This window comes from Chanodichthys erythropterus, chromosome 3 (genome assembly GCF_024489055.1).
Source record: "Chanodichthys erythropterus isolate Z2021 chromosome 3, ASM2448905v1, whole genome shotgun sequence".
NCBI classification, from domain to species: domain Eukaryota; kingdom Metazoa; phylum Chordata; class Actinopteri; order Cypriniformes; family Xenocyprididae; genus Chanodichthys; species Chanodichthys erythropterus.
The window spans coordinates 22018408-22161577 of NC_090223.1; the positions used below are offsets into that span (position 1 = coordinate 22018408).

General features: G+C 41.6%; 4 protein-coding genes and 3 long non-coding RNA genes across 12 annotated transcripts; 2 read left to right on the plus strand and 5 right to left on the minus strand.

The window, feature by feature from the left end:
• Positions 1–1866: 1866 nt before the first annotated feature.
• On the minus strand, positions 1867–11005 carry mrps7 (mitochondrial ribosomal protein S7). The gene is made up of 5 exons (XM_067371754.1): positions 10866–11005; positions 10447–10632; positions 4538–4601; positions 3057–3224; positions 1867–2548 (listed from the first exon to the last, which is right to left on the minus strand). The coding sequence occupies exons 1-5, from the start codon at positions 10907–10909 to the stop codon at positions 2327–2329; spliced, it is 684 nt and encodes a 227-aa protein (XP_067227855.1). The 5' UTR covers positions 10910–11005; the 3' UTR covers positions 1867–2326.
• Positions 11006–13529: 2524 nt separating this feature from the next.
• On the minus strand, positions 13530–18593 carry LOC137009495 (uncharacterized). 3 transcript variants are annotated; one of them, XR_010892907.1, is made up of 8 exons: positions 18019–18593; positions 16787–17029; positions 16399–16656; positions 15588–15890; positions 15260–15508; positions 15082–15165; positions 14707–14848; positions 13530–14203 (listed from the first exon to the last, which is right to left on the minus strand). XR_010892907.1 is itself a non-coding variant. In XM_067371765.1 (7 exons), the coding sequence occupies exons 1-7, from the start codon at positions 18429–18431 to the stop codon at positions 14782–14784; spliced, it is 1617 nt and encodes a 538-aa protein (XP_067227866.1). In that variant the 5' UTR covers positions 18432–18593; the 3' UTR covers positions 13530–14781. The 3 variants fall into 3 exon arrangements, 1 of the variants encoding a protein (XP_067227866.1); XR_010892906.1 differs by having other exon boundaries at positions 13530–14239; XM_067371765.1 differs by having other exon boundaries at positions 13530–14848.
• A 22993-nt stretch (positions 18594–41586) lies between these two features.
• Positions 41587–52168, minus strand: LOC137017277 (uncharacterized). Its single transcript, XM_067381351.1, has 14 exons — positions 51995–52168; positions 51831–51887; positions 51597–51625; positions 50600–50676; positions 48897–48986; positions 48692–48806; positions 48403–48546; positions 47800–47859; positions 47678–47713; positions 47453–47506; positions 47290–47346; positions 47005–47219; positions 42495–42654; positions 41587–42351 (listed from the first exon to the last, which is right to left on the minus strand). The coding sequence occupies exons 5-14, from the start codon at positions 48984–48986 to the stop codon at positions 42251–42253; spliced, it is 1032 nt and encodes a 343-aa protein (XP_067237452.1). The 5' UTR covers positions 50600–50676; positions 51597–51625; positions 51831–51887; positions 51995–52168; the 3' UTR covers positions 41587–42250.
• On the minus strand, positions 51605–108721 carry LOC137004159 (nucleotide-binding oligomerization domain-containing protein 1-like). Its single transcript, XM_067364363.1, has 8 exons — positions 108698–108721; positions 108246–108597; positions 106520–108158; positions 89823–90200; positions 88537–88959; positions 52684–52705; positions 52520–52576; positions 51605–51625 (listed from the first exon to the last, which is right to left on the minus strand). The coding sequence occupies exons 2-8, from the start codon at positions 108577–108579 to the stop codon at positions 51605–51607; spliced, it is 2874 nt and encodes a 957-aa protein (XP_067220464.1). The 5' UTR covers positions 108580–108597; positions 108698–108721.
• LOC137009505 (uncharacterized) lies at positions 55703–61786 on the plus strand. Of its 2 annotated transcripts, XR_010892909.1 has the most exons (4): positions 55703–55945; positions 56907–57513; positions 57661–57796; positions 60950–61786. It is a non-coding gene; the product is annotated as an uncharacterized lncRNA (long non-coding RNA). The 2 variants fall into 2 exon arrangements; XR_010892908.1 differs by having other exon boundaries at positions 55703–57513.
• LOC137009513 (uncharacterized) lies at positions 65923–76902 on the minus strand. 3 transcript variants are annotated; one of them, XR_010892913.1, is made up of 4 exons: positions 75509–76902; positions 73808–75250; positions 73606–73655; positions 65923–66955 (listed from the first exon to the last, which is right to left on the minus strand). It is a non-coding gene; the product is annotated as an uncharacterized lncRNA (long non-coding RNA). The 3 variants fall into 3 exon arrangements; XR_010892911.1 differs by having other exon boundaries at positions 73808–73877; positions 75187–76902; XR_010892910.1 differs by having other exon boundaries at positions 73808–76902.
• Positions 108722–112659: 3938 nt separating the features above from the next.
• On the plus strand, positions 112660–121042 carry LOC137009522 (uncharacterized). Its single transcript, XR_010892914.1, has 3 exons — positions 112660–112799; positions 113084–113520; positions 120902–121042. It is a non-coding gene; the product is annotated as an uncharacterized lncRNA (long non-coding RNA).
• The last annotated feature ends 22128 nt before the right edge of the window (positions 121043–143170 follow it).

The following is a 143170-nucleotide window of genomic DNA, read 5'->3' on the forward strand; positions in this document are numbered from 1 at the left end:
TACTCGCCTCGCTCTGTGCGAGCCTCAAACCTGGGTCTCCGGCGTGGGAGTCGGACAGTCTAACAATGAGGCTAAAGGCTGCAACCCCTAGCGTCAGTCACTAGAGCATGTCTTGAGATCAGAGGAGTGAGGTTTATTCACACAGCGACTACTAGCTGGCCTCCGTTACACTCACCCCCCTAGACCTCACTCCCATCCGGGTCACGGCACCAATGTAACCCCCTCTACCCAGGTCCTACTCGCCTCGCTCTGCGCGGGCCTCGAACTTGGGTCACCGGCGTGGGAGTCGGACAGTCTAACAATGAGGCTAAAGGCTGCAACCTCTAGCATTGGTCACTAGAGCATGTCTTGAGATCAAAGGAGTGAGGTTTACTCAAACAGCAACTACTAGCTGGCCTCTGTTACATATGAACATAAAAAGTTTTAAATAAATCAAAGATATTTTACTCGTAAGAATTTCTAGGGGTGCCAGTAATTGTGGCCAACATGTATTGGAGAAAAACATTTATTTCATAATGTGAGTTTTCCCCCACTTTTATTTGTCTTCAATGAAAGGTTAGAATTTTATGAATGAAAGACCAGAAGGATAAACAATGCAGATTTATTTTCACAGCCACCTTTGTGTGCTACAGTGCATCTCATCTTAATGGACTTAGAAAAGATTTGTCAGTTCTTGATGTGAGATGTTACTCCACTCTTCCAGCAGGGGTACATATGGTCACATGTGGTTTGGCATTACAAGGACGATCAGCTGTCCTTCCTGTCCCATCTCCCTGTAGCACTCCTGTCCAGTTGTTATGGACGCGAGTCAGTGTCCGAATCCCTCGCTTTATTTCGTTCACTCCTAGGTTCTAGTGCACTCAACTGCCATGCACTATATAGGCTACGGATTCGAAAAACAGTAAACAAGTTAGCAATTTCAGACACAGCCACAGAGTCGACACCTAGAATCGATTCCTGTGCTGGAGTCGAACCCAATTCTGGGGCTATACACTGTCGAGGAATCTGCCCTTTTGGAAACACCTCCACGGCTGCGTACGAAAAACTGGAAAATGGTGCCTTCGGTGCATTGTGGGACTTTTTATGGAGCAAACTTTTCAGTGCACGCCGGGATTCATTGTAGCTCACCTTCTTTTGGTCTCCCTCATTGCTGCCTCTTACAAAAAGGACATTTTAATTCTGAAGTGAATATGTGCAATAATTCAGTTTGTTAATGGTTAAGCAACACTTAACCATGAGTTATAGCCAAAGTGCTATTTTATGCTTTTTTCTTTTGCTACAAATATGGTACCTTTAGTTATCATTGGTCACAGATCTTCCAACATTAGTTTGGTTATGGAGTTTAAAATTGAATGAAGTTCAAGCATATCTCCATTTGATCATTGATGCATTACAATTTCAGCATAACAATTATAATTGATTTACTTTTCATTTTTGTGTCAAAGATAAACACTAAGGGCTATAAACGTAACATCCGTCATTGTAGATGGTTTTAATAACAGTATATTTAATTTTAGATATTGGATTTAACAAATTATTACTAACAAATTAGATTTGCCTCAGTAGGAGGAAAAGTTATTTTTATTGTATAATGCAGGATTTTATACAAATATATATTAATGTTCTATATTATATCTTAATTTAAATCAGTGAAAAAAAAAAAAAAAAAAAAAAAAAAAAAAATTTATTTAATTATATATATATATATATATATAAAAATATATATATATATATATATTAAATGCACCAAAAACTAGTCATATTTAAATATAATTTTCCTTTTAAGGACAATATTTTTATACTATGAAAAGAGCAAAACTTAAACAGGTGTGGGATGAAGGAATAAAGTGTTGCAGTAAATTTTTATGATGAAGATCCACTGGTTAGAAATGTTAACAGAGTCAGGTGATATGCCAAAGATTTTTATTTGCTCTTGTCCAGCTGTTTTTGGCCTGACTGATTCCTTGGGCTCTTGAAGATTAGACAATGACTTGTATAGTTCTTGATGCCACTTCTACATGGTTTAAAATAAAGAAATAAACATTTTTGTGTACAAAGTTGCTTCTGGAATCTCATAAACGTGTAATGAGATCTCTAAAATTTGTTTTGTACAGTCGTTCAACCCTTGTGAAGAATTCTTGGTCAAATTTGGAAAGTGAATTTTATAGCTAGCTTTATTTACTTTCATTCAAAGACAATCTGTATTTATGAGTCAAGATGACAGGTCTTCTCATGTCCTTTTTGTCTGAGTGATGCTCATCCAAACTGCCGTCAGTCCAAAACAAATCCCATCTGTGGGTGAATAAAGAGTCCAGATCTCCTCTCTCTACCACCAGCGGTAGTGTGCATATGCCCTGTTGGCTTCGGCCATCTTGTGAAGGTCGTGTTTGCGTTTCACTACATTTCCCTCGTTAGCGAAGGCGGCTAGCAGCTCCTGCGAGAGTTTCTCGTACATATGTGTTCGACGGTGCTTATTGTCTCTGCATTCTGTGATCAACCACTTCATGGCCAGAAAACGCCGCCGATTATCCGTGAGAGGGACAGGCACCTGCAACACCAATAACTGAGTGTAAGATTCAATATTTTATCTCCTTTTTTAGTGCTTTAATGTGATTCCATTTAACATCCACTTTTGTGTTTCACAGAAGTAAAAAGTCATACAGGTTTGGAACAACATGAAGATGAGTAAATGATGATCCCTTTAAGACTATTATTCTATTCAAAGAGCTCCAAAAAATTGCATAAAATCCATGTAATGTTTCATGATACATTTCATGTTTCAAATATTAAACATAAAAAGTCAAAAACATGTTGTTCACTCTATTCATCACAATTTTGTGCATTTCTGTTGCCATAATTTTCTTATATAAATACTAATTAAATATTCAGTCACATTTCTTTCAGTCACAGATATTTTTTTTAAATCTGTGTTGGCCGTTTAAAAACCCATCAGTTGAACACTGATTGTGAATATGAACTGATAATTGTATATACTTACAACACCTGGTCATGTCATCTTAAAGTCATAAATGAATTATTAAAGGATGTTCACTGACCTGGTAAAATTTCCCTCCTTTCTGAACACTGGCCAGACCGATGATGGGTTTGCAGTTCTCTAGAGCCTGATGGAAGATGGCGTACGGATTACACTCGACCTCTTCTCTCTTAGCTGCAGGAGATTTGTGGTATTTCTCCACCTGTCTCCTCTTTATGGTCTCCAGCGTCTAAACAGCCACAAAACATCCAAACAGAAATTATGTGCAGACTCATTTCAGGTAATGTACATGATATTTTTCAAGTGTACAAATGTGGTCAAAAGTTTGGAATAATTAACATTTTTTTATGTTTATGAAAGATTAAATGCTGACCAAAGCGGCATTTTTTAATTAAAAATAAAAGAAAAGCAGGAATATTGTTAAATATTATTACAATTTTTAAAATAGAATTTTTTTTATTTGAATATATTATAAAATGTAATTTGTGATAGTAAAGCTGAATTTTCAGCATCATTACTCCAGTCTCCAGTGTCACATGATCCTTCAGAAATCATTCAATATACGGATTTGCTGCTCAAATATTATAGTGCTCAATTATTAATAATGGTTCTCATTATTATCATCAATGTATCAAAAATGCATCTCACAAATATTTTTCAGGATTCTTTGAATCTAAAATCCAAAACAACAGCATTTATTTGAAATAGAAATATTTTGTAACATTATAAATGTCTTTACTTTCACTTTTGATCAATTTAAAGGGTTAGTTCACCCAAAAATGAAAATTCTGTCATTAATTACTCACCCTCATGCCGTTCAACACCTGTAAGACCTTCATTCATCTTCAGAACACAAATTATGCGATGAGAATATTTTTGGTGCACCAAAAAAACTAAATAACGACTTATTTAGTGATGGCCGATTTCAAAACACTGCTTCATGAAGCTTCGGAGCACTAATGAATCAGCGTATCGAATCATGATTCAGATTGCGTGTCAAACTGCCAACGGCTGAAATCACGTGACTTTGGCGCTCCGAACCGCTGATTCGACACACTGATTCACTTGTGCTCCGAAGCTTCCTGAAGCAGTGTTTTGAAATCGGCCATCACTAAATAAATCGTTATTTTGTTTTTTTGGCGCACCAAAAATATTCTAGTCACTTTATAATATTAATATTGAACCACTGTACTCACATGAACTGATTTAAATATGTTTTTAGTACATTAATAGATCTTGAGAGAGGAAATGTCATTGCTCCCTATGGAGGCTTCATGGAGCCATCGAATTTTAACAAAAATATCTTAATCAGAAATGTTTCTAGAGCATCAAATCATATCAGAATGATTTCTGAAGGATCATGTGACACTGAAGATTGGAACAATGATGCTGAAAATACAGCTTCATAACAGGATTTTTTTAAAAACATATTACAATAATGCCATATTGGTGAGCAGAAGAGATATCAAAAACATTACAAAATGGTCATTATTCCGTCATACATTTGACCTCTAGTGGTACATAATGGGATTTCAGTCAAACCTGTGTCATGATTCCTCTAGCAAGGATTTTGTTGCCATCTTCCATCATCATGTTGATGAACTTGCTGATAGACATAACCAAATAATCAACGTTATAAAGGATAAGTATACAGTGTGGACCAAAAAAAAATATTGGGAACACGAGTGAAAATGTTTTTTAAAGTACCACACAATTCAAATAATAGCTTTAAGAGCGGGGTAAAGTTAGTTTTAGGTTTGATATTCGCCGCATATCCGCCTAAGCTGCTTTAGGGACCATCTGCAAATTCACGACACAATTCCGTCTGAATTAATGTTTACAGGGCTACAGTAATCTAGTGGGCAAACTGACTTAATATATTTTGCCAATATCTCGCTTTAGACAATACCTCCCCTAATGTATATATACAGTACACAGATATTTAAAAAAAAAAAAAAAAAATCACCTAAAGGTTTTTTTTTTTTTATGTTCCAAAGCTTGTAGTACCTTCATAGTGACCTGACTGACTTACTACAGGTGAAATATTATCAATTTACCCCTTACTGTATGTACAGTACTCAAATATTATTAGAAAAATCACTACAGTAATTCACCAAAAGGGTTTTTTCAAGTTCTAAAGCTTGTAGTACCTTCCTAGTGACCTGACTGACTTACTACAGGTGAAATTTTATCAATTTATACCTTACTGTATATACAGTACACAAATATTTCTAGAAAAATCATTACAGTAATTCACCAAAAGGGTTTTTTCATGTTCCAAAGCTTGTAGTACCTTCCTAGTGACCTGACTGACTTACTACAGGTGAAATATTATCAATTTATCCCTTACTGTATGTACAGTACACAAATATTTCTAGAAAAATCATTACAGTAATTCACCAAAAGGGTTTTTTCATGTTCCAAAGCTTGTAGTACCTTCCTAGTGACCTGACTGACTTACTACAGGTGAAATATTATCAATTTATCCCTTACTGTATATACAGTACACAAATATTTCTAGAAAAATCACTACAGTAATTCACCAAAAGGGTTTTTTCAAGTTCCAAAGCTTGTAGTACCTTCCTAGTGACCTGACTGACTTACTACAGGTGAAATATTATCAATTTATCCCTTACTGTATGTACAGTACACAAATATTTCTAGAAAAATCATTACAGTAATTCACCAAAAGGTTTTTTTCATGTTCCAAAGCTTGTAGTACCTTCCTAGTGACCTGACTGACTTACTACAGGTGATATCTGACCAATTTACCCCTTACTGTATGTACAGTACACAAATATTTCTAGAAAAATCACTACAGTAATTCACCAAAAGGGTTTTTTCAAGTTCCAAAGCTTGTAGTACCTTCCTAGTGACCTGACTGACTTACTACAGGTGAAATATTATCAATTTATACCTTACTGTATATACAGTATTCAAATATTTCTAGAAAAATCATTACAGTAATTCACCAAAAGGGTTTTTTCAAGATCCAAAGCTTGTAGTACCTTCCTAGTGACTAGACTGACTTACTACAGGTGATATTTGACCAATTTACCCCTTACTGTATGTACAGTACACAAATATTTCTAGAAAAATCACTACAGTAATTCACCAAAAGGGTTTTTTCACGTTCCAAAGCTTGTAGTACCTTCCTAGTGACCTGACTGACTTACTACAGGTGAAATTTTGTTTTGTTTTTGTTGCTGCTCACTCTTGTTCTTTGTATAGTGTCACCTGATCTCTTGTGTACTGTGCTCCAGTGTTCCCGCTGTGTTTGGACTGCCTGTCGTTTGTGGATCACATTATCACTGGATTTCTGTCTTGCAATTCATTCATCCACCCATTTTAGTCCCTGCGCTACCGAAGACACCATCAGCACCCACGACCTCCTTTGTTACTCAGCTGTTGTTCACGTTATCTTCCTTAATAAATATTTGTATGCTTGCAACTGAATCTCGAGTCATTTAACGTGACATTTTCTCATTATATTTGTATTTATTGCATACTGAAATTGGTTAACCCCCATGTTAATATTTTATTACATAATCAATCCTTGACAAGTTTACCACAAGTTAACACAAATTAAATTCAACTTGCTGAGTTGCATCAAAATGATATTGTCAAAACAAAAACAAAAAATATAGGCAATATTAAGATCATTTAGCATTTCCAATTATTTTAGGCCTTTTCCATTCTATTCTATTAATATTTGTTTAGGCTACTTTTATTAATAAATTAATATTATAATATGCCACATTTCATCCTCAGTAATTTCATAGCACATTACCCCATAACTGACGTGCTGTTAAGATAAGATGTGAAGAAAAGATTAGGCTATTAGCCTATTTTCCTTTAGATTTTTTTTTTTTTAATAAGATTTGTTTTATTATACAATGACATTAATTAGGCCTATAATTTAAATGAGTAACAGTGTTTTTTTTTTTTTATGTACGGGCCACAAGAGAAAAATATGGTCCCACTTTATATTAAGTGGCCTTAACTCATATGTACTTGCATCAAAAATAAGTACAATGTACTTATTGGGTTCATATTGAATTGTAAAACACATTTGCTGCTATTGAGGTGGATACGGGTAAGGTTAGGGAAAGCTTTGGTGGGATGGGTAGGTTTAAGGATAGGGGTAAGGGTTAAGGGATGGGTCAATAGTGTAATTACAAGTGTAATTATAGAAATTAATATATAAAAAACTAAATATATTTTATTTGAATAACATTATCTAAGTTGATTTATCATAAGAACATAATGTTTTGATAAATCATGAAAATCGTTATCTAAATATAAAAGAATGTTCTACAGAATTAAATGGAACATGTGGGGGGAAAAATAATAAAAAGTTAACTTGTACCCTTACCAACAATGAATGCTAATGAAAAAGTTTTATGTAAAAGTAGTTTTGGAATTACTTTTTTTTTTTTTTTTTTTTTTGTTAAAGAACAATTTAATTTAGCCTATCTATTTATTTATTTATTCTTTGGGCCGGGTTTTAAAAAAAATCTGAAGTGCCTATGCTTGGCTTTTAATTTGAAATAAACAGTGCATCCGAGTTGCTTTCGCGATCGCATCGATCGAGTAAGGACGTACAGTTAGTACTAATTAGCCACCTGGTCAAATACCTAAAAATTGGTTGTGAGATAGCGTTGATTATTCCGCTTATATTAGGCTACTGCAAGTGATAAGATTATATATAGGCTATATATTTGTAATATTTTGTAATGATCATAATTTTTCCTGCAATGGTTTTTTCCCAGCTTCTGCATTTTTCTGTCTTTTCTTTCGCGGTCAGAACAGGTGAGTAAAACAACAATTTCGAATCTTGACAGTATTTTATTCATAAGATAGTGAATTTACATTGACACTGCAGGTTAGGGTAGACAAAGTGATGTTGAGCTACAGCTTTCGAGAAGTAGGCATAGGCTAAAATAAAGACATTTACAGCTATTAAAGTGAACTTCACCTGTAGGGCCTGGCGCAAAAATGAGGCATCGGCATCTCACAGCGGCATTTCCAGCAGCATGGACCTTCTTCGGCATTTTGGTCAAATATCACCTGTAGTAAGTCAGTCTAGTCACTAGGAAGGTACTACAAGCTTTGGATCTTGAAAAAACCCTTTTGGTGAATTACAGTAATGATTTTTCTAGAAATATTTGTGTACTGTACATACAGTAAGGGGTAAATTGGTCAGATATCACCTGTAGTAAGTCAGTCTAGTCACTAGGAAGGTACTACAAGCTTTGGATCTTGAAAAAACCCTTTTGGTGAATTAAATTAATGATTGTTCTAGAAATATTTGTGTACTGTACATACAGTAAGGGGTAAATTGGTCAGATATCACCTGTAGTAAGTCAGTCAGGTCACTAGGAAGGTACTACAAGCTTTGGAACTTGAAAAAACCCTTTTGGTGAATTACTGTAATGATTTTTCTAGAAATATTTGTGTACTGTACATACAGTAAAGGGTAAATTGGTCAAATATCACCTGTAGTAAGTCAGTCTAGTCACTAGGAAGGTACTACAAGCTTTGGAACTTGAAAAAACCCTTTTGGTGAATTACTGTAGTGATTTTTCTAGAAATATTTGTGTACTGTACATACAGTAAAGGGTAAATTGGTCAAATATCACCTGTAGTAAGTCAGTCTAGTCACTAGGAAGGTACTACAAGCTTTGGAACGTGAAAAAACCCTTTTGGTGAATTACAGTAATGATTTTTCTAGAAATATTTGTGTACTGTACATACAGTAAGGGGTAAATTGGTCAGATATCACCTGTAGTCAGTCAGTCAGGTCACTAGGAAGGTACTACAAGCTTTGGAACGTGAAAAAACCCTTTTGGTGAATTACTGTAATGATTTTTCTAGAAATATTTGTGTACTGTATATACAGTAAGGGATAAATTGGTAATATTTCACCTGTAGTAAGTCAGTCTAGTCACTAGGAAGGTACTACAAGCTTTGGAACTTGAAAAAACCCTTTTGGTGAATTACTGTAGTGATTTTTCTAGAAATATTTGTGTACTGTACATACAGTAAGGGGTAAATTGGTCAGATATCACCTGTAGTAAGTCAGTCAGGTCACTAGGAAGGTACTACAAGCTTTGGAACGTGAAAAAACCCTTTTGGTGAATTACTGTAATGATTTTTCTAGAAATATTTGTGTACTGTACATACAGTAAAGGGTAAATTGGTCAAATATCACCTGTAGTAAGTCAGTCTAGTCACTAGGAAGGTACTACAAGCTTTGGAACGTGAAAAAACCCTTTTGGTGAATTACAGTAATGATTTTTCTAGAAATATTTGTGTACTGTACATACAGTAAGGGGTAAATTGGTCAGATATCACCTGTAGTCAGTCAGTCAGGTCACTAGGAAGGTACTACAAGCTTTGGAACGTGAAAAAACCCTTTTGGTGAATTACTGTAATGATTTTTCTAGAAATATTTGTGTACTGTATATACAGTAAGGGATAAATTGGTAATATTTCACCTGTAGTAAGTCAGTCTAGTCACTAGGAAGGTACTACAAGCTTTGGAACTTGAAAAAACCCTTTTGGTGAATTACTGTAGTGATTTTTCTAGAAATATTTGTGTACTGTACATACAGTAAGGGGTAAATTGGTCAGATATCACCTGTAGTAAGTCAGTCAGGTCACTAGGAAGGTACTACAAGCTTTGGAACGTGAAAAAACCCTTTTGGTGAATTACTGTAATGATTTTTCTAGAAATATTTGTGTACTGTACATACAGTAAGGGATAAATTGGTAATATTTCACCTGTAGTAAGTCAGTCAGGTCACTAGGAAGGTACTACAAGCTTTGGAACTTGAAAAAACCCTTTTGGTGAATTACTGTAATGATTTTTCTAGAAATATTTGTGTACTGTATATACAGTAAGGGGTAAATTGGTCAGATATCACCTGTAGTAAGTCAGTCTAGTCACTAGGAAGTTATTACAAGCTTTGGATCTTGAAAAAACCCTTTTGGTGAATTACTGTAATGATTTTAAAGTAATTTCAAATTATACAAATTAGACGTTTTTAAGAAGTTGGGGAATTGACAGACGTTCCCTTAGTCATGCACCGTGATCATGCACTGTGAAAGCGCTTTAAAGCATACATATGCATCTGTAATACCCGTAGGTGGTTTTGAGTGATTTTTTTTATGTTGATATACAGAAGTTTCATAATTGTTAAAACTATTTATAGTATTCATATCTCTGATAGATTGTCGTCTTTGTAGTACAGTGGCAAGGGAAAGCGAAAATCCGGCGAATATCAAACCTAAAACTAACTTTACCCCGCTTAATATAAGCACAACAATTTGAGTGAAGAATCTACACGAGTTTATTATTTTGAATTTTCAAGACTGTGTTTATATATAACAGGTCATAAAGCTGTATTGAAGTGTAATGCTGCTGGTTGAGCCCTTCTAGTTTTTACCTCATCAAAGGGTCGTTGAAAGGAGAGCTGGTGTCGCTTGACAGAGCTGCTTTAATCGGCCTCACAGTTTTCAATTCCTGCAGCTCTTTCTGTTCAGGACTGAGCTCTGACTCTGGAACAGCGTCTTTACTGGGATCGGGATCCAGATAATATGGATTATAGCGACTCCATCTCACGAAACACAGACTGAGAAAAGATGCAGAATAAAATCACCCGATATACAGATATTAAACATAAGTTCAAACAACGGCGTGTTTTTACAAACAGATTTAAGCACATGGTTCAGTTTGAAGGGGACACCACTAAATAAATAAATAAATAAAAATACTGTTATGAATTACGTGACAACGTTTGTGCAATTTATACATCAGTTTGGATGGTCCTGGCAAAAATGAATAAATAAAATTAGTAAAATGTACCTCGGTGTCCAAGGTTTCAGTAAATATCTGACGGAGGCTGCCATCTTTAGGACGATGAAATGAGCTTGCCTCAGATCTGCTTGATCGACACAAACTCTGATATTCACCACTAGAGGAGAAATACAAACACAGACCTCGGATCAGCGGTTAAACTCGCTCTGACGCGACCGTGAAAGGACCTCAGCGGAAGAAAGCGACCTAAAATATTGCCTGAGTAAAATAATGTATTTGTGCCTTGAAAGCAAAGAAACATCCTAAACTTAATGTATATCTATAAAAGTTATATACTCTCTAAATAGTCTCTAAAGTATAGTTATTTACACTGACCGTTAATAGTGAGTTTTCCGTAGGCTTATGTGCTTGTGCTGCCCCTCACATTTAATAATAATAATAATATTTAAATCTATAGGCCTGCATGGCTGTTTTGGACATTTTTGCAAGCTTAAATATCTGAATTAGGCCTACTATTTATTATTATTAGGCTATTGTTGTTGTTAGTGTTTTTTTAATGTACATTTTGTTTGTATCATTTTACTTCTTTCACAAATGTTACATGTATGACAGTGGGTCTATTTTAATTAGAGGCTGTTTTAAATGAATTGTCACTACACATACACCAATATACACGTGTCTGTGAAGTGGTTATATTCGTGAACAAATATGAAATGCGTAAAGCAGAATGATTCACCTATTCAACAAAGAAGTTGTTGCGACAATTTCTGATTAAACCATAATGCGAAAAATAGTCAACTATAAATAAAGACAACTAAAGTCTTACTATAAATGCTAATGGTCTTTTTGAACCTTTCCAGTCTCTATATCACACAGCTCTGAAACTCTTTTATTGTGTGGTTAATGGCATCTGGATTCTGGGTTAATAACATCCTAATGCTTCTTGACCTAAGCTCTGCAGTTGACACGGCCTGTCATTTTTTCATCTCTTGTCTTTCTGAAATCAGCATCACAGTTTCAGCTCTTTTGGCTCAATGACTGAAAGTATTTTTTCACTACAAATCCACCACTGCTCCTCTGACACAAGGTGTTCCTCCGGGTTCAGTTCTTGGTCCATTTCTCTTCATCATCTACATGCGTCCACTTGGTGACTTTATTTCTTTATGGTGACTTCAGTTTCATTGCTATGCTGAATATACATCTTTACCTTACCAAAATCACGCCATCTCTTCATGATTCGTTCACTAACTGTAAAAAAGGTAGTTTCTTTAACTTAACTTTTTGAGTTATCTTTTTACTTTGACTCAGATAAGTTGTATTTACTTTACGTATTTTCAACTTGAGAAATTTAGTTGTTTGAACTTAAGTTTTGTTGGAATAACTTTATGAAAGTAATGTGAACATTAAGTTTACAATACCAAAGTTCATGTTTATTTAACTTTTTAAGTTATCATTTTGCACTCAGTTAAGTTTGGTTTACTTAGAATAATAAGTATTTTCATTTACAAAAGTAAAGTGAACTTAATTTTTTTAAGTTTTCTATGCCACAGCTCATGTTCAGTTAACCTAATTTGACTTAATTTATTTGGTTTAACTAAGAAAATATTTTATTTCAGTTGTAAAATTTTTATTTCAAATGTTTCAGCCATGTTTTGGTTGAGAACTTTTTCATTCACATTCAAATTCATTTCTACTGCAAATAATAATTGATCTGATGTCAGCAATCAACTGCAAACAATTCAATTAAATTTCTCAAAATCTGAGCAGAGGATGATTAAACAACTCCAATAAAAGCTTTACCAGCTTCACTTTAAGTAATATTTTGTTTTTTATGTTCTGTAAGCACTCAGTCGTCCTGCTTGTCATACAGACATTCAACATCTGACTAAAAAAGACAGATTGATTCAGTGATTGAAGCCGTTGTTCTCGCATGTCTGTGGAAATGAAATTGTCATGGCAACAGCTTTGTTGATAAAATCTATCGCACTTAAGGAGAAAATAAAGCATAAAAAAATGTAGGACCGATCATGATTATCATTTAAATTTTTAAATATTTTAATAAAAAAAAAAAAAGTCAAGTGTAATAGGCTATGTTTCAATCAGTAACAATTTATGACTATATCCACAGTCGGAAATAATAAAAGGTAATAAAGATAACCCATGAGTACAAAGGATTGTACACTCTAAAAAATGCTGGGTTAAAAACAACCCAAGTTGGGTTGAAAATGGACAAACCCAGCGATTGGGTTGTTTTAACCCAGTGGTAGGGTTAAATGTTTGCCCAACCTGCTGGGTAGTTTTATTTAACTTAACTATTGTTTAAAAATTACTGTATTGCTTAATTAAAATTAAACCAAAGTATGTTGGAAATTAACATTTATCAATGTTCAATGAATAATTATTAAACAATAAACATTTATTAAATTGCTTATTAATAAATTTATATTAATAAACTATTAAACTATTACATTTATATTAATAAAATATTAAAGCTTATTAATAAACATTCACCTTTTGTCTATTATTGTTGTCTCTAATTGCATCTGGTTTTTAATTTCCCAACTATTTTGGCTTCATTTTAAGCTAGCCATATAGCAATTTTTAAACAATAGTTGGTTTAAATAAAACTACCCAGCAGGTTGGGCAAACATTTAATCCAACTGCTGGGTTTTTCCATTTTCAACCCAACTTGGGTTGTTTTTAACCCAGCATTTTTTAGAGTGTATACACAACTTTATTTTAAATAGACACCTGAGTCAAGTAACAATATGACAAAGGGCAAACATATGTAAAAATATGTAATGCATATAACAAAAGCAGGTTTGACCTCCTCGTCTAATTAACCAATCATTTCAGTCAGAGGAATGAGGCAAGTGTGATTTCTTCAGTATAATGTCTCTCTTGTAGTGTCTGCAGTAACACTGAGTTCAGGCAATGGAATGGTTTCTACTCTTCTTCATGATGAAGAGGAGAACATCAGGTGATTAGTGATGTGAATGCATTAGTGTATGTTCCCCCCCCCCAAAAGCTTCCATTTAGCCATCAGACCAAAAAGACCAAAAAAAGCATAGTAAATTAGAGTATAAATTAACTAAAAGAATAACAAATAAAAGTTGCAATAAAGTAGTGTAATTCGTCAGAGAGACCCACGACCCGAACAAAAGAAAGTAACAATAAAGTGGTATGATTCGTCTACTCTTACCAAAAACACAGAAGAAAAAGAGTTTCACACAAAAGGGCGGTTTCTCCTACATTTCTACCACAGTCTAAATGGATTGAACGACATCAGCAAATCGAAAGAAACACTTTGAAAGAAACATGTTGGTCTGTCGGCTGACAGGAAGTCTGGATCAGTGCGACCGGCCCGGAGTCACAGCAGCTCGTCTCTGTTAAGAGGAAGAGGCGTTTAAAAGAGCCGGCAGCTGAACACCCAGAAGACACCAAAAAAACAACAACGAAAGAACACAAAAATCATCAAAACATAATGAAAAGACTCATAACTTAACATACATCTCCAAAACTGACTAAACTAAAATAAAAACTAATAATAAAAAACTAAAAATAATGAAATGAACTGAACTAAAACCAAAAATTTTAGTGAATACTAACGGAATCTGAACTAACTAGACAAATGGAAAATTAAATAGAAATAAAAACTAAATTCAAAATGAATAACCTTGCATGACATGTATAATAATAAGGGATGGAGAAAAGGAAAGAGTTTACAAATTAGATGGATTTTGTCATTTTACAAAACACAGTTAATGCAACAGAAACCCAGTGTTGATTATGACTGAAGATGATGATAAAACATGAATGTGGTTCACAATCTGCTGGACGGATTCATCTCTGGGACTCTGATGGGCAATTTCTTCAAAAGTGTTCACACCTGTTACTCAACATCTCTCTAGATCTGCTTTGCTTGTTTCACCGTCTTGTTGATTCCAGAGAGAGTTTATTGGCTTCACCAGATCTCAAATCGTGGGTCTGTGAGGAAGAGCTGTCTGAATTCAATTCTGTTGTTGAAGAGCCTACAGAGATACAGACACACACTGATATTAGCAACAGACAACTGAAACAAACACCATCATGAACACAAATCAGATTTGTAGACATGAATTGCAGTAGACAGTGAAGGAAAAGCAGTAATCAAAGAGAAAACACTTTTACTCAGAGCTCTGTTTTACTTTTGAGCCTCATGTTTGTTGCATATCATAAAAAGACTTCAGAAGGGAACATGATTCTGTGACGTTCAGACACACACCTTACTGTCTTTATGTTACTGTTGTGAGAGACGATACTGTAGATTCTCTGAGCCCCAATGTCAGTGATGCTATTGCCACTAAAACTGCAGATCAAACAAACAAATCAGACAAAATGCAACAAATATTACATTAAACTACAGATTATACTTTATACTTCTTTCTCTCTCAGTCACTCACTCAATGTTTTGTGCTTTGTGGAGGTTTGGGAGCAGCAGATCCAGGCTGTGATCAGTGAGACGACACTGACTCAGATCCAGTTCAGTCAGGCCTTCAGAATATTCCAGAATCAGCTCCAGACCTCTACAGACCTGCGGCTCCAGATGAGTCTGACTGAGGTCGACCTCGTCACCCAGAGCTCCAGAAAGAGACGCAGCTTCCTCAGGCCTCACATGAGCCAGAAACCGAAGCAGCAGAGATTTATCACAGCTGAAACACACAAAGCAACAGATGATTATAGATCATTTAGTCTGTTTGTGTATGAATGTCATGTGTTCGTGTTTCTCACCAGAGTTTGACAGAATGTAACACTGGGAACAGCTGGTCCATTCCAGCTGTGTTAATCTCACAGTCCTGTAGAATCAGCTGTGTGTGTGTGTGAGCTCTCTGAATGACTGTGCTCATCACACGGCAGTCCTCAGTGGTCAGATGTAGAGTCTCAGAGTCTGTGTTTGTGGTCAGATCCAGAGCAGAACGGCAGGAGAAGTCCAGCTTGTGCTGCAGGACGGAGAGCAGAACTGCTGCTGCCTCCTGCTGGACATCAGAGACACTGCAGCAGTGAAGCATCTTCAGTAACAGCCGCCTGTCAACACTGAACACAGACAAAAACTGGTAACATCAGTATCAGCTGAGATTCACAGTATCTTAAAGCACTAAGCAATAAATTAAATAAATTAAACAAAAAACAATAAATTCAAAAGGTGTCTTTTTAGAGGCACAATAAATGCATTACAATCACTGGGCTTAAATACATATTAAATAACAACAATAAATAAAATATAAAATGTTTTTTTTTTTGCCTATAAAATACAACTAACTAATAATTTGCCTTTAATTAGTTGCAAAATAATGCACCCTTCCACAAGGCTTTTATATCACATAAAAGCTACTGAATGTAACAAACAGGCAGAGAGAAAGAGGAGAAGAGAGAAATAAGGAGTTTCTCAAATTAAAGGCTGCATATCTCGACTGCAATATAATCAAGCACTATTGAAGGCTGTTTCAATTTACACAATCTCTGGAAAGTAGCCGTTTTTTTTCAAAATGCTTTGAAACAGCCTTCAGATTGAGAAGCACTCATAGAAGGAAAGCAGTGAGACCTGAGGCTGGAGACATGTCTGAAGAGAGGCACAATGCTCTCCAGCTCTTCCTCTGGTATGGAGGTCCACAGCAGGTTGAGTGAAACTGCAGTGCAGTGCTGCAGTGTGAAGCGCAGGGCGGCGCAGTGGACAGAGTCCAGCTCTCTGCTCTGCAGACTGATGTAGTTCTTCACTGAACTCAACAGACTGGGCACAAATCCACCAGAGCCGCTCTCATAGATCTCTCTGATGACAGACAGCATGAAGCTGGAGCTCAACCTGTACAGACATCATACAAATCATTATTAATCACTGTAAGTTATTTAATCATTGTTTCTTCATGATAATATTTTGGGTTTAAATGGGTAAGAAATAAAAAGCAATAAATCTTAATTCTTGAGTGATTTACCGTTTAAACTGAATCCTGTTCAGAAAAGGCAGAATTTCTCTGATGTTGTATTGAATGTTGCTCTTTCTGAAGTTCACAGTGATTTGTTGAATTTTGTGCTGCAGGAAATAGTGAAGCTCTTCCCAGCTCAAGGAACAGGAAGTCAGATCTCCGCCCACTTTCTGCAGGAAGTACTGAGTCACATCCTCTTCCTGAGCCTCATAGACACATTCAACCAGCTTCTGGAGACTCTCTTTAGATGGTCTACACACACACACACACACACACACACACACACACACACACACACACACACACACACACAGTTTAGTTTATTTTTTTGTCATGATACAGTAAATATTAAGCCAATTTGTCCTACAGTCAGACCTGAGTGTTTCTGGAGACACAGCAGGATGAATAGAGAAACAAACTCTTGTTTTCAGTCACGTTCAAGTCGAGGTCAGATCTCAGAAAGTTTCTCAGGATGCAACAATTTTACAAAAGTACTTCAAAATGTCTAGGGGGTCTAGGGGGATTTTTGCTGTACATTCCCCTTTAAGATTTTTATGTCAAAGTCTTTTATACAGTCGTCTTATACGCATGTCTATTTCCAGTAATGTAAATAGGCTCATATAACCCACTGTGTGTTGGACGAGGATTAGTTTAGAACTACAAACATGAAAAAAGTGTTAAAAAACAACAAATATGGCGGATGTACGACACCGATGGTTAAGTAGAGAAGTTTAGATAAAGGGGTTTGAGTGATTAATAATCAGTATCAGTAACAGCATTGTAAACTTTATAAAGATACAGTTGGTCATTAACTTTGAGAAGACATGAGAAGAGTCTTCACATGAAAGACACACAACTAGAAGGTCAACATGCGACAACATTTATCTCATAACTAAGAGAGTCTGTTAAAGATGCAATAATGATGTAGTATGTCCCAATGATTGCCTACTCTTTTTCTTCTTCTAAAAGAAAAAAAAAAAAAAAAAAAAAATATATATATATATATATATATATATATATATATATATATATATATATATATATATACACAAACATTTAAGGAATAGTACAAGTAGGTGAATCGGGAGTTCGGGACGCAGCATTAGTCTGCTTAAACTCTGTCCCTTAAAGATCTCATTCATCTGCCTTCATTTTTGAGTGCAACACCCACATCTCAAAATCCAATCAACAAAAGATGGACAGAAACAAACTCATTAAACATGAGATGGACATTTTCTCACCTCAGCTGTGAGATGTAGGGCAGACACTGAAGGAAACTCTTCACTTCACTCTCTTCCTCTGAACATCCTCTCAGCTCTACTGGTTTCTTCTCTGTTTGGAGTTTTAGCACTTCCAGGAAGATGGAGGTCTTTCTCTGTGAGAGATCTATGATCCAGACATCAGGTGACTGGAAAACTGACTGTAATGCTGGAAGGAAACTCCTGCCTGTTTGAGTCTCATAGTTCTTCACATATGAGTAAAGATCCAGCAGGAAATCACTCTGTTTAATTCTGTCAGTCCACTGATAAGGAAAAGAGCTGTTGATGTAGACTGATGTTAACAGTTTCAGCATCTGCTCTCCTGTCTGTGTCTCAGTCTCTGCTGCTTTAATGAAGAGTCTCAGAAGAAACTGCACTTCTTGACATCTATTCATATAGTCAATCCTGTTTCACAAAGAAATTTTTTTTTTGTATAAACAGACATTTATCATTACAGAACTCTGACAAAGAAAACACTCAAAAATTATTTTTTCTGATTGCATATTTCAGCTTTCTTTGCTGTCTGCTCGATTGCTCCTGTCTGCCTCGCTGCTGGTGTTTGCGTCTCAGTATAGCTTGTTCCCTTTCGATACTTCACTCGTACTGCGTATGGGAAAGGTCTCCCTTTTTCCCCGCTGCTGAAGCCTTTTTCAATAACGCAGTGTAACTGCACCGTCATTGGTTCACTCATAGACAAGTTGTTGAACCAATGGCGGCGCGGCATAGCTGCGCGGCCTATGGCGACAAAGCGCGCGAATATTCCCGCCGAAATGGGCGGGGTATAGGGCTATATAAGCAGGCGTTTCGCCATAGGATTTCAGTGTTTTCTCCTTCAGCGACGACATCTACTTCTCTTCGCTGATCTCCGCCTGAAGCCGAAGAAGCTCGCCGCCTTCTGCTCTCGCCGCCGTCTGAAGAGGCTCCCGCAGCGGACTCGCCTGGACTCGCCGGTGGAAGAAAGCGCCGGCGCCCTCGCGGACTGCAGCTTCTAGCGCCGTCGCTGAGCCGCCGCCTCCCGCTTCCCGCTTCCGGCCGCTTCCTGTGCGTCCCCTGCCGCCATCCGGCGCGCCGCCTGAGAGCTTCATCCGCGGCTTAAACGCCGCTCTAAAAGAGCGATTTCCAGCGGTTTTCACCGCTTTAAGAGCTTCCGCGGCCCTCGCCGCTCTAAAAGAGCCACCCAATTGCCGTTTTCACGGCAGCGGCGTCTCACGATGCCCCGCCACTCATGTGGTACTTGCAGGGCCCCCCTGCACGACGACGATGGACACAGCGAGTGTGTCGCTTGCCTGGGCAAGCCCCACGCAGACGGCGCGCTCGCTGGAGACTCATGCCCGCACTGCGAGTGTATGAGTCTCGCTTCCCTGCGCTCGCGGGTCGCCTTCTTCACTGAGGGCGATCTCGCCGCTCGCGCCCTCCCGTCTCCTTCCTCCCGCGGTCCGGCGAGGAAAAGACAGCGGGGTAGAGCGACTCAGCGCCAGGAGTTGAGCGAGCTCACGCCGGCCCAGCCCCCGCGTGCCTCGCCCTCTCCTCCCAGGGAACTCTCTCCAGTTCTGTTCTCTCGCCCTGAGCAGCGTCCCTCCGCAGAAGCGAGTGACCTCGTCTCATTCGGGGGAACAGACGACGAACAAGACGACTCCATGTCTCTTGCGGCTTCCGAAGCGGAAGGATGGGCTGGCGAGCCGGAAGACCCCGCTCCACCGCCTCCCTTGGAACCCATCGAGCATGGCCAGGGCATGGATGCCGAGCTCTTCCGCATCCTGTCTAGAGCCGTTGAAGAGCTGGACCTCGAGTGGGCCCCTCCAGAGGAGCCGTCTCGCAGCCGCCTGGACGAATGGTTTCTGCCAGGCCGCCGCCAAGCACCTCGCCAGCGTTCAGCGCCCTTCTTTCCTGAGGTCCACGAAGAGCTGACGAAGTCGTGGCGCGCTCCTTACTCTGCCCGCCTCCACACTACGCACCGCTCCGCCCTCACCGCCGTCGACGGCGCCGAGGAGAAGGGATACGAGCGCTTGCCACCCCTAGATGAAGCGGTGGCTGCTCACCTCTGTCCTCCCGCGGCTGTGGGTTGGAAGACGAAGAGGGCCCTTCCTTCCAAGCCCTGTCGGACCACCTCTACTCTGGCTGGACGGGCTTACACCTCGGCGGGCCAAGCTGCCTCTGCGCTCCACACCATGGCCATATTTCAAGCATTCCAGGCCAAACTCCTCCGCTCTCTGGATGAGTCTGGAATCGACGCGCCAGCCTTCAAAGATCTCCGCAGCGCCACGGATCTTGCCCTGCGAGCTACGAAGGCTACGGCCCAGGCCATCGGTCGTTCCATGGCCAGCCTGGTCGTGTTGGAGCGCCACCTGTGGCTCAACCTAACGGAGATCAAAGACCTAGACAAGACGGCCTTCTTAGACGCCCCGGTCTCGCCTTCTGGTCTCTTCGGGCCTGCAGTGGATGGCTTCACTGAGCGCTTTACTGCCGCGCAGAAATCGTCTCAGGCTATGAGGCATTTCTTGCCTAAGCGCTCCAGCTCCGCTTCTGCGTCTAGCCGCCCCAGGACTGCGCCGGCTCAGCAGAACAAACCAGCCCCACCTGCAACACAGGCAGCGCCGCCCCAGGAGCATCGCCAGCGCTCGCGCCCTGCGAAGCGCCCTCCCTTCCCGAGGCGCCAGGGACCCCGGCCCAGGATTGTGCTGGACCCGGTGCCTCCGAAGTCGTCCTGATTCGTCGGACAGGAAGAGGATGGGGGACCGTCCCGTTACGACCGGACCACCCCAAAAGCTCCCACGGGTAATTTCCCCTCCGCCTCGTTTATTTCCGGGTGTGGGAAACATACTCCAAGTGACAGCTGGGCCCACACCTGTTGCGCCCACTCCAAACGCCGTTTTCACGGCGGACAAATTTTTACCTCATCACAAAAAGAGCAAATTTCCTCTTCCACCCCTCGCGGTGTACGACCCTCTCAACGGCGGTCTGTCACCCAACATTATTCAACCCCTAGCCACTCGGGCCGAGGCCTGGCAGGCCATCCCCGATGTGTCAGAATGGGTCATGGGGATCGTAAACCAGGGCTACTCGCTCCAGTTTGCACGACGGCCCCCCGCTTCGCCGGGGTGCTTCAAACATCGGTCAATCCGGACGACGCTCATGTCCTCCGGGCCGAAGTCATGTCGTTGCTGGAAAAAGGAGCTGTGGAAATGGTTCCTCCGTCAGAGAGCGAGACAGGCTTTTACAGCCGCTACTTTCTGGTCCCCAAAAAGGATGGCGGTCTCAGACCCATCCTAGACCTCAGGCTTTTGAATCACTCCCTCATGAGACGGAAGTTCAAAATGCTGACGCTGAAGCAGATCCTCGCGCACATTTGCCCCGAGGACTGGTTCTGCTCGCTGGACCTGAAGGATGCGTATTTTCACATCCAGATAGCCCCCCGTCACAGACGATTCTTGAGATTCGCATACGAAGGGGTGGCATACCAATATACGGTCCTGCCCTTCGGGCTGTCTCTGGCTCCCCGCACTTTCACCAAGTGCATGGACGCGGCGCTTTCCCCTCTGAGACAGATGGGAATCCGGGTTCTGAATTATCTCGACGACTGGCTCATCTTAGCCCGTTCGCGAGACGAGCTGGAACGCCACAGATCCGTGCTCCTCAGCCATCTACAATGCCTGGGTCTCAGGGTCAACTTAGCCAAGAGCTCGCTATGCCCCACTCAACGAATCTCGTTTCTGGGAGCAGTTTTCGACTCGGTCCGTATGACGGCAGTAGTCTCGCCAGAGCGCGCCCTGGCAATTCAGCAGCTCACGGCATCTGTCACGAACAAAGCCTATCTCCCTCTGAAGTTTTTCCAGAGGCTGCTAGGGCTGATGGCTTCCGCCTCCCCGGTGCTGCAGCTAGGCCTTCTTCGGATGCGGCCTCTTCAGTACTGGTTGAAGTTCCGGGTTCCTCCCAGCGCATGGCGGCACGGCCGCCTATGTCTCAAGGTCAATCGGGCCTGTCTTCTAGCCCTGAAACCTTGGATGGATCCAGTATGGTTCCAACGCGGAGTCCCTTTACAGGCGGTCTCACGGAGGACGGTGCTCTCAACAGACGCCTCCAACTTGGGCTGGGGCGCTGTGTGCGAGGGCAGACCGGCCTTCGGCTCGTGGAGCCACGAGGAAAGCCATCTACACATCAACTGTCTAGAGATGCTAGCAGTGATGAAAGCCCTTCAGTTCTTTCAGGCTTACTTGACGGGACGTCATGTTCTAGTTCGGTCAGACAGTATGACGGTGGTGTCATACCTGAACCACCAAGGCGGTCTTTCGTCCAGCCGCTTATGCGCTCTGGCGAAACGTCTGCTGGAATGGGCTCTTCCGAGGCTTCAGTCGCTCAGAGCGACTCATGTTCCTGGCAGGAACAATCTGGGTGCGGACATGTTGTCACGGAGCAACATCCCCTCCGACGAGTGGATGCTCCACCCCCAAGTGGTCCTCACGATCTGGGAGTTCTTCGGGAAGGCAGAGGTAGACCTCTTCGCCTCAGAAGACAACTCTCATTGCCCAACATTTTTCTCGAAGGAAGTAGATGCTCTGGCCCACACATGGCCCAGCACGCTCCTTTATGCTTTCCCTCCGATCGCACTGATCCCCCAGGTCATCAGGCGTATCAGAGAAGACCAGCACAGAGTCCTTCTGGTGGCCCCGCTCTGGAGGAACCAGGTTTGGTCCTCAGAGCTATTCAGGCTCTCTCTAAGAGCCCCGTGGCCGATTCCCCTGAGACGGGACCTCCTCTCTCAGGCAGACAGAACAATCTGGCACCCACAGCCGCAGCTCTGGGCTCTGCACCTCTGGTCCCTCGATGGGAGCCGACTAGCCTCCCCGAGGACGTCCTAAATACCATTTCTCAGGCTAGAGCCCCATCTACGAGGCGCCTCTACGACCAGAAGTGGTCAGTCTTTGTTGATTGGTGTTCAACACGCAACATAGACCCTGTGGAGAGTGACGTATCTTCCATACTGTCTTTCCTCCAAGAACGCTTGGAAATGGGGCGCTCCCCTTCCACGCTTAAGGTTTACGTAGCAGCCATTGCAGCGTTCCACGCTCCTATTGCTGGCCAATCGGTGGGACGAAACGGGCTCGTGATCCGTTTTTTGAGAGGTGCTAGGCGTTTGAATCCTCCTCGCCCTCTCACTATTCCCTCCTGGGACCTCTCGTTGGTCCTCAGGGCCTTGAAAGGAGCCCCATTTGAACCAATGGGTTCAGCCGACCTCAGGCCCCTAACGCTAAAAACCGCTCTGCTACTAGCACTAGCATCGGTAAAGCGTGTTGGCGATTTGCAGGCCCTCTCCGTGAACCCTGCGTGCCTCGAATTCGGGCCTGGTGACTCTAAGGTCGTTCTGAAACCTAGGCATGGCTACGTCCCTAAAGTGCTCTCAACTCCGTTTAGAGCTCAGGTCATCTCGCTCTCTGCTCTTCCTCCCTCGGCGGACGAACCAGAGCTGCAGCTACTCTGCCCAGTCAGGGCATTGAGGACCTACATAGACCGATCACAGTCTTTCAGACAGTCGGATCAGCTCTTTGTTTGTTTTGGCGGCCGCACCAAAGGGTCTCCGGTCTCGAAACAACGCATTTCCCGTTGGATAGTGGATGCTATTAACCTGTGCTACTCCTCACTGGGCACTAATTGCCCCATAGGAGTCAGGGCCCACTCCACTAGAGGAATGGCTTCCTCGTGGGCTTGGTCCAACGGAGTTTCCATCCAAGACATCTGTGAGGCGGCCGGCTGGTCTTCGCCGTCCACCTTTGTCAGGTTCTATCACCTCGATGTCCCGACCTTACAAGCTCGGGTCCTGTCGGTGTGATTAGCGGCTTCCAACAGGTCCCGCTTCACGCCACCATAGGAAGTATCTTCCTTCAGTGTAACCATGGGTTCGGTTAGGCTTTGCCTCCGCTTGTCCTTTTTGCCCCCTCTGGGTGGCCAAATGCAAGCTATATCGTTCCCAGCCGTGGCACGGCGTGGTTGAATTCGTTCCCCATACGCAGTACGAGTGAAGTATCGAAAGGGAACGTACTCGGTTACTAACGTAACCTCGGTTCCCTGAGATACGGAACGAGTACTGCGTCACTTGCCGTGCCACGAGGCTGCGGCTCAGGGTCGTCGCTTCAGTCGATTGACACTGAAATCCTATGGCGAAACGCCTGCTTATATAGCCCTATACCCCGCCCATTTCGGCGGGAATATTCGCGCGCTTTGTCGCCATAGGCCGCGCAGCTATGCCGCGCCGCCATTGGTTCAACAACTTGTCTATGAGTGAACCAATGACGGTGCAGTTACACTGCGTTATTGAAAAAGGCTTCAGCAGCGGGGAAAAAGGGAGACCTTTCCCATACGCAGTACTCGTTCCGTATCTCAGGGAACCGAGGTTACGTTAGTAACCGAGTACGTTTTCTCTTACTTTTATTGAATCTCATACTTTTATTCATTGTTGCTTGTATTACTATTATTGCCTACCACATTAATCTGACGTTGCTAGCTTGTAATCTTTGAATCTAAATCGCTGTTACAGCGCGTTTGCATCTCGCTTGTTAACTTGTTATCAGTCTCGCGCACTCCTTTTTAAACGCGTTCATCAAACAGCTGGTGTTTACGTCTCCGTATAGCTTAGTTTTCTCTTACTTTTATTGATTTTTGATTATATTATTATTGCCTACCACATTAATCTGACGTCGCTAGCTTGTAATCTTTGAATTTAAATCGCTGTAACGCGGTTGGATCTCGCTGGTTAACTTGTTATCAGTCTCGCGCGCTCCTTTTTTAACGCGTTCATCAAACAGCTGTGGTAACTCGGATCGGATCAGTCAAACACGGTGAGTCATGTCATCCTCTCCCTCAGTCATCTTTTGTACAGTCTGTTTAGTGTAGCTCTCTCTGTCAGCGACGAGGGATTTACATGTCATAAATGTAGGGAAAAAGTCAGGCTGACAGAGAGAATCTCAGAATTAGAGACACGCATCCAAACTTTAATTGAGGATAGTAAGAACGTAGGGGCCTCAAGATACTGTTTTGGATGCGACTAGCTTAGTGAACTCTGTACATTGTTCGGTTCCGGCTGTAGAGCCCACGCAGCAGGGCACTTGGGTAACGGTGAGGCGGCCTAGCCGTGGAAAACACCACTCTTCCACGAACACCTGTTTCTCGTTCCAGTAATTGGCGGGGAGACAGGATAAAACGCCAGGAGAAGCAGGAGCGGGAGAGAGAGAGAGAGAGAGTCTGCTGACAGTCGATGTGTGAGCCCTGCTCGTTGATTGGAGTGAAGCCCGTCCTCGGATGTGGAGTTATTGAGTGTGCGTTGCACCGTCCTTTTGTTTGTTTTGTTTGATATTTTCTCTGGTGAGAATAAAAAGACTGTCAGCAGCCAAAGCCGATCCCTGTCCTCTTCCTTCCCACTACACAAGAACCTTACCACACTGGTGCCGAAACCCGGGAGGGAAGACGGAAGCCGCCGCCATGCAGGCATCCCCCGCCGCTGGAAAGCCGTTTGCGGACATCATCGCATCCCTCGCGGTCCTTCATCAAGAACAACATCGGGCCCTGCTGGATCTCCGAAATGACCAGGAGCGCCGCTTCGAGGCGATTATCCAGGGCCAGCAGGAGGACCGCGAGAGGTTCCAGAGCTGGATAGACCGGGAGGTTCCCGTGGAGACCAGTGCGGCAGCTGCTGGCCCCTTCCAGCTGCCACTACAGAAGATGGGCCCGCAAGACGACCCGGAGGCCTTCCTGGACCTGTTTGAGAAGTCTGCCGAGGTGTCAGGTTGGCCCCGGGACCAGTGGCCCATGCGGCTCGTCCCGCTGCTTTCGGGCGAGTCACATGTGGCAGCACAGCAGCTGCCCATCCAGAACCTCCTGGTCTTCAACGACCTCAAGAGGGCCATCCTACAGCGGGTCGGCCGCTCCCCCGAGCAGCATCGTCAACGGTTTCGGTCTTTGGAGCTGGGGGAGGCGGGCCGGCCCTTCGTGTTGGCCCAAGAGCTCCGGGACTCGTGCCGCAAATGGAAATGGCTGATGGCCGACGGAGGCGACGTGGAGCAGATGATCGATCGCGTGGTGCTGGAACAGTTCACCACTCGGCTCCCGAAGAAGACCGCCGAGTGGGTCCAGTGCCACCAGCCCACGTCGCTGGATTCGGCCATCCAATTGGCGGAGGACCACTTGGTGGCGTGCCCAGGGGTCTGCGAACCCCTGCCATCAGTCTCTCTCTCTCTCCCTCTCTTCCTTCTCTCTCTCTCTCTCTCTCCCGACCTGTCCCTTTACCTAGGTCCCGTCCGCCCGGCCCGCCTCGTGTTCCGCCCCGGGGGCGGGGTGGAACGGATTTTCGGCCGTTCGTGGCGCCGAGAGCCAGGGGGGCGGGACTTGTCACCGCCGGGCTGGACCCCGTGCCTGCTTCTCCCCTCTCTCCACGCCAATCATCCGGCCCGTTCTCCGCCACTGGAGCGGCGGGCAGGTCTGGGCCGGCCTGTTGCCGTTGCGGGGACCCGGATCACTTCATAGACTGGTGTCCAGTGATGGAGGTGGGGACATTGATCCGGGTCCCGGACGACCTGCAGGTTGCCCCCGGTCAAGCTGGTCAGTACCAGATACCAGTGAGTATCAAGGGGGGTACATATCAGGCTTTGGTGGACTCAGGTTGTAACCAAACCTCTGTGCATCAAAGCCTGATTTCATCCGGGGCATTGGATACAGGCCGCATGGTTAGGGTACGGTGTGTGCACGGGGATATCGCGAGTTATCCGTTGGTGTCAGTCAGGATTCTATTTAGGGGACAAAAGCATAGTGTGGAGGTGGCAGTTAATCCGCACCTCCGGCACCCGATAATTTTGGGGACGAATTGGCCCGCATTTAATAAATTATTGGGACATTTATGTTCGGGTGCCTCTTGGAGTAGATGTTCGCGGGGAAAGGAAGTGCGAGTGCAGGCGGGGGAGACTGATCGGGGACCAGTGGTGACTGCCTCAGGGGAACAGAGCGGAATCTGGAGACTGATTCTCTCGGACCGTGATGATTTCCCCCTGGAGCAGTCTCATGATGACACGCTGAAAAATGCATTTGAGAGGGTCAGCACGATCAACGGTCAGCCTCTCCAGCCTGGACGACCACTGACTTATCCCTATTTTGCGATTATTAAAGATAGGTTGTATCGAGTGACCTAAGACACTCAATCAAAAGAAGATACAAACCAGTTATTAGTACCAAAGAGCCGCAGGGAAATGCTTTTCCATGCGGCTCACTCTAACCCAATGGCTGGACACTTAGGACAAACAGCGACACTAAATCGCCTCATGACCCGATTCTTTTGGCCGGGCATTCACGAGAACGTGCGCAGGTGGTGCGCGTCTTGTCGTGAATGTCAGCTGGTAAATCCTCCGGCCACTCCAAAAGCGCCTTTGCGCCCCCTTCCATTAATGCAGGTCCCCTTCGAACGAATTGGCATGGACCTCATCGGGCCATTAGAGCGATCAGCGAGAGGGCATCGTTTTGCATTAGTCATTGTGGATTATGCAACACGATATCCAGAAGCAGTGGCTCTCCGCAACATTTCCGCTAAGAGTGTTGCGGACGCCCTCTTCAGTTTAATCTCCCGAGTGGGGATTCCGAAAGAAATCCTCACTGATCAAGGCACGGCGTTTATGTCACGTACACTACGCGAACTGTACGAATTGTTGGGCATTAAATCGATTCGAACCAGCGTCTTTCACCCACAAACGGACGGGTTGGTCGAACGTTTTAATCGCACGCTTAAATCCATGATTCGTAAGTTCGTTCAAGAAGACGCCAAAAATTGGGATAAATGGTTGGAACCCCTGTTGTTCGCTGTGCGAGAGGTCCCGCAAGCCTCCACGGGGTTTTCCCCCTTTGAGCTTCTCTTTGGGCGCCACCCCCGCGGGGTGCTGGATGTCCTAAGAGAGTCTTGGGAGGACGGACCATCTCAATCGAAAAATGAAATTCAGTATGTGCTGGACTTGAGAACAAAACTCCACACTTTGGGGCGGCTATCTATGGAGAATTTGTTACAAGCCCAGGACAGACAGTGCCGGTTGTATGACAGGGGAACTAATCTGCGTAAATTTGCACCGGGAGAGAAAGTACTCGTATTACTCCCCACGTCAAGCTCAAAATTACTGGCGAAGTGGCAAGGACCATTTGAGGTCACACGGCGAGTTGGTGATCTCAATTATGAAGTAATACGGTCCGATAGAAGAGGGGCACGTCAAATTTATCACCTCAACCTCCTGAAAAAGTGAAGTGAGGCGGAGTCAGTGATGCTGGCGACGGTGATTAGCGGATGCTCTGGCCCCGGGGGGAGATCACCTTTCGCCCTCACAGCTCACTGATGTTTCCAAATTACAGGCTGAGTTTGTCGACGTGTTCTCTCCCCTACCGGGCCGTACTGACCTCATTCAGCACCACATCGAGACCGAGCCGGGCGTGGTGATTCGCAGCCGGCCGTATAGGTTACCTGAACACAAAAAAAAGTGGTTCAGGCAGAATTAGAGGCAATGCTTGAAATGGGGGTAATAGAGGAATCCAGCAGTAACTGGGCGAGCCCGATAGTTTTGGTTCCCAAAACGGACGGCTCAGTGCGGTTCTGTGTGGATTATCGCAAGGTGAATGCAGTGTCGAAATTCGACGCGTATCCAATGCCGCGTGTGGACGAATTGCTTGACCGGCTTGGTACAGCTCGCTTTTATTCGACACTGAACTTAACAAAAGGGTATTGGCAGATCCCCTTGTCTCCATTATCCAAAGAAAAGACCGCTTTCACGACGCCGTTTGGATTACACCAATTCGTGACCCTTCCGTTCGGGCTGTTCGGGCCACCGGCTACCTTTCAGCGACTCATGGACAAGATCTTACGGCCCCATGCTGCGTATGCGGCTGCCTATCTGGATGACATTATTATTTTTAGTAATGATTGGCAGCGGCATATGCAGCATTTGAGGGCTGTCCTGAGATTGCTGAGAGGGGCTGGGCTCATGGCCAACCTGAAGAAGTGCGCAATTGGGCGCGTGGAAGTAAGGTATCTGGGCTTCCACTTGGGATATGGACAGGTGCGTCCCCAAATTGATAAGACAGCAGCGGTTGCAACCTGTCCGCGTCCCAAGACCAAAAAGGAGGTAAGACAGTTCCTCGGGCTGGCGGGATATTACAGAAGGTTTGTTCCTAATTATTCGGACCTCACCAGCCCGTTGACTGATCTGACTATAAAGGATGCACCAGATACGGTCCAGTGGACGGAGCTGTGCCAGCAGGCCTTTACCCAGGTCGGGTTCTGCAACAGGAGGGAGCGTCTGGGGAAGCGCGGTGATTGAACGGGTTGAATGCAAATCACGAACACCTGTTTCTCGTTCCAGTAATTGGCATGGAGACAGGATAAAACGCCAGGAGAAGCAGGAGCGGGAGAGAGAGAGAGAGTCTGCTGACAGTCGATGTGTGAGCCCTGCTCGTTGATTGGAGTGAAGCCCGTCCTCGGATGTGGAGTTATTGAGTGTGCGTTGCACCGTCCTTTTGTTTGTTTTGTTTGATATATTCTCTGGTGAGAATAAAAAGACTGTCAGCAGCCAAAGCCGATCCCTGTCCTCTTCCTTCCCACTACACAAGAACCTTACCACAGCACTTATTGTAAACGATATTATCACAGACAATAATCTAGATGTGCTGTGTTTGACAGAAACCTGGCTAAAACCGGACAATTATATTACTTTAAATGAGTCTAGTTCTCAAGGTTATGATTATCGACACAATCCTCGACAGAAAGGCAAAGGTGGAGGTGTTGCTGTAATTTATAGTAATATATTCAGAATCATTCAAAAGAATTTCAAATATATTTCCTTTGAAGTGATGGTGCTTTATGTAACATTATGTAAGTTGACATTTGTGCTGGCTACTGTATACAGGCCACCAGGGCACCATACTGACTTTATCAAAGAATTTGCTGATTTTCTATCAGAGTTAGTACTGGCTGCGGATAAAGTCCTTGTTGTTGGTGATTTTAATATCCATGTAGATAATAATAAAGACGCATTTGGATTGGCATTTGCAGACATTTTAAACTCTATTGGAGTTAGACAACACGTGTCAGGACCCACTCATTGTCGTAATCATACCTTAGATCTAATACTGTCGCATGGAATTGATATTGATGCTATTGAAATTCTACAGCAGAGCGATGATATATCAGATCATTATTTAGTCTCTTGTATACTACAGTTAGCCAAGGCTACAAAACCACCACCCAGCCATAAATATGGTAGAACCATCACTTCTACCACTAAAGATTGCTTTATAAATAATCTCCCCGAGCAGTTTCATCGCCTTAGTATACCAGACAGCTTAGAAGAACTCGATGCTGCAACAGAAACTATTGGCTCTCTCTTTTCCAGCACATTAGATGCAGTCGCTCCTTTACATCTAAAGAAGATTAGGGAAACTAATCCAACGCCGTGGTATGATGAGCACACTCTGGCTCTAAAACGAGCTGTGAGAGAAGCCAAACGTAGTTGGAAGAAAACAAAACTAGAAGTTTTTCGCCTTTCATGGAAAGAAAAAATGATTGAGTACAGAACGGCTATAAGAAATGCTAGATCTACTTATTTTTCAAATCTCTTAATAGAAAACAAACATAATCCTAGGTATTTATTTGACACAGTGGCTAAATTAACTAGAAACAGAGATTCAACTGCTGACGTTTCCAAAGAGCACAGCAGTAATGACTTTATGAACTTCTTTACTTGCAAGATTGACAATATTAGAGAGAAAATTAAAAACATGCAACCGTCTACAGTTTCGCTTCAGACAGTGCACTGTAGTGTCCCTGAGGTAAAACTAGAATCATTCGCCGCTATAGGAGAGGAAGAATTATCTAAACTTATCAAATCATCAAAATCAACAACATGTATGTTAGACCCAATGCCAACTAAACTACTGAAAGAAATGCTTCCAGAGGTCGTAGGTCCACTTCTTGATATAATTAATTCATCTTTAACACTAGGATACGTGCCAAAAACTTTTAAGCAGGCTATTATTAAACCTCTTATTAAAAAACCTCAACTAGATCCGAGAGATTTAGTAAATTACAGGCCAATCTCGAATCTGATACAAAGATACTAGAAAAGGCAGTTTCAACACAACTGTGCTCCTTTTTAGAAAGAAATGGAATCTGTGAGGATTTCCAGTTAGGATTTAGACCATACCATAGTACTGAGACTGCTCTCGTTAGAGTTACAAACGATCTACTCTTATCATCCGATCGTGGCTGTATTTCTCTATTAGTGTTATTAGATCTCAGTGCTGCTTTTGACACTATCGATCATAACATTCTTCTAAAAAGACTTGAAAACTATATTGGCATTAGTGGAATTGCTTTGGCATGGCAAATCTTACTTATCTGACCGTTATCAGTCTGTAGTATTTAATGAAGAGATGTTGTATCGATCACAAATTCAATATGGAGTACCATAAGGCTCAGTACTAGGACCGTTGCTTTTCACTCTGTACATGCTGCCCTTAGGAGAGATAATTAGGAAGCATGGTGTTAGTTTTCACTGCTATGCTGACGATACTCAGCTCTATATTTCCTCGCGCCCTGACGAAACCTACAAATTCACAAAACTAACATAATGCATAGCTGACATTAAAAACTGGATGACAAGAAATTTCTTATTATTAAATTCAGAAAAAACTGATATCCTAATCTTTGGACCAAAAACTTCCTCACGAAAGAACCTTGAATACTCTCTAACACTTGACGGGTGCTCCATTAAATCTTCGTCCTCAGTTAGGAACCTGGGTGTGCTCTTTGATACCAATCTTTCATTTGAAAGTCATGTTTCCAGTATCTGTAAAACCGCCTTCTTCCATCTAAAAAATATATCTAAATTACGACACATGCTCTCAATGACAAATGCGGAACAGTTGGTTCATGCATTCATGACCTCAAGACTAGATTACTGTAACGCTCTACTGGGTGGTTGTTCTGCTCGGCTTTTAAACAGACTACAGTTGGTCCAAAATGCGGCAGCTAGAGTTCTTACTAGAACCAGAAAGTATGACCATATTAGCCCAGTTCTATCAACATTACATTGGCTCCCTATTAAACATCGTATAGATTTTAAAATCTTGCTACTTACTTATAAAGCTCTTAATGGTTTAGCTCCCCAGTACCTAAGTGAGCTCTTAATGCATTATAGTCCTTCACATCTATTGCGATCTCAGAATTCAGGCCAGTTGATAATACCCAGAATATCAAAATCAACTGAAGGCGGCAGATCCTTTTCCTATTTAGCAACTAAACTCTGGAACAATCTTCCTAGCATTGTTCGGGAAGCAGACACACTCTGTCAGTTTAAATCTAGACTAAAAACACATCTCTTTGCTCTTGCATACACATAACACATTATCAATACATTAACATTTTTCAAATCCGTTAAAGGATTGTTACGCTGCAATAATTAGGTCGGCCGGAACCGAGAACATTTCCTATAACACTAGATATACCTGTACATCAGAATAAGAATGGCATCTACGCTAACATCAGTCTCTCTGCTTATCCTGAGGTTTGCCGGGTGCTGGATCCAGGCCATATCCAGATCAGATGGAGAACCTGTGTCTGGACCTGACTACAACGTAGCCCAGGAGACAATGGGCCTACAGATTCAGTTCTGGCTGCATCTATAATTCAGATTTTTAATCCCCGTATCCGCTTACATATATTTATATATAATCTATTTTTAATCTCAATAATAAAAATGTATAATTCAGATTTTGATCTCCATATCCATTTACATATATTATATATATCTTCCAAGGGGTTTTTTCCCTCCTAGGACTTTTTTCCCAGTGCTAGCACGCTGGGTTTTTCTCCTAGGGTTTTTTTTCCACCCCTGGAAGTCAGCCGACATTGGCTTAATGTAGCACCATCGTGTATATGTTACACATTACCAAGCTTGCTTGTACAGCTTATTTTTAACCACTTCTTTTTTTCTGTGCTTCTAATATATAAAGCTGCTTTGAAACAATTACCAATTGTAAAAAGCGCTATATAAATAAATTTGACTTGACCTGACTTATAAACATTTCAATAAGTGTATCAAAAGAATGAATAAAGATCAATTTAAAACTCTGATCCTTATATATAAATAAATAAACAAACAAATTATATATATATATGTATACAGTGAAGTGAAATTGATTGAGAAGGTAACTGAATATCCAGAAGTTCAAGTACCTCAGCTGTGAGATGTAGGGCAGACACTGAAGGAAACTCTTCACTTCACTCTCTTCCTCTGAACATCCTGTCAGCTCTACTGGTTTCTTCTCTGTTTGGAGTTTCAGCACTTCCAGGAAGATGGAGGTCTTTCTCTGTGAGAGATCTATGATCCAGACATCAGGTAACTGGAAAACTGACTGTAATGCTGGAAGGAAACTCCTGTCTGTTTGAGTCTCATAGTTCTTCACATGTGAGTAAAGATCCAGCAGGAAATCACTCTGATTAATTCTGTCAGTCCTTTCATAAGGAAAAGATCTGTAGGTACAGACTGATGTTAACATTTTCATCATCTGCTCTCCTGTCTGTGTCTCAGTCTCTGCTGCTTTAATGAAGAGTATCAGAACAAACTGCACTGCTTGACCTCTATTCCAATAGACAATACTGTTTCACAAAAAAAAAAAAAAAAAAAGTATAAACAGACATTTATCATCACAGAACTTTGACAAAGAAAACACTCAAAAATTATTTTCCTGATTGAATGCATATTTCAGCTTTCTTTGTTATAAACATTTCAATAAGTGTATCAAAAGAATGAATAAAGATCAATTTAAAACTCTGATCCTTATATATAAATACATAAATAAACAAATTATATATATATATATATATATATATATATATATATATATATATATATATATATATATATATATATATATATATATATATGTAGTGAAGCGAAATTGATTGAGAAGGTAACTGAATATCCAGAAGTTCAGGTACCTCAGCTGTGAGATGTAGGGCAGACACTGAAGGAAACTCATCATTTCACTCTCTTCCTCTGAACATCCTCTCAGCTCTACTGGTTTCTTCTCTGTTTGGAGTTTCAGCACTTCCAGGAGGATGGAGGTCTTTCTCTGTGAGAGATCTATGATCCAGACATCAGGTGACTGGAAAACTGACTGTAATGCTGGAAAGAAACTCCTGCCTGTTTGAGTCTCATAGTTCTTCATTTGTGAGTAAAGATCCAGCAGGAAATCACACTGATAATCATCATCATCAAAAGGGAAGGTTTTGTAACTGCACACAGATGACAGCAGAGTAGAGAATCTTGTTCCTGTAGCTGTTTCATTTTCAACTGCAGCAACACTGAGATTCAGCAGGAATTTTACTGCCATCTTCATTTCATTATTAATGAACCAAAACCTGAAAAATACAGAGAACCAAACAATTAATTTGTGAAAACACACAGCATTAATAAATCAACTATACAACATACAGACACAATTATTCTGATAAGAACATCATTTTTATAGGACAGCATCTAATGACATATTTCTATTTTTTCAAGGTCCAAATATAATGTTAGTTGAAGTCATTGGCTGTGTCTGAAATCACCCTTGTAGTCTTAAATACAGCACTATTTGAGGGAACAGTGATTTGTAGTGGTGTCCAAAACCAGAGTGGATGTTATCGAGTGCACTCATTCAATCCCACAATGCACTGCAATAACGAGTGTACAACTGATGTATACTCAACAGCTAGAAAATACCCATAATACACTGTGAGAGTCGAGGTGAAATAATTCCTGCGTCTTGTCAGAAGATGGCACCGCAGCTGAATCATCCGTCCATCCATTTTCCAAACCGCTGGTCCAATGTGGCTACAGTGTAATATCATACAGGTGTAAATTCATTTATCATTAAATTGATTCATTAAGGTTTTTACATGCTAGTTTCCATGACAGAGTTCAAGATAAATCTTTTCATTTCTACTGGAGCTGCACGTTTGCAGAGTTTCAAATGATTATTAAACAACAAGCACAAACTATGTGAAAGCAGCAATCCTTCCAGTCCATTCAGTGTCTGAATTCACTCGTTTTCATTCACTCCTTCAAGTGCACTATATTAGTGGAGTAATGTAGGGAATCGTGAATGAGGGTTTAGGGGGCGATTTTGAACAGTTTAATTTTCATGACTATTTTAAGTCTCTCTTTGACAATTAGAATTACAGGTTTTCTCAACCAATTTTATAGATTTTCTATTCAAAGGTCAATACAAAACAATAAATTATGGTTGTTCTTGGTCTTCCTGTATAAAAAAGGATTAAGTTTACTTTAAAAAAAATAAAAAAATAAAGACTTGTTATATTATGTATGACTCAAAGATGGCAAAACACAGATGATGATGATGTTGAAGTTGTTCAGAGACAGTGACTGAGACACACTGACCAATGACAATCCTCCTTCTGCTGCTTTTATTGTTGAGTTATACTGTACTTTAGGGCTGGAACACTATCAATGCATCACGATTCATGGCTCGTTTCTGATATTTTCCAAATGCATCACAAATCGATTCTGAGCTTAGTTTTTAACAGCAGATGGCGCTCTAGGCTATTTTTGAACCCCATGCTCAAATACTCACTAAGAAGAGCGCTCGTGCGTTTGAGAAAGTTTTTGGGAAAGATTGAGGTTTTTTTTATGATCCATTTAAATCACAGAGAAACTCCAGCTTTTTAAACATGTCGAGCAAGAGGCTGTTCAATATCTTACCTCAGCTCTGAGATGTAGGGCAGACACTGAAGGAAACTCTTCATTTCACTCTCTTCCTCTGAACATCCTCTCAGCTCTACTGGTTTCTTCTCTGTTTGGAGTTTCAGCACTTCCAGGAGGATGGAGGTCTTTCTCTGTGAGAGATCTATGATCCAGACATCAGGTGACTGGAAAACTGACTGTAATGCTGGAAGGACACTCCTGCCTGTTTGAGTCTCATAGTTCTTCACATGTGAGCAAAGATCCAGCAGGAAATCACACTGATGATTATAATAATCATCATCATAATCATCTTCATCAAAAGGGAAGGTTTTGTAACTGCACACAGATGAAAGTAGAGTAGAGAATCTTGTTCCTGTAACTGTGTCATTTTCAACTGCAGCAACACTGAGATTCAGCAGGAGTTTTACTGCAGACATCCTAATTTCTTTATTATAACCGAACCAAAACCTGAAGAAATACAGAGACACAAACAATTAATTTGTGACAACACACAGCATTAATAAATCAACTATACAGCATACAGACACAATTGTTCGGAACATATTTTTAGGTTAGCATCTAATGACATTTTAAAATATATACACATATAATGTTAGTGTTTTTTTTTTAAAGATGTATTTACTTAATTTTCATCAAAACAGAGAGACAAACAATCACTAAAAACAAACATAAAACCCACATCAACACAAAAACACCACACAGGTTTAGTATACAATATATTATAACAGAACCATATGTAATAATAGAGACACAGGCCGAAACAAAGAAAACCTTAATCAAGCTAAGAAGTAGTAAGCTAAGGGAGTAAGCACTCAATCAGAAAAAACTAAAATGTCAGATACTTACTTTTTTCCTCCTATATCTATATTTGTCTTATTTATTTATTTATTTATTTTGCTGTCTTATGTACTTGTTTGATTGCCTAAAAAAACAAACAAACAAACAAAAAAAAAGTTCAGTAGACTAGGGGTCTACTGTAGACCTGGGCTGACAAAACGTTGCAAAACGTGCTTTAAACGGAAACCGTGGTGCGTTGAACACCCCGTTCTGATGACGCTGGTGTTGACACTATGGCAGCTGAGAAGCCCATTCTTTGTGTTCTTTTTGAAGAATTTTCGGAGCCTGATGAAATCGGTATAAATATGTGTTTAATACTACAAAATACACTCGATGTTACAGTCACTGTTCTTGCCGTTCAGGATAAAAGAGAACATCCCAATCAAGTGAAGGGATTTGTGGAAACTTATAATTATTATGATACAACATTTGCCTTGCATTTCAGCATGAAAAAAGACAAACATTTCAGGTGAAGGATAATCCACTTCTTACCTCCGAGACTGTGTTGATCTATATTATTTTTATTGTCGGTTATTAACCGCAGTAAAGATAGTTTGCGGTTTGATATTCAGATTTCTTTTGGCTATAAATACGCAGTGCGCTGTCATAGACATGCAAATAAAACCGAATATCGTTCTCCATGATTTGTGAATTAAGGTGACGCTGTCCTTTGGGCCGAAATCAGGTTTTTTTTTTCTTTTTTTCGTAGCGACTCTTAATTTTATAATGTCTAGCCATTTAGAGGAATGAAACACTTAGAGGAATGAAACTGGTGTCATCTTCACCAGCTTGATCTGTGAATTTTTTCACAGCAAAGCTCTTGTCCGTAAACCCCTTGGTAAGACCGCCAGTAAGGAATGTGAAATAAAAGCGTTCTTCATGTTTAACGTCTATTACCAATGAACACGCAGACTGCTGGAATAAAATAACATTGTTTTAGGTCGAGCTCGATTTGTGAAAACTTTCACAATAGCATTTTATCTCGTGGTCGTGTTTCTCTTTGCTCTGCAAATAGTATTTTTATTATATTTTGTATAATATGATATTATATAAATGACCTTGTACAGATAACGTACATCACTATTCTGATCTGTGAAAAGAGATTCTTCTGCTTATTTTAATGTTTTGTTTACATTTTATACATTTAAATTCAATCATTTAGCAGACGCATTCCTTGCAGTAGACTGCAGTCATATTAGAAAATAGGCTATGGTCTAATAACGGTATCACCATCGGGGGGCTTTTTAGTTTTCCTTATAAATGGCCATACAGATTTTATCTCTTAAATTAAACACTTTTATGAACGCAGATTATTATATGTCACAGTTTACTTGCTATCCTCACTCATGTCTTTCCTTCGCTTTTGAATGAATTAGCTATAAATGGCCCTGAACATTTTACTTTCAATTTCGATTTAACGGCTATTGGCGATTCTGCGTCAGTTGCTTTAGTGGACAACAGCAAAACAAAAACTCCCGTATATTAAACATAGAACTTTTATTATCTTTTTAATTATTTTATTATCTTTTATTATCTTTGTAATTATTTTATTTTGTAAATATTCGTGGCATAAACAGCGGGGAAATTTTCTGTATGCAGTTCTGTGGATGTTTTGAAAAACTTAAACTAAACTACAATTATTGTTGCCTTGTCAATATCATTTCTTTCCCCCCCCCCCCCCCCCTGACTTTCAACTGATGCGATCATCGTTCCATTAACCGACAACAAGATTATATTAAATTAGAATTAAACGAAATTTGATAAATGTCTGTGAATCATTAAAAAATCCTAAGGGTTAGTTTTAGCCTACATGAACAAACAGCAGAATAAACAACAGAACATGAGGATTCATCATCATCACGCACCTGCAGCGCTTCTGTGAACGGAAGATTCAATTATATAAAAGGAATACATAGCCTATGTCTATGTGCGAAATTTATTTCACTTAAGTAATTAACATATTACCAAAATGAAAGGGGAAAAATGCGACAATATGAGTGTCGGTTCATTTTTGAGGAGTTCACAGAAAGGAAACCAAGACGGCAGAAAATTTCTTTGTTTATTTTACGAGCAATGTTTTGTTTTTATTATGAGTGTACAAAAATAATAGGCCTATTTAACCCTTCACAGATTCGAATGGTGTTACATCTATTTGACTATAAATGTCTGAGTATTTTAAGTTGTTTCCGCTTTTATAAGAAAATTCAAGAGAACGCGTCGGGGCCTCACGCGCAACATCAGTTTTAGTAACTTGACATCACAGCTTGTAACTGTCAAAATAACATACATTCAACCAAATATATAAAAAGTTATATGTTACTGCTCATTTGTCTGTGTAGGCTACAATAAAAGCGTTAAAATAATAAATATAGTTTAGCCTCCAAATCGTGAATATTGAAACATTTGGATTTGTGTCAAATTAGAGTAGCTATAATGCCGGTTTCTGTTTCAGTTCAGCTTTAAATTAATTCGTTTTGGCTTAAAATGTATATATTATTTTTGTCATAACTAATAGCTATCCCAGCTAACAATTTTTGGTTCCCAGAACGTTCCGGGAACGTTCGTTTCTGGTTCCCAGAACGTTCCCGGAACGTTCCCAGAACAAAGATTCTAACGTTCCCTGTTGGTTCTCCAGGAAAGTTTTCTTTACGTAAATAGAACGTTCCCTTTAGGTTAGGGGAACGTTCCCGGAACGTTCCCGGAAGGTTCCCGCAACGTTCCGGGAACGTTCGGGGAACGTTGCGGGAACGTTCGGGGAACGTTCCGGGAACGTTGCGGGAACGTTCCGGGAACGTTCTTAGAAGGTTCCCAGAACGTTCTCAGAACGTTCCCCTAACCTATACATCCAGATATTCAAATAACACAGTCTACAAAAAATAGTCTACTTAGTTTATTGCTCAAAAATAAAAGAATCATACGAATATATTATTACAATAAATTTCATTTACAGAAACAATCTATAAATAAGTCATATACATATTTTTTTAAACAACACATATCATACAATTCCATTGAAAACATATTAATAACCATGAACATGAAAATTCTAAAACTTTAAGAGATCATAATAATTTAATAAATGTAAACAGTTCATATATCATATGCTAATTATTATCAAATATATCACGAGAAACTATAGTCATTGCTTATTGTTCAGAAAACATAAGAATTGTTTGAACCATAAATAATATTATTAAAATAATTATTATCGAATATGAGAAACTATAGTCATTGCTTATTGTCCAGAAAACATAATAATTGTTTGAACCATGAATAGTAATATTATTAAAATAATTTTTATCAAATATGAGAAACTATAGTAATTGCTTATTGTTCAGAAAACATAAGAATTGTAAGAACCATGAATAGTAATATTATTAAAAGAAATATAATTTGTATTTACAGAAACAATCTCTATAATCTATATACATAAACCATGAACATATTTTAAACAACAAATACAAAATTGAACGTAATAATCATGAACATGAAAATTCTAAAACTTTAAGAGATTATAATAATTTAATAAATGTAAACAGGTCATATATCATATGCTAATTATTATCAAATATATCACGAGAAACTATAGTCGTTGCTTATTGTTCAGAAAACATAAGAATCGTAAGAACCATGAATAGTAATATTATTAAAAGAAATATAATTTGTATTTACAGAAACAATCTCTATAATCTATATACATAAACCATGAACATATTTTAAACAACAAATACAAAATTGAACGTAATAATCATGAACATGAATATAATAAAACTTAGAGTTATAATAATTTAATAAATGGACTATATTATCGTATACTAATTATTATCAAATACATCATGAGAAAGCCACATTTTAATTTAAACAACATATTTACACATCATATAATGAAATATGAAAAAAATATTTCACCACACATCTTCAATTCCCCATCATCTGCAAATCAAAAACAAATACACGAAAAGGACATGAGTCAAATTATAAACATTTCACTGTGCTGTTGAGTAATAGTTATGTCATTGCAGTTTTGCCGATGTCTTGTGGACTGATTGTTATGCGCTGATATTATGATATGCATTGTAAAAATACATACTGATATATGATACTACATAGGCTATTTTATTTCCCCTCACACTACAACAAATCTTTAAAACTTAATAGTATTATTCAGAACAGAACAAGAATGAAAAATCTAATATATAAACGTCAAGCCAAAATGAATTCATTTAAAACTTGAAACAGAAACCGGCGTTAACCTACCTCTCTCATTTGGCACAAATCCAAATGTTATATCACGATGTATTTGGATGCTAAACTATTATTTAAACTCTGTGATTGTACACAGACTATTTAAAATGAGGAGTGTAACTTTTTATATAGTTGACTGTATTTTATTTTGACAATGAACAGGCTGCAATGTCAAGTTACTAAAAATTCTTATGTTGTGCGTGCCCGTGAGGCGCCGGCGCTATCACTTGAATTTTCTTATAAAAGCGGAAAAAACTTAAAATACTTAGAAGTTTATGGTCATAAGAGTAACATCATTCATTCGAATCTGTGAAGGGTTAGGCTTATTATTTTTGTACACTCACAATAAAAACAAAACATTGCTTGTAAAATAAAGAAAACAAAAGTAATTTTCGGCCGTCTCCTTTTCCTTTGAGCTTCTCAAAAATGAACCGAAACTCAGCATATAGTCTATTACTTGTCGCAGTTTTTTCTTTCATTTTTTTTTTAATCTGTTAATCGTTTAAGTGAAATATATTTCGCGTATAGGCATAGGCTGTTTATTCCTTTTATATGATTTTACCCTATTTTTTTTCTCCGAGAAGCGCTGCCGGTGCGTGATGATGATGATGAATATGAATCCTCGTGTTCTGTTGTTTATTCTGCTATTTGTGCCTGTATTGTAGGCTAAAACTAAACCCCTTGATTTTTTGTCTTCATTCTAATTTTGTTTAATTATAATTTAGCATAATCTTGCCGGTTAATGAAAGGTGAAAGGATAATGATCGCGTCGGTTGAAAGTCAGGGGGAAAAAACGAAAGGATATTGACAAGGCAACATTTCTCATTTTCGTTTAGTTTAGGTTTTTCAACTATTATTTATATTTTATTATATTTCAGGTTTATTTCGATTAGCATAAATGTTTTTAATAGTTTTAGTTTTTGTTAGTTAACTATAATTGTTACAAATGTAGCGCAAAAGCGCAATAGGCTAGTGGCCATAGATGTGCTGGATGTGATGGCGCATGAGAAATATACACATGACAAAGCAAGGAAGACTGTTCCAGAAGTCGCGATACAGTGTTTGGGTTAATTATTAATAACTGTGTGGATCCATTTGAGAAAAACGAGTCTCTAATTTTTCATTACTTGTTTAAGATTTATTATATATGCGAATATTTAGAAATAGCCTAGTTTTTAGGTCATAAATCGATAGAATTGATGAGTCATGCCATGATATAAACTGAATGTCAGAGTCATACTGAGTAATAAAAAAGAGCCTATTAATGACAAAACAATGGTGTAGGCTACCACCAACTCTTACTGACATAGCATTGATAATTGATAATCTCAAAACAAAATTAGCATTATTGCTTACCATTTTAAATGCCTGTGTGGGGCAAATTTTAGCACCATTGAAATAAGGTCTTCCACGTCAGCTGCCTTTAAAGACCTAAAAAGCTTTTGCGTTGCTCCTAGAAGAAAGAATAACATAGAAGGTTGATTTATGCGAAAATTGGTGTTAGATTTGAGATATGGTACCATAACAATATTTATTTTATTTCAAAGTGCAAAATACAAAACAATGATTGATAGTAGTTGTGGAAAAAAAACTTGCCTATAATTATATCACAGATAATTAAGTCTTTGAAGGCTAGTTTCCCTTTTTTCCCTTTTAAACTGTAGGCACTCAAGACGTTGTTTGATGCAACCTTGCGCAACATTTTGCGCACGGCTGCCCCTGAATTTGTTCCTCCAAGCGATCGAAGGTAGTTCATCTGTTAGAAAACAAAAAAAAAATCATAATTAAACAACACTGTTATTTAGAATTTCGCCATTATGATAGCAGCTGAAAGAGTGTTTTGTTTGTTTGAATGAATGGAAACTGTTGAATCCATGGCCGATGTGTTGAAAGTTTTTTAATGAGGAAGGGAAAGAGAGACAGAAGCGCGTTCATCTCCATTGTTAAGATTTACTGTACTTTGCAACAACACCTGTTCAAATATATTTTATTTTGAAATGTCTTTATCGTAATTATAGTTTTTAATTAATTGCTTTTAAACTTAACAAATAACTTCTGTTTAGGGTTTGTAACTAAACAAATCAATACATTTCATTTTAAGGCTTTCGCGCAACTTGTTTCCGTCACAACAAGGCAGACATGCACAGGTTTACTAAGAGCAAAAATGTAAAATCAATAAGATAACTGAGGAATTAGTCATCAGATGCCATGTCCGTTATTTGCAGCAAAAATCTGCAAAAATACAGCAAAAATCTGTATCTCAAACAGATTAATTTAAATAAGTTATTTCACCACCTGCGTGACATCATTAACCAACGTTTGCATCCGTAGGCTACTATGCTAGTTAAGCTGGAGATCAGGGCTGGATTTCCCGATAACGTTGTTTCTTAGCGCGCTACGAAGACTCTAAAGGTAGACCTTAACTGAATATAGGCTACCGTTTCCAGGCGTGTTCCCCGAACTGTTCCTTAGGAGGTTGCTTAAGGTATATCTTCTTAATTGCGACGTTAGGTGCTGTCCACGGCGCTGGTGCTGAATTGGTTGATATCGATGGCTCGAGAATCGATAATTAACTCTATACAGGGGCTGCTTCACTGCATTATGTGAGAAATACGTGTTCTTTATAAAAAGAAGCACTTCAGAAGTAGAAATTGCATTTATCGGGACTCATGGGATGTTATAAATGTAATCCAAATTGCAAACTAAATCTATAATGTAATTTATCTATATTCTGGAGGCGCGGAGCCCCCATCAGCCTGAGTTTAAGGCCGTTATTTTTGAACAGTTTTAATTCCTTTGAGACGCGTCATGCAGCTGACAGACATGTAGGTATCGCGTTTATATCGTTTTTTTCATGTTTAATTCAAAATATTCACCAACCATTTAACTATAACTTAAAAACACCGAATAGTTGTGATACATGTCAAGCGCGGAGCGCGCGTCTGGCTCTGGATCAGCGCTAAAGCACTGTAGATGTCGCAGATAAAGAGCATTTTCTCGCTGAATATTTTGGTCACTTGAAAGTTTATTTTTGTTATAAATGTTGTTATAAATAATTGAATACTTGTTTGGGTATTGTATATTTTATTTGCATGATAGCTAGCAATAGTGACATCTAGTGGAGTACATGACTAGCGTTTGATATGTGACTTTTTTTGCTGCGTGAGCAACGGAAAACATGAGGTGATGACACGAATTGAGAGGTGATCTGATCTGACACAAAGATTGAGAATTTGATAAGAAGATGTCTCATAATGTCTCCTGGATCCTTATTGAAAGGCACACGGTATGTTTGCTTATATTTTGTTCATAATTTAAGGTAGCTATTGTGTGTATTATGTTTAATAAGCTATGGGCTTAATTGAACGACGTCATGGCAAAATTCACTTCACAAATTTGATTGTAATTTGTATTTATTTTCAGTTTTTTCACGGTGTTCATTTGATGGGTGATGTCGACTGTCTCTACTCCTAAGAAGAAGACATTAAAATTGAAGCAATCATAGGCATCAGTTGAACCGTGTTTTTTTTAGTCACGGAGAAAAAAATTCAGGAGTCGTTATAGTGAAAAAACGTGTATTCACATTCCCTGGAAGAGTGCCAGATTTCATCGTGGAAAAAGAAAGATCGTTGTCAGACTTCGACGTGAAGAGCATCCAATCGACCCCGCTGGAAAACTGCAGCCATTGGTGATGGAGAAGATTCAGGGAGCAACGCGATTTCGTCGCATTGAAACTCCATTGTTTATCGTGACTGCATTCCTTGCCGTGCAGAAGAGCAACGCAAGAAGTTATTGCTGCAGTGACGAGATAGCCACAAGGCGACAACGTTGCAAAGTTTTATGACAATTCGGTTGTCAATAAGAGTTGCTACCTTTGGGTTCACAGGTCAGACTATATCTTTTCAGCTTGAAATTTAATTTCTTGGTTTATGCTGCCTTTTTTTTAATAGTTGAAATTGTATGCAAATGGTTGAAACAAATATTTGCTTAGTTTATAGAAGTGTGTAACTTGTTTAATAATTGTCATTGAGCATTTTCTTGTGGTATTACAGCTTGCTATTAGTGTTTAAAGCTGAATAATAGTGTGGTTTAAAGACCAAGTGACCAAGTGATTAGAATCAAGTGATTAGACCAAGTGATTAAAGCTCTTGAAGATGAAAAGGCACAATTAGAGGAGAAATTAGAAACTGAAATTGATGTCTCAGACAGACAAAAATGTGAAGAATGCTTAGCTGAAGTTAATGCAGATCTGGAAGTTAAAAGAGACTCCAGGAATCATCATCATGAGTTGAGCAAGAAGTTAGGTGATCAGAAAGAGAAAGGCGTCCAACAGAAAAAATGCTTGAGTTGAGACGTGACGAGTTAGTTAAAAGAGAACGGAAGTTTATGTTCACATACTTAAACTTTAAAGCTGAAGCTCAGTTTATCAGATCTAAACTGAAAGAAGAGTGCTCTAAAACCGAGTTAGACAACATGATGGTAACTGCAGAAAAACGTGAAGCAGAGTTATATGAGAGCATTCGTGCATTGAACGTCCCATCTCAAGATATAAGAAGGAGAATGGATAGCTGCGCTTCGGTTACTAGTGAAATAACTGCACTGAAAAGAGGCTGCGCACAAGTTGGTACTAAAGTGTTTGATGCGGAGGCTGTAAAAGAAACACTCCTCCAGCTACTTCAAAGAGATGACGCCAGGTCAGTTTATGGATCAACTGTTTCGAGAGCTGAACGAGATAGTCAGCAGGGAAGCCATATGTCAGTAAAAAGAGCGGAAGCAGCGGCACGCTTAGCTGCGAAACGTGCTGAACTGAAGAGAGAAAAAGAAATCTCAGCTTAAAGAAAAGAGGTGCTAGCCCAACAAGAGAGGTTAAAAATGCTGGAGGAGCAAAGGGATCTTGAAGTCATGGAAGCTGAATACTTTGTGTATGCAGAAGTGGAATCAAGATTGAACGCTGAAATAGGAGATACTAAAGAGAGAAGCACATTGCCTCCATGTCAGCACCCTCTGCAACACAATAACCCTTCATGCATCAAGGTTTCCCAAGAAACTTTAGCTCAACCTTGGTCTGAAAAGGAGCTGGGGACGAAAGTAGATGAGGTCTTGTTAGTGAAGGCATTAAAAGAATCCCTGATGATGACCAAACTTCCAGCTCCAGAGCCATTCACGTTTACAGGTGATCCACTCAAGTTCACTGAATGGCGCACTTGCTTTAAAGCTTTGATTGAAACGAACTACACAACCCCAGCGCAGAGGCTGTTCTATCTTAAAAGGTACATAAGTGGAGATGCACTTAGTGTACTAGAGGGAACCTTTTATAGGAGTGATGAGGATTCATACACTCAAGCTTGGGATGCCCTGATCAAACGCTATGGACACCCTTTTGTAGTTGAAAGAGCATTCAGGGCAAAGCTGAGTAATTGGCCAAAAATCAGACCTAAGGAATCACAGAAGTTAAGGGAGTTTAGTGATTTCCTCATCTCCTGCAAAAATTCAATGCCTCATGTAGTAGGTCTAGAAGTTTTGGACGATTGTGAAGAAAACCAAAAATTGCTTCAATTTCTTCAACAGTTGGATGAAAGGGTTCAACACAACAAAGAAGGACATGTGGAAATGCCCTTACCTTTCAGAGAGCTTCCTCAATTACTAAACAATAAGCAGCATGCTACAGTTCATTTGAAGCATTTGAAAAGAAAACTGGAGAAAAGTCCTAAGTACAGAGAGGACTATTTGAGATTTATGAACAGTGTCTTTAAAGTTGGTGATGCCAAAGATGCAGATGCCACACCAAAAGAAGGCAATACTTGGTACATTCCGCACCATGGGAATAATTCTTAAGAAGCAGACATTATAATTGAAGCAAACAAAGGCATCAGTTGAAGCGTGTTTTTTCTAATCACAGAGAAAAAAATCAGGAGCCGTTATATATATGAATTTAGCAGTGAATATTTGCAGTTTATTTTTTGCCATAATTCTAATCTAACACTGGGTGTATTACAGCTTCAGAATTATATTTGTATTGACTGTCAACAGTGATAAGGTACAGCTAAGAGTGGTCCTAACCAACCTTACGAAAGATAGTTGTACATTTAAGTGACTTATGTATTACCAGCTTGGTCCTTTTGTCCTTATTTCCCAGTTCTGTGTTTAGCGTATTCAGCTCATCCACAGTCTGGCATGGTCCATTTTCCAGGATGTCCCCCCCTTCCTCAGTCACTGTCACCGTCCCAGCAACAGCAGCCAGTATGCTTCTTTGCATCGCTAAGATGTCTTGCTGGGTTTCTGCAATGTCTTGCAGTTTTTGCAAGACTTTTGTGCGATAGTCTGTGAAGCAATATTGCAGATTGGTACTTGAAAATACAGTATAGTGTGAAAAATCAAAAACGTGACTTACTCTTTGTTGCTGCTTCTGAAGAACACTGGGGCTCTTCTAAGAGGAGCTGTGAGGCAGCTGTGGCATTACATTAGAATTTACTTTTCAAAGTTTAGAAGTAAATCACTCTATCTAGAATGGTTAATACAATAATATAATAATATAATGAAATTTTGTAAAATACCTTGAAGGGGTTGTGCCATACACGATAGCCGGGATGCTGGCGGTGATGCTTCTGCTGCAAAAATAAAATCCAAACAGACTTAGCATTCATAAGTTGAAGGGATAAGTATACATAAAAAAGAGAGACAAGTCAAAATGTATCTGTTGCCAGTGAGAAGGCAGAGAGAGAAATATTTTTTTTAATTATGTCTTTATACTTAAAAATATATTTGTATATTCTACAAACCATTGTCCAGAGGCTGAAAATTGGAGAATGGCTTATCTGTGAATATAAAATAAAAAGGAAAAGGCATCTAATAGGTTGGTTAAAAGTTATGTGTTAATCATGTTACATGTTTAACAACTTACATTTGGGTGGAAGAGGTTTTGAAAGGGTTTTATTCTCAGTTGGGAAAACTCTGCTATCATCTAAAATTAAAAACAGAGTTCACAAATAGAACTGAAATTAATAAAACAATTATGACACATCGTGCACTCCATAATGTTTGAGATAAATATATATATTTTTTCTTAACCCTTGTGCGATCTTTGTTTGGGGTACATTCAGGGTCTCTCTTTAAATCACTTTATAAAAGACCCACATTTCTAACTTTCATTCAAGTGGATAACATGGATAATTTGACATGGTTTAGTGTAAGATTTTTGCCCATCTTTTGGAAAATGCAGTTTTAAAAGTAAAAAAAAATCTTTCACCAGTAAATGGCTGCAGAGCTCCACCTTTTGATTTGTGCTATTTGACTAACTGAAATATATCTTTTCACAAGTTTTTTTTCAGTTGGATTCATATCTAAATATTATGAAATCACAATTATAAGAATAAAAATTACTTTTTGTCAAAGTTTATCTTTTTTTTTTTTTTGCTGAATTTTTTTTTAATAATCTTACATTACGATTAGACCCTGCTTAGAACATGGACAAAATTCATCCTCAAAAACATTATTGAATACTTACCATCTGAGGAGGAATCTGTTTCAGACAGATATCTTGTTGGCTTTTTGTGTGCCCTCTTTTTTTTCGTTGTGGAGCTTTCCTCTGTTTCAATATTTGAGGTCTCCACAACATGCCGGCATTTCTGGACACCTTTGGTGTATGAGTCTGGAAAATATGTTGTTGGTGTAAAGTATAGTTTTTTTCTTTTTTTTAAAGCAATTTTCTTGATAATTAGATATGATTTTAACAATCCTCACTGTACTGAAGATACTGTAGATTAATTTAAATAATGCAAAAACTATTAAATTACCTGTTCTTAGCCAGATTTTTTTTATTAGACACCGCCTCCACTTTCCTTTGTCTGGCATTGTGCAGTTTTTTACAAGCTGCCTTATGTTTCCAAATGTCCAGTAACAGAACGTTCCCTGAAAGAAAAAAAGGGGTTGCTTTACCATTCTTGAACAGACATTTATACTGTAAATGATTGCGAAAGCTTATTGAAACCAAAAACATACCTCTTTGGTCTCTTCCAACCACGAGGTTGGGACTAGTTCCACTGCACTGTCCTCTGTAAATTCCACCACTGCATATTTTTTTGTGTCCATCTGTTGAGATTAAATTAAACACACACACACACACACACACACACACACATTATATATATATATATAAATAAATGTAAAGATAAAGATATTGCATTACAGTTATTCAACAACTTATTATTGCGTATTTGCGTATTATAACATTATAAATTTAATTTTAAATTTAATGAGTCTTGGAGTTTTCAGCAATGTCCTTGCTGTTGATGGAAGCTCTGGGTGTCCATTTGTTTTAAGTCCCCTCAGGAGATCATCTAAGGCATTATGTGTGATTAAGTGTTTTGTTGCCCATTCTTGTAAAAATGTTGTGAGGGAAGTTGAGGCTATTTCTTTTTCACTCTCAGTTCCTGAGATGAAATTTCCTTCACTGAGCCCATCATCCACACTGCCAGGTCCAGAACTGCAGCTTTCCCCACTGACCCCAATTTGCACACTTTCAATAACACTTGACAAGTTTTCATCAATGGAATTGATGTGTTGAGGTGCTATTGGAAGAGGTGTTATTGAATGAGGTGTTATCGGATGATCAGATGTTTCTGACGATTCCTCTCCTATAAACCTTTCAGCCAATGATCTTCGTGCATATTTCCACTGCCTTGTGTAGCGCTGCCTCTTGGATTTTGAATCCATTCTAAATTAAAAATATTACACTTGATAAAAATGTGGTAATGGCATATTTTGCAGTATTTCACTGTACCTACACTACATGGCCAAAAGAATGTGAACACTTAAACATCACACTCACTGGCAATCTTCAATCTTCTTATTGAGATTAACAGAAGTTTAGATGTTGATGTTTGGTTGAAAATGTTTCATTTGTGTGTTTGGTTTAGTTGGGCTATCGACCCTTGAATTTTCTCATTTTAGTTCTCTTTCAGTATTGTAGGTGTTTTCAGAAAACTTTTCTGCATTGATAAAGGAAGACATTAAAGATGTCTTTAACATCTAACTTTAAGTCTCAACATGGGCCAGAAAATATTGATGTTATGCTGCATGTTGCTTTATTTAAAAGCAATAACTGTGAAATCAGTAACACAGTGATGTTTATATTATCGCATGCATAATGGTTAACTGCAAGAGATTTGCATTTTACAGTGAAATTGTTTGATCCCAATTGAGGAAATGCCTGTAAAACTTTCCCTTTCAAAATTCTTTCCATACTTTTTTAAACCTCTCTGTAGATTTTTCAGACCATATTTAAACATAAATAGTAAATAAAGCAATTTTCAGCATAATATTTGGTATATAGCACAATCATATTTTCTGTTTTTGTTGTTGTTGTTTTCTTGAAGTGATGTGTCCTGCATATGCACCTCTGATACTGTCTTTAATGTTGCACTATCACAGCAAAGTCTGATTTAGATGATTGTTTGCTCCTCGTTTGCTGTTTGAGTGGCACATGTACATTTGTTAAGAGAAGTTTAAAAGAGTCATGATTAAGTTAAAGATAAACATTTTTGTGTGTGTAATAAAAATATGCACCTTGAACTCATTGTCATGTTTGAAAATCATTAAACGATTACAAAATTTTTGCCTTGAAATCACTGAAAAATTAATTTTTTTTAGAAATTTTAGAAAACTGTATTGGGGCAACACAAATATTTCTATATACTTCTTACCTTTCCCTGAACTGTGGAGACCAGAGCAGCTGAGCACACAGTGCTTGCTGAAGCTTTGGCACTGATGGGTCAAGAGACTGGGGGAAAGGGGAGGGGGTAGAAGAGATTAGTGTTCTTGCTAACAGAAAGTGTCCATAATAACAGTTAAGTTGTGACCTGCCATTAAATAGAACAAGAAGAATTCAGCCCATCTTATTTGGGTAATTTGGATATAGTACTGTCCTGAATATACAGTTCTAAGTCAAAAAATAGCTGAATATATAAAATTAACCCGTTCAAAAATGTGCATACCCTTGATTCTTAATATTGTGTGTGGTTACCTTGTGATGGTTGTTCATGAGTCTCTAGTTTGTCCTGAACAGTTAAACTGACCACCGTTCTTCAGAAAAAATCCTTCAGGTCCTGCAAATTCTTCAGTTTACCAGCACCTTTTGCATATTTGAACCCTCTCCAGCAGTGACTGAATGATTTTGAGATCCATCTTTTCACACTGAGGACAACTGAGGGCCAGGGGTGAAAACGTTTGAACAAGAAGATGATGTGCAGGATCTGGAGAATTTTTCTGAAGAACGCTGGTCAGTTTTACTGTTCAGGACAAACAAGGGACTCATGAACAACCATCACAAAACATAAAAACAGTCGTGGATCATTCAGGTAACCACACACAGTTTTAAGAATCAACGGTAGGCTATGTAAACTTTTAAATGGGGTCATTTTTATAAATTCTGCTCTTTTTTTTCTCTTGTGCACTTTATGTAAACAACCATTATGTGAAATACTTTATTCAGAACAGATAACATGCAATTTTCATGATCCTTTTTTGTTAAAATGATTAACATTTTTTGCTGATTCTGCAAGGGGTAAACTTTTCAGTTGAGATTTCAAAAAACAAACAAAAAAAAAAAAAATGGATTTGAGTTGGGGGTAAAACAACAAAATATTTTATTGAACAGCCATGTCTAGATAGGTAAAACAACATTAAAACATATGAAGTTACCTGAAAGTCTAAGATGACTTGTGTAGCTGCTGTTGACACAAGGAAAGGGGAGAGAAAGTAGAAATGTCTGAATATGATTTAAAATGCATTCAGTTTCATCAGTGGTTTTTGACTAAGGTTATGATGAACATGACAAATCATAGATGCAGGATGCATTTTAAAGAAGAAAAAAAAAATCTTCAGTTATTTAAAGAAACCCAAATATGTCTGATTGTTAGTCATACATATACTTACAAAGCCAAAAACGTTCTGTGCTGGGCTCTTAAAAGAGCCTTTGGGTGTATTTAACTGCTGTTAACACACAATGAAAGAGGAGAGAACATGAGTATACAAATTAAAATGCTTTCAGTTGCATCAGCGATTTCTGACTTCTCAGGATGTGTAGAATTATAACTTACAATAATCAGACGACAATTGACACTGAAAAAGAGAGAGAAGAGAATAATTATTTATAGTATAAATTACAAAAGTTACTTAAGGCTCTTGAACTATTAATAGCTTCTGAAAGTGCATGAAGATGAGAAGACTGCAGGCAGCAGTGCATCTGATAAAACTTTACAATAACAAGTAAGAAACCATATAAAGTCAGTAAAATACATGGTCATTCTTGAATATAATCATAATAATAACAATAACAATAGTAATATGCTAATTATTATTATTATTATTTGTATTATTTGTATTATTACTATTAAAACTAAAATAATAACAAAACATAATAACTGTTATTATTATTATTGGTATTACTAATACTAGTAACCAAATAACAAGTAAGAAACACAAGGGGATAGAAACATGTCTGAATATGATATAAATTAAAATGCATTCAGTTTCATCAGTGTTTTATGACTAAGGTTATGAGGAGCATGACAAATCAGAGATGCAGGATGCGTCTTAAAAAAAAAAAAATCAAACATACTTACAAAGCCAAAAACGTTCTGTGCTGGGCTCTTAAAAGAGCCTTTGGGTGTATTTAACTGCTGTTAACACACAATGAAAGAGGCGAGAACATGAGTATACAAATTAAAATGCTTTCAGTTGCATCAGCGATTTCTGACTTATCAGGATGTGTAGAATTATCACTTACAATAATCAGACGACAATCGACACTAAAAAAGAGAGAAGAGAATAATTATTAGTATAAATTACAAAAGTGAATTAAAGGCAGGGTAGGTAAAAAATGTATAAAAAAACTTTTTTTCAAAATTTGTTTAAACTTTATTTATATATCAATACATAATTAAAATGTAAGTACTCTGAAAAAGAAAGTATAAAAATCGAGTGTCTGTAGACCTCTCACGACTGTTTTAAAGACAGCTCATTATTTCCATTCACTCCACCCCCTCCCTTCTGGGCTCCTTCCAAAGCCACGCCCCCAAAACGCATGAACGCGCGACTCCGACCACTGAGCTGGAAGACGCATTATTTACCTGAGACGAGCGGAGAGGAAGGAGCACAGTGCATGTAGTGACATCTTGTCAGAATCACATGTAATAAAAATAACTTTATAATTATGAAGATAAACAAACAAGATGTATTTTAGTACTCACTATCAAGCTAGCATATTGATATTGGTAAAGTTTAAAATATATATTTTTTGATTCGCTAACGAGCTAGTTATCTATAAGGCAAAGCTAAAAACAGGTTGCATGATACACGTTTTTCCATTACCATCATTTACACTGTGATGAAGATGAATTTCGTCTAAGATTCATAACATATACGTTGTTCTACAGATAAACAGAGTAACATACACTCAAATATCAACTCACAACTGCATTGCAGACAAAATAATAACACACACATACAACAAAGTGTGTACGACACACACAGATACAAGATAAAGACATCAGTAAACATAGGTAGAGAATATAAAAACAAAACAAAGGCGAAAAAAACGTGCAGGTAAACTTACAGGTGAACATGGTAAAAGAGTTAGACAGAGGGTAAATATAGTTCTAAGAAAAGTTCCTAGATGCGGAGTAACGTTAGGCCTACTATCTGTTAAACATGTATTTAGTTATCTAAAGCAAAATTATGCACAATTCAACACTATAGCTATCATCTTGAGCTAGGCCTATAGATTATTTATCGTCTCTACTACGGCTCGCTAAGTAATGTTATGTTAGCTATATTACGCAGCTACGTGTGCTAATGACACATGCTTCATGAACAAATAAACAAAAAAATATGTATGATCAAAATACAAAAAGAAAGATTTACCTGTCCAGCAGAAATAAAGCCATCAAGGAGTCACTTTTCAGCCCCTTGAGTTCCCTCAGTTGAGAGGGAGTAAAATCTTTGCGTGGCAGGGGAGCTGCCGCGGTTATGCGCGCCTGCCTCGGGACCTGCCACTGTTATATGATGCATATATGATAAATGCCGATTGATGCATGCGTGCAAACTGTGCACAATCCTGCTCTCAGTTCTCGCCATCGCTGGAAAGCCACGCCGATATTAACTCGTTTTATTTCTTTGTTTATCCAAAGGCTTTTTGTTCATTGCCTTTTCTTGTACTGTTACTGTCTTCCTTTTTTTGCCTGGTTTGCCTTCACTAACTGCATAGGCCGGTACTGTGAATTTTGCTTGCTGTTTCTCTGCCATTGTTTTGGTATTCCTAGGATCGCGTGCCTCTTGAATTCCCCAAATCAAACGTGCGCGCGCAAGTGGGCAGGTCATGTGTGTCAAAAGGGTGGTTGCCATGGTTGCGAGAGAGTGACAGTCGCCTAAGCCAATCCTACGTTTCGTCCCGGATGGAAATAATGAGCTGTGTTAAATACAGATTAAACGGTCTAGAGTCACTCGATTTTTATACTCTTTTTATCAGAGTTCTTACATTTTAATTATGCATGGATATATATAGAAAGTTTAAACAAATTTGGAACAAAATTTTTTGCCTACCCTGCCTTTAATGATTAAATATTTAAATATTAAATAATATCAATAATAGTGGTAATAATAGGCCTATTAATAGGAAGAATTATAAAAATAATAACATTAAATAATTTATTAATACAATAATAGTATTATTGTTTATACTACTACTACTACTAATAATAATTATTATTATTAATACTGTTAACAATAATAATTCAAATAAAATATAATAATTGTATAATATAATCATTTAAAATATAATAATTTTAAACATTAATTAATTAAATATATTTAAATATGAAATATTAATAGTAGTAGTATCAATAATAATAATAATAATAACAATAATAATATTTTTTTTTAATTAAATTAAAAAATTTCAATATTTAATTTCATTATACAGTTTTCATCTTACAGCGGCTTTTGTCTCGCTCTAGAAGTGACGCGTGTGCGCGCTCGCAGCCCTGAAGGCGCTACTTTCCATACAAAGTGAATAGGCCTATATTATAATTACAAAGTGAACATATTATAATTGTAGAATTTATTTCTTTTTACGCAAGGTTAACAGGAAAGACATAACTCTGAAATGAAAGAGCTTCTCTCAATCCGAGCGGATATGCTCTATTATCCCAAGTGACGTCACACAGACTAACGGCATTTAACGGTATTTAACGCTATACCAGGTATTTGACGGTGCTGATAAATGGATAAAAAGACAGAAATCCATTGTTTATGTGAACAATATATGTACATTTACTGGAAATGACAGTTAATCAGTTTTATGACAATTTAAAAGGTTCGTTATGTAAAAGTGGCCGTTATTTGGTATACCCTGAGTATAGGCTATAATTAGATTTTATTATTTGCTTTCTTTCTTCAAGTTTTAAATGTTATTTAAATTTATAGTGGGTTCATACATTTACATTAAAGTCATTTATACATTACAAAGTAATTTACCTAAATCGGTTAAATAAAAAAGTACTTTACCTGAGAAAAACTCGTAGGATGGGATTTCCTCTCACAAGGTACCGTGCTCTGCGCGCGGTGGACACAAGACCCCAGCTTATATATGCCCGCCGGCAGGTTTCGCGGGCTTGGCACGCGAGTAAGAATTTAAATGAAGACAATATATATATATATATATATATATATATATATATATATATATATATATATATATATATATATATATATATATATATATAAAATGTACATTTTGATTCCTTGTATATTATATATAAACTTAGATTTATTGTATTATATTATATTATATTATTAATTAATTAACAATTGTTTTGGTGATACCTGGATGTGGAAATATGTATAATATAGTATATAATGTATATAATATTAAACAACCCATAGGTGGCGATATCGCTAGTCAAAGATGCTGGAAGAGAAGAAGCATGTATGCACGAGAGAACTACGTTGCGTAGGACCATTTGATGTTTTTGACGTGCAAGTGGTTGGAGGTAAGTAGTATATGTGTTATGTTGAAATTGTATTGTATTTTATCGTAGTAGTCATTTGTGGGATATATGTGTGTTTTCCCCCCGACGTGCACCACAGTGTATGCAGTCTATGGTATGCACGCGCTAAATAAAATTACTTTGAAAATGGATCACTGTTAAAATCTATCTTTACTATTGAAACTTAATCAAATGTGTCAGAGAAGTTATATGTTATTAGGTGTTTATTACAAAGAATACCATGACAAATAATGGCTATTGAGTAACGTTAATCACATATTTTGTAGAGGGGGTGAAAATTAATATGTCACCTGAAATTAACCCAAATTACAGGGGGTAAAAATGACATTAGTGAAAGTGAAGACCAAGTATTGATTTTATATCATTTTATTAATTTTGTTTATTGAAAAAAAGGTGAAAGTGCCATGTGAAGGCCAAGTATGGTAACCCAGAATTTGTCCTCTGCTATTAACCCATTGAAGTTAGTGCACACACATTAGGTGTAGTGAGTAGTGAAGACACACACACACACAGAGCAGTGGGCAACCATTCACTTTTGGTGCCTGGTGCAATTGGGGTTTAGGTGCCTTGCTCAAGGGCACCTCAGTAATTTCCTGCCTGTATTGAGACTCGAACCTGTGACCTTCAGGTTACAAGTTTGACTCCCTAACCATTAGGCTTGGTAGGTCTATTTGGAAAATCTGTTGTTTTTAGCAATATTTGTTGCTATTTTAATACCCCATACCTGTAACTAAAGAAATATTTAATATATCTTAATATCCTTTTAGATTCTGGTTCTTAAACTTTCTTTTGTTATTGTCATTTTGAAGGCCCTATACTGTTTAATTCTAGAGATATTGGGATCTCAGTATAATTTCATGAATAAATTGTTAAATTGACACCTTTTCAGTGGCCTGAAAAATGCATATCATATGCTAAATTATGACTTTGTTTTTCTCCATAGAGTTCTTTTGATTTTGGACTTGGAAGCCTCCACAGACAGTGGGGAATTTGACATTTCCCCCAGCCGTTTGACCACTTGAGTAAGTGGCTGCTTTCCTGACCTTACGAGACGTTTCAGTTTCCCAAAATCGGTCCCGGAAGATGCACCATTGAATGTATATTGTACACCATGAAGTGATTTATTTTGTTTCTCCAACAAAGTATGTCATCAGCTCTTTACAGTAGCTGTTGTGGTCCACTGCCAGAGTAGGGCAGAGCAGAAGACCCAAGGCAACACTGAACGCCATGAAATGTTCGTACAACTGGTCCGCCAGAATTCCCTTCAGCACCACTGTATACAGGTTCCTTGGTTTTTGGGCAAAACAGCTTGGAATGTCCTCCTTCCCTTGGAGTGACAGCAGCCATTGGGTCACTTCATTTATTTGCCCAGCAGACATTCTCACCTTTCTGTCTCCTCTAACCCACTCTGTGATGAGCTTTTTCATTACACCCAGGCAGGCTTGGTGCATGTAGTCGATTGGAAATTGCTCTACCATGTCCAGTGGGAGGTTCAAAAATGGAGACATTGGAATGTCTTCATTCTCCTGACGTCTTGTCATTTCAGCACGGTATGTGGCATTGGTCCGTAGACTTTTTTTACCATGGCTCTTGCGGGTGCGTCACACACAACACATCTGTTTTTTTATGTCTTTTCCATCCAAACCATTTTCAAGTAGTTCCTGAATGTCTTTTATGGCTTCTTCTGTAAAATCCAGGTTTGCTGGTTTGGTGGGACCAATTGGCAGTGTTACTGGGAAGACATTGATGGGTGACAGGTGAATGGCACAGCGGATGGGCCATGACGTCTTATCATGTGTCACTGGTGCATAGAATGAGGTTGTTCACCTCTGGGTAAGTCACATGCCCAGAAAGGAAGCACCATAACAACATCATATAATTTATTACAAGTGACCATCAGATTTTTACATCACTTTAAAAATGTAAATCAGATCCGTAAAGCTAAAGCAAATTTCTTTATTGAGATAATTAAAGGGACAAATGGAAATGGAAAATTAATATGGGAAAATTTAAATGATCTGTTAGGACGAAATAAAGATATAAATTTCAAAGACCTGCAACTTCAAGTTAAAGGTATGCTAACTGATAATTTAGACATTATCGTCAATAGCTTTAACAGATACTTTATTAGCTCAGTTGAGGATTTGACAATGCATTTTAAATGCCCAAACATCCCATACAAGCCTCTAGATGCTAATAAACCAATATTTAGTATACAGGATATATCTGTTCCTGACGTTATAAAAATAATTTCATCTCTAAAAAGTTCAAAAGCCAGAGATACTTTTGGTTTCACTAATGATCTTTTAAAACTCCATAAAGAGGCTCTTGCAAGCCCAATTGCACACCTGATAAATCTATCTATAAAACAGGGAATAGTGCCCTAAACATGGAAGACTGCTAGGGTTATCCCAGTCTTTAAGGCTGGTGATAAGTCAAAACCAGAGAATTTTCGTCCAATAAGCATTCTACCAATAATTTCAAAATAGCTGAAAAATGGGTTGCCTCACAGTTAATTGAACACCTAAACAGTAGTGATACCCCTTTCCATCCAATTCATTTTGGATTTCGCAAACATCACTCTACAGAAACAGCCACTTGTTATTTTCTTGAGAATTTAAAAAGCGGGCTTTGTAGGGGCTGTTTTTCTGGACTTGAAACGAGCCTTTGATACCATTAATCATAATGTGCTTCTTGCTAAATTGACTTATTTTAATTTCTCTGAAAGAGCACATTGTTGGATGCAATCATATTTGTCAGACAGAAAACAAGCTGTACAAATAGGAAATTCACAGTCATCTTATCTTACTTGTTCTGCTGGAGTCCCACAAGGCTCAATACTGGGACCGATTTTATTCAGTCTCTATGTTAATAACTTACCAAATGTCTGTTCAAATATAAAAATGCAATTATACGCTGATGATACAGTATTGTATTCTCACGGCAGCCAGCAGTGGGGCCAGAGCCATCTGTCTTTGTCATTGGAGATAGACTAGATGTGTTAGAACAATTTAAGTATCTTGGTGTGGTCTTTGATTCACATCTGACATTTAAGCAACATGTAAAAAAAAAAATCACAAATATTATAAAATTTAACTTGTCAAATTTCCAACGTATAAGGCCTTTTCTTACTGTTGAGTCAGCAAAGGCTTATATGCATGCAATGATATTTACTCACATAACTTAATGTTATACAATCTGGTCTCATACAACTGAGAGCATCTTAAAACCCCTCAAGGGTTTTTGGCGACTTACTTAATGTACAATGGCGCAGAACTATTTAGCCAAATGGTGGTGTCTAGCTCAAGTTAGGAATTGTGACAATTACTTAACCTTTAAAAAAAAACCTTAAACAATGGCTGAAATCAAACCAGCGATGTACCCATATGTAAATAATTTTCTTATTGGATGTCTGTTCATAGTGGCCTTTTAACTTCTATGTGACTGCTGTTTACAGTACTTAGTCTTTGTTGTTCTGTGTAATATGTCTACATGTATGTTGTTATGTTTGTAAATAATCTGTATTTTGTGTTTTATGATACCTGCCTTAGGACAACGGATGAAATTGTGCTAATTCCAGCATATTTACACTGATGCTCATTGCTGATTTGTTGATCAATGTGCACTGTCCTAATTCAAATAAAAAATAAAATAAATAAATAAATCATATAATTAAAATAGGACACAGCCAAGCTGGCAAAATAATATAAAATGTTTAATAGATAAATAAAATTTGTAAATGATTGTTTTGACACACCCATTTTAGATCTTGGAGTCACTACTAATGAGCTGATAACCTTAATCAGGTGTGTTTGATTGAGGAGACAACGTGCAGTGCTGGTGGGCCTCCAGGAATGTGGTTGGGAACCACTATCCTAATTGTTTACATTTTGCATAAAGTATAATAGCTGTCATCGTTCAGATTATTAATGCAAGGTTCATCCAAACTGTATTTAATGTAAAGCTCCAATTAAATTAAGATAATTATTCACTCACAAATAAATCTCTCAATGAGTAAAATTGTCTCTATTGACTACACATTATGTACAGTTGTGCTCAAAATTATTCATACCCTTTGTAAATATAATCAAAGAAGGCTGTGAAAATAAATCTGCATTGTTCATCCTTTTGATCTTTTATTTTAAAACTTTATAAAAATCAAACCGTTCATTGGAGAATAAGAATTTTAAATGGTTAATAATACTAATAATAATCTCATTGTGAAATAAATGATTTTCTATAATACACATTGCTCACAATTAATCATACCCTTTTATTCAAAACTTTTTTAACCTCCTTTTGCCAAGATAGCCATTATATGACTTCTAACAGTGACAGTCAGGTTGATTTTTTTTTTTTTTTTTTTTTTTTAATCTTTTGCTGTTTGATAGAATCAATGATGCCATGTATCTGAACAAGATGTCCAGGATCTCCGGCGGAAAAATAGGCCCACAATATTCCAGCAGTACATTTCATAGCTCTTATCTTGACAAAAAAAGAGGTTACAAACAGATTAAAAGGGTATGATTAATTGTGAGCAGTGTGTATTAGAGAAAAAAACATTTATTTCATAATGAGATTATTATATTATTAGTATTATTAACCATTTAAAATTCTTATTCTCCAATAAACGGTTGCAGATTTATTTTCACAGCCTTCTTTGGTAATATTTACCAAGGGTATGAATAATTGTGAGCACAACTGTATGTAATGACAAGTAAGTTTATATTTTTAATTATTTCCCTGGTTCAGAAAGTAACAGTGGCTGTGATAAACTTTCACCTTATAAAGATGTTTCTGTCAAATATGCCTGCTCCTGAGCAAGTTTGAGCTTAATGACTTCAAAGAATCTAACAATCCTGGATCATCTCTAATCATCAACTGTAAATACTGATGATTAATCCACATACGAAAAACAAACCCCTGTTGTTTACCTGTCGATGATGATTATCATTATTAATTTAATCTCCGATCATTATTTTACAGGTGTTCATCTGTTTCCTTATTTGGCTGGTTTGGAAGGATTACAGAAAAGACACAGATGGTTGAATGGTCAATGACACAAAACAGGCAGAAGAAATACAACACAAGTACAAGGGTTAAGTTAAACATGAACTTTTTGTAGTGTCCATGGAAATGTGCAAAACCATCTGACTGGCTTCTAGTTAATCCTGCCTGACTGTGTAGTGTCATTTTAACATAAAGCTTCCAGAGCCCTCAAAGTGTCAGTCTCCAGCGTTGCAGGCTCATGGACATATGCTACAAAAATTCTTGGCGAAACTCTCTGCAAAAAAAATAAACCTATATATAATTTACTCATTACTACATGTGACAACAGTGTTTATAGCACCTTAAATTGTAATTTACTTTCCCTAATGTTGCTCCAGTCATGTATGACCTTTTGTTTCATGGAACAACACCTAGTTGTGAGTTGTAACAATTTAAAACATTAACCCCCATCTTTTAATATCTAAATAATAGCCAAGTGAAATCAGCATTACAATGTTTCCAATATGCTTCTAATTTATTATCTCCCTTTAACCCTTTGATGCACAAGCTATGAAAACCCCTTCTAATGCGCAACATGGGTCAAAAATGACCCGTATTCATTTCCTATGTAATTTCAATCATGGTTGAGTGTTTCTTTGCTGAATCTTTGAAAGAAATGTATTTTATCATTAATTTATTCCAGGTATTCCTTAAATATCTTGTTTTTGATTGACAAAAATCATTATGTTCATTTTTTCTTTCTTACTTTATAAACAAACAGTTTTTGTTTGTCTACATCAATTTTACACACATGGGTCAAAAATGACCCGTATTCATTTCCTATTTAATTTCAGTCATGACTGAGTGTTTCTTCGCTGAATCTTTGAAAGAAATTTATTTTATCATTTATTTATTTCAGGTATTACTTAAATATCTTGTTTTTGATTTTCTACAAATAATTATGTTTATTTTTCTTTCTTACTTTATAAACAAACACAGTTTCTACATCAATTTTACACACATGGGTCAAAAATGACCGGTATTCATTTCCTATGTAATTTCAGTCATGACTGAGTGTTTCTTCGCTGAATCTTTTATACTGTGTTTGTTTATAAAGTAAGAAAGAAAAATAAACATAATTATTTGTAGAAAATCAAAAACAAGATATTTAAGTAATACCTGAAATAAATAAATGATAAAATAAATTTCTTTCAAAGATTCAGCGAAGAAACACTCAGTCATGACTGAAATTACATAGGAAATGAATACGGGTCATTTTTGACCCATGTGTGTAAAATTGATGTAGACAAACAAAAACTGTGTTTGTTTATAAAGTAAGAAAGAAAAAATGAACATAATGATTTTTTACAATCAAAAACAAGATATTTAAGGAATACCTGGAATAAATGAATGATAAAATACATTTCTTTTAAAGATTCAGCAAAGAAACACTCAACCATGATTGAAATTACATAGGAAATGAATACGGGTCATTTTTGACCCATGTTGCGCATTAGAAGGGTAGTGATACAAAAATGATTTTTATTAAAAAAGTAAGAAAGAAAAAATTAAAATGAGGATTTGTGATGATCAAAAACAAGTTAATTGAGGAATACCTGGAATACTGAATGATTAAAATAATTTCTTGCAAAGATATAGAAAATAAAAACTCAGCCGGGTCATTTTTGACCCATGTTGTGCATCAAAGGGTTAATAGTGCTGCAGCTGCTCACCAAGGCTCTCTCAATTTAAAATGGACACACTATCCCTGACATCGCTGCCTATCACTGTTTTATTGTGTATGGGGATGTTCTTTATGTTGATTTTGAGTGATGTTGATTATTTTGTTGCTTACTGTTGTGTACATGAAGCTGAAACCATTCTTTACACTCTTGCCCCCCCTCCCCCTTTTTTTGGTCCTGCTTTAAAACTATTTCCCGAGTTATATCTTTTTAATGCTGTAACAAGACGTTGTTCTGTTGTTCCATTTGTTCCTGTTTTAATAAAACATTTTAAAAATGAATTGCTATTGTATTGTCGTCTTTAGTCTTGCCCAAGAGATTACAACCCAAAAATGTGTGTGTAATGGTAAAAAACACAAATAGTTACATTGTCTTACCTGACTGCCTCTTTTTTCTTTTTTTTTCCTAGTGAGCTGAGTACAGAAATGTTTGACCACTTATTCATGTAGTGCAGCTGTTTGAACACTAGACCTGGTTAATGTACTGTCTTACACCATATTATACAGATGGATATTATACAGTTAATTTTCGTCCGAAAATGTTTACAGCAAAACACAAAAAATATTGTGCATGAGCGTCCTCTACTGTGAGATAATGGTAATGTAATATCTGGCTTGTTGAATTAACTGATCACAGTTTCGGTGAATATTTTTTATTACAAATTACATCTTAGTTTTTAAAACATTTTAAAGGACTGTAGAAAGTGTGCACATCAAATTTGATTCATTTTCGGCTGCTGTGAATGGTTACTTTTGAACTTTGTCAATGCATTATAATCTCAAATCACACAGCTGCATTCATAACTAAAAATAACCTGTAGGGAACGTTCTGGGAACGTTCTCTTTAGGTTATAAAATGAACTCAAAAAATAACCTACAGGGAACGTTCTGGGAACGTTCTCTTTAGGTTATAAAATGAACTAAAAAAATAACCTACAGGGAACGTTCTGGGAATGTTCTCTTTAGGTTATAAAATGAACTCAAAAAATAACCTACAGGGAACGTTCTGGGAACGTTCTCCTTAGGTTGTAAAATTATCCCAAAAAAAGAACCTGCAGGGAACGTTCCCAGAACGTTCTCTTTAGGTTATAAAAATAAAACCAAACAATAACCAACAGGGAACGTTCTGGGAACGTTCTCTTTAGGTTATAAAATGAACCCAAAAAATAACCTACAGGGAACGTTCTGGGAACGTTCTCCTTAGGTTGTAAAATGATCCCAAAAAAAGAACCTGCAGGGAACGTTCTGGGAACGTTCTCTTTAGGTTAAAAAAAAGGGAACCAATAGAGAACGTTCTCAGAACGTTCTTATTTGGTTCCCCAAAAAAATAACCAAACGGGAACCATATGGGAACGTTAGGGGAACGTTCTGTGTTTACTGGGATGTAGCTGTAATTTTGATCTTTACATATTCCCTCAATCTTTTAACCAAAGGGTTATTAACATTTTTCAAAATTGCTTACACTACTTATTTATTGTGATTTATTCTATTTATTCAAAATAGAATAAAATAAAAACTGTATTTTTTTTTTTTTTTTTTTTTTTTTTTTAATCTGTGCTTTTCATCCGCTCCTCTGTGTGGGTAGTTTCACTATGCATATTAAACTACAAACAGCATTACAACAGTCTGTGTGCTGATTAACATTTCTGAAATAAATATAAAGCCGATTTGCAACCCGATCTCACGGCAATTCGTACGTATTTTACGAGGTGGCTAAATCGTATGAATTCATACGACCTCACTCGTACTAATTCATACGTTTTTTGCTAAATCGTATGTATTTTACGAGTTGACAAATTCGTATGAATTCATACGAATGACCTACCCCAAACCCCGCCCCTAAACCTAACCGTCACTGGGGTTTAGACAAATCGTACGAATTCGCACGAGTAAGGTCGTATGAATTTATACGAAATAGCCACCTCGTAGATACTGATATAGCGGCAGAGGACTGTTATTTTGTTGAACGAACTGAAGATGACGTCATTGGCTCAGATTTGATAGACCAATCGGCTGAAAGGGGCGTGTAATGACCGTCCACATGTGGAAAACGAGTTTTAAAGTCGTGTTTTATTGTATCCGAGACCCGAAAAAACGAAAATCGAGTCAAAATCTCGTTTTTTCCGTTTTTTTTAACAAACGAAAAAACGGGAAACGACCGTTTTCTCGTTTCTGCGCATTTCATTTCGAATGGGAAAACAAACTAACGTACACGGACCGATCGCAAAGACAATGCTGGTAGATCACACACAATTTTAATAAATGCTTTTGTTAAATTTAAATAAAAAGGAATCACGAAAAGAAAAGAACTATGCCCTTTCTTATCATTTTAGTTTCTGTCTGACTTGGGTTTGACTAAATTTTTACCAGGCAAGAGTTTTGTTTATTCAGTTGCCATGACAACTAGCCGGAGTACAGCGCACTAAGGTTTCCTCCACGAAACAAACAACCGTCTAAAGTGAGCGTGTGCACGTGTTGAGCAGACGATTTTCATGAACACAGCCACGATCTCTGTTAGTGTATAATACAGTAATAATTAAGGAAGTCGGGAAAAGCATCCATGAATACGTTTGAACGGCCGAACATCACATGTGCTCCGTCAGTGTTGATTAACAAGACATTGGCAGCTGTGTTTAGTCCACAAAGATTGTTTAAAACTGTGTGATTCTGTTCAGTGCAAGTCATCAGAATAAGGTAAATGCCCTGCCTAAAGTGATCTGTGGTGCTGTAAGTATTTTGAGTTTAGAAAATTGTTAAAATTGAATATCAACAATGAACATTTATTTTTATTTTCCTGCATTCTCTGTAGAGATGCATGCAGTAGTAGCAACAAGCATTTGAAATTAAGCTGCTTTTTTTTTCTTTATTCTTTTTTTTTTGGTCGGATCCAGTGGCGTAGCCACGGGTGTGCCTAAAATAGGTCCAGGTGAAATTGCAAGCACAACAAACCTCACAAGTATCGAAAATGGGCTACTTTCCCATAGACTGGAGTGAGACCATACACTGATAAAAGCAACTTGTAGGATTTACTTGATAAAATCATTGTAACAATTTGCACTCAGTTTTTCTAAGTAAATTTTACTGCTGTGATATCAAGTACAATTTACTTGCCAGTATCAAGTAAAATGTACTTAACTCTAAATGTAACATTTGTGAAGACATTAAGTAAATGTTACTTAATTATATTTAACTTAGCATGTTGTATTTATTAAAAGTAATTATGTAAATTTAAATTTAAAATGTGAAAATATCAAGTAAATTTTATAAATATGTAATATTTACTGTTATGAAGTAATTAAGTAGAATTTATAATGTCTGTCCATTTCACATTTTGAATTACTTAGTTTAATGAATTTATATTACTCACTATTATTATGTAAATGTTGCTTTTTTAAGTGTTACCAAATAAATGTAATAATTTTCTCTGCATCAAATACTTTTATCACATATCACAAATCACAATTAAATACAATAAAGTTGGACAGTTTATTATGTCAACATTCACATCTTCACATCAACTGATTAGTAGTAAAGGTACATTCAGTAACCTCTCTAATCATTTACAATAACTGTAGAATTAACCATCAACTATTTCCCCTAAAGGAAATGAAAATACATTTTACTCCATCCAACACATATCTGGAATTATATTTCAAATACCCAATTAGAATCTAAATCTAAACAACCAACACTAAGTGCTCTTTATGCTTTTAAAACCATAACACACCATAACTTTGCCTCTAATAAACATTAACAGAAAGATCAGGTGTTAATTCTTGGCATTTCTATACAGGAGTGTGAGCAAGACAACATCACTCAAGTCAACTACTTGCATATTAATGAGGTAAAGTGTTCTGAAATGGATATTTATATTCACACTGACACAATGTTCAACAACAAATGCAACAACATGTCTAAAAAGTAGTCGTGGCCAAATTTAACCACATTAAACAGTCTCTGGGAATCAAAACTTAAGGCAGGTCCAAGTCTGTGTGTTTGAGAGTGAAATATCCATAGAATCTATCTTTTCAAGATTTTGTAACAATTTTTGAGATGGAGATGTAAATTGGGGTGTACCAACAGCCTCAATTGTACAGCACGTACCATGTCGATAGCATTTAGGAGAGCAACTTCAACTTTAAAGATTGCACTTTTGGGGACATCTTAACACCATCCAGGTCCAGGAAAAGTTTCTGGAACACCTCAAAGGTGTAGCGCAGTGTTGGGGGGTATGCCAGGTTGAGCATGAGTTGAACACAATTCTATTGAGAAACAAATACAAAAGAGATTCATTATCAGTGCAGAACGAACATGCATGCTAAAAACTACTTAACATACCCCGCTAGAAATTTTACGTTCCCAGAACATTCTCAGAACGTCCCCACTAATGTTCCCAGTATGTTCAGACGGTCACAATGTGGAGTTCTTTTAAGGTTTGGGGGACATTATTTGGTGGACCTTCAGGGAACATTCAAGACCTTCTCTGAACGTTTAGGGAACCATACTTTATTTGGAAATGTTCTCAGAACGTCCCTGCTGCCCTTGTCAAAAAAAAGCTCTTTACAGGCAATTTCTGGGTTAATATTATGAAACCTTTTCTTTAAATTGCAAAACTCTTGCAGTAAGTCATTAGCCGACAACAGCACATGCATGAGCTAATGTAACTGCTATATCACTGCATCAGCAACTACACAGTTACTGTCTTTAAATAAAGCAACATGCAACAGAGCATCAATGTTTCTGGATCATCACTGACTGAAGCACAGGCTCTACTCTCCAGCACAATGGTGACCTCACAAAACTCAGATAACAGAAACAACATTAAACACTAACAGATCTCTCTAGATTTCTGCATCTTCACTTATTACAAACCACTCTGACTGTTCCTTTCATACAAATCTTCTTAATGAGGTGATGATGTTTTATCAAAATGTATAAATGTCACCATTACGGAGGTAAGCGCTTGAAAATTTGGCTTTATTTTTTCTCCAATTGTTGTAACTGTGTTTTTCTAAAGCGTTTGTTACAATAAGAAATTGTGAGAAAATAAAAATCTGATCAAATGGGTTTGGATGCTTGAGCATTGTTGATGACTTTATCACCGTACAGAGGTCTAACTCACTGATCTTTGAATATTGTGTTGTCTTTCATGTAGTCATATGATAATGCAGAAGATCTTGGCCTACTTTGATATTTTGAAAGTTTTTATGCTTATACAGAAATTTCTCAGACAGCAACACGTAGATTCACACAGACATCAAGATTCTGCGTATGATCCTCAACAATGGTGACAAAATTTTTAGATAAATCTGTTTATCTAAATATGTTTTTAGATAAACAGATTAACTCTGAACGTCACAAAAAAAGTGAGAATAACGGAAGAAGCTTCATTTCTAACAAGTTTGATTGTGTCTTTGTTCTTAATGACATCTGTTGACATAAGAGTGAAGAACGTCTCAGGTTACAGATGTAACCCTGGTTCCCTGAGTAGGGAACGAGACGCTGCGTGGTAACGCATTGGGAACCTTCTGCGTGATGTCGTCACTGAAGCACTCATGTATCTAACCAATCGCGTAGCGAGACGTCAGAGACGGGTGACGTCACGGACCAGGAAACTATAAAGCATACCCGGATGCAGAGCACGCTAGCTTCTGGATAAGTCTGAGACAAATGCTCGCAAGTATGCAGGGGGTACGGCAAGAGACGCAGCGTCTCGTTCCCTACTCAGGGAACCAGGGTTACATCTGTAACCTGAGACGTTCCCTTTCGTGGGAACTGTCGACGCTGCGTGGTAACGCATTGGGAACGCTATCCCAACTGTGCCGTAGCGGCAAATACTTGCCAGGTTATCTTGGCAGAACTGATGACCCCGGAGTGGAGCCGACATCAAGGTTATAAAACCTTACAAACGTGTGCTGACATGACCAGCCAGCCGCGTCACAAATGTCACCGATGGAGACACCTGACATCAAGGCTTTTGATGCCGCCATACCCCGCGTAGAATGGGCACGGACATTCAGAGGAGAAGGCTGTCCGGCCGCATCATATGCAAGTGTGATGGCCTCGACCACCCACTTGCTCATCCTCTGCTTAGATGCAGGGCCCCCTTTTTTAGGGGACCCATAACAGACAAAAAGCTGATCAGTCTTACGCCACAGGGCAGCTCTGTGGACGTAAGTATCCAAGGCCCTCACAGGGCAGAGCAGATTTAGTTTTTCCTGATCCGAAGATTTAAAAGGAGGAGGGCAGAAAGCCTGGAGCACAATGGGACCTGGAACGTGGGTAGGGACCTTAGGGACATAGCCCGGTCTAGGATGCAGGAATGCTTTCACCATTCCTGGAGCAAATTCAAGGTATGAGGGAGCAACTGACAGTGCTTGTAAATCTCCTATCCTTTTCAGACAAGTGATAGCAAGTAGAAAAATAGTCTTTAGAGTGAGGAACCTCTCAGGAACCTCCTTTATTGGTTCAAAGGGTGCCTCGGCCAACCCTTGTAAAACCACGGCCAGGTCCCAGGCCGGAACCCTTGTGCGCACTGTAGGCCTCAACCTCAGTGTGCCACGGAGGAAGCGAGTGACCAGGGGGTCTCGACCCACCGAAAGGCCACCTACAAGGGGAATATGAAAGGCAGATATAGCCGCAACGTAAACCTTTAACGTTGAAGGGGATAGGCCCTCCGAGAACTTTTCTTGGAGAAATGTAAGCACGTGGCTAATAGAGGCGTGGACAGGGTCCACATTAATACGTCTGCACCAGGCAGAGAACAGATTCCACTTGTATAAATAAAGCTTCCTCGTGGCGGGAGCTCTGGAGTTTAATATGGTCTCCACAACCTCGGTTGGGAGACCAGCATCTACGAACCTGGCCCCCTCAGAGGCCAGGCCCATAGTTTCCATAATTCTGGGCGGGGGTGTATTTACAGCGTCGCCGAAGAGGCCCGCAGGGGACAGCGGCGCGTCCATAAGGGCAGCTTTGTCTCGCTCCCTTATGTCCGAGAGGTTCAGCCACAAATGTCTCTCCATAGCCACCAAGGCTGCCATAGACCGGCCGATTTCTTTGGCCGTCTCTTTGGTGGCACGGAGAGCGAGATCAGTTGCCATCCTGATCTCTTGAATACAATCATAAGTGGCCTCCCCGCTCTCATCAATCTCCCCCAGCAGGTCTGCTTGATATGCTTGAAGCAGCGACATGGTGTGTAGACATGCCGCCGCCTGACCTGCTGCTGTGTATGCTTTGCCCACCAAGCTTGATGTTGTTCTTAAGGGCTTGGTGGGCAACGTCGGGGCTTTTAGTGACGATGCCGACTCGGGCGAGAGATAGCCCGCAAGCGTCTCTTCAACCCGGGGCATCGCCGCATAACCGTGCAGTTTCAACCCCACTATATTACTATATACAGACGTTTGGGGGCTGAATACGCGGTGCTGCACGGGCCTTTTCCACGACCTCGACACCTCGGTGTGGAGGTCCGTGAAAAACGGCAAACCCCGACGCTGGGGTAGCGACCGAGCGGGCAGAAAGCGCTCATCTAGCTTACTTTTTGGTTTCGGTTCTGCCCGCTCTGCTGGCCAATCAATCTTTAACTTGGCCACAGCCCTGGTCACTACCTCCAGGAGCTCCTCATATGCTGGGGAAGAGGATGGCGGGTCCTCTTCCCCAGTCTCGACGCTCACCACATCAACCTCCTCGGAGGAAGAGAGGTGAAGCGCCGGTGTCTCTCTCCGGGGGGAAGAAACCGCAACGCGTGCTTCCGCCGCCTGAGAAGAGACACTGGGGCTGGCGGGTAAAGGGCGAGATAAGGCTGGGCCCGTCTCAACCCCCTCCGCCAGCTCCATCTGCGAACCCCACGACAGTAGCCGGCGCTGCGCCTCAGCAGCAGCAGGACCCGACCCGCGGGGAACGCTCGCCGAGGCACCCTCTTCGAAGAGTGCTCGGCGAGATCTCAACACTATGAGGGTTAGTCTCTCGCAATGCACACAGACAGCTCCCTCGAGAGCTGCCTGGGCATGCTCAACCCCCAGACAAAAAACGCACATATCATGTGTGTCCCCGTCAGGAATGTATCTGGGGCAGGGATGCCCTACATAGATCAGAAAAAAGTATACAATTGATGTTTAAAACAAATTTAAATCTGGAAAAAAATAAATGTGTCCTGACAAGTTATTGGATATTAAAATAATAAGGCACAAGTCGGTTACAAACAATTATACTTTACCTAGTTTGACAAGCAGATGTGGTGTTTCAGAGATACCATGCGATTGCCTTCCACTGAATAGGTAGCCAGTGGGTATGTGTCAGTAAGTTGTGGCTGCTCAAGTACTTTGACTAAGCTTGTGGACTCTAACTTGAAACATATCAAATGCTCACAGTACCATGCACTTTGCAGTTTCACTACAAACACCAAGCTGTCACGAACAATGATGATTTGTAGTATTTCAGCAAATTCAGGCAACCCACCAGTGAAGCCATATACCAATATCATGCCAATGCCATAACTGGTTCCCTGAAAGTCTACCTTCTTTGTCAAATGAACAACTGTCTCTCCAGGAAATTTCTGTGATAGAAAATCTTGTATGTTCTCATTTACAACCTCTAATGGAACTGTTGACATCTTTGATACAGAGATATCAGGTTTTTTGACATTTCAACCATGGAGATGGTATGCAATCATGGACTGGTGTTTTTTTGCCATTGACTTCAAAATGTTACGGAAGCAGCTAGCTTGTCTCACTATCCTCTTAGCGGTGCTTGGCTTCAAACCTCATCGTCCATAAGGACACAAGTGGGCCGAATGCTTTAATGAGCTGCGGGTAATGCTCTAAAAAATGGTGCTTTGGAATCAATTTCCCTTGTGGAAAAACACTGAAAAATCGATGTCTATGCTCAGCAATAAGACTATCTAGGTGACCAATGCTTTCATCCGTGTGAGTAGGTGTCATAACCAACTCAACAATATCTTTGAGTGTCATCAACAACTGCCATGCCTGTTCCTCTTCATGTACTTTCCAGCCAACCATAAGTGGAAGCAGCCTCAGTAGGCACCAGTTTTCATGTGCGTTACCACTGATGGTTTTACGGGAGGCAAAGGTTACTGGTATACCTTGGGGACAATTTGTCTCGTCTTTCCACTTTATATGGGAATTGCTTGATGACTCTGTTGAGCTCTTCAAGAGAAAAATATTTTTTCTTTATCAAGACATCTAAACACAGTGCTAACTCTACAGGTACAATGCCCTCAAGTAAATCATGTAGAATATCGGGAGGATAGCCCTTTGTCACATGAAAATGATTTAATCTTTGAGTGATCGCACAATGCCTTTTTACTCCGTGGCTATGGGTGTTGCTTTCAAGTGCTACTTCAACATCTAACTTGTGTTGCGACTTTGTCCTACCAGGGAATGCTCCTGTCCGGACTTCAGTTTCCTGAAACTGGGACCTCTCTCCAATACAAAATCTGCAAACATATGACCCACTAAAACTTTCTAAAAACCCTCCAACTGAGTGGGCACCAAGATTATCTGCAACCACAGAAAATACAGTGCCCTTTATGGTTTTTTCCAAACAGGGCACAAAAACACCATCCTCTTCAAAGCTTTTCAAATCATTTAATAATGGCTCAAGGACTCTGGGATAGCCAAACGTCTTAATGTCACTAGCCTTGCACAAAACAGCTAGGTAAATTGATGATAATGTTGATCTTAATACAGTCGGAACATCAGCCAACACCCAATAGACACCTGTTACCTTGTGCTTCTTACGAGAGGTTCCTAAAGGATTACATACTTCGAAATCATCAGAGTAGAGTGATAGTCTTAACTCCTCTCCAGACAGAAAGGTGTTTTCCTTGAAATGGGAACCATCATGAAAACTACTATACTGACCGGAAGAAACACAATGTCTTGTACTCTTCAACACATTCTCCTGAATGTCACTATTTTTCAGAATTTGAGACAAGGATTGCAAAATTGGTACATATTGGAAAGTCCTTCCCTCTTTTGCATCAAGTATATACTCCAACGGTTCAACAATAGAGAAATGTTCCTTTAAGTACTGATTTCTCTTATATGCTGTGCCAAGAGGACCTTCTTCACTAAACCTGCACTGATAGGATTTAACTGGCAAATGCGTTTTACCAAATCTGTGATTACAAGTTCTTCAACAGCACAATTATGGTTCTCAAATGTGTCATGGACAATGCTTTTGATAATGGGTGCAGATGCTGAACTAGTAATAAATTGAAGCTCCTCTACAATCTCATTTATACATCTACTGGGCACATTGAAGATGCAATCTAATTTAAGTAATAAGGAAAAAAGCTCTTCAAAAATGGCTTTACCTAAATCTTCTCCCTCTTTCACAAGTGTTTCATTTGAAGACACTTCACTTTCATCTAACAACCAGCTGTTATCTGCCGTTTCCTGACTTGAATGTGTCTGAAATACAGTATGTTTAAAATCTTCAAGGCAGTGAGGATTGTGCTTTCTACTTTTATGTGAGGCAAAAGTTGAATATATATATTAGTATTGTAGTCACAGTCTTTAAAAACACAATGAACAGTTTCATACTTTTTTAAATGAATTCCGAGGTGTTCAAAATATTGCCTCTCGGTGTGAAAATTACGTGAATTACATACAAGACATGAAAATGACACAACTTGCCCTGACTGTTCAGTTTGTGTATGATCTCTGGACAAATGTGTGCAAAGAGCACCCCAACCTTTAAATGAACAAGGACAGTCTGAGTACAAGCAGGGCAGTGATCGGCCTAGACCAGTGTGTAGATGTTTCAATCTATAATGTTTTAAGAGGTCTAAACGTTTTGATGACCTAAAACTGCAAATTTTACAAGACCATTTCATAACACAGGAGGCCTACTGTTTCTCCCTGTGTTGAAACGTGTCAATCTCTCTGCCTACCTAGACCTCAGTTGTCCACTGTATTGGTTCCTTCTGAGAACAAGGTCACCCTGTAAAAGGACAGACACAATTTGTGATGTTAAAATAATACTCTAAAAGTTAATCCCAAATGTATTTACAATTCATATTACATTACACAATAAAGAACAGGGAAAAATAAGAGCAGCAATATTATAGTATTGTTATAAAGATTTCTACTTGCCTGTATGAGACTAATGTTGCCGTCAGACCAGTCACTGATATCACAACACACTCCTGTACTATTCTTTTACCTGTTGAGAGAAACAAAACTTGACATAATCTGTAAACTTGTCCCTAAAATCTGATTTGAATGTTGTTCCAGGATCAACAAAAAAAATTGACTCAGGAACATGTTGAACTCAGCAATATCAGGTTATGCGTCACGTTCAGATATAATACAACAATTTATGTACAGATCTTTGTGTGGTCTAATGTAACCTATCGCTGGGCTAACTATGATTACACAAACACAGACATTTTTTATGATCGTCTCCATCCAGTCTGTACTCCGTATTGCATTCAACCACAATTGTCTTCTTGATTTCTCTGAAGAAATGTCTGCTGGGATCAGGTAAAACTTTAGTTTTGAACCAAAAGTGCTGTTCCTTCTATTCTGGCAGCCAAAATCACAATAAGATGACATTTTAAAGTCAAAACCTCAAACTTTTAGCGCACCTGCTATGAGTTCTTCCTTATGCTTTGCCTCCAGCTAGAGCGGTGACGTCACAGTGCTTGTGACGAGTTTGTACCTGACAATTGGCATGGCAACGAGGCAGAGAGGTTTGCCGCCCATTCTTGCTTCCTGTACATCTCCTAGACTGAGATGCACAGGGCTGAAGCTACTGATGCTAACTTTGGGCCAACCGTTAGCCCAACTTCTCCCTCACTTTAGCCACTTTAGCCGTGAAAGGCTGTGGTCTAACGTTAGGTTTTAAAAACATTACATTTTATTTTCATTAAAAAGGTGACCGGACCTTCATACGGCTAGCTCACTAAAATAAAATGCCTGAATTCATACAAGCACTTGCTGCTACACATCAATGTTTAATTGGTATCCAAGTTCACCTGCCATCTGGTAACGTTACTGCATTTTTCCAAACTTTCCTTCTTTGGTGCAAACTAGCTTTGATAAATTACTTGCTGCAAAATTTTCAGTGGATATAAAAACGACTAGACACTTTTAAATAAGGCTAACATTAGCTAGGACACACACACGCAGGCTGTCAGTCAGCACGTTATTACATCGATTTCCTTACAGAACGTAACATGACAGTTTAAGCTTAATCACGGCCAGCTAACATTAAATGACTCTGAAGTTAACCAGACTGGGTGACTTTTCTACAAGAACGCGGCTAACTTCGTTTAATCCCCTCTATTTTTGACTAACCACCAGTCTCAACTTCATAAGTGGATAATGGCGGCGCTTTAGCTAACGTTACTCTTATTGTGATTAAAACTCACGTTCAGTTATTTCTGAACCGTAACGTCTATGCAATAATCAAACCATCAAAATGAACATAGTTGTTATCACAAATCTAAAATAGAAAAGTCAAAACTTACCGAAAATAAATCAGCCATAAAAGCGACATCCCAAACAGACCGTCTCTGCCACTGCAAGCCGGATCTTGATGTAAAAAAAAGCGCGCGGATTCAAACGCACTTTGCTTTTCAGATTAAAATGTACTTAGTATTTTTGGTGAATGTGCTGTGACTAAAATAGTTAAATAGTATTTGTAAAAATAATATACAATTTACTCTTTCTTCTCAGTTATGTTATTACATAAATAGTGTAAATTTTACTTAAGATATTATAGTTCCAACTTAATCTTGATTTTACAATTTGTATAAATTACATGAATTAATGTAATAGATTTTACCATACCACAAAGTCATTATTTTCAGTGTAGATGTCTCTCGAGCTGTCGCGATCATTCTTGGCTCTCTGTGGCTTGTAGCGCTAAGCGCTTCAGTTCATGCAGAGCGGGCGTGAAAAGACCATCTCCTCCACATGTAATAAACATGAATGAACATCCAAAGGTAGGGATGGGTACCGAAACCCGGTATTATATTGGCCCCGGGGCTAAATTATGAAAGACCGGTGTATCGATGAGCTCTGACGTTAACGGTTCTATATAATATCGGTACTGGAGAAATGATGAAGAAAATACACGTACACTTATTATTGCTATATAGACATTATATCTTGCGAATTCTATCTCGCCAGAGTTGCCAGCTGTGTCTGTATGCAATAATATTAGGACATTTGTGTATGATGTATTTTTGCTTTCGCAATCCAGAAGAGAGATCGCGCTCACGCGCTCAGGAGCTACAGCGCGCAGCCGCTCACATAAAGCCCTGTTTAATGGTGACGATGGAGGAGAGAACTAATAATTAAACGTCTGCTTACACTTTAGGCATGTGATATTATGCTTATTTTATTTTTGATTTCGATTTTGGCTTCCAAGCATCAGAAAGAAGATATCTGAGGTAAAACTATTAAAAACTAGCCGCGTTTCGTCTAGCACACCTTCTATTCACAGCTGTGCGCGTTCATTCCTCCTAAAACCCAAACTTAACGTCAGAATCAGCACAATCGATGATTGTTGTAAAATCCAGTCTTTACTGTTGCTAAATTGCAGTAAATGTTTGATAATTATCAACGTTTTAAAACGTTGAAAGCACAGTAATCCGCGCAAGAGACGCTGTTCTGAATTGTGTGCGCGCGCTCCAAAACGGATCGCAAATAGACAAACATATTATGCGTTGGGCTTCAGGTGCACCAGGTAACCAGATTTAGCTACTTAAACGCAGTTTATATCGTAAGTGTACATGAAGAGCTGGGAGAAAATCCGATGTGTGGTATATCTATTGTCTTAAAGTGAAAGCAGTCACCTTCTGATGATTGTGCCATCAGAAAATGCAAAGAGAAAATCACTCACAGCTCTTTATCTGAATATAGTTAGATTTAATAAGCATTAATCTATTAATTTATACTGTGAAAACCATGCAGTGTTATTTTACATTTGGTTACTTTACTTCAATTTCTTTTATAGGCTATAGGCCTATACTTACCTGAACACATGAACAAATAAAATCACTTTATTTCATTTGTATCTTTGTTTTAATGTATTTGTCAGTTCTTACTGTATATTATATAAAACACTAAAAATGCCAGACACCATATAATATAAAGCAAAGTTCATTCAGCTCATATATATATATATATAAAACGTCTCGGTTACGTATGTAACCCTCGTTCCCTGAAGGAGGGAACGGAGACGTACGTCAGTAGTGACCGACGAATTGGGATATCGCTTAGAGAGCCCTATCATCTTCGTGTAAACTAAAACAAGCCAATGGAATTGGCGTGCGATATTTGCATAATGCGCACCGCCCCCGTCAGGTGTATATAAATAGGAAGCAGATGCAATCGCACTCTGTTTTTCGCTGAGGAGACAACTGGTGTCCGCGCTACAGCGAGGGTACAGAAACTGTGGCGACGGGACGTACGTCTCCGTTCCCTCCTTCAGGGAACGAGGGTTACATACGTAACCGAGACGTTCCCTTTCAGTCGGTCACGTTCGACGTACGTCAGTAGTGACCGACGAATTGGGATCCCAACTAAAGCGCCACAGTTACGAAACCCCTTCCAGTGCCCAGCGCAAGCTCAGCCGCCCATAGCACCGGCTGGCGGTGAAGGGGGCGAGCTTACACCGAGAGAGTCTACTGCTGTCTAACCACTACCCACTAAGTAAACTAGACACACTGGGGAAGCGAACCCGTAAGGGACGCTGCGGAGACCACTACCTACCCAATGGGGGAGGAGTTTACGTGGGAAATACACACATGGACTGGCCCGGGGGGCAGTACGCATATGGAGTCCCTGGGATGGCTCCACCTGGTTAGGGGGAGACTCATCTGACAGGTGACAGCAGAGCTGGCTCTGCTAAGGGAAAGACACGGACTCGGCCCGTAGGGAGTTTTAAACTGTGGAAAATACACATATGGGACCGCTCACGTAGAGGGGTCACGACATATGGGCCCCAGCCAACAGACAGCGTCAGCGACGGATGTAGGCCTGGCATCAGACACTCCGCAATGTCCGAGCCGAAGGGGGAGGCGGAGGAACTCGACAGGGTTCGCCAGCGGGGAACACGACTGGAGTGAAAGTATGCACGTATCCGGCCAGTGGCGGGAATGGCATTGCAAGCCGACACTTAGAGCGGGTACAACACGTCTACCGACTAGTGGATGCGAGTACACGCGAGGATACCGGCTCTACACGTAGGCTATAAAACCTAGCGAACGTGTTAGGTGTCGCCCAGCCCGCAGCTCTACAGATATCTGTCAGCGAGGCGCCATGAGCCAGCGCCCAGGAAGAGGCCACGCCTCTGGTGGAGTGGGCTCTCAACCCGAGCGGGCAAGGCACGCCCTGGGATTCGTACGCCAAGGCGATGGCATCCACTATCCAGTGGGCCATCCTCTGCTTGGAGACAGCCTTTCCCTTCTGCTGGCCTCCGTAACAGATGAAGAGCTGATCTGAGGTCCTGAAGCTTCGCGTTCTATCCACGTAAACGCGCAGAGCGCGGACGGGACAGAGCAAAGCTAGGGCTGGGTCTGCCTCCTCTGAGGGCAGCGCTTGCAGGTTCACTACCTGATCTCTGAAGGGAGTGGTAGGAACCTTGGGCACGTATCCAGGCCGGGGTCTCAGGATGACGTGAGAAGCACCAGGCCCGAATTCTAGGCACGTTTCGTCGACCGAAAATGCATGCAGATCCCCTACCCTCTTCAGGGAAGCCAATGCAACCAGAAGAACCGTCTTAAGAGACATTAGTTTCAGGTCGACTGATTGCAAAGGTTCGAAGGGATGACCCCGGAGAGCTGTGAGAACCAGGGTCAAATCCCAAGAGGGTACGGAGGAAGGGCGAGGAGGATTCAGTCTCCTGGCCCCCCTCAGGAATCTGACGATCAGATCGTGTTTCCCCAGGGACTTACCCTCAACTGCATGGTGATGTGCGGCAATAGCGGCAACATACACCTTGAGGGTGGAGGGAGACAGCCTTCGCTCCAACCCATCTTGCAGAAAGGAAAGCACGGATCCGACCGAACATGATCGGGGGTCCTCTCGGCGAGAGGCGCACCATTCGACGAACAGGTTCCACTTCAACGCGTAGAGATTCCTAGTGGAAGGAGCTCTAGCGGAAGTGATGGTGTCTACGACCGCTTGCGGGAGATCACTCAGAACCTCCGCATCCCGTCCAGGGACCACACGTGGGGGTTCCACAGATCGGGACGCGGGTGCCACAGGGTGCCCCGTCTCTGAGTCAGGGGGTCCTTCCTCAGAGGAATCGGCCAGGGAGGTGCTGTCGCGAGGAGAATGAGGTCTGAGAATCAGGTCCGAGTGGGCCAGTACGGAGCCACTAACAGAACCTGCTACCCGTCCTCCCTGCCCTTGCACATGAGTTGTGCGAGAAGGCTCACTGGGGGAAACGCATGTTTGCGCAGACCCGGGGGCCAGCTGTGTGCCAGGGCATCCGTGCCGAGCGTGCCGCCGGTCAGGGAATAAAACCACTGGCGGAGGGCAGTTTCCGGGGAGGCAAACAGGACTACCTGGGCCTCGCCGAAACGCTGCCAAATCAGCTGGACCGCCTGGGGGTGGAGCCGCCACTCGCCCGCAAGTAGATGCTGCCGTGACAGCTCGTCGGCTGCACGGTTGAGCACACCTGAGACACGAGTGGCCCGAAGGGACCTCAGATCCTTCTGACTCCACAACAAGAGATGGCGGGCGAGTTGCAACATGCGACGGAAGAGTAGACCACCTTGACGGTAGGTGTACGCAACGGCCGCAGTGCTTAGTGAGCGGACTAGAACGTGCTTGCCTGACAACAGCTCCTTGAAGCGGGCCAGCGCAAGACGAACCGCTAGCAACTCGAGGCAATTGGTATGCCAATGCAGCTGAGGCCCCGTCCAAAGACCTGTCACTGCATGCCCGTTGTACGTGGCCCCCCATCCCGTGGCAGAGACATCTGTGGAGACCACAGCGTGCCTGGACACTCGTTCGAGGGGTACTCCGGCCCACAGGAACGAAGGGTCCAACCACCGGACAAGGGTGCGACGGCAGCTCGGTGTCACGGGGACACGGAGCGTGCCGCACTGCCACGCCCATCTCGGGACCCGGCCGCGGAGCCAGTGTTGAAGCGGTCTCATATGAAGCAATCCGAGCGGCGTTACCGCGGCTGCAGATGCCATATGCCCCAGGAGCCTCTGAAAATCTTTCAGTGGAGCCGCTGTCCTGCACTTGAGCGAGCTCAGGCAGTTCAACACCGACTGGACGCGCACCTCGGTGAGACGCGCAGTCCGTGCGACCGAGTCTAGCTCGAGACCGAAACAAGAGATCCTCTACCCGGGGGCGAGTTTGCTCTTGTCCCAGTTGACCTGAAGACCCAACCGGCTGGGAGCTACAACCATGTCGGGTAGGACTTTGTACTGACATGCCCGACCCTCAAACGCAGACCGACCTAGGAAGGGTCTGTGTCGAGGCAGAATCGAGACATGAAAGTACGCGTCCTTCAGGTCTATTGCTGCAAACCAATCCTGGGGACGGTCCAGGATTGGCCGTAGCCCACCGCCCTTTTACGGTACAATGAAGTAGGGGCTGTAAAACCCCGACTTCATATCGGCTGGAGGGACCGGCTTGATTGTACCCTTCGCCAGGAGGACAGCAATCTCCACCCGGAGAACAGGAGCACTGTCCAACGACACCGGAGTGAAGTGGACAGCCCTGAAGACCGGGGGACGCCGGGCGAACTGAATCGCATAGCCGAGTCTGATAGTACGAATGAGCCAACTGGACAGGCTGGGGAGCGTGCTCCACGCTTCCAGACACTGAGCCAGCAGGACCAAAGGCACCACAGACGCACCGGGGGTGGGGCAGCAAGGCAGAGAGGGGCCCGACCCGGACGGCTTGGGGGCGGCCCGGAGTGGGGTCAGACTCTGCGAGGCAGCAGTGTGCATGGGAGACAGCGCACGGGACGCGGTCTGCACCATCACACTGCCACCTGCTGGCGAATGGGGAGGGAGCTGTCAGCGGCGAGGCGGAGCCTGGCACACTGACAGACACCCCTTGTTGTGACCTGGAGTTTGAGGAAACTGCTCTTTTTGTGAAAAAGTGGGTACCGCTGGACTCCGGAGAGCCAGCGGCGGTGGACAGACAAACACAAATTCCCCCCGGCCCTCCTCCGGGGGTGGGAGAGATGGTGGAAAACTCTCCCGAAGAGCAAGATCCTTCCCCTCCAGGTTGCCCGTCTCAGTGCCGTGTTTTGCTCTTACGCTTACCACCGGGCTTAGCGGAGACGGGCTGGGCACCACGCCCGCGACCGGCACCCTGCTGTCTGGCTGGTGTAGGCTGCTGCTTTGCCGTCTTAGCAGGGGCGGAGGACGATGCAGGCGGGCGCCCTCGGCGACGAGCGGGCTGAGGCTGAGCCACGGGCGGCTGGGTGGAGGCAGCAGCGGACCGCCGTGGCATGACGTGACTGATAGCCTCAGCCTGCTTCTGTGCAGCGGAGAACTGATGGGCGAAGCTCTCCACCGCGTCGCCGAATAGGCCGACCGGGGACACGGGGGAATTTAGGAACCTCTGCTTATCGGCATCCCGCATGTCCGCCACGGTCAGCCAGAGATGGCGTTGCTGGACTACCAAGGGCGCGTGCTGTCACCTTCGTCGCCCGGAGGGCGAGGTCGGTGGCAGCGCGCAGCTCCCCCAGCAGCTGTTGGTCAGGACCTTCCTGGGGCATTTCCGACAGCGCTTTTGCCAGGTAGACCTGCAAAAGCGCCATCGCATGCAGGGCAGAGGCAGCCTGCCCACAGGAACTGTAAGCTTTCTCAGTCAGACCGGCTGAGAATTTACAGGCCCGGGACGGGAGACCCGGCTCACCACGCCAGCCAGCGGCCGTTGGACACAGTTGCATCGCAACAGACCGCTCGACTGGCGGGATCCTCGCGTACCCCCTGGCTGCCCCGCCGTCCAGGGAGGTGAAGGCGGACGGGGGGCCAGGCCTCGAACGAACACTATACGGTGTCTGCCAAGACCTGGTCACCTCGTGGTGCACCTCCGGGAAGAAAGGCATTGGGGCGGGACGCTGGGGCTGACCAGCGCGACCCCCCCCCAAGTACCAATCATCCAGCCGCGATGGGCCGGGACAGGGTGGAGGGTTCCACTCGAGCCCGACACACAAGGCGGCCCGGGAGAGCACAGCCGAGAGTTCGGGATCCGATTCGGGCAACGCCGCCGTCCCGGAGGCCGGCAGCGCGTCCGGATCTTCCTCCCCCGAACACTCAAACTCGCCTTCCGACGCAGCGATCGACATCTGATCCTCCGCCGGTGCACCAAAGGTAAGGGCTGGACAGTCCGAAGAGGGCCCAGCGGAAACCAACGGCGGCAGGATGGGTTGCGGTGCTGATGAGGGGGCAGGGGCCCGCGGAGCGTTTCCGCTCGACGGGGGAGCCCTGACCGTTATCCTCAGGTCGCCCTCCCTATACAGCGCCGTACCGTCATTCCGGTTCCCGGGGCCGGAAAAAACGGTCGTACGCGGCATAGGAGAGGGGACTCCCGCTTCCTGAGACTTCAGGAAGGAGAGCCTCGACCTCAGCACCGCGATAGTCATGTTCCCGCAATGGGAACATGAACCATCCACAAACGCTGCTTCAGCGTGCTGAACGCCCAAACACGAGATGCAGCGATTGTGCCCATCAGCAGGGACCAGGGAACGACCGCACCCAGTAACGCACAGACGAAATGACATACTGTCAGGGTTCGTCTGTAAAGCTCTTTTAGAAGGGGAAGTCAACTCACTCGTGCTGAAGCACCCAGGGAGCGACGCAATGTGTCAGGTACACCACTCCCTGACACACCGAGGAACCGGCCCAAATCGCTACCTCACACACACTCTTTTGTGTTGCTGTGAAAACAGCAGTTTAGAGCTTATAGCTCGGCTCCTCAGACACTCGCGACCTCGCTGCACGTGCCCTCTTCACCAGCACCGAAGCTCGCTGCAGATCCTCTTCTGAGGCAGTGTTTTAGTCGAAAAAACACACGAAGAAAGGAGTCTTCTAAATAGGACACCAGTAAATGGCTCCGAAGCGAAAGACAGAGTGCGATTGCATCTGCTTCCTATTTATATACACCTGACGGGGGCGGTGCGCATTATGCAAATATCGCACGCCAATTCCATTGGCTTGTTTTAGTTTACACGAAGATGATAGGGCTCTCTAAGCGATATCCCAATTCGTCGGTCACTACTGACGTACGTCGAACGTGACCGACTGAAAGGGAACAAAAAGTACCGATAAGAATACCGTTAAAGTACCGGATCGATAAGCAGTATCGGTAAGAGTAGTAATACCGTTAAAACCTTAACGATACCCATCCCTATCCAAAGGTATGTTGAAAGATATAGTAGAACTTACCAAAATCCGCATCATGTCATCTTACATGTTCATGTTTCAACTGTGGAAAGGTGTCATTAAAACATATTGTAATAATGTGAAATTTACCGTCACATTTACCTCAGAAAAGCCCTTCAATGTCCAAAAACCCTTCAGTCAGCTACAAAAATGAACTTCAAGAGAAGCATTTTGCTAAATATATGCACTATTGCATATTCATTGTATTTGTGCTTATGTGCTTAAATATTGAATGTATAAATCTGTTTTATGACAGCCACCATTTAAATGTTTAGGTCTATATAAAAATGAGTAAAAAAAAATAAAAGTGTCAAAATTTTGTTTTTATTATAACGTTATTATAAAAACTGTAATTTATATGCAAGTAGCTTACAAATAAATTAATCTTTAATATAATAGTTATGTAGGCTACCAGCTGTGGTTCCCTAGTTTACAGTGTTGAGAGAGATTTTTTTCTTTGAGGAAATTTGCTGTACCTGATGGGCCCCAAATTAGTCAATAATGAATCAAGGAAATCAAATCAAAATCAAACCAGAAGCAAAATCAAATCCACTGGTGAAATTGGTGTCAATGCCCAGCCGTCAATAATTTTTTTGTTTGTTTTGTTTTTACTTAAAGCAAATGTTGTTTTTTCCAATTATTTTCTTGTCAGAGTGCACCAGAATCCGTCGTTAAAATCCCGAAAATGGGGGAGGATACTCCCAGACCCCCCTACAACAATTTACTTTGTCCGGTTGCACATTAATAGGACAATAAATATGGCACACCCAGTTTTTCTGATGCACACCCAGAGTCACTTTTCTGGCTACGCTGCTGGTCGGATCTCATTGATTTAGGCCTCGTCCACACGGAGACGCGTTTCAGTGAAACCGCACAAATTTTTTATCGGATAGGCGTTTCGTCCACACGGATCCGGCGTTTTCGAAAGGTGAAACCGGTATTTTTTGAAACCGGGTCCCAGAGTGGAAAAATTTGAAAATGCCGGCTTGACGTTGTGGTGTTGACGGGGCAATCCGCATATTTTCTGAAACGATGATGTCATCACCCCACGTGCCGACCCTAGTCAGACGCGCTAACACCACAAAACACCACCAACAACAGCAATAGCCGACTCTACATGCTTGTGTTCGTGCTGCAGAAGCTACTGAACCAAAATAAAGTGTTATTTCTAAGCTTTGCTAAAGTTTGTATTCAGCGCGCAAGGTTTATGCACATGCTCCAAGTCTTCTTCGCTGCTTTAAGTGCATTTCTGCGGCAGAATTACAGCGCCACATAATGGTCTGGCATGTATACTACATCGTTTTGAGTCGTTTCAGCGGTTTCGTGTGGACGAAGATATTTTTTGAGACGAGGAAAAAAAAAGATCGGTTTAGGGTAAGCTCCGGCTTCGTGTGGACGTAGCCTTAGTTGATCATTTTAAAAAGTAGATCAGGCAAAAAAAGTGTGGGCACCCCTGCAGTAGACGATCAGTCTGTCAATGGAAACTGCATCCAGCCACAGAGATTTAACATGATCTAAAACAATAACCAATTTTTTGATAACGTAAGCATGAAGGCAGTGTTTAACTTCTGACTAGTGGAGAAGAATCGATTGTAACAGATGTGTCAGATAAAAGTGAGTGAAAAACAGTCTCCCAGAAAAGAGACGACGGTCGCCGACCGCAAAAGAAAATTCTCTTGGCCCATGAAAGTGGTAGGCCTAGATCGGCAGCCCAATACTTTTTCAATTGACACTTGGCTGCTGGCCCAAAACACTTTAGTCAAAAATGCCAAAATGGACTGGCCCAATCATATCTTTGAACAGCACTAGGATTTCTGCCTACACGCAGTTTCGGTGTGATCATTGAGAAGAAACGCAAAGGAGGTGCAGAGAAGCTGCGTGAGAGAAAAAAAAAAACGCTGCCAAATGTGTCAAATTGACATAAATGTTTTCGGCAGTAGCAGCAGGGGCGTAAATCGCGGGGGGGGGACAGGACCCCCCCTATCTGAGTGCTGTCCCCCCAAAAAAATATAATTAATAACCACGCTAAGTATTGTGCATACATTATATAAACTTAAAATAATTATGTAAGTGGTAAAGCAATACAAACGCAAACGGGCGTTTTAAGTAGATACATTTTGAGTCACCCCTCCCTTGCCTCACAGTGGTTTGGTCCACCGCACATGTCACACTCGCGTGTGTGTAGATTCTGTAGAAGTCCGGCGGCGCCGGCGGGAGAGAACAGTTCTACAGACAGATGAGTTCCAGTAACTGTCTGTGTGTTCACACCGCCGGCGGCGAGAGCGTCAAAGTGACGCTAGTCATTCATTTTCAATGAGAGCCGGCGGCGAGCTCCGGCGAGAGCGGCGCGTCTTGGACGGTGAGAGCGGCGAGGAGAGTTGAAATCAGGTTAACTTTATGCTGCGTTCACACCGAACGCATCTGGGGCGTCAAATTCGCGCCAGACGCGTCTAGTTGGACGCTTGAACATTTTGAAGTCAGACGCTTCAGACGCGCGTAAAATTCGCTCAATTTGCGCGTCTAAACAAAGTGTGTTCAGACGCGAATTCGCGTCATGGGAGGGGCTTTCATCTCTTTCTGCACAGATCCTCTGAATAAACACATAATCTCGTCAGTTGGAAACCTGTAGCGGCAATTTAACTCGGTTATGCCGGCCGACTTTTGCTAGCTAGAAGGTGGGCTAGTATCAACGGCTAAAATCATGCAAAAAGTTTTACAACTAACCAGATTGTCCGATTTCTTCGCTTATTCTCTTCCAGGCAAGGTCCTTTTTATTCCTGTCTCGATAAAAATATAATGACACATCACAGAACTCTAACGTTACACACAGCGACATCTTTGTTCTGGTCTCCGGCATCACTGATCACATCATAAACACGTTACTACCAAAGCAGAGTCCCTGATTGGTTAACGCGCCGCGAATTTACGGCAAAGTTCAGATTTTTCAACTCGGGCGTTTGGGCGTCAGACGCTCAATTCGCGCGTCAGCCGCGTGAACGCTCAATTCGCGCCGCGCCATTCGCGCGTCAACGGCCGATTCGCGCCGCGCTAGACGCTTGATTCGCGCTGCAGGACCTCTAGACACGCGTTTGCATTAACTTAACATGTAAGTCAGACGCCTCAGACGCCCCAGACGCGTTCGGTGTGAACGCAGCATAAGGCGAATGTTGACGCTCTCGCCGCTGGCGGTGTGAACGCACGGTGTGTGTTCACACCGCCGGCGGCGAGAGCGTCAAAGTGACAGGAAGTCATTCATTTTCAGTGAGAGCCCGGCGAGAGCGGCGCGTCTTGGACGGTGAGAACGGCGAGGAGAGTTGAAATCAGGTTAACTTTATGGTAATGAGCTATGACGCGGTTCGGCGGCAACCAATTGGAATGTAGAGTTCCTCGCTTGACGGCGGCGGCGGCGGTTTGAACGAACAGTACAGCGTTGTTGGCAGGGCCGCAAGGGCGACTGTTGACGCTTTCGCCGCCGGCGGTGTGCTGTTTTATTCAAAAACATCGGATTAAGTGATTATTTTCTCTTTAATGCTGACGGTGCTGAGTAATTAGTAATGCTGAGTAATTAGTCATATCAACAACAACAAAGAAAGATGATAACTGATGATTTTTTTCCCGTGAGTCCGCTATTTTAGCGATTATAATGTTACCTAGCTTGTTTACCATAGCTTGTTGGATATAAGTCACTCACACCAACAACAATTAACATTGTGATAAGAATATGTAAACTAATAGATTTACTGTTGTGTGTTGGGTTATGCTCAGTGTGTATTCATCGTATTTTGGTGACTTGGTTGTAAACAACTTAAAAAAAATAATAATAAAATAATTACATAATTAGTAATATATAACTATATAGTCATGAAATTATATATATATATATATATATATATATATATATAACAAAGCGGGAGGACGGGTGGTATTTGTGATCTTATGTGGTGGTGGGCCGGTCTGGGCCAAAATGCCAGGGCCGATTTTTGGTCCCAGTCCATCCCTGGAAGCAACTGAATGCCTTTCCCATTTTTCCCAACTGGTAATAGCATTTAGAGGTCAAGAGGCATGTATTTATCATTTGCATAATTAACACTGGGGAAAACTGCATTGAAATGCTAGTTATTTGAATTTATAAAGTGATAAATATGGATATTTTTCACAAAAACATCGCTTCACTTCAGAAGACCTTTATTAACCCCCTGGAGTCGTATGGATTACTTTGACTGTATGCACATTACTTTGTTTGGACTGTATGCACATACACCATATCTAACACACACATTCATTGTTGCAGCATTAACACGGTCTGTTTATTGACACTGATATCATGCATATGCGGACTTGTGCAATGTTTGTAAATGTTTGAATGCATTGTGTTTTATGTGTTTAAGATATGAGGGGATACAATGTGCATTTGTTTGTTAGGTGTAGTGGATATGTACAGTGTGTTAGCGTTAGCATTGCTCATTCATTGTTAGCATGAATATCTAGTGATGGCCAATTTCGAAACGCTGCTTCAAAAAGCTCTGAAGTTTCATGAATCTTTCGTTTCGATTCAGTGATTTTTGTATCAAACTGCCAAAGTCATGTGATTTCAGTAAACAAAGCTTCATTATATCATCACTATTTCGAAACGTTTCAAAAAAAGAGGGCGATGATAAAGTGAACCCATGAATCATGCAGATGCACTGAGAACTGCTGAAAAGTGTTTATTGGGATTTACCTGATCTCTGATCAGTTTTATACATTTGTAGATGTTTTAATTAGACAGTAGAATAATTAAAATTAATAATGGTAGTTATTAATCTCTAATTTGCCTGTTTAGCTTGTAATTCATTATTCAGAGTTTCTTGTTAGATAATAAAATTTACTAGAATGTTAAAAGTTCCTGAAGAAAATGTGAATGGTGTTAATAGTTTTACTCATTTGATCCTGTGTAGTTATTCATTAATGACGGTATTATAAAGTTTTACCTGCACACCATATAACCAGAAGTCACATATGTTAGTTGACGTTTCTTGAAACATAAAAGTCAGTCTAATTTTATACATTTTTTTATGACTATTTTCCAGCTTTTTTATGACCCTTAGAATTACAGGTTTTCTCAACTAATTTTACACATTTTTCATCCAAACGTCAAATAAATAAAATAAATAAAAAAACAAAAATTAAATTAGCTGAATAATTTGATTTCACATTCATTAAGAGCAAATTCTGACCTCAAAAGTATTGAAATGTACTCTAGTAATATTTAATAACATAATCAGATGTACAGTAGATGGTACAGCACAGATGATGATGTTGGTCAGAGACACTGACTGTGACAGATCAATGACAATAATCCTGCTTTTTGATGAGTTGCACTGTATATATTAAACTCCTTTGATATATTGAACACAGAGACACTCCAGCTTTTAAACATGTTGAGCAAGAGGCTGTACAATATCTTACCTCAGCTGTGAGATGTAGGGCAGACACTGAAGGAAACTCATCATTTCACTCTCTTCCTCTGAACATCCTCTCAGATCTACTGGTTTCTTCTCTGTTTGGAGTTTCAGCACTTCCAGGAGGACGGAGGTCTTTCTCTGTGAGAGATCTATGATCCAGATATGAAGTGACTGGAAAACTGACTGTAATGCTGGAAGGAAACTCCTGCCTGTTTGAGTCTCATAGTTCTTCACATGTGAGTAAAGATCCAGCAGGAAATCCCTGTAAGCATCTATGTCACCCCATTGATAAGGAAAATATTCATAGGCACAGACTGATGTTAACAGTTTCATCATCTGCTCTCCTGTCTGTGTCTCAGTCTCTGCTGCTTTAATGAAGAGTCTCAGAAGAAATCTGTTTTTAACACTTTCACTCAGATAAGAGAATCTGTAACAAAATGAAAATGGGAAATGTGAATATATAGAGATATCACAGAACTTATAGCTATGATGTGACAAATTATACAAATTAATAATGACAGTGTGTTGTTTCTTGTATTAAGCTCATATTACTGTAGACACTTGAGAGCATCAAATCAGACATAAAATGACAATAATTAATTTACAACTCTGATAACTACAGATATTTAATATTGGATTCAGACACACCAGAATAACACTGAACTCAAGTCTTGTTCTTAAAGGTTCAGTAAAAGTTGAAGCTTCAGAGTCCCAGCATTGCAGAAGAACAACAGTTGAATAAGGAAATTAAATTATACCTAATCAAAAACGGGTAAACTGATTCAAAATCAATATATCTGACACTGAAATTGATCACAACAGTTTTGATGGGAAAAAATATTAACTGCCACAGCTTGCTATAGTCACATAAATGCTGACAAAATAAGTAACACTTTATAATATTTTTTCCCCAAATGTATTTTATGAGTATTTCACATTTTTATTTATTTTTATCTTAATTTCAAAACATCTTTAGTTATTGACTTTTTAGTTTTTGACTAGTTTATTAACTTTTTATAAATTTACACATACTGTCTGTAATGTAGTATTTTTCCTACTGTACATGTGTGCATTGAATTGTGTTTTGAATAATTTATTATCATTTGCTGTATTAAAAACAGCATTGCAATTTAGCAAAATTACACCCAATAAAAGATGTGTAGAAAAATATTTTTATCATCAGTGGCTTCCTAGAGAAATGTTTAATGGTGAAGAAAATAAAACATCATGAATATCAGGTACCTCAGCTTTTTTAAAACATGTTGAGCAAGAGGCTGTTCAATATCTTACCTCAGCTGTGAGATGTAGGGCACACACTGAAGGAAACTCTTCATTTCACTCTCTTCCTCTGAACATCCTCTCAGCTCTACTGGTTTCTTCTCTGTTTGGAGTTTCAGCACTTCCAGGAGGACGGAGGTCTTTCTCTGTGAGAGATCTATGATCCAGACATCAGGTGACTGGAAAACTGACTGTAATGCTGGAAGGAAACTCCTGCCTGTTTGAGTCTCATAGTTCTTCACATGTGAGCAAAGATCCAGCAGGAAATCTCTCAGGTCTCGGTTGTTTCTGGCTCTCAGATCAAAAAAGGAGCAACTGCACTGAGACAATTTATGGAAGAATTCTTGAAATAATAAGATTTGCTTTAGTGGATCTTCCCAAATCTTTAATCTGCAACACAGAAATCAAACAATATTAAAATCACAGACAATTACAGGTTTAGAATTATATAACAGTAGAAAAGTATCTTAAAAGGGCTGTAGATTGATGGCTGTAGCAGCAAAGATTCAAGAGGATGAATTTAGAGAAAAATTTTCTGTGGTGTCTGACAAGATTTCAACTAGTTTAGGTCTGATGACGCCTAGTTTAGAGGTTTTCAGTTATTGGGGATAAACAGTTTAGGACCCTTGAGACCAGATATGTTGAATAAAGACCCGGAGTCAAAGTTTTAAAAAAAAATTATAAATTAAAGAAAAATTTAATAAAGAATAGTTTGCAGTTTCATCAGCAGAAGCCAGCTTCAAGTCTCTCAGGGAGTTCGTAGGCCGCTCTGCGCACATTCACATTTCCACAACAATTATACTCTAAAGCCGGGTTCACACTGTGCGATTTATAATAGTCCTTTGCGATGGTTACTTGTCAGACTGTACGAACATGATCCTCATGTCACACTGTGGGATCTCAGCTGTCATTAATGTCAGACTGCACGACAGTCAAAACGCATTAAAAACGGATGCGCACATGAAAACTTGTCCGGAGTTTTACATCATCAAAACATACACATTCGTTGACAGTGAGCTGCATTACACGCGGGACTGAAATGGTGGCTAACAAAGACATCTCTATCGTTAATTTTGATCACGGCTTGTCTTGAAAAAAGAAGACAATTTGACGTTCGTCGTAGGAGATGTCACACTGGAGGATTGTGCGCCAAATCTTCTGACACTGCCAGAATTTCGTCGGAGGTAAAATTTGATCGCAACGGTCATTAACCGGCTGTGTCAAACTAGCGATCAAAGACAACAGATTTTAGGCTAGGATTATAGGAATCTTTTAGGATTTGCAAAATTTGTCTCAGACGACCAAATCTTGGCCAAAATCGCACAGTGTGAACCAGCCTTAACAGAGTCAAATAACTACGTCATTACTTCAGGTTGCATGATTCTGATTGGCTAAGAAAAATAGACAAGATTAGAAATTTTCCATGGTCAGATAGACTCAAACTTTTTTTTACAGCGCTGCTGTAATCAATAATATAAATTAACTCAGAGATTGGGCTCTAAATGAGTTCAGTGATTCAGATCAAATAATGATTATGTGAATCCATAACCGACACCACCTGATCATTTTTCTTTGCTTGACTAGCTGTTACAACAGCCCAAACAAAATCTAATTTTAAATAGTAAAGGGTCAAGAGCCCAACTAAAGCAAACCCTCATCTCCACGATGGTGGCTTAAAAATTGTGATTTTCTCCTTTGGTGATTCTGCTTGTTATCATCAGGTGTCTTCAATAATGGTCAATCATCACTGTCATGCCGCTTGAGAAAAAAAAAGTATTTTTGTTTTGTTTCAGCAGTACAGCGCGATCTGTTTATTTCTGTAACTATAGTAACGTAATACCAGTGTACGTCTTGAAGCAGGAAGTAGATCGCCGTACGGTAGTCAGTTGCAGCAGTGCGCAAGCTCTCCCGGTCATCCTTTTCTCAGGCGATCACTTTTTCCTCTTCTCTTTTGCCAAAGCAACGTCTGTGAGTATTTCTTATCATGTAATATTGGGATAGTGCCTATTTTCATCCTTGTAAGATTATTGAGACCGCTAAGTTAGCTTTATGTTCATACTGCTGATTGCTGATTGCGTTTTCATATAGATCACCGCTGTGTAGATAATCCATGCTGTTTTCTCTGTCACTTTGTATTTGGATTTAATATTAATATACATTTTATTTGTATTGCATTACAGTTTCACAATATTCCCAGTAAACTTTATGGATTCTTGGGAGTGTTTAAGCTGAATGGAGCATAGTCCATGACAGTGAAAAGACGGCTCCGCAGCTAACGAGGGTCACAAGGATCGCCATCTTACGGAGCAACTTAATACCCAGAGATAAGTGGCTAATGCTACAGCACCCTGTCAGCAACACAATAGCTTTCTTATCCTGTTATTGACAACCCAGTGAGTCACAATGTCACAACATAGCAACAGTAGAAAGAGGAACGAAGATATCCAGTCTGATACTGTGCGTTCAAGAAGCAGTCGTTCATCTGGTTCATTGTCCAGCTCGAAGAGTAGTATGGCTGTTGCCATGGCAAAGGCGAATGCTGAAGCAGCGCAAGCTAGAGCAGCACACACGCAGAAGGAAATCGAACTTAAAGTAGAGCAGGCCCGCGTTCAAGCTAATCTTGATGCCTTAAATGATGAGAAAGAAAAGGATGCCGCCATAGCAGAGGCGAATGCCCTCGTGGCTGGTCTACAAGATATGGGTTTTGAAGTATGCAGTAAGGCTAGCAGCCAGGTTCCTCAATCGGTCAAAGACCAGCGAGTCGCCGCTTATGTGTCGGTACAAGCCAGCCTATGCAGCAGAGATTTATCAGTCAGAAGAGGTAGTGATTACGCTCCGCCGACGCTGCATCCTCCGCATTCTCAACTTAATGATGCTATCTTCTCAACGCCTCACCCACTCAGCACGAGTCAAAATCAAGCTGCTGCTTCCGCAGACATTATGCCACATGAAGTTCATCAAGCTCCTCAGACCAGTGGAGCGCCGCTACAACAAAGCTACAATCAAGTGCTTAACTATTCCCCAGTGCTTCAGGGTGGTGGGAGTCGTTTGCAACAGAATGTGAAAGTGGATCCCTCACCTCCTGCACGCAAGCATGCTCACAAGACACCTTATGGAGCTAGCTATGACCATTCTACATCCACTGGAGATCTCATTAAATACCTAGCTCGTAGCAGCCTGGTGACTTCAGGTCTAACCGCATATGATGACCAGCCAATGAACTATTGGGCCTGGAAAACATCGTTCCTGAATGCTATCACTGACCTTGACCTGTCTGCTGCAGGTGAACTCGACCTCCTCACCAAGTATCTAGGAAGAGAGTCGACAGAACAAATAAGAAGAATTAAAACAGTTAACATTAAGGATCCAACAACTGGATTGCGTATGGCATGGGAACGCCTCGACGAAATATATGGCTCACCAGAGGCTGTCGAACAGGCTTTGTTCAACAAGCTAGAAAACTTTCCGAAGGTTACAACGAAGGATCCACAAAGACTCAGGGATCTAGCCGACCTGTTGTCAGAGCTACAAGCGGCCAAAGAAGATGGCTACCTTGCAGGCTTGTCGTATTTGGATACCTCCAGAGGTATTAAGCCTATTATTGAGAAACTTCCATACAACATGCAAGAAAAGTGGCTTTACCTTGGCACAAGATACAAACAGGAACATTTAGTTAGCTTTCCACCTTTCTCCGTGTTGGTAGATTTCATTGCCACGGAGGCAAGGGCTCGTACTGACCCAAGTTTTAACTTCTTCACACAAGCTCCAGCAGAGAGAAAGAGTAAGTGGGAGAAACCTACTAAAACATCTGTATACGTTCACAAGACGCAGGTCTCAGGAACTGCTAAGGCTGAGTGTAGTATGGAACGTATTGATCCTAACAAACACTGCCCTCTGCATAGAAAGCCCCACCCTCTGAGGAAATGCAGAGGCTTCCGTGAGAAGAGCTTAAATGATCGCAAACAGCTTTTGAAAGAGCATTACATCTGCTTTTGCTGTTGCTCCTCCACTGACCATCATGCAAAGAATTGCACTGCTGAGATAAAATGTACAGAGTGTGGGAGTGCAGCTCATGTGACAGCACTTCACCCCTACCCACCTGCCTGGAAATCTAAGTCGTCCCCTTCCACTTCAGAGGATGGCGGGGAGGAGGACAAAACAGAAATCCAGGAGGTCAAGTCAACGTGCACTCAAGTATGTGGTGAAGGATTGAGTGCCAGAACATGTGCTAAGATCTGCCTTGTCAGTGTGTTCCCCAACGGCTGCAGGAAGGAGTCCAAGAGAATGTACGCCATACTAGACGAACAAAGCAATCGCTCCTTGGCGCGATCAGAGTTCTTTGAGGTTTTTAAGATCTCTGGAAGTCCCTACTCGTATACCTTCAAGACCTGTGCAGGGTGTTCAGAGATGGCGGGGAGGAGAGCAAGCGGTTACACTGTGGAGTCGGTGGACAGGAAAATAAGCATTCATCTGCCTACACTCCTGGGGCCCGTTCTTCGTACGTTGCTTATTACATCCGAGATCAAATGACACATCCAAGATGATATCATCGTGCTAATCATGATCCAGCTAATTGGGTTCTTCAAACACACCTGTTGTGTATGATTATTATCGCTGGATTAAGTTATCTGAGATAATTGTGCGTTCATGTGTTGGCTTAAAAGGGGATATGTATCGATAGTAGAAACATTGATCAGCAATGCAGCGACTGGCTGGAGTCAAGACAGCAACGTAATGACATCATAGAATGAGAAAAGACACCTGACGAAAAACTTGACGAATTTCTAGACATTTATAAGGAAACAGCCAAGCGAATAAATTTTTTTTACATGATTACCCAATTATTTAGGCTATATTCACAATTTTTATTATTTGTACATTCAATTTTTTATTTCAATGTTGTAATTAGCAACTAATTTACCTTTGAAGCATATTTGACAGCATTAATTAAAGTTTCTTAAGGGTCAAGATCAAGTTATCTGCATCTCCTGCGCTTCATCAAGCCACTCCCATAATATATGTCGCGGTTCAAATCGTTCAAGTGCATGTATGGCATAGACATCTGTACATCATGTGTGTAAAACTCCAATTAAAAATATTACGTAATTATTCCCTCACGAATGAATCTCTCCGAGTAAAACTGTCGGTGTCTATATTATGACACTACACGGCATTATAGTGTTATTTGCAAATTTATTTTTAAATCATTATTATTGTCCCTGGTTTACATTAGGGTACTCTTGTGGGAAAGTAGCAGAGGCTGGGACAGACTTTAAACATCACCTCCGCTTAAAAAGATGCAATCTAATCCTGTTTACATGAAATAAGCCTGCTCCCGAGCAGGTTTAAGCTTACGGACCTGTTGCTATGACAGCAAGTCTAGGATGAGCTTCGAAGAACCAAGCGATCCAAGATCATGCCAAATCGTCAACAATCAAATCCAGCTAACTGAGTTAGCGACGTACGAAGAACGGGCCCCTGGAGTGCAACCAAATACCTAATGTTCGCACTGAGATTCCTACGCCGGAAGCAGCCTACCATCATGCCCACCTGAAGCGCATCGCTGAAAAGATTCCGCCTTTAGATCCGGATGCCAAAATTCTCCTCTTACTGGGCAGAGACATCTTACGAGTACACAAGGTCCGAGAACAGATAAGTGGCCCAGGAGAAGCACCGTTTGCGCAAAGGCTTGATCTTGGATGGGTCGTCATCGGTGATGTTTGCCTTCGAGGTGCTCACAGAACGCACGAGGTGAGAAGCTACAAAACAGCCATCTTAGAGAACGGTCGTATGAGTTATCTTCAACTATGCAACAACCAGATCAGAGTGAAAGAAGTATTTGGTCAAGCGTCTAGACCTCAGCATCTTCCAGCACCAACCTCCATCCGTGGTTCAATGACGCCTGGTGGAGTCTGCTTAGGGCAAACTGTCTTCACTTGTTCTCCCGACAACCATAGACTCGCTCCATCCGTGGAGGATCTAGAGTTTCTGAAGATAATGGAAGCTGAGTGCTATCAGGACAGTTCTAAAAGTTGGGTTGCACCTTTACCCTTTCGGTCGCCGAGACAACGTCTGCCTAACAACAGGAAGCAGGTTTTTGACCGTCTTATCTCGCTCCAGCACTCATTGGAAAACGACCACACATGAAAGCCGATTTTCTAGAGTTTATGGAGAAGATGTTCAAGAAGGCACACGCTGAAGTCGCCCCGCCATTACAGCCTGGACAAGAGTGTTGGTACCTACCCCTGTTCGGTGTGTATCATCCAAGGAAACCGGATAGGATTCGTGTGGTCTTCGACAGCAGTGCATCATATGAAGGAGTGTCGCTCAACAATATCTTGCTCACTGGTCCCGACCTTAATAATAGCCTGCTAGGTGTTCTTATGAGGTTTAGGAAGGAACAGGTGGCGATCACTGCCGACATTGAGCACATGTTCCACTGCTTTCTCGTCAAGGAGGACCACCGTGATTTTCTCTGCTTCCTGTGGTACAGGAACAACGACCCTACCTCCGACATCGTAGACTACAGAATGCGGGTTCACCTTTTTGGGAATAGTCCCTCACCTGCCGTTGCAGTGTATGGTCTGCGACGGGCAGCTAAGGAAGCAGAAGCCGACTATGGCAGTGATGCAAAAAGATTCATTGACAGCGAGTTTTATGTTGACGATGCTTTGAAGTCCTTCAGCACAGAGGAAGAGGCCATCAGCGTCCTCCGGCGAGCACAGAAGATGCTTGCAGCTTCTAACCTCAGACTACACAAAATTGCTTCAAATCGACCAGCAGTCATCGAAGCGTTTCCATTTGAAGATCGCATCAAGGACGTAAACAGCTTAGATCTCTTCGTTGATGATCTGCCAATACAACGTAGCCTTGGATTGTTCTGGAACATGCGCGCAGACACCTTCATGTTTCAAATCGAAGATGACCAGAAGCCATTCACTCGTAGAGGAATACTTTCGACCGTGAACAGCCTCTACGATCCTCTAGGATTCCTTGCACCCATCACTGTTCATGGAAGACTAATACTCAGAGAACTGACTAAGCAAGCAGAGGATTGGGACACACCTCTACCCAAAGACATGGAGACTGAATGGGCTAGATGGAAACGATCACTCCAAGACCTGGAGGGACTCCAGATACCACGTCCATATACATCATTCTCCACCGCAGGTGCTCTAAGAAGAGAACTCTGTATCTTCGCAGATGCATCGGTCAAGGCAATAGCAGCCGTAGCCTAAATCAAGGTGACAAGCCACGAAGAACAGATTGAGATTGGCTTTGTTTTCGGGAAGGTGAAGTTGGCACCCCAGCCTGATTTGACTATACCAAGACTTGAACTTTGTGCGGCTGTACTCGCCGTCGAGATCGCTGAGATGGTAGTTTCAGAGATGGACACAACGTTCGACAACATCACTTACTACACAGATAGCAAGGTTGTATTGGGATATATCCAGAACCAGTCAAGGAGATTTTATGTCTATGTACACAACAGGATCCAAAGAATACGTCAATCACCTTGTTCCGGCCCGTGGAAGTACGTTCCAACGCACCTCAACCCAGCTGACATTGGGTCAAGAACTGTGACTTCGGACTTGCTTAGCAGCACAACTTGGCTCAAAGGGCCAGCCTTTCTTCATGATGTATCTTCACATTCGCCCGAGCTTCAAGAGACTTACGACCTTATCGACCCTGACGCCGACTCTGAAGTGCGTCCCCAGGTGGTGGCAAGTTTCACTCATGTTACCAGAGATGTGATACATCCACAACGCTTCGAACGCTTTTCCAAGTTCCACACTCTCCTCACAGCCATAGCTCACCTCATCCACGTGTCTCGTTCTTTCGCCCACTTCACCCAGGATAAATGTCAAGGGTGGCATGTCTGTCGACCTACAGAGGAAGAGTTGTTGAGAGCCAAAGTGTGTATTGTGAAGAGCGTCAAGAAAGAGTGCTATTCAGAGGAACTTAAGTGTATCAACTCAGGATCTAACATTCCACCGAACAGCACCCTTTGGAAACTGCACCCCATCATGGACCAAAATCAACTTCTTAGAGTAGGAGGTCGTATTGAGCAGTCGGATCTGAGCATAAATGAGGTTCATCCCATCATAATTCCTGGCCGGCATCATCTAGCTACCCTGCTTGTGTCTCACTATCACGAAGCAGTGAAACATCAAGGAAGACATCTGACCGAAGGTGCCATTCGAGCGGCAGGATTCTGGCTGGTGGGAGCTAAACGCTGCATCAGCAGTTTGCTTCATAGATGCATCACTTGTAGAAGACTGAGGGGAAAAATGGAACATCAGCAGATGGCAGCTTTGCCAGCTGAACGATTACAGGTAGCGCCTCCTTTCACCTATGTAGTCTTTGGACCCTGGGAAATTGTCTCACGCCGTACAAGAGGAGGAGTCTCCAACTCTAAACGATGGGCTGTGATGTTCTCTTGTATGTGTTCGAGGGCAGTCCACATCGAGGTGATTGAAGCCATGAGTACCAGCAGTTTTATCAGTGCCTTGAGGAGGTTCTTTGCAATCAGGGGCCCCGCGAAGCAGATCCGTTCTTATTGCGGAACTAACTTCATTGGCGCTTCTCGTGAACTGGATATGGATCAGTCGAATCCAGGTTTCAAAAAAGTGGAAGAGTACTTGGACACACAGAGTTGCACCTGGGTATTCAACCCGCCCCACGCGTCTCATATGGGCGGTGCGTGGGAACAAATGATTGGCATTGCCCGCCGTATTTTGGATTGCATGTTGCTTGAGCAGAAAAGGTCTCATCTTTCACATGAAGTCCTGACTACTTTCATGGCCGAAGTAGCCGCAATCATGAATGCTAGACCGCTCATCCCAGTGTCATCGCATCCGGAATCGCTTCTCATCCTCACTCCAGCGATGCTTCTGACCCTCAAGACAGGTTCTGCACCTCCTCCGTCAGGAAGCTTCGAGGAAGCACATCTCATCAGAGAAGAGTGGAAGCGAGTTCAGGGCCTAGCAGACATGTTTTGGAACAGGTGGAAACATGAATACCTCAAAACATTACAGCTTCGGCACAAGTGGCAAGGAAAGAGGCCGAATCTACAAGAAGGAGACATGGTTCTCTTGAAAGACAATCAAGCTAAGAGAAATCAATGGCCTAAAGGCATCATCACAAAAACCTTTCCAGGAGAAGATGGATTGGTTCGGAAAATTCAAGTGGAAATTGTCAAGGATGGAATCAGAAAGACCTTTTCTCGGCCCGTTACAGAAGTGATTTTGCTTTTTTCTCCGAAGACTGATTCTGTTAATTAATGTGGGCTCTTTAAAGACCCCAAGCGGGGAGTGTCATGCCGCTTGAGAAAAAAAAGTATTTTTGTTTTGTTTCAGCAGTACAGCGCGATCTGTTTATTTCTGTAACTATAGAACACTAAGCAGTGTTATATAGCCTGGGCATACTATTAGATAAATCTTACCTATTTCATTTACATATGACTTACAAATATGAATCACATTAAGTTTATTAGTTTGTTTATGTAAAAACTATGTAATCCAGATGGATGGAAATTTTATATGTAATTTAATTACATAAAACTTATGTTTAGCCAGAAATATTTTTTAGAGTGTAGTAAGAAGCCTATCTCCAGGCGACAGGAATCTAACGAGAGACCTCTAGATTTAGGGACTGGGTGTCCCCTTAAGGTCGTGAGATGGCGTCGCTCTGTCTCTAAATTGAACCAATTGTTCGGACCTGCACAGATTATTAGCTTAGCGCACATACACAGATACACATGATTCACAGCTTCTTCAAGGCTGAAGTTGATCTGAGCTCTGCTCTGAGCAGGAAACTTTCCCCAAAAAATACTGATAACATGTTCTTTTCTCTCAGTGAGAGGTACAGAGGAAAACAGATGCTTTAACATACATTGAAGAAGTCATTCAAATAATTTAACAAAAATATAAATGTTGATTAATAACTTAAAAGATATATATTGAAGCGGCAGTGGATTCCAGAATCCATCACTTCACAGTCAACTGTCAAATTACAAAACGTCTCGGTTACATATGTAACCCTCGTTCCCTGAAGGAGGGAACGGAGACATACGTCAGTAGTGACCGACGAATTGAGACATCGCTTAGAGATCCCTATCAGCTTTGTGTGAACTAAAACAAGCCAATGGAATTGGCGTGCGATATTTGCATAATGCGCACCGCCTCCGACAGGTGTATATAAATAGGAAGCAGATGCAATCGCACTCTGTTTTTCGCTGAGGAGACAACTGGTGTCCGCACAACAGCGAGGGTACAGAAACTGTGGCGACGGGACGTACGTCTCTGTTCCCTCCTTCAGGGAACGGGGGGTTACATATGTAACCGAGACGTTCCCTTTCAGTCAGTCACGTTCGACGTATGTCAGTAGTGACCGACGAATTGGGATCCCAAGTAAAGTGCCACAGTTACGAAACCCCTTCCAGTGCTCAACGCGAGCTCTAACCGCCCATAGCACCGGAGGACTGGAGAAGGGGGCGAGTTCACGCCAAGGAGTTTACTGCTGTTTCACCTCATACCCACTAAGTAAACTAGACTACACTGGGGAAGCGAACCCGAGGGGGATGCTGCGGAGGCCACTACCTATCCAATGGGGGAGGAGTTTACGTGGAAAATACACATATGGACTGGCCCAGGGGCAGTACGCATATGGAGTCCCTGGGATGGCTTCACCTGGGTAGGGGAGACTCATCTGACAGGTGACAGCAGAGCTGGCTCTGCTAAGGGAAAGACACGGGCTCGACGTAGGGAGTTTAGACCCGTGGACAATTACACATATGGGACCGCTCACGTAGAGGAGTCACGACATATGGAACCCAGCCATACCGGAACCGGAACCGGAGTGCCTGGCATCAGACACTCCGCAATGTCCGAGCCGAAGGGGGAGGCGGAGGAACTCGGCAGGGTTCGCCAAGCGGGGAACACGACTGGAGTAAAGATATGCACGTATCCGGCCCAGGGGGCGGGAATGGCATTGCAAGCCGACACTTAGAGCGGGTTCAACGCGTCTACAGGCTAGTGGAAGCGAGTACATGGGAAGATACCAGCTCTACACGTAGGCTATAAAACCGAGCGAACGTGTTAGGTGTCGCCCAGCCCGCAGCTCTACAGATATCTGTCAGCGAGGCGCCGTGAGCCAGCGCCCAGGAAGAGGCCACTCTTCTGGTGGAGTGGGCTCTCAACCCAAGCGGGCAAGGCACGCCTTGGGAGTCGTACACCAAGGCGATGGCATCCACTATCCAGTGGGCCATCCTCTGCTTGGAGACAGCCTTTCCCTTCTGCTGGCCTCCATAACAGACGAAGAGCTGATCTGAGGTCCTGAAGCTTTGCGTTCTGTCCACATACACATGCAGAGCGCGGACGGGACAGAGCAAAGCTAGGGCTGGGTCTGCCTCCTCCGAAGGCAGCGCTTGCAGGTTCACTACCTGATCTCTGAAGGGAGTGGTAGGAACCTTGGGCACATATCCAGGCCGGGGTCTCAGGATGACGTGAGAATCACTGGGCCCGAATTCTAGGCACGCTTCGTCGACCGAAAATGCATGCAGATCCCCTACCCTCTTAAGGGGAGCCAATGCAACCAGAAGAACCGATTTAAGAGACATTAGTTTCAGGTCGACTGATTGCAAAGGTTCAAAGGGATGACCCCGGAGAGCTGTGAGAACCAGGGTCAGATCCCAAGAGGGTACGGAGGAAGGGTGAGGAGGATTCAGTCTCCTTGCCCCCCTCAGGAACCTGACGATCAGATCGTGTTTCCCCAGGGACTTACCCTCAACTGCATGGTGATGTGCAGCGATAGCGGCAACATACACCTTCAGGGTGGAGGGAGACAGCCTTTGCTCCAACCCTTCTTGCAGGAAGGAACCACGGATTTGACCAAGCATAATCGGGGGTCCTCTCGGCGAGAGGCGCACCATTCAACGAATAGGTTCCACTTCAGCGCATAGAGGCTCCGAGTAGAGGGAGCTCTAGCGGAAGTGATGGTGTCTACAACCGCCTGCGGGAGATCACTCAGAACCTCTGCATCCCATCCAGGGACCACACGTGGAGGTTCCACAGATCGGGACGCGGGTGCCATAGGGTGCCCCGTCTCTGAGTCAGGAGCTCCTTCCTCAGAGGAATCTGCCAGGGAGGGGCTGTCGCGAGGAGTGTGAGGTCCGAGAACCAGGTCCGAGTGGGCCAGTACGGCGCCACTAACAAGACCTGCTCCCCGTCCTCCCTGACCTTGCACAAGAGTTGTGCGAGAAGGCTCACTGGGGGAAACGCATATTTGCGCAGACCCTGGGGCCAGCTGTGTGCCAGGGCATCCGTGCTGAGCGTGCCGCCGGTCAGGGAATAGAACCACTGGCAGTGGGCAGTTTCTGGGGAGGCAAACAGGTCTACCTGGGCCTCGCCGAAATGCTGCCAAATCAGCTGAACCGCCTGGGGGTGGAGCCGCCACTCGCCCGCAAGTGGAGGCTGCCGTGACAGCTCGTCGGCTGCACGGTTGAGCACACCTGGGACATGAGTGGCCCGAAGGGACCTCAGATGCTTCTGACTCCACAACAAGAGATAGCGGGCGAGTTGCGACATGCGACGGGAGCGTAGACCACCTTGATGGTTGATGTACGCAACGGCCGCAGTGCTGTCCGAGCGGACCAGTACGTGCTTGTCTGACAGCAGCTCCTTGAAGCGGCCCAGTGCAAGACGTACTGCTAGCAACTCCAGGCAATTGATATGCCAATGCAGCTGAGGCCCCGTCCAAAGACCCGACACTGCATGCCCGTTGTACGTGGCCCCCTATCCCGTGGCAGAGGCATCTGTGGAGACCACAGCATGCCTGGACACTTGTTCGAGGGGTACTCCGGCCCCCAGGAATGAAGGATCCGACCACCGGATGAGGGTGCGACGGCAGCTCGGTGTCACGGGGACACGGAACGTGCTGCGCTGCCACGCCCATCTCGGGACCCGGCCGCGGAGCCAGTGTTGAAGCGGCCTCATATGGAGCAATCCGAGCGGCGTGACCATGGCTGCAGATGCCATATGCCCCAGGAGCCTCTGAAAAACTTTCAGTGGGGCCGCTGTCCTGCGCTTGAGCGAGCTCAGGCAGTTCAACACCGACTGGACGCGCGCCTCGGTGAGACGCGCAGTCCGTTCGACCGAGTCTAGCTCGAGACCGAGATAAGAGATCCTCTGCCCGGGGGCGAGTTTGCTTTTGTCCCAGTTGACCCGAAGACCCAACCGGCTGAGGTGAGCTAAAACCATGTCCCTGTGTTCGCACAACTTCTCTCGCGAGCTGGCCAGGATCAACCAGTCATTGAGATAGTTGAGAATACGAACGCCTTGTTCCTTGAGGGGAACAATGGCCGCCTCCGCAACCTTCGTAAAGACGCGGGGTGACAGGGCCAGCCCGAAGGGTAGGACTTTGTACTGATATGCCCGACCCTCGAACGCAAACCGTAGGAAGGGTCTGTGTCGAGGCAGAATCGAGACATGAAAGTACGTGTCCTTCTGGTCAATCGCTGCAAACCAATCCTGGGGACGGACGCATTCGAAAATGCGCTTCTGCGTGAGCATCTTGAACGGCATCCTGTGAAGATACCGGTTCAAAACGCGCAGATCCAGGATTGGCCGTAGCCCACCGCTCTTCTTCGGTACAATGAAGTAGGGGCTGTAAAACCCCGACTTCATATCGGAGGGACCGGCTCGATTGCATCCTTCGCCAGTAGGACAGCAATCTCCGCCCGGAGAACAGGTGCACTGTCCAACGACACCTGAGTGAAGTGAGCACCCCTGAAAACTGGGGGACGCCAGGCAAACTGAATCACATAGCCGAGTCTGGACGGGCTGGGAAGCGCGATCCACGCCTCCAGACTCAGAACCAGCGGGACCAAAGGCACCACAGACGTACCGGGGCTGGGCACCACGTCTGCGACCGGCACCCTGCTGTTTGGCTGGTGTAGGCTGCTGCTTTGCCGACTTAGCTGGGGCGGAGGACGACGCAGGCGGGCGCCCTCGGCGACAAGCAGGCTGAGGCTGAGCCACGGGCGGCTGGGTTGAGGCAGCAGCGGACTGCCGTTGCATGACATATTTGATAGCCTCAGCCTGCTTCTGTGCAGCGGAGAACTGTTGGGCAAAGCTCTCCACTGCGTCGCCGAAAAAGCCGACCGGAGACACGGGGGAGTCCAGGAACCGATGTTTGTCAGTTTCCCTCATGTCTGCCAAGAACAGCCATAGCTGGCGTTGCTGGACTACCAAAGTAGACATTGCGGAGGGCAAGGTCAGTGGCAGCGCGCAGCTCCCTGAGCAACTGTTGGTCAGGACCTTCCTGGGGCATTTCCGACAGCGCCTTTGCCTGGTAGACCTGCAAAAGGGCCATCGCATGCAGGGCGGAGGCAGCCTGCCCACAGGCTCTGTAAGCCTTCTCAGTCAGACCGGCTGAGAACTTACAGGCCCGGGACGGGAGGCGCGGCTCACCACGCCAGCCAGTGTCCGTTGGACACAGCTGCATCGCAACAGACCGCTCGACTGGTGGGATCATCGCGTATCCCTTGGCTTCCCCGCCGTCCAGGGAGGTGAAGGTGGATGAGGGACCAGGCCTTGCACGAACACTATACGGTGCTTGCCAAGACCTGGTCACCTCATCGTGCACTTCCGGGAAGAAGGGCATTGGGGCGGGACGCTGGCAGTTTTAGTTGAAGAAAAGAGTCTTCTGAAGCAGGATACCAGTGTATGGCTCCGAAGCAAAAGACAGAGTGCGATTGCATCTGCTTCCTATTTATATACACCTGTCAGAGGCGGTGTGCATTATGCAAATATCGCACGCCAATTCCATTGGCTTGTTTTAATTCACACGAAGCTGATAGGGCTCTCTAAGCGATGTCCCAATGACGTACTACTGACGTACATCGAACGTGACCGACTGAAAGGGAACTGCATTTCTCGATTTTTTAATTATGGTTTTAAATAACTATTTCAGGCATGACCAGCTAAGTGATGTTTTTCCTATTTTTTTTATTTTCAAATGTTAAACTAGAGCTTTTATTTTGGTGGAGAGACCTTAGAGCTTCTCTTTAGTTAACAAACTATTCTCATAGCAGAAGGTTAAAACGTTTCTTTTATAAATGCTTGTAACAAGCGACAAACTTACAGCACTTGCAGAGATGAGTTTGTGTGAAGCAGACAATTTTTCGCAAGTGTTAAAGTTGTGACCATTATTTTTTCTCTATTGTGATGAATATCGAGTGAAATGGCTTCTCAAATGATGAAAAATGTAAGGCAGCACTTGGTTTTGTCTATCAGGAATTGATCGGGATGTTGAATCATTGTGATTTGATATTGTTTTTATCTCGTGTGAGTGACAGGTTTCTGGAGGGGAGAGTTTATTGTCCCTCACCATGAAGCACACGTCATCAGAGAAGAGATGAGACGTCACTGCGTGGAGGAGGAAGTTATTTTGAATAAAGATCAGTGGTGTCTTATAGACAGGCGTTACAGTTTATTGCTCCGGATACATCTGTTCTCATCCTCCTGCAGCAGGTCTATGGTATGTTCACACAGGAGATCAGGGATCCTGGACATCTTTCTTCTAGTGTTTTCAGCAGAAAGGTGTCTTTTAGGTCCTAAGTTACTGTATCTGTGACCTTTATTGTGACCTTAATTCTTATGTTTTTATGCAGTGAATATTGCAGCGTTTATTATAAATTATTTATAAATTATTGTTTTCAAAAATCATGTGCCCCTAAAATTCATTAATTTTCAATATAGTTTATCACAGGAGCTGCATGGAGTTTTGACCATATACATATGGGAATGTTAGGATCCGATTTGTTCTTCAGATGCTCCTCATAAACCCACAGGAAAAAAACCCTATTGAAACTGAAGCTCCAGTACTGCATTTTTTTATGACCACAGTCCTCCAAGGACCTCATCCTAGTGATATATATATATATATATATATATATATATATATATATATATATATATATATATATATGAAATGAACAGATGCAAAGACTAGACCCATGGAAATTATTGATCATAATTAATTGCTCTCCTTTTGCTCTCCTAAATGAACTTACATGAAAAGAATAAACCATCTAAAATGCTTTGAATTATCATTCTACTGAAAGCTCAAAGCGTGATATGATTTAAATGTTTGTGCTTTCACTGTGACGATTATGCTTCAGATGATCAACACAATCAATCATCGGTTTTAAACGTGTCAAAAAGAATATACCCAAAAGAGATTTGTTCAATCAAAAATTCAAATTCTGTCTTTATTTACTGACCATCATGTTATTCTCGCACCTCACACACACACAAACACATACATACATACGTGTGTTTACAGTTTACTGCAGTATGTGTGTTGATCAGTAAATCTGTTCATATAAAGTGATCGTGTCTCTTCAGAAGACTTTGATCAAATTGCGCAATTGGTTATTTTTACAATGCTTTACAACCTTTTTGGATCTTTTAAGTTTTAGGGGAATTGACTTTAAATTATATCATAAAATCATAAAAAATGTGAATAAAATTGTATGGGTTTGAATCGACTTGAGGGCGAGTGCCTGATGAAAGAATTTTAATTTTGGGGTGAACTATAACATAAATAAAGTAAGCTGAGTCTTAAAGAAAACTAACTTTTATTCACAAACCATGATACATGTCGTCACATTTTTATATTGTGATATATCATTTCACCCCCAGTACCTGATCTTTGGTGAGCAGCTGAGCATCATTTCCATTCCTGCGTCAGTCACATTACAGTCCTCCAGATCCAGATAAACCTCTTTTTCTCCGCACCGACCAATCACATAAGCCAAAGCACAACACTGATGAGGGTCAAGATCTCCTTCAGGCTCAAGCTGATGCTCCATCTTCTCCAGGAACATTAAACATGCTTTAGGAGACTGGAGCTCATACAAGCACTGACACACATAGAGAAGATCAAACTCTTCACTTTCACTCTGAAGCTGGAGAAAAGTGTCCAAAAACTTCTCAATGAACCAATCAGAGGTTTTCTTTATCTGATCCTCTGGGAAGAGACACTTGAGGAGTTTAATGTTGTGTTCTCCCAGAAGTCCACATATGAAAGGAAGAACATGTTTCATGTGTTTATTCTCCTCTGTTTGACAGAGTTGGAGGACTTTCTCAATTTCACTTGGACATTCAAGAAGCCACAAAGCTGAGAAGAATTCCTGCATTGTGTTGTGGAGAAAAGCACAGTATGTTGTTGCAGATGTAGGCGAGTCTCTTGTTGTGATCATCTTTAGAAAAGCATGACAAATATCAGTCTCATCACTGCTAACATCTGGAAGGTTCAGGCACTTCTGCATAGTTGCACCGAATGCATTTTTCATCAAGAAATTAATCTGATCTTTGATCTCTTTCAGGTATTTATCTATTTGATAAATTTTTTTCTTTCCATGTTTCTTCACAGCAACACGGAAAATGTGGATGTACATTTCTGTGACTGTGTGTGGATGGGTGAAAACATCATTTTTATACTGAATCAAGTCTACAATCATGAAAGCATACATCGGCACATGGCTGAGACTGAACAGCTCTTGATTCTTCAAAACAACATCTAGAAGAACAGGATCATGACCCAACATACTCTTGTAGTAAGTGTTGATAGACTCTTCACTGAATCCTTGGACATACACTTTCCGTGTCGGCCAGCTGGAGAAAAGTGGATCATATTCCACCTCTGATCTGCATGTTATTATAATCTTGGCATCAGGCAGGAGCTCGTGCTTCATGATCTTCCATAAGGTGGAATTTTCTTCTAAATCTACTACGCCATCAAATACAATGACAACATTCTCAGAGTTTTCCTCAATATCTTGAAACACTTCTTTTCTGTCATTTTCCATTGGTTTTAAATACACGTCAAACAAAATAGACTCCAAACTGACAACCCTAGAACTGTGGGACAAAACACTTTCATCAAAGTAAAACATGTAGTCCAGATCTTTGTCATGTTTCTCTGCCCACAGACGCATCATTTCCTGGACAACTGTAGTCTTTCCTATTCCAGGTTTTCCTATGAGGAGGATGTTCTTATCTTGGCATTTCAGGAGATCCTCAGGTGAAAATGCTTTTTCCACATTAGGAATGTAAGATCTCAGCTTTTTGGGACGAAGTTTTTTGCATTTTTTGTTTTTCCATTTTATTTTGCATTGAGGAGTTTTCCCCTCAGAGTCTGTCTCTAAAACAAGAGGTAGAAAATGGAAGTTTACTTGTCCCTCATCACCCAGATATTTACCGCAATGTTCCCTTTGGTCCTTCAGAATACTTTCTGCTTTCTTCTTGAGCTCTGTCTGGTAGTTTTGACAGGGCCTTGTACCTAAAATAGCAACAAAAACAAAGATTTGTATTAAAATGTGTTCATTTACTGTCTTTTCATTTAAATGTTTTTCATTTATCTACTCACCAAATGAATAGGTGATCTCTGTATCTTCCACTCTGAATGGAAAACAGCAGATCCAGTAGTGTAAATCAGGATGTAATGTCCTCTTCTGAGTTGCATCTAGAATCCTGAGTAATTCATAACAGGCAGCTTCACCTTTGTTAATGACCCAATCCAATATAGATCTGGCTTTATCAAACTCTGTCCTCTCGGCTTTGAGAGCATCAACCTCATGGTCATTGAAAACCTTCTGTTGATAAAGATTCTCAATGATCAGAGGAAGGTTTCGCATTTGTGTCACCAGTTTTATCCTGTGGTTTCTGAGGTATTTAGCGGCACAATGCTGTGCACACGCCATGCTGCAGACATTTCAAACCTGAGGAACAAGACAGAAGTTAAAGCATATTCATGCAACAATATTAATTGTTTTAATCAAAGTGATGGGAAAAAATATACATATTTAAAAATGTATTAACTACAATAACTAGCTTCCAGCAGACAGCCATACACATCAGTTTGCAGTGGAAGAGTGACCTCTGACCCGATGCATGATGTTATAATGAACACTGAAGCACAGAGGAGAGAGCAAAACAAAACACTGGTCACGAATTAGAAGACTAAAACAGTCATTTTTAAAGAGAAATGTCAGAAGATTTCAATATAAGAGAAGAGGAGCTTGAGTTTGTTGCACGGCCCTATTTGTTGAAACCATGAGAGGTGTCTAAGCTTACGATAATCCTACATCCTGCGTCATACATGGCTTCAAGGGTTGGGTCATTCTACAGAAACATCCACTTTTCTGTCCCTATAGCCTTTACAGAAACATTACACTTGAAAAACAGTTTAGGATTTCAATTTCTTTATATTTTAAAATGAAATAATATGTTAACTGAACAATTACACCTTCATGAGCCATCAATGTGGCAATAATTTGTTTTTTAAATACATGCACCACAGAAGTGCTCGTCCCCACAGTCATACACAGAGGGAACGTGCTTTATTTTGAGGTCAGAAACAGGTTTTTCTACCATTTAAAATACAATAATGTATACTATCATATATAAGATGACACAAAAAAAATGCAGAATAAATATTATGAAATATATAATGAAAGCAATGGTCCCCCTCTTATTTAAAAAAAAAAAAAAAAATCTCACTGTTGACATCACTTGACGTCCCTTTTCCTATTTCTTGAAGATCTATGAAGAAAGGCCCATGAAAAGTCCACTGCCTCTTTTTAGTTATCAGAAATGTTCTCATTTATATCATGATTTCATATGAAGCTTGTAGAATTCACTGGTATGAACGACTTTATTGTTATGGAATTTTAGAACTAGAATACAACTGATTAAACTACTTACTTTAGTGAGTATATCATGATGGTTTGATACCTTGCAGCAGCTATTTTGTAAAATTCATTTTTCAGGAAAATACCCTTCCTTATGGGTAACACCTGTAAAGATCACTAACACCAGTGACTCCCATTTATTGATAAACTTTATTCAAATCTATTTTATCTAGTTCTTTTGCATAAAATAGCACTAATATTTCATGATTCTAACTTTTCTTTCCCACTGTTAATCCTCCTTTGGTCAGGTATGGCTAAATTGAGTGCAGCTGAGAAGCAGCGACTTTACAACAGCGTATATTACAGACATTTTTAAAATGTTGTTTATGATATTTTACTGACGGTACGATTGCAAACCGCTCTCGGCCCGGAATTTTCGGCATGGTTGTGTAACAGTGAGGTGATGTTGCCACTCAGGATTGGATCCCTGGCTACCTCCGTAGCTGGCTATGTGTTTTATTTGAGCAATGTAAACACAAATTAATAAAAAATAAATAAATGAAATATCTAATCATCCATCATAACACGGTCGTTACAGAGGGTATGCACGTGACGTCACCGGTATGACTGCGGTCACGCCCACTGAGTGGCAAAAGACTGAGTGGCAGTTGGTTTTCAGCGTGAATACAGCAAAAAACACATTGAAAATAAGAAAGAGCTTTGTGATTGACTGTACAAATAGCCCTGACACAAAATACTCAGTGTTCTCAACCATGTGCGAGCCCAAAATTGCATGAATTTGACCTTTTTTTTTTTAACACTTGTTTACTTGATTTTTAACTGTTTTCAATGACTTTTGGACTTCAAGCCTTCTTTTGTGGATGGATTTATAAACTGAGAAAGTTAAACAAACATAAACATGGACTCTTAATGATGATGAACAGAAAAGAAAATATTGCATATAAAATTATATCAAAGTATGAACTAACATGTGCAGCACAGTAAATATGCTTACACTACCCTAAATCAATGGAAAGATGTGCTGTACCAATCACCCAAATGTTGTGTCCCAATCAATCACCCATAGGCTACCAAAAATGTTTTTTTTGCTCAGTTTACAGAAAGATGTATGTCACACATCCTTCCATTATAATATACCATTGTTTCCTCCTCAAAAGGATAGTTCAGGACATCTTCGGTATTACAGAAATGTATCATGTGTTGACCTGATGTTGACAAGACTTTGCACAAGGCGGAAATTCAAAAGCTGTCCCAAGAATCAGTAAGAATGAACGGATTCGTCTGACTCGCTGAACTGCTAGTAACAGTTTTTTTCTGGAACGAGACAAAAACAACAAAAACGAAACCAAAACCAAATCAAAAAGTCTCAAGCCGTTCATAGCTTTAGTCAAAGTCTGTGAGTGCTAGAATAGTTCGTGTTTCACGTCGATTATTTCGCGAAATTAATTAGTTTCACAGCACTCTCAAAAGGCTCTGACTGGTATCAGTGTGTGTAGCTTAATGGAGGGAAACACAACTAATGTTGACCGTGACAGAGGATGTGCGGGTGGAAGCAAGCTTGTGGGATTACAGAGACAATGGGGTTAGACGCAACTACAAATACATGAAAAAATGTCTTCAAAGACATACAATTTGGCAAAACATGAAAGCGTGTATCAATAAATGAAACAAACATTCATTCATGAATAAAACAAGATGAGATCCATTCAAGCCGTGCGCGACTACCAATAAACTTGGACGTGTTATTAGATTAATATGCTAGCCTACATCTGATATAGAATAAAACGGATTAAATTAAATTCTAGCGGCATATGGTCAATTTAAAAACGTTAAACGAAGATGTTAACAATTTAGACTGGATATTACCTGATATTCAACTCGACAGCAACTTCCGACTGTACAGAAAACTGCACGTGTTTCTGCAGTGATCGTCTCCAGGAAGTTGTATACCAGCAGTCGTTATGTCTACATATTACCTGTAGATGTCCCCCCTCTACTATTTGCACAAACAACCCTACTTTTTAGGGGAAAACACATAATGCTTTCTGTTTCTCAATACAGACTTTCCCTAAATTCCTCAATCAATTTCTCCCTGTATTTAATAATAGCCTAAATTTCCTGAAAAATAACGACTTTATTCAACAAATTTGTCTCTTCCCTGTCACTGTCCTACACTGTTCACATTCAGTGCTTCCAGGTTCTACGTCAGCATCACACGCATGCGTAATGCTGCAAAACTTTCAGTCGCGGAGCCATGACGGGCAAAACCAATAATAACCAACTGCAGAACCGCAGAACCATACGTCATGACAGTCTGAGGACGACAGCGGAGTAATATGCTGCGTCCCAATTCGCATACTATCCGTCCTAAATAGTATTCGAAAAAAGAATTAGTATGTCCCAAATCGTAGTATGTTGAAATGAGTATTCCAAAGATACCCGGATGGTCTACTTTTTCCGGTTAGAATTCGAAGTGCAGATCCGTGTGTAGCAGGGATATGTTGTTACACCAGATTATAATTCATTTTTGTTATTTTTTTATATATATATTATTTGTTTTTATTATTAATGGTTTTGGGGCATTTTATTTTGAAAATGTTGCGTGCTTTTATTAAATATAGTATGTACGTCGGCTGACGTCATACGTAATTAAGGCGTTCAAAACGCAGCGCAATCTGAAGTTCGTCCTCTTTGCTTCAATGCCATCAGAGAGGAGAGGTACGATTTTCATGAGCTCCGTTCATTAAATGTTAAAATGTGTTATAAGTGTTCATGTCATGTCTGTGTGGTCAAATATGAGAAAGTATTCTGTGTAATGTTATATTTGACCATTAGTTCGTGTTATCAACCTGGTAAATGTAGTTTATTTGAGTTCTCTTTACTGGTGAATAGTGCATTGCGTGAGATGGCGGCAAAGTGTGTGCGTCGCGTGTGTGAAGGATATGTTAGCGGCTATGCGGCTAACATCTCAATTAAGGAATATTTATATATAGATAAATAGAAATTGATAAATAATAGATTGATTGTGTTTAATTAAAAAGATGTGTATGTATAATTATATTTTGTAAACTAAATATATATTTAAGACTTAATATATTTTGTATTTTGTACACCTTAGGAGAGATATTTTATATATACTGTATATTGCATTCATTGTGTGTTCTGTGGTTAACTACCTGGGGTACTTAACATGTATTTTGTGGTTAACAGGCAAAATAAGAGCATTTGTGGATAACGGTGCCTGTCTGTTTACTTGTTTTGCTGCACAGGTATGTTAAATAGTATTCAAGAAACACTGTAATGCTGTTTTTGAATTATTGGTATATAAGAATATGTTTGTGAATTTATTATTATATTATATGACTTATATTATTCATATTTTTATTACTCATACTATTATTATATGTTATATTATTATATATATTATGTGTATGTTTGTTGTAAAGTGTGTGGTATGTTCGCTCTCTTTGCTTCAATGCCATCAGAGAGGAGAGGCAAAATAAGAGCATTTGTGGATAACGGTGCCTGTCTGTTTACTTGTTTTGCTGCACAGGCACTACAATTAAATCCTCAGCAGTTTAAAAACCAGCTTTGTGTGGACAATTCTTTTATTCACCATCAAAAATCAACACAACGCAGAGGAACAACCGCTACAAAACTGGTGCCGTGACCCGTCGACTGGTTGATCGTTGTCGACCGCCGGGATTGCTGACGTGGTGTGTGACTACCGATGAGGGGAGCTGGAGGCGAGACGAGGCTTGTGTCATCTGTTGCTGTTTCTTCGGTGGAGCTCGGGCGTCTGACGGATTGAGCTGTGTCTGGGAGGAGACTGCTGACGTACTGTGTTGCAGAAATTCAACGCTGAAGACGCAGGTGGGCGAAGCACAGACCGAACTGTGATTTGTGTCTAAGGTGGATCGAGTGAGCAGCGTGCTGGATCATCGTGGAGTGTCGCCACCAACTTGTTTTGACTGAACTGTGTAAATGAAGGTACTTTGCAGCACCAATTGACTTTTTTTTTTGACAGGAGGACTTTGGAAGAAAAAAAGTGAACTGCACCTTTTATATATATATATATTTTTTTTTTTCCTTCACTTTTCTGAATTTAAACTGTTTCTTTTACATTGATTTATTTTGTTTTATTAATATTTTTGTGTTTTGAGACAGTATTCTGATGCGTGAGCAGAATGGCTGCTAAACGAAGTGATTTGGGGTGGGACAACACGTTTACAGCTGGTAGAGGGCGGGGCAGTCTTTTGAATACGCCTGACAGAGCAAAGCTGTTTGAAGATCCTGAGTACTGTAGTACAGGTCGGGGTAGAGCAATTCTGGTCTGGTCTTTCCCCAGATGACAGAGTCCAAATGTGCGGTAGTCCAATCGCTGCAGCCAGTAACTATGAATTATGAATTCTATGAATTCTATGAACTATGAATTCGCTCCTCAAGAGTCAGAAATGTCTGGTCAAATGAGTAACCTCATAAGACAAATTGGTATTGAGATTGGGCAATCAATTAGAGAGAGTATGATGAGGCCTGACTTTTCTAATCATCCATCTGCTAGAAAGTTACAGGAAGGTGCCAGTGGTCATGTGACTGACCCCTCTAATACTACTGTCATTGACGCATCAAAAATGAATTTGATCCTGAAAGCTGAGGTGTCCGCACCACCACACTTTCGAGGAGATGGTTCAGACAAATACTCAGTCCTGGAATGGGAAGACATGATGAGGGTATATTTGAACAAACTTGATGTGACAGAGTCTGAACTGGTTGATGAGATAATGAACAGAGTTATGGGGCGGGCCAGAGATGTAATGAGAGTATGGCTGCGCAATGGTTCTACAACTCCAACTGTTGACTCTGTATTTTCTGTTTTGAAGCAGCACTTCGGGGACCAGAGCAGTTCAGGTATTCCTTTAGCTGACTTCTATTCTGTGAGACCATATCCCAGAGAGAGCGCTTGGGATTTTTGGATAAGACTGAACAAGGCAGCGGATGTTGCAGAGCAGAGTTTAAGGTGGGAAGGCAGATCCCTGGATAACAGGAGCAAAGAGGTGGCCGTTATGTTCATTCGTAACTGCCCTGACAAAGAGTTAGCTTTCGTTTTCAAGAGTAAGCCTGTACAGTCATGGAATGCATCTGAGGTGCAGGAGCAGCTTGACGAGTTGTTAAGGGAACGTAAGTTGACGAATCACACTGTCAAACAATTCACCACGGTTGTCTCAGAGCCAGACGTGGATGTGCCTGTCTCATCGTCTAAGTCTGAACAGGGTGGGGGCGTAGCTGACGAGAATGCATTGGACAAAGTCCTGTCTTTGCTTGAAAAAGCGTTAGTGTGCAACACTCAGTCTGTACGAGGCCCCTGGCCTAAACGAACGATTCCTCTGAGAATGATTTTGAGTCTGTATATTCCTTCTTCTGTGAGAGTGTTGGCAAAACAAAAACAGTCATTTTCCAGAACGGCATGCAAGTTGATCAAAGTAACAGTTTATTTTATACAAGTGTGTTACTACAGGACAAAGTTGAGCTTCGGGGGATGTTGGACAGTGGCTCCATGGCGACCACTCTGAGTGCGGAAGTACTTCCTCAACTTGGAGACGCTGGGGTGCTGGACCGGGATATCCTGAGCTCTTCAGATATTGTCTTGGTGGGTTGTGGTGGCAAACAAACTACTCCAGATGGTGTGTGCAATCTGAAGCTTGAAGTGTACGGGGTCAGTTTCATTGTCCCAGTTCTGATTGTAAGGGGTCAAAAGGACGCGATCATACTTGGCACAAATGTCTTGAAACCTCTAATAAGTCAGATGAAGCATATAGACCAATTTTGGAAAGTGGTAAAGAGACCTGACTCGATTGTGCAATCTGAAAATGGCCAATTTTTACGCATGCTTTCTTGTATTGAGAGATGGAGGGGTGATTCGATTCCTGACAAGGTGGGTACTCTGAGACTGAGGTCAGCTGTGACACTCCAGCCAAGGAGCGAACATCTTGTTTGGGGTCGTTTGCCTCCAGGGTCAGTACTGTCAGTAGGGAGCACAGTAGTCATTGAGCCCAGTACTTCACGTTGTGCGCACCGGAATGTGCTGATTGGGAGGGTTGTTTCACCTTTGTGGGGCGATGGCTGGCTTCCAGTAAAGATGATCAACCCGACCAATGCAGAAATTGTGTTGAGGAAAAATGCGAAGGTTGCCGATGTGTATCCTTGCGTCGCTTTGGAGGACCTCGATCAAACCACTGACAGAGTGTTTAGTCAAAATGTAGGTGCGGTACGTTCTGACAAGTCATGTGGTAGTCTTACTGTGGGTGGCTCTACGTCTGGAGCAAGTTTGACAGGTAACGGCAGGTTGGACAACCTGGGGCTGAGCGACTTGAATGTCGGGGATTGTGAAGTGTCTCCTTTTTGGAAGAACAAGTTAGTGGATCTCATTGAAAAATATGAGTGTGTGTTTTCCAGGCACAGTTTGGACTGTGGTGAAGCGAAAGGTTTTTGTCATCGTATCAGAGTTACAGACGACCGGCCCTTTCGTCTTCCATACCGGCGTCTTTCTCCTGCTCATTACTTGAAGTTGAAAGAGACTTTAGATGAAATGGAGGACAAGGAGATCATTAGGAAGTCGAGCAGTGAGTATGCGTCACCATTGGTTTTAGTGTGGAAGAAAAATGGTGACTTAAGGATATGCACCGATTTCCGATGGTTGAACGCACGCACGGTGAAGGATGCTCATCCTCTTCCTCACCAATCGGATGTTCTTGCAGCGCTGGGTGGGAACGCGTACTTTAGTACTATGAATCTGACTTCCGGGTACTATAACATCCCATTGCACGAAGATGACAAGAAGTTCACAGCGTTCTGTTCGCCAATGGGGCTCCATGAATACAATCGTTTGCCCCAGGGACTCTGTAACAGCCCAGCAACATTTATGAGAATGATGTTGACTGTGTTTGGTGACCAGAATTTCTTGAGCCTTCTTTGTTATTTAGATGATTTGTTAGTTTTCGGAAAGACAGAAGAGGAGAGCTTGGAAAGGCTGGAGATGGTATTTCGGCGTCTAAAAGACCACAATTTGAAATTGTCTCCTTCAAAATGTAGGTTCTTGCGGAAGTCTGTAAAATTTCTGGGTCATATTGTGTCTGAAGAGGGGGTGGCCAGTGATCCAGCGAAAATTGATGCCATAGTGAATATATCTGAGAAGGATTTGATGGAGAGTGATTGTGTTACGCCATCAGCGAGTAAAATCAGATCCATTTTAGGTATGGTGGAGTACTACCAGCATTTCATAGAAAATTGTTCTATGCTTGCTAAACCCTTGTTTCAGCTGTTGACAGGACAGAAAAGACCTAGAGTGGGGAGGGGTGTAAAACAACTGAAAAGAAATCTTGCACTTTCTCCAACAGATTGGACTGATGACTGCAGAGCAGCTCTGGAGAGTTTGAAGTCTGCCTTAGTGAGTCAGGTTTTGCTTGCGCACCCAGATTTTTCAAAGCCGTTTCTGTTGTCTGTGGATGCCTCCACTAGTGGGCTCGGGGCTGTTTTGTCGCAGGTTCAGGAGGGTTGTGCCGTGGCAAGGCCTATTGCCTTTGCGTCAAAGTCTTTGAATCATGCACAGTCGAAGTACCCAGCACACAGACTTGAGTGTTTGTCGATGAAGTGGGCTATTTGTGATAAGTTCAGTCACTGGCTGCGGGGACACAGATTTACTGTGTGGACTGATAATAACCCACTCAAGTACATCCTCACAAAGCCCAAGCTGGATGAATGTGAACAACGGTGGGTAGCGAAGCTGGCGCCTTACGATTTTGATATCCAGTATATCCCCGGTCCGAAAAATATAGTGGCAGATGCATTAAGCAGGGAACCGTTTGCGACTTCGAAAATTTTGCACAGATTGACACGGACGCCTTATGATGTTTTGCTGCATGAGGCAGAGGCTGTTGCTGTCGAGCAGGTGCAGGACATGTTCCATTTGTCGTGTGAACGAGAGGATGTTGAAGTGGTGGATGGGCTGTCAGAGCCTGTGAATGTAGGTGGAAATGTGTATGTAGGTTGCACTTCCCTTACTGGCAAAGTGTCTCACCAAGATTTGTCAGCTGTTCTTCATTCTCACCGTGACTGGGAGCATGGTGCAGCCATTAGAAGCATGTCGTATGTTCAGCATTTAGAGAGTTTGGTAGACGTAGAGCAGAGTGAGCTCCGCAGCCTAACTCATGATGAATTGCTGGAAAAGCAGAGTCAGGATCCTGCAATTGATAGAGTGAAGTTCTTTGTGGAGAGGGGCAGACGTCCATCTCGCAGAGAAAAAGTGTTCGAGTCTAAAAGAACTGTGAAAATACTACGCCAATGGGGTAAACTTGTCTTAAGGTTGGGTGTCTTATACCGAGTGTCTAAGAATCCGGTTTCTAAGAAGAATACTTGCCAGTTTGTAGTGCCAGCAGCTCTTCGATGTACTGTTCTGAAGGGAGTGCATGATAACGCTGGGCATCAGGGTCAGCATCGCACGCTCTGGTTGGCTAGGCAGCGGTTCTTCTGGGAGTCTATGGAGGAAGACATAAAGACATACATCAATGAGTGTCAGAGGTGTATTTTGAGTAAGAGGCCTGAACCAGAGGCAAGGGCTCCACTCGTATCAATTCACACGAGTGCCCCTCTTGAAATGGTTTGCATTGACTTTTGGTCAGCGGAGGATTCCAACAACAGAACGGTAGATGTGTTAGTGGTCACTGACCATTTCACAAAGCTCGCTTGTGCTTATGTGTGCCCAAGCTGCAGAAGCTGTTGCGCGTGTCCTGTGGAACAAGTTTTTCTGTATTTATGGGTTTCCACAGCGAATACATTCCGACAGGGGTGCAAACTTTGAGAGCTCCCTTATGGTCGAGTTGTTGAGATTGTCGGGTGTGGGTAAATCGCACACAACCCCATATCATCCAATGGGTAATGGACAAACTGAGAGATTTAACCGTACCCTGGGTGATATGATCCGTTCGCTGCCTCCGAGATCTAAAGTTAAGTGGCCACAGATGCTGAACACTCTTACCTTCGCGTACAATTGTACGAGACATGAGACCACTGGGTTTCCACCGTTTTTCTTGATGTTCGGCCGAACACCAAGATTACCAGTGGACATCCTGTTCGAAAATGTCATGCTGAATAATGAGACCGTTAATGTTCACAAGTATGTACAGTCTCTTGAGAAAGACTTGCGAGAAGCAATGTTAATCACACAAGAACATGCTAAAAGACAGCAAGCCAAACAAGCAGAGTATTATGATCGAAAGGGTAAAGGTCATTCTCTTGAGTTGGGTGACAGAGTACTCCTTGCGAATAAGGGTGAATGAGGGAAAAAGAAGTTAGCCGACCGATGGGAAAAAGTTGTGTATGTTGTTGTGGGAAAAAGGGGTGCACTGAACACTTACCAGATAAGAAATCCTGGGACAGGTCGTACCAAGACCGTACATCGTAATCTGTTGATGCCTGTCAATTTCCTGCCGGTGCCATCTTGGAATGATGGTAGTGATGGTGTTGATGATGTCGAGGATTCCACTGTCTGTGTGTCATGTGATGAAGATGATCAAACTCGGAGTGACGATCGAACCTCTCGCTGGGTTGCAGATCTTGATGCTGCCACAGATGTGACACAAATAGAGTCTGTGGAGTGCACTAATGCTGATGAGAGTGAAGCTATTGGTGACACAGTTGTGAAATGTGACTCTGAGATGTCTGGAGCACCTGTGTGTAACGCAAAGTCAGACGACTTGCCCAACTCTATTTTATCTGTATGTTCATTGGTGTCTGATGATTCTTCTGTATCAGCAGTTCTAAGTGATGACTGTGTTTCTGAAGTTGATGAGTGTACTTCAACTGTTGCAGAAATTCCTATGACATTGTCCAGTGTGCAAGATCGGGGGAATGAAAGAGTCTCTGGTCTACAAGATGGCTTTAGGTCAAGATTTGGGAGATTGATTAAGCCAGTTAACAGACTGATACAGTCAATGTCAACTCAGAGAGTGTATGAAATTCATGAAATTTGAACTGTTCAATTAAGAACAACAAATAGGTTTGTTAAAGTGTTAAAAGACTTATTATTTTATTTTTTTTCTGCTTGTTTTCGCTAATTACATGATCTGCGAGTGTAACGAGTACGTTTACATTAACGGGAACATTGTTGGTGTCATGTGTAGAACTATGTACAAGGCATGGTTTTCTATGGGTTATTTGGGGATTAGCTACCCCTGGGTTTCTTTAATCTCGAAAGAGATAGTTCAGAACTGAACGAATCTAATGTGATTTCAGAAAATGTGGCATCCTTCGCTAATTTAGCAAGACTTTGTATGTAATGCATAATCTGGTGTAAAACAGTGGGGGTGGATGTAGCAGGGATATGTTGTTACACCAGATTATAATTCATTTTTGTTATTTTTTTATATATATATTATTTGTTTTTATTATTAATGGTTTTGGGGCATTTTATTTTGAAAATGTTGCGTGCTTTTATTAAATATAATATGTACGTCGGCTGACGTCATACGTAATTAAGGCGTTCAAAACGCAGCGCAATCTGAAGTTCGTCCTCTTTGCTTCAATGCCATCAGAGAGGAGAGGTACGATTTTCATGAGCTCCGTTCATTAAATGTTAAAATGTGTTATAAGTGTTCATGTCATGTCTGTGTGGTCAAATATGAGAAAGTATTCTGTGTAATGTTATATTTGACCATTAGTTCGTGTTATCAACCTGGTAAATGTAGTTTATTTGAGTTCTCTTTACTGGTGAATAGTGCATTGCGTGAGATGGCGGCAAAGTGTGTGCGTCGCGTGTGTGAAGGATATGTTAGCGGCTATGCGGCTAACATCTCAATTAAGGAATATTTATATATAGATAAATAGAAATTGATAAATAATAGATTGATTGTGTTTAATTAAAAAGATGTGTATGTATAATTATATTTTGTAAACTAAATATATATTTAAGACTTAATATATTTTGTATTTTGTACACCTTAGGAGAGATATTTTATATATACTGTATATTGCATTCATTGTGTGTTCTGTGGTTAACTACCTGGGGTACTTAACATGTATTTTGTGGTTAACAGGCAAAATAAGAGCATTTGTGGATAACGGTGCCTGTCTGTTTACTTGTTTTGCTGCACAGGTATGTTAAATAGTATTCAAGAAACACTGTAATGCTGTTTTTGAATTATTGGTATATAAGAATATGTTTGTGAATTTATTATTATATTATATGACTTATATTATTCATATTTTTATTACTCATACTATTATTATATGTTATATTATTATATATATTATGTGTATGTTTGTTGTAAAGTGTGTGGTATGTTCGCTCTCTTTGCTTCAATGCCATCAGAGAGGAGAGGCAAAATAAGAGCATTTGTGGATAACGGTGCCTGTCTGTTTACTTGTTTTGCTGCACAGGCACTACAATTAAATCCTCAGCAGTTTAAAAACCAGCTTTGTGTGGACAATTCTTTTATTCACCATCAAAAATCAACACAACGCAGAGGAACAACCGCTACACGTGCACACTTTTAACGGCTAATATTGCCCATAACACATTGCGCTGTGGACGAGGATTCGATTAGAACTACAAATACGAATAAAAAGTGTCAAAAAACTACAAACATGACGGATATGCGAGACCGACGGTTTCTTTTACTGTCTATGGGTTAAGCAGAGCGGTTAAGATAAAGGGGCTTGAATGTTTAATAATCAGTATAACCTGACGAAAAGATATTTATGAAATGTTATCCACATTATATTTCATCTGCAACAGCATTGTGAACTTTTATAACGATGCGTTTGGTCATTTTAATTGCAAAGATGAGGAGAGTTCTCTGCATGAAAGACCCATGACTGGCAGATAAACGTGCGACTACATTTCTCTCCGAAACGGTAGGAAATTTAATTTAATTGAATGTTGAGGATTTTATCTGTGACAAGATGATTGACAGGACAGTTTAAACAGTTACAGGTTGCGTAACTAAGCGACAGAACGTCCGTTAATGACGCAATTATGACGAGGAAGTATGTCCCTTGCATACTTTTCTGCTACACACTCAAAAGTATGTACTTTTTCTTTACAAAAACAGTACATACTTTTAGGACGTAGTATAAGTAGGCGAATTGGGACGCAGCAATAGTCTCACGTTGGATGTGGACGGAGTTAGCGACAAACAAGCAAACAATCATGGCGGAAGAAGCGAACACGATAAAAAGTTTCTTTGTGTTGTGCTTTTAATCGATCACGTTTATGTGTTGTGTATTTATTCGATCGTTAACACTTAACATGACTCAGATATTTTGTAAATGGGCTTCAAAGTCACTTTATCACGTCTTTTGATATTTTACAAATCGTCTCATATTGCTTGCGCCCAGGTGAATAAATACTATAGTAATTTATAGTAAATACTATAGTGTTTTTTAACCATACTATAGTACTATAAGTAACGTTACTTGAATTAATTTATTGTGGTAATTCTATAGTTGCTGTGATAATATAGCAGCTATAATAATATAAACAAATTACTTTATACAATAAAGTTTAAACAATATTGGGTAAAGTTTTCTAAAATTTTAGGGTAACGTTATATTATACTACTGTTGTGTTCATAGTTAACCACAAGGTGGCAGTGGAATGTGGAAGTGTTGAAGTGCTGCTTGGAAAAAGAGAACGAGAGGTGAGATGTTGAAAAAAGAAAAGTTTGGCATGTGTTAAATAAAAAGAGCATCGAAGGAATTACTCCGGTCTTGTGTTTAATACTTCAATACACAACAATTGGCGACGATGGTTTCCGTGCCTACGCCTGCATCTTTTCTGCCATGCAGTGGAGAGCCTGCGATTCCTTTTGCTACCTGGCGAAAAATGTTCGAAAATTACTTGCTTGCTATTAATGCTACAGGAGACTCATGGCCGGATGCCAGGAAACGTGCTATTCTACTACACAGTTTGGGGACTGAAGGCCAGAGGCTGTTTTACACGTTTCCTAATACTGGAACTACATTTGCAGAGGCAATGTCAGCGTTGGAGAATCATTTTGTCCCAAAGGTGAATGTTGTGGTCGCTCGACATCGCTTTCGCCAGCGTTCTCAACGCGCTGATGAGACCATTTCACAGTTCCTGTCTGCTTTGCGGGACTTATCTTCATCATGTGCTTATGGTGACATGGAAAGTGAAATGCTGCGCGATCAGCTGGTCGAACGATCGTATGCTCCAGTAGTGCGAGACAGACTCCTGCTTGAACCATCATTGACACTTGACACCGCTATTGTTATTGCATGTCAGGTGGAACAAGCGCTCTCTAATTCGGACATGCTCACGGCACAAAGTGCAGTTCAGGCCGTAGCTTCTAAACCCTTTCATCGGAAGAAGCGTGATGCACATTCTAACGGAGCAAAATCTGTGGCTGATACTACACGGCGCGCGAATCGCGCATGTTACCGTTGCGGAGCTACAAATCACCTCGCTAATGCTGCCAATTGCCCAGCTGCTCGAGCCAAATGCCGTACTTGTGGTAAGACCGGACATTTTTCTAAAGTTTGCCGTTCTTCTAAAGACGTTCGGGAAGTGGTCCCGTACGTGGTTGTTCTTTTGACTGATACTGTAAATACCTCTGCAGACAAACTTTTGTGCAATGTTCATGTTACAACGGCAAATGGTGCTTCTATTGAGACTGAATTAGTCGTGGACACAGGCTCTTCAGTGTCACTCCTGCCTGTGGCTGTGTACAAACGACACTTTTCGGATTGTTCACTTACTGCTCCCAAAGTGAAACTGGTTACGTACATGAAAGAGGATATCCCTGTACTAGGATGTTTACATGCGGACGTTTCACTGAATGAAAAGGTAACCACCGCTTGTTTTTACGTTGTGAAAGGTGGCTCTGCTTTGATGGGCATGGACCTAATTCGAGCCTTGAACTGTTCTTTTCACTTTGGTACTGTTACTGCTCCTAACGAACTACATGCACTCGTTGGTGAAACTATTTCTGCTCCAGATACTTCTGTGGGGTGCGTGAAAGGCTTTGTTCATAAGCCTACAGTCAAACCTGATGCTACTCCAGTTCGACAGAAGCTTCGTCGACTTCCATTCTCCGTTCGACAAGCTGTTTCTGCAGAACTGGACTCATTACTGCAAAATGGCATAATTGAGAAAATAGATTCTTCCCCATGGATTTCGCCTATTGTTGTCACCACGAAGAAAGGCGGTAAAATACGTCTCTGTGTTGATCTGCGCGAGCCAAATAAGGCCCTGATTGTTGACAGCCACCCTCTGCCGCATATGGACGAACTGTTGAGTGAATTAAGAGGCACATCAGTGTTCACTACAATTGACTTAGCGGCTGCTTACCATCAGCTTACCTTACACGAGGAGTGCCGGGACATCACTGCGTTTATTACGCATGATGGTCTCTTCAGGTACTGCCGGGTTCCATATGGCCTTGCTTCCGCGCCATCTGCGTTTCAAAAAATGATGGAAACTGTCCTGAAAGGCATACGTGGGGTGAGGAACTACCTGGATGATATTATAGTATACGGTGCCACCCAGGAAAGTCATGATGCGACGCTGCGCTCAGTCATGCAGCGCTTGTCCGACGCAGGACTACAACTGAACTGGGACAAGTGTACGTTCAGCCAGTCATCCTTAAAATTCCTTGGACATGTCATTTCCAAACATGGAATTTTCCCAGATGAGGAACACAAGTCCGCGATCATTGAGGCTCCTGCCCCACACGATGTTGCTTCCTTGCGCTCATTTCTGGGACTGATTTCATGGTACAGCAAGTTCTTGCCGAACTTCGCTTCTGTTGCTGAGCCGTTGCGTGCGCTACTTAGAGATGCGTCAACTTCTAAATTTGAATGGACTGTGTCGGCTGAACACAGCTTCAAAGAGCTGAAAGAACTGCTTTCTGGAAGTCAGGTGCTTGCGTTGTTTGACCCTTCCCTCCCCACTATAGTGTCGACTGACGCTTCTGACTATGGATTGGGGGGGGGTTTGACACAAATACACCCAGACCGTGTAGAGAGAACTGTAGCGTTTGCTTCTAGAACCCTTACTGCTGCCGAAAGGAAATATTCTACGGTCGAGAAGGAGGCGTTGGCTTGTGTCTGGGCCGTAGAAAAATGGCGGCCGTATTTGTGGGGTCGACACTTTACGCTCAGAACTGATCATTGTGCGCTCACTACACTATTGGCAACCAAAGGCATTGGCCGGGCCGGTATGCGGGTCGCCCGGTGGTCGGCACGCTTGCTTTGCTACACATATGACGTCATCTACCGACCTGGACGTCTTAATTGTGCTGCAGATTGTCTATCCAGGCTGCCACTACCGACAGGAAATGATAGTGCTGCTGTGGAACCAGAGATGGTTGCTTTCGTTACTGGACTGCCTACATTGTCTGTCGAGGATTTCATGGCTGCTTCGGAAGCTTGTCCTGAGTTAACCCAGCTGCGCTTGCGAATCGGGCAGGGCTGGCCGAAAAAATGCTGTGACCTGGATCCTGTTCTGGTTCCCTTCTTTCGCATTCGTGATGAACTGTGTGTGGATGGTGTGCTAGTGAGGAGAGGTGAACATCGTGTTCTTGTTCCTTCTACATTGCGCTCTAAGATGATAAGCCTAGCACATGAGACACACCAAGGAATTGTCCAGACGAAACAGAGGCTGCGTGAATTATTCTGGTGGCCTCAGATGGATGCTCAAGTACAGTCGGCTGTCTCTTCCTGCTTAACGTGCCAATTGAATGACAAATCGGCTAAAACAGCACCGGCTCCACTTCAGCCTGTCAGCCTGCCATCTGGACCATGGCAGAAACTAGCGATCGATATCGTTGGACCTTTTGAGAGAGGACCTTCTGATTGTCGTTTTGCCATTTGTCTGGTGGATTACTATAGTAAGTGGCCTGAGGTAGCATTTTCTCAGAATGTCACTGCTGAGGTGGTCACATCATTCCTTCAATCAGTTTTCAGTAGAGAGGGAAATCCACAGTGTGTTGTGACTGATAACGGGCCTCAATTCCTCTCCAGTGTGTTTGCAGCATTCTTAAAGGAGAGAGGAATAAGTCACATGCGTAGTACGGTCTATTTTCCACAAGGCAATGGGGCTGTGGAGAGGTGGAACAGAGTCCTGAAAGAATGCATCCTCTCTGCGGAACAGATGGGGAAACCATGGAAACATGCAGTGACTGAGTTCTTGCAAAGCTACAGAGCTACCCCTCACAGTACTACAGCCGTTTCACCTTCTGAGCTTCTCCATCATCGCAAAATGCGTACAAAGCTGAATGTTTTTCCTGTTGGCCCCAAAAGTGACAAATGTGCTAGAGTGAAGGAGACTGTGAGTAACAAACAGTGCAAGAGTAAAGAGTACACTGACAAAAGACGTGGTGCCAAGTACCACACTTTCAAACCAGGAGACCAGGTGAGAGTGAAACAACCTGGGCATGTGAAGAAGGGTGTTTCTCAGTTCTCACCACCACTGAACATTGAGCAACAAATCGGAAAGAGTACTTTCATTCTGAGTGACAAAAAGAAATGGAATGTATCGAAACTAGCTCGCTTTACAGCCCCTGTTACCACACAGAATGAGAACTTGCAAGCACCAGTGACATTTAATCTTAGGAAAAGTAGTAGAGTGCGTAGAATGCCAACGTGGTTGAAGGAATATGATTTAAAGTGAAGTGAAGTTGTACATGCATGAAAGAAAAAAAAAAAAAAAAGTAAAGAAAACATGCATCTTTGTTTTTATGTTGTGAGCTTGTGAACAGTTGTAATTGCTTAAATACTTAAAACTGTGCATTAGAAAGAGTAAAAAGTTGTTGTGAGTTATTAACAAGTACACAGTAATTTTACGTGATTTTGTTACCTTACAAGAGTAACTTTGTTCTGAATACTAATCTGTGATATGAAGAATCTTTCAAGTAAGAGGGGAAATGTTGTGTTCATAGTTAACCACAAGGTGGCAGTGGTTGTGTTAAATAAAAAGAGCATCGAAGGAATTACTCCGGTCTTGTGTTTAATACTTCAATACACAACAACAAGTTTAGACACGTGATTTTGTTGTGTGTGACGTCACCGCGGCGCCATATTTGTGGTATCCCTGCTGACTGTGATAATGAAAGAGATTACGCGAGTTGAGATAACAAGCAAATAACTCGCAAAAATGAAGAAGCACAAGAAAAATGTTAAAATGTCATATCGCGATAAACTCACCAAAGATGCCAGGGACCGTTATTTGGAGAAATTGTCATCCATTCATAACAGATCAGTACGAACTGACTGCAGTAAGTTGGACTGCTGCTGACCCCGCATCGCTACCTAAATCATCATACTTAAATATTGTAAACTATCTTGTTTATGGTATAAACGCATATACGTGAACAATTTAAAAACTATAAATATCTCGAAACCCACAACATTTCACTAATGGCTGGGTGCAGGATTTATTTATATTCCGAAGGAAGGACTGCGATAACACAGTAGTAAACGATAATGATGATGATGTTGTGTTAACTGTATATCATAAGTGCCTGATTAAGGATGGTTTAGTGTTGTCATCAGGAAGAATTTTGAACTAATACTACCCCTTTTTCATGCATTTTTTTCTTTATTGCATTAAGTACATAAACCAGTATTTAACACGATAAACATTGTTCCAATAAACAAGGCATCATCAGAGATGTATGTAGAATTTAATAGTGTATTTTATTATAGTACATTCCTATATAGTATACCTTTTAGAGCCAAAATAATTTGTAAATTATTGTCCTCCATCTACCTCTGTGCTGTCTGGGTCAATGACATTATGGGTTTTTTTTTTTTTTTTTTTTCAAAAGGCCTTCATAATAATAAAAACAAAGATATGTCGTGCAAGTTAAATATCTGGTTTACAGATTGTGTATATTAGTAATTATCCTGTTAATACTATAAGTGCATATACCTGTGAACTCATAAAATAAATCTACAAATCATCATGAAAAATGTAATTATGCATGCTTTATTGTTCATGCAAGACTGGATAAAGCATAAGTACATTTTTACACTACAATTCTACAAAAGATTCAAACATGCGCTGTCAGATTGGATGGTTTCTCTGTGAAAATCTCAAAACAGTCAATAATCTCTGCTACTCTGTATTTAAACAAAGGAGACATATTTCTGTGCAAATCATCTGTCTGCCCATACAGCTGAAAGCTTCAGGTTTGCATATAGATGACACATATGAAACAACAGTTTCATTGAATGTTCTGTATACTGTCTCAGGGGAAACATGAGAAGTGTTGTGCAGGCAGATCAAATCTGAGGTACATTAAGGTTCACAAAAGCATTTGAAATTTGTATTTGTTGCGTCTGGAATCAGAGTCACCAAAAAAAAAAAAAAAAAAATTGTAATAACACCATAAAGGTTCCCAGGTTTGGCAGACACGTATAGTACATTAACATCATCATCTCCAAAACAAACATCAGACATCCTGTACATATCAAGTCGGTTTACTTCTGCACATGCAGATCACCATCTCCTCCAGCCTCCTGCATCTTCTCAGTGTGAAGATGATCACTCTCTCCAGCCTGATGGACCTGGACTATTTTGATCGACTGTGAAAAATGTTGTAAGTTGACAATCGTCGGTTGTCAATATCATGTCACTGCTTAAAATTCGCAAACGTTAATTTATTGCATATTTATTGGAAAGTCTGAATTTATCAGAAGTCTGAATGTGCGAATATAAAACCAACTTTACCCAAGTAGCTGACTGCATTGTTTTTCCTTACTTAGTGTCTGTGTGTGCATCTCAATCAGCTCTGAGCTCTCCTGATCAGTTCCCTAACTACTGAACTAGGGAGCTGATTGAGACACAGCCTGTGTTTAATGCTGATGTGGCCTTAATGTAGGGAGGGATGGTGTCCAGTTGGGTCAGTCTCCATAATCTTTAAGCAGGCTGATCTGCAATGAAATCAGAAGGTTTTTAGCTACATAACATAAGACCACCGCTGTAAAAAGTAGTCAGAAAATTAGAATCAGCATATGGATACAGAGCAAAAATGTCGTACCTTAAGTATATCAAATAAAAATGCCTTAGCAAAATTAAGAAAAAAAAAAATGTAGACATATTCAAGTAAAGGGATTCAGTTTAAATTGACTATTGTTTCATAGCACATAAAATCCAAACAATGCGTTGCTATAACGTTTGCTACTTTAGAAAACAGAAATCTCTAACTCACCTTTGTGAAAATGTAGAGAGCAAGCATACGTGAATGGAGATATCTTGACGAAAGTGATGTTTTGCGTCTCACCGCGGCAACCCATGCGATCCGGTGCCTCTGTTACTGCCTCTACGTACTCTCCGTACAGCCTTTTTTCAAGTAGGAAACCGACTAAATCTAATCTCGTAGTAAAGTTTTTGACATTTTCTATCGTGGGACATATTATTGCAGCTTTTCACACAACAAAAGTGTGCCATTTTTACAATGAAAAGAAGCCAAAGAAGAAACAACTCTGCACTGATACAGAGATTGTTTGGATACCTCACAAATGGCGGCGACACCCATAATGCACTTCGGTTTTCACGAGTGTGACGTCACCTGACAAAGACCGATACTAATTTATCAGTTCAATATAGTTAATATTATTCTGTAGCATTCATTAGTGTTGTAAATACAGTATGGTTCAAAAACACTATAGTATTTACTATAGTATTTTTTCACCTGGGTGTTTACATATTCATGGTTTGTGATTTTACTTGTTGGTACTGTATTTTATTTAATTGGTTACATTTTACAATACTGATCAGTGTTTTTGTGGATTTTAGAGGCATATTAGTATTGGGAGATGCTCCGCTTTACTTCATTTACAGCGATGCAAAACGTGCTGCAACAATTTCCACTGTCCAGTGCTCTTAAACCGACCAGACGGCACAGGTTGAATGCACAGCTTCAAATTCACTTCAAAAATGCTGTTGTTCATGGAGGTATGAACGTTTCTTTTGTATTCTGAATTTAAAATGTTGTTTTTGCAATGCAGTAAGTAGTAATTTTGATGCAATTTTATGCAATTTTTATGGTTATATATCAAAGTTTTTCTTTGATTTTGCAATGCAGTAAATTGACAAGCAGAATCACCCCAGGACAAGAGAAGCTGATCAAAAACAAGGTTAGTTTCACAAGACTTTCATAAACACATAAGCTACTTATACAGATGGTGTGTTGTTATATCTGTCAAATCTTTTCAGGAATAACTTAATAATATTCTATTGTTTTAGAACAGTTGACCGGCTGTGTGGGATCTTCATGTTAATGGTAAGAAAAAAAAAGGAAAAGTTAAAAGTTTTTAAAAATGTATGAACTTCTCTTTTCATTAGAATGAAAAACATATATGAGGGCTTTTCATACAATAAATAGTTAACCCTGGGTGATTGTTAACCCCAGGTAAACAGAATCTTGATTCATGTTTCACATTGATCATCATTTACCTGGGGTTAACAATTAATTCTGAGTATTCATATGCAGCGTTTCACACTGTACATTACTAAACCCTGGTTAACATCCTTATTTGCAGTGTCAGTGTCACTGATTGGATGAACAAAGCACACAATATGTTTTCATAAATGCTCAGGCATTGCACATCCTCATTACATATAGTCAACTTCACTATCAAGTTTATCCTGAATGAACATTTCAGACTATAAAAGAATTAAACCGTATTTTCTGCACTGCAATTGTTGCATTTTCTGTCAGCATTTGTTGTTTTTTTTTCTTTCCAATGCTGAATTTTCTATTTATATACAATGCACAGTGTTTCTGTGACTGTCAAAAGCATGTAAATATACAAGCAATATGTGGAGCGTTACTTTACCCACGGTTAAAAGTGGTGTTTAGGACGACGATAACCTGGGGTTAAGTGCAGCGTGAAAAGCCATGTGAATTGCTTGCCTTTAAAAAATAAAAAAAAATTATACTGAACATAACTGATTAATTTAATTGGTGACAGGGTATGATTTATGTCTTTAATATATAAACATGAGAAAAACAATGTCAAAACTTTATTATACATGCTGTGCTGCATTCTGACTACAACACAAAGTGTTGTTAAATACACTTTTAACATCTCATCCCATTTGTTTGTACCCTTCTCTCATGAAGGAACCACGGATCACAGAAGACTTCTGCGCTGCACAACTTTCTGATATTGAAAGAGGAAGACCAGGAACAAGCCCTTCTTCAACTTTCACAGGCTGAAACGGATGATGGCACACAACTGGCCAAATAGCTTTTAGTGTTTTGCTTTCAAAGGATGATATGGACATTTTACAAAAACAGTTTATGTAGTTTTTTTTTTTTTTAGATGTAATTTGTCATCATGTACCTGCTGTTCAATCTACACTCAATTTGGTTTGATTTTGTATTTTTTTAGAGCAAAGCACAGCTAGTGGCTATACAATGCTTTTGCTCTTACATTTTAGTACATTTTATTAAAATTAAATGTCTTTTTTGTTTTTGGGTTTGATGGATCTGAATGTGCTTAATTCATGCAATCTAGTGTACAACCGTGTAATGCATATTATATATTATGAAAAACAATGATTCATTCTGAAATGCTTAAGTAAAATATTTTAAGACAAATTAATAAATGTTTATCATTTTTAGTGTTTAAGCTTGCCTTTGTGTTCAATTTATATTCAGTTAATCATTTAAGACATAAAACAAATTTATGAACTTTTAAAATATTAAAAGGTTACAAGGGGATTTTAATACACGCATAGGCTATATATATATATATATATATATATATATATATATATATATATATATATATATATATATATATATATCGTAACGTGTTTGTGTATATGATTGAGCTATTAACACAATGCGAATCTATCTATATCTATAATTTCAGTTAGATACAATATTTCACATTAACATGGTTTTAAACTTTAAAAAGCTCCAAATGGAGCGATGCCTACGGAGATGAATTGGCTCCGCCCACTTCCGCCCTCAGGCTGTTAGTCTGGTGATGTCGTCCTCAGACTGTCATGACGTATGGTTCTGCGGTTCTGCAGTTAGTCCTATCTCGGCAAAACAGCCATGTAACTGCAGCACAAGCCTGTCAATTTTCATCTTAAAAACTAAAATATGTGAACAAGATGCAGGTTTTGGACACTTGCGATCCATATAGGCTACAGCACCTGCAGTGATTTCAATCACTAAAAACAGCGATTTTTTTAAAAAGCAAACGTGAAAAACACTATAGGGTTGGTTGTACCGATTAAATTAAGCAAAGTTTAACACTAAGGAAGGATTTCTTGATCTGGGTTTTATTTTAAATCGAGATGTGTTGCACCAGTTAATTGTAAACACAGATACGCAGAAAGACCGTTAGAATTAAAGGGCTGATCAAGCAGCATAGGCGGAGGATGAACCGATGCCGGGCTAAAGAATTCTTAGTGGAACCCACCCTTAAAGTGTCTTAATGTACTGAAACAGTATTAAAAGATCAAATTCAGTGTAGCCCTTTTTGATGAAGCAGATGAACCCAGAATATGAACGCAGCGTTTTCTATATGGTTTTCGATGGAAAAAACGCTTAACGAGAGACCTCGTTTTCCATTATTATTCTATGTTCTTTTATTTGTTTGCCTGTACAAAGTATGCATCATTAATAAGGTGTATATTGAATTTGGTCTTTTAATATCACTGTCTTACATTAGATCTACTTCAAATCTGCTAAAAATGACTGGCGGCCAATGGAGGAAAGTATTGTTCCCTTTCAGTCGGTCACGTTCGACGTACGACAGTAGTGACCGACGAATCGGTATATCGCTTAGAGAGCCCTATCAGCTTCGTGTAAACTAAAACAAGCCAATGGAATTGGCGTGCGATATTTGCATAATGCGCACCGCCTCCGACAGGTGTATATAAATAGGAAGCAGATGCAATCGCACTCTGTCTTTCGCTTCGGAGCCATACAGTGGTGTCCTGTGTTCAGAAGACTAACCTTCTTCGTGAAGAAACTAAACTGCCTCAGAAAAGGATTCTACAGCAAGCTGTGTGCTGGCAGTTACGGCGCTTCAGCGAGGTTGCGAGCTTCCGAGGAGCCGAGCTATAGCTCTCAACTGCTGTTTTCACAGCAACACGCCTAGAGTGAAAAAAGAGTGTGTGTTGCGATTTGGGCCGGTTCCTCGGTGTGCCCAGGGAGTGGTGTACCTGGCACATCGCGTCACTCCCTGTGTGCTTCAGCACGAGCGAGTTGACTGTTTCCCCTTCTAAAAGAGCTTACAGACGAACCCTGACAGTATGTCATTTCGTCTGTGCATTACTGGGTGCGGTCGTTCCCTGGTCCCTGCTGATGGGCACAATCGCTGCATCTCGTGTTTGGGCGTTCAGCACGCTGAAGCAGCTTTTGTGGATGGTTCATGTTCCCATTGCGGGAACTTGACTATCGCGGTGCTGAGGTCTAGACTCTCCTTCCTGAAGTCTCAGGAAGCGGGGGTCCCCTCTCCTATGCCCCGTTCGACCGTTTTTTTTCCGGCCCGGGCCGGAATGACGGTTCAGCGGCGTATAGGAAGGGTGACCTGAGGATCACGGTCAGGGCTTCCCCGCCGAGCGGAAACGCTCCGCGGGCCCCTGCCGCCTCGTCAGCACCGCAACCCATCGTGCCACCGTTGGTTTCCGCTGGGCCCTCTACGGACTGTCCAGCCGTTACCTTTGGTGCGCGGGCAGCGGATCAGATGTCGATCTCTGCGTCGGAAGGCGAGCCAGAGTTCTCGGGGGAGGAAGATCCTGACGCGTTGCCCGAGTCGGATCCCGAGCTCACGGCTGTGCTCTCCCAGGCCGCCTTGTGCGTCGGGCTTGAGTGGAACCCTCCACCCTGTCCCGGCCCATCTCGGTTGGATGATTGGTACTTGGGGAGGGGTCGCGCTGGTCAGCCCCAGCGTCCTGCCCCAATGCCTTTCTTCACGGAAGTGTATGATGAGGTGACCAGGTCTTGGCAAACACCGTATAGTGCTCGTGCCAGGCCTGGTCCCGCGTCCGCCTTCACCTCCCTGGACGGCGGGGTAGCCAGGGGGTATGCGAGGATCCCGCCAGTCGAGCGGTCTGTTGCGATGCAGCTGTGTCCAACGGCCACTGGCTGGCGTGGTGAGCCGCGTCTCCCGTCCCGGGCCTGTAAATTCTCAGCCGGTCTGACTGAGAAAGCTACAGTTCCTGTTGGCAGGCTGCCTCCGCCCTGCACGCAATGGCCCTTTTGCAGGTTTACCAGGCAAAAGCGCTGTCGGAGATGGCCCAGGAAGGTCCTGACCAACAGCTGCTGGGGGAGCTGCGCGCTGCCACCGACCTTGCCCTCCGGGCAACGAAGGTGACAGCACGTGCTGTTGGTCACGCGATGTCTACCCTGGTAGTCCAGCAACGCCATCTCTGGCTGACCCTGGCGGACATGCGGGATGCCGACAAACAGCGGTTCCTAAATTCCCCCATGTCCCCGGTCGGCCTTTTCGGCGACGCAGTGGAGAGCTTCGCCCAACAGTTCTCCGCTGCACAGAAGCAGGCCGAGGCTATCAGACATGTCATGCCACGGCGGTCCGCTGCTGCCTCCACCCAGCCACCCGTGGCCCAGCCTCAGCCTGCTCGTCGCCGAGGGCGCCCGTCTGCGTCGTCCTCCGCCCCTGCTAAGCCGGCAAAGCAGCAGCCTACACCAGCCAGGCAGCAGGGTGCCGGTCGCGGGCGTGGTGACCAGCCCGTCTCAGCTAAGCCCGGTGGCAAACGGAAAAGGAAGACACGGCCCTGAGACGGCCAACCTGGAGGGGAAGGTTCTCGCTCTTCGGGAGAGAATACCATCGTCTCTCCCACCCTCGGAGGAGGGCCGGGGGGAATTTGTGATGTCTGTCTATCAACCGCCGCTGGCTCCCCGGAGTCCAGTGGTACCCACCTTTTCAAAAAAAGAGAAGTTTCCTCAAACTCCAGGTCACAACAGGGTGTGTCTGCCAGTGTGCCAGGCCCTGCCTCGCCGCTGGCAGCCCCCTCCCAATTCGCCAGCAGGCGGCAGTGTGATGGCGCAGACCGCGTCCCGTGCGCCGTCTCCCATGCACACTGCTGCCTCGCAGAGTCCGACCCCACTCCGGACCGCTCCCATGCCGTCCGAGTCGGGTCCCTCTCTGCCTTGCTGCCCCACCCCCGGTGCATCTGTGGTGCCTTTGGTCCCGCTGGCTCGGAGTCTGGAGGCGTGGATCACGCTTCCCAGCCTGTCCCGCTGGCTCATTTGCACTATCAGACTTGGCTATGCGATTCAGTTCGCCCGGCGTCCCCCGGTTTTCAGGGGTGTCCACTTCACTCAGGTGTCGTTGGACAGTGCACCTGTTCTCCGGGTGTAGATTTCTGTCCTCCTGGCGAAGGATGCAATCGAGCCGGTCCCTCCAGCCGATATGAAGTCGGGGTTCTACAGCCCCTACTTCATTGTACCAAAAAAGGGCGGTGGGCTACGGCCAATCCTGGATCTGCGCATCCTGAGCCGGTATCTTCACAGGATGCCGTTCAAGATGCTAACGCAGAAGCGCATTTTCGAATGCGTCCGTCCCCAGGATTGGTTTGCAGCAATAGACCTGAAGGACGCGTACTTTCATGTCTCGATTCTGCCTCAACACAGACCCTTCCTCCGGTTTGCGATCGAGGGTCGGGCATATCAGTACAAAGTCCTACCCTTCGGGCTGGCCCTGTCACCCCGCGTCTTTACGAAGGTTGTGGAGGCGGCCATTGTTCCCCTCAAGGAACAGGGCGTTCGTATTCTCAACTATCTCGACGACTGGTTGATCCTGGCCAGTTCGCGGGAGCAGTTGTGCGAACACAGGGACATGGTTTTAGCTCACCTCAGCCGGTTGGGTCTTCGGGTCAACTGGGACAAGAGCAAACTCGCCCCCGGGCAGAGGATCTCTTATCTCGGTCTCGAGCTAGACTCGGTCGCACGGACTGCACGTCTCACCGAGGCGCGCGTCCAGTCGGTGTAGAACTGCCTGAGCTCGCTCAAGCGCAGGACAGCGGCTCCACTGAAACATTTTCAGAGGCTCCTGGGGCATATGGCATCCGCAGCCGCGGTCACGCCGCTCGGATTGCTTCATATGAGACCGCTTCAACACTGGCTCCGCGGCCGGGTCCCGAGATGGGCGTGGCAGTGCGGCACGCTCCGTGTCCCTGTGACACCGAGCTGCCGTCGCACCCTTTTCCGGTGGTCGGATCCTTCGTTCCCCTGCGGGCCGGAGTACCCCTCGAACAAGTGTCCAGGCATGCTGTGGTCTCCACAGATGCCTCTGCCACGGGATGGGGGGCCACGTACAACGGGCATGCAGTGGCAGGTCTTTGGACGGGGCCTCAGCTGCATTGGCATATCAATTGCCTCGAGTTGCTAGCGGTTCGTCTTGCGCTGGCCCGCTTCAAGAAGCTGTTGTCAGGCAAGCACGTTCTAGTCCGCTCAGACAGCACTGCGGCCGTTGCGTACATCAACCGTCAAGGTGGTCTACACTCCCGTCACATGTCGCAACTCGCCCGCCATCTCTTGTTGTGATGGCCTCCCCAGAAACTGCCCACTGCCAGTGGTTTTATTCCCTGACCGGCGGCACGCTCGGCACGGATGCCCTGGCACACAGCTGGCCCCCGGGTCTGCGCAAATATGCGTTTCCCCCAGTGAGCCTTCTCGCACAACTCCTGTGCAAGGTCAGGGAGGACGGGGAGCAGGTTCTGTTAGTGGCTCCGTACTGGCCCACCCGGACCTGGTTCTCAGACCTCATTCTCCTCAGGACAGCCCCTCCCTGGCCGATTCCTCTGAGGAAGGACCTCCTGACTCAGAGACGGGGGAACCCTGTGGCACCCGCGTCCCGATCTATGGAACCTCCACGTGCGGAGGTTCTGACTGATCTCCCGCAATCGGTCGTAGACACCATCACTTCCGCTAGAGCTCCTTCCACTAGGAGTCTCTACGCGCTGAAGTGGAACCTGTTCGTCGAATGGTGCGCCTCTCGCCGAGAGGACCCCCGATCATGTTCGGTCGGATCCATGCTTTCCTTCCTGCAAGAAGGGTTGGAGCGAAGGCTGTCTCCCTCCACCCTGAAGGTGTATGTTGCCGCTATCGCCGCACATCACCACGCAGTTGAGGGTAAGTCCCTGGGGAAACACGATCAATCAGTCGATGTGCCCAAGGTTCCTACCACTCCCTTCAGAGATCAGGTAGTGAACCTGCAAGCGCTGCCCTCGGAGGAGGCAGACCCAGCCCTAGCTTTGCTCTGTCCCGTCCGCGCTCTGCGCGTTTACGTGGACAGAACACGAAGCTTCAGGACCTCAGATCAGCTCTTCGTCTGTTACGGAGACCAGCAGAAGGGAAAGGCTGTCTCCAAGCAGAGGATGGCCCACTGGATAGTGGATGCCATCGCCTTGGCGTACGAATCCCAGGGCGTGCCTTGCCCACTCGGGTTGAGAGCCCACTCCACCAGAGGGGTGGCCTATTCCTGGGCGCTGGCTCATGGCGCCTCGCTGACAGATATCTGTAGAGCTGCGGGCTGGGCGACACCAAACACGTTCGCTAGGTTTTATAGCCTACGTGTAGAGCTGGTATCCTCACGTGGATACATTTACATATATATATCTTCCAAGGGGTTTTTTCCCTCCTAGGACTTTTTTCCCAGTGCTAGCACGCTGGGTTTTTCTCCTAGGGGGTTTTTTCCACCCCTGGAAGTCAGCCGACATTGGCTTAATGTAGCACCATCTTGTATATGTTACATATTACCACGCTTGTTTGTACAGTTTTAACCACTTCCCTTTTTTTCTGTGCTTCTAATATGTAAAGCTGCTTTGAAACAATTACCAATTGTAAAAGCGCTATATAAATAAATTTGACTTGACTTGACGTGTACTCGCATCCACTAGTCGGTAGACGTGTTGTACCCGCTCTAAGTGTCGGCTTGCAATGCCATTCCCGCCACTGGCCGGATACGCGCATACTTTCACTCCAGTCGTGTTCCCCGCTTGGCGAACCCTGTCGAGTTCCTCCGCCTCCCCCTTCGGCTCGGACATTGCGGAGTGTCTGATGCCAGGCCTACATCCATCGCTGACGCTGTCTGTTGGCTGGGGCCCATATGTCGTGACCCCTCTACGTGAGTGGTCCCATATGTGTAATTATCCATGGTTTAAAACTCCCTACAGGCTGAGTCCGTGTCTTTCCCTTAGTAGAGCCAGCTCTGCTGTCACCTGTCAGATGAGTCTCCCCCTACCCAGGTGGAGCCATCCCAGGGACTCCATATGCGTACTGCCCCTCGGGCCAGTCCATATGTGTATTCTCCACGTAAACTCCTCCCCCCATTGTGTAGGTAGTGGCCTCCGCAGCGTCCCTTACGGGTTCGCTTCCCCAGTGTAGTCTAGTTTACTTAGTGGGTATTGGTTAGACAGCAGTAGACTCTCTCGGGGTAAGCTCGCCCCCTTCACCGCCAGCTGGTGCTATGGGCGGCTGAGCTTGCGCTGGGCACTGGAAGGGGTTTCGTAACTGTGGCGTTTTAGTTGGGATCCCAATTCATCGGTCACTACTGACGTACATCGAACGTGACCGACTGAAAGGGAACGTCTCGGTTACGTATGTAACCCTCGTTCCCTGAAGGAGGGAACGGAGACGTACGTCCCGTCGCCACAGTTTCTGTACCCTCACTGTAGCGCGGACACCAGTTGTCTCCTCAGCGAAAAACAGAGTGCGATTGCATCTGCTTCCTATTTATATACACCTGTCGGAGGCGGTGCGCATTATGCAAATATCGCACGCCAATTCCATTGGCTTGTTTTAGTTTACACGAAGCTGATAGGGCTCTCTAAGCGATATCCCGATTCGTCGGTCACTACTGACGTACGTCTCCGTTCCCTCCTTCAGGGAACGAGGGATAAATACGTAACCGAGACGTTTTCCCTCAGGGCGTGACGTCACGTGAAAACTCTCAATACTGAGCCGGAGTTCTGATGTAGAACCTGGAAGCGCTGGATGTAAACTGTAGTTACGTTTACATTGTAATCGGTTTAAAAGTCCAATCCGAATGAAAATGCTCCATATAAATACCTCAATCAGAATAAAACTGCCCAAACCAAATTAAATTGTAATCGGTTTGAGAAGGGTGGGATAAACCTTCTCAAAGATAAAAGTTGTAAATGTGTTTAACCGATTACTTTGTATCTACGTCATGATGTCAAGAGGTCAGAGGTCGTCAGAATGCATAGGCAGCAAAATCAAACTGGAGTAAAACTGAAACAACACATTTACTAAATACACTGAAGGAACTCAGTGTATCATTACTACAGACCTTCATCCACACGCTTCTGCTTTTCGTCAAAGGGAGGGATAGTATTGAGATGCTCCTTAGAGATGCACTTCCACCAAAAAGGTCAGCTTCCTGCACCCGTCTTTTCCTCATACCTTCCAGTATGCTACAAATTCATGCTGTTGCTTGATTGAGAGCAACATTTTACATAAAAATAGCACACAAAAGAAATAATGCAACTCCATGTTGACTGGAGTAAAAGGCAGCAAACATAAGCTAATGTGACAAAGTTATTCCGATTGAAAGCGCGGGCACATGTAAACACCATATCGGATTAGAGAACGTCTCATGTAAACAGTCCACCCGATCTTTCAATCGGAATTATTTTAATCGGAATGACAAAAAAGTGTACAAGTAAACTTGGCTTAGTGTAGGAGAATGACAGGGAAGAGACCTTGGATGTGGAAATTAAATTAAATTGCTGTCTATGGAGGATTTAGAGAGCTCTTGGATTACATCAAAAATATCTTAATTTGTGTTCTGAAGATGAAAGAAGGTCTTACGGGTGTGGAACGACATGTGGGTGAGTAATTAATGACATTATTTTAATTTTTAGGTTAATTCACCCTTTAATTATGAGCAGGCCCATACAGAATATGGACTTTTTCCTCATTTATATTAAGACAATGTCAGCACGACACATTATCGCCCAAACATAGTCTCAGCCTCGGACGTCACGCCCAGGGTCGGTTAGCTTAACACCATAAAGGTTCAGAATCACTTGAGGTTGAGTAAGTAATGACAAAATTTCCAAACTGTCCCTTTAACCGGAAACACATCAGGATTTTCGAAGTCGTCATCTGGTTGATTGAATTTTACAAGATGTCCGGGAGACGCACTCTTTAACGGTCCGCCTGGAAACAAATGTCATGAAGCCAAACCCCCTTGTGGAACAAGAACGCTGTCGTGTTTACAACTGCGACAATGAGCACTTACCAGGATCAACTAAACGCTGGATTTTCAAAAGTATGTGAACTTTGTGGCTCCAGACGAACTGTGATTGGTTTTGTTAAATGTCAGTCAAAGGAACTCTTGGGTCCTTGGCCAATGAAAGCTGCGATGGAGTCCAGACCTTCTGCCGTCAGTCTAAAAGTCTTTTTATGCGAGACTACGGTGCTAGTATTGTGCTTAGCCTGAGATAAAATGTCTCTGGTGCCATGAACTGATAATCATGTACATTTTTACGTAAAATCTTGGTGTAGATAATAACAATCCAACAAACTACCCAAATGCAGCTTTTGACTTTTGTGTTGCGATTGAGAGCTATTGAGAGCTCAGAGTGGGACAAAGATGAAGATCTGACATGTGAAGCTTCTGTTGCCTCAAAAATCACCAGCACAAACATATATAGCACCATATGAATGTATTTTTATACCTAACTATACTTGGGCCTATATTGCAAAGTCATCAACATGAACATTATTAATGTAAAAAAGTAATATAAAAGTTCATTACATTTAAATTTTTCATTTCAACTCATGTCTTTTCCCTGTGCTCTCTATGGATGATTCAGATGCATCAGACTTTCAAGCTTGTAGTGACTACAGATCACCAGCAGGTGACAACCTTGATCTTATTTTAGTTTAAAATATGTATAAAAAAAGGTGATCTCATATTCTCTTAAAAAAATATAATGACTTTGGCAAGTCACATCACATGACAGTTTACAAGTGCACATTTATTGAACCACATGACTTAATGGTCATGACTGATTTAATGTTGTTCAGCAAGCAAAGGTTGATATTAATAAGCAGTGAAGCAGTTTTGTTTAGGCTAACAAAAAAATAAAAAAGCCATAAAAAAGACTATGCCAAACTACAAGGTTTTCTTTTCAAGAATGATATTTTTAAATGAGGCTTTAATTTTGTTGTAGCCTATCTTCCTGACATGACATTATTCCCCCAAAAATATCAAAAAATATTTTTTACACAGAAATTAAAATTTTTTTTCACATAAGAGGTGTATTAAAGTCATATCACATGACCCACATTACATTTACTCTTGCCATTTAATTTGCTCCTGTGAATATGAATTATTTTAAATAAGGTGTTACGTTTGCCATTTAAACTATGTTTAAAGCACTACTTAGTTGTCAAAAGCTGCAAATACATTTGCTGCTGTCAAAAAAACAAAAAAACAAACAAACACACAAATACATAAACAAACAAACCTTGTTCTGGGTTGGCCACCATCTGTAAATGTGTTTGTGGATCTTTTGGAAAACTGATCAGTTTCACATTTGATCCTGTGCTGTAAGTAAATATAAATTATCTTTGTTTATTATGCTAAAATTTGGTATTAACATTAATTTGAGGTTTTGAGTGTTAATACAATGATTGACTGTGATCATAAGGTGAACATGGTTTACAACGTGTTCCTGGATCAACATCTTTATTGATCCTGGGACGACATTCCAATCAACAAATCAGATTTGAGGGACAAGTTTAATATTTATGTCAAGTTTAGGCTTACAACCAGGGTTAGGTGCTTATACGTCAGTGTTATTCACCTATCATTTCCCTCTGATTTTAGGGATAACTTATGGGTGAGGTTATGGACCGTGATGACAATACCTTAGACATCCTCTTCCAAGTGGCACAGCTGTCATACAGGTCATTCGCTCCACTTATAGATCATAGAATTAGACGCTTGGGAATCTGACCTTCACTTTGGGTCTTCTGATCAGCTGTAAGTACTGCAATCACAAATGTGAGAGATATTGATTTGACACAACAACAGAATGCACAAATAAATGTCACCAAATGATCAAAAATGTCTAGATTTACGACCAAAATTAACCTAATGGAGAACAAAGAAACCAGGAACAATTAATCTGACTTTTTTTGTTGTTGTTGTTTTACTTAACCCAGATTCAAAACGATTTACAGATGAACGTGCAAAAATAAAGTTAGCAATTCCCTTGATTTTTGTCCAATTCTCACGTTAATAACAGCGCTGCAGGCTCTCAGCCATCTGTCTCAGTATCCTTTTGGCATCCTGTGTGAAAACACACTCACGTGACATCATCAAAGTCCCAGCTTCTGAACATGTTAAACAGGATCAAAGCTCACGCTCATGGGGCTATTTCTAGGATGTCATGCATCAGAGATCACCTTAATGATCAGAAGGCAGACTATGGATTTCTGCTTATGCTGTCCTTGTTCTTATTTATTTTTCTTTTAAAGGTGTTTTTTTTCTTCCCTTTTGTGACAAATAATGATTGTTCCCAAACATCACTCCTTGTTCCATGTGAATGTAAAAGGTCTGTAAAACTTTAAAGATCAAAGTTATTGCCTCCTAAAAGAAAGAAAAGATTCTGAACTGCTTTTGCCAGTGAATGACGTCTGTCTTCTTGACCCCCAAACGCTGTAGTTGTAGTTGTAGCTGAGGCCTGGAAGAGTTTGGTTTGTGTTGTCAACATGTCAAGAAGACGCTTTGTGACGGCAAAATCCACTCTTATGCACTTCAAAAGAATGAGTACTTGCACTGGAATTGATACGGTAAAACCAACACCATTGTTACTGTTTGTATCCCTGTTTATCAAGCACTGAGGAAGATTCAGAGCAGAAATTGAGGTTATAGAATGTAACGGTACCTGCCCACTTTCTCAGCAGCAAAAATAAATAAATAAATAATAGACAAAAATACAAATGTACAAGATTGTACTTAACGGCTTTAGTGAAGGAAGAACTGCAATTCTGCAAAAATTGAATGCAGCGCACAGCATAAATGAGTACATCTCCTCTGAACAAATACAAAAGATGTATTTTCGTAATGATCACTAATACAATTTATGGAAAGATGGCAAAATTGAAATGTATTAAACACATACTTAATAAAAACAGAAAAATATGTCATTAATATCCATAAAATAAATAAATTAGGGAATTTTGTTTAAATGAAGGACTGCAGAAATGAGTACACCCTAGATTTAAAGGTGCTCTAAGTGATGTCACGCGTTTTTAGGCCAAAACATTTTTTGTCACATACAGCAAACATCTCCTCACTATCCGCTAGCTGCCTGTCCCCTGAACACACTGTAAAAAAAAAACGCGGTCTCTGTAGTCGCCACAAGCTCCGAAAACGGCAGCAAAAACAAACTGGTGCGGCCTGGACCACAAATCATAATAAACATGCTCCAGCTAATAACCGACAAGAATGATTTTAAATGCGCGTTCATGATTGTTTCAGGAATCCACACAGTCATGCAGAGCTGAAGCACAACCAAAACAATGTTCTTCTGCAAAATGCATGCATGTTTTGTTTTATTAAAACAAAAGTTACATAGTGTACCTCTTAACTA

What these genes read in the sequence shown, in the direction of transcription:
- mrps7 (XM_067371754.1), bottom strand. Translation starts at nt 10,909, where the DNA reads ATGGCAGCCTCCGTCAGATATTTACTGAAACCTTGGACACCGAG. An exon ending in CTGAAACCTTGGACACCGAG is followed by an intron (nt 10,633 to 10,865) that starts GTACATTTTACT and finishes ATCTTTTCTCAG; the next exon opens with TCTGTGTTTCGTGAGATGGA. An exon ending in CTAGAGGAATCATGACACAG is followed by an intron (nt 3,225 to 4,537) that starts GTTTGACTGAAA and finishes GTGGCTGTTTAG; the next exon opens with ACGCTGGAGACCATAAAGAG.
- LOC137009495 (XM_067371765.1), bottom strand. Translation starts at nt 18,431, where the DNA reads ATGAATAGATGTCAAGAAGTGCAGTTTCTTCTGAGACTCTTCATTAAA. An exon ending in AACAGGATTCAGTTTAAACG is followed by an intron (nt 16,657 to 16,786) that starts GTAAATCACTCA and finishes ATGTCTGTACAG; the next exon opens with GTTGAGCTCCAGCTTCATGC. An exon ending in TTACATTCTGTCAAACTCTG is followed by an intron (nt 15,509 to 15,587) that starts GTGAGAAACACG and finishes TGTGTGTTTCAG; the next exon opens with CTGTGATAAATCTCTGCTGC.
- LOC137017277 (XM_067381351.1), bottom strand. Translation starts at nt 48,986, where the DNA reads ATGGACACAAAAAAATATGCAGTGGTGGAATTTACAGAGGACAGTGCA. An exon ending in AAAAATCTGGCTAAGAACAG is followed by an intron (nt 48,547 to 48,691) that starts GTAATTTAATAG and finishes CATATTTTCCAG; the next exon opens with ACTCATACACCAAAGGTGTC. An exon ending in AACAGATTCCTCCTCAGATG is followed by an intron (nt 47,860 to 48,402) that starts GTAAGTATTCAA and finishes TTTTAATTTTAG; the next exon opens with ATGATAGCAGAGTTTTCCCA.
- LOC137004159 (XM_067364363.1), bottom strand. Translation starts at nt 108,579, where the DNA reads ATGGCGTGTGCACAGCATTGTGCCGCTAAATACCTCAGAAACCACAGG. An exon ending in AGCTGCTCACCAAAGATCAG is followed by an intron (nt 90,201 to 106,519) that starts GTACTGGGGGTG and finishes TCTGTGTTGCAG; the next exon opens with ATTAAAGATTTGGGAAGATC. An exon ending in CCCTACATCTCACAGCTGAG is followed by an intron (nt 88,960 to 89,822) that starts GTAAGATATTGA and finishes ATTTTGTTACAG; the next exon opens with ATTCTCTTATCTGAGTGAAA.